Source organism: Gracilinanus agilis, chromosome 2, assembly GCF_016433145.1.
Source record: "Gracilinanus agilis isolate LMUSP501 chromosome 2, AgileGrace, whole genome shotgun sequence".
Lineage (NCBI taxonomy): Eukaryota > Metazoa > Chordata > Mammalia > Didelphimorphia > Didelphidae > Gracilinanus > Gracilinanus agilis.
This window is the reverse complement of record NC_058131.1, coordinates 62,094,441-62,238,619: the sequence shown is the minus strand read 5'-3', so window position 1 is coordinate 62,238,619 and position 144,179 is coordinate 62,094,441. Positions and strand designations below refer to the sequence as shown.

General features: G+C 41.5%; 5 protein-coding genes across 6 annotated transcripts in view; 2 read left to right on the top strand and 3 right to left on the bottom strand.

Annotated features, from left to right (window-relative positions):
• The window catches only part of ACD (ACD shelterin complex subunit and telomerase recruitment factor), a 3,689-nt gene extending 3,311 nt beyond the window's left edge, over positions 1-378 (bottom strand). Inside the window, exon 1 of the mRNA XM_044659422.1 lies at positions 259-378. Coding sequence (XP_044515357.1) covers positions 259-378 — 120 coding nt within the window. The remainder of the gene's footprint in view (positions 1-258) is intronic.
• A 5,245-nt stretch (positions 379-5,623) lies between these two features.
• PARD6A (par-6 family cell polarity regulator alpha) lies at positions 5,624-8,428 on the top strand. The gene is made up of 3 exons (XM_044660583.1): positions 5,624-5,686; positions 6,338-6,560; positions 7,429-8,428. Exons 1-3 carry the CDS (start codon positions 5,624-5,626, stop codon positions 8,202-8,204), a joined length of 1,062 nt encoding a protein of 353 aa, XP_044516518.1. The 3' UTR covers positions 8,205-8,428.
• A 585-nt stretch (positions 8,429-9,013) lies between these two features.
• Positions 9,014-13,620, bottom strand: ENKD1 (enkurin domain containing 1). 2 transcript variants are annotated; one of them, XM_044660582.1, is made up of 8 exons: positions 13,523-13,620; positions 11,905-12,066; positions 11,306-11,476; positions 10,647-10,819; positions 10,385-10,534; positions 10,018-10,181; positions 9,682-9,818; positions 9,014-9,401 (listed from the first exon to the last, which is right to left on the bottom strand). In XM_044660582.1, the coding sequence occupies exons 2-8, from the start codon at positions 11,987-11,989 to the stop codon at positions 9,241-9,243; spliced, it is 1,041 nt and encodes a 346-aa protein (XP_044516517.1). In that variant the 5' UTR covers positions 11,990-12,066; positions 13,523-13,620; the 3' UTR covers positions 9,014-9,240. The 2 variants fall into 2 exon arrangements, with proteins under 2 accessions (XP_044516517.1, XP_044516516.1); XM_044660581.1 differs by lacking the exon at positions 13,523-13,620 and adding an exon at positions 12,510-12,552.
• Positions 13,621-26,387: 12,767 nt separating this feature from the next.
• On the top strand, positions 26,388-28,688 carry C2H16orf86 (chromosome 2 C16orf86 homolog). The gene is made up of 5 exons (XM_044660580.1): positions 26,388-26,492; positions 26,703-26,893; positions 27,521-27,723; positions 27,936-28,112; positions 28,378-28,688. Exons 1-5 carry the CDS (start codon positions 26,388-26,390, stop codon positions 28,530-28,532), a joined length of 831 nt encoding a protein of 276 aa, XP_044516515.1. The 3' UTR covers positions 28,533-28,688.
• A 9,742-nt stretch (positions 28,689-38,430) lies between these two features.
• GFOD2 (glucose-fructose oxidoreductase domain containing 2) lies at positions 38,431-117,712 on the bottom strand. Its single transcript, XM_044663215.1, has 3 exons — positions 117,467-117,712; positions 67,369-67,694; positions 38,431-40,777 (listed from the first exon to the last, which is right to left on the bottom strand). The coding sequence occupies exons 2-3, from the start codon at positions 67,625-67,627 to the stop codon at positions 39,879-39,881; spliced, it is 1,158 nt and encodes a 385-aa protein (XP_044519150.1). The 5' UTR covers positions 67,628-67,694; positions 117,467-117,712; the 3' UTR covers positions 38,431-39,878.
• Between the last annotated feature and the right edge of the window lie 26,467 nt (positions 117,713-144,179).

Sequence of the window (144,179 nt, the reverse complement as noted above, 5' to 3'; positions counted from 1 at the left end):
GCCCCGCCCCCAACGGATGATTCCCGGCCACGCCCTTAGCCAGCCCACGGCTACGCCCCCAGTCCCACGACCAATGGTGCTTCCAGGGCCACGCCCCCCACCCAATAACACTTTTTCTTCTAACAACCCACACGCTATTGGCCATGCCCCTCTCCCGATGGCCCCGCCTCTTTCCTGGAGCTTCCAACTACACCCTTTCCCCTTTAACCCCAGGCTTCACCCTTGGGTGCCCCACGCCCCTCTCCGCAACGTCCTTACCTCCAGCAGCTGCCCGAGCCCCTCTCCCTTCCCCTCCAGCCCCGCGCCTTCCCCAGGCTCCAGCCCGAGGAGCAGATCCCGGATCCAGGGCTGCAAGACAGGTTTCCACGACGTCGCCATGGTCGCCGGTTCAGGCGGCCTGCCCCTAGGGCCAAGGGGAGGGATAAGAGCTATTTCCCGCCGCTCTGACTGACCTCTGTCCCCGGAAGAGGAAGTCGCTGAGGTGGGCTGGGTAGGGAAATACAGACTTCAGACTAAATCCCGCCCCTGAAAGCTGAGACCCGGGCTGGTCGAGTGCGCATGCGCTATCAGGTGTGCGTTTATAAGTGCCCTCGGGTACCCGACGGGGATTGATTAAGGATGTCTGTGTCGAATTACTCACGTTTGTCTCTGCTACCGCTCTGCCTGCGCCTCCTCTCCTCTGACATTACCTGCAACCGGTCTGTCTGCCTCCAGTCTCTCCCCCACTCCAGTCCATCCTCCATTCGACCGCCAACGTGATTTTCCTGAATGCTGTTCTGCTCACTTCACCAGCTCCTAAATAGGCTCCAAGGGCCCCCGTTGCCTCTGAGATCCAATACAAAATGCTTTTTTTCCCGTTCAAAGCCCTTCATCACCTAGCCCCCTCCTACCTCTCCGGGCTTTTTATACTGTACTCCGCGACAGGTACTCGGATCCACCAACACTGGCCTCACAAGACCCCTTCATCCCTCTGCTCAGGGCATTCTCTCTGACTTTCCCTCCATCTCCGGAACGTTCTCTCCTGTGCTGAGTACTGACCTTCCCAGCTTCCTTTTAAGTCCCAACTAAAATTCCACCTTCAACCCTTCTTAATTCTAGTGCCTTCCCTCTTATTTCCTATTTATCCCGTATATACAGTTTGTTTGTATATATTTGTTTGCATAATTTCTCTTCCATCAGATTGTAAACTCCTTGAGAGCAGACTGCCTTTTTTTTTTTAACCCATACCATCCGTCTTAGAATCAATACTGTGTATTGGTTCTAAGACAGAATATCGGTAAGGGCTAGGCAATGGGGGTTAAGTGACTTGCCTAGGATCAGGTAGCTAATAAAATGCTTGAGGCCTGACTCCAGAGATTGTCTTTGACCTCTTTCTGTATCCTCCCCTCCCCCCAGTTCTTAACACAATTCCTGACACATGGGAGGCAGTTAATAAATGTTTATTGGCTGCTTTCTTTAGCTTTTTAAAAATAATTTATATTTTCTTTCCAATTATATGTAAAAATCATTTTTAACATTCATTTTTTAAAATTTGAATTTCAATTCCTCTCCCTTCCCTCTGCCTGAGAAGGCAAGCAATTTTATATAGATCATACATGTGTCATCATGTAAAACAACATATTAACCATGTCAGACCCCAAAAAAGAAAATTTTTAAAAAGCATGCTTCAATCTGCATTGTTTTTTCTGTAGCAGCGGATGGCATTTTTCATCATGAGTTCTTAGGAATTGTCTTAGATCATTGTTTTGCTGAGAGTAGCTGTCATTCACAGTTGATCATCCATACAATAGTGCTGTTATTGTATACACAATGTTCTCCTGGTTCTGCTTACTTCACTTTGTATCAGTTCATGCAAGTCTTTCCAGGCTTTTCTGAAACTACCCTGCTTTTGTTATTTCTTATAGCACAATTGTGTTCCACCACAATTATATACCACAACTTGTTTAGCTATTCTCTAGAAATCTCAATTTCCAATTCTTTGCTACCACAAAAAGAGCTGCTACAAATATTTTTGTACATATGTACACATTTCCCTCTTTCTTTGATCTCTTTGGGATACATGTCTTTAGTGTTTTGTGTCCCAGTTCTCCCCTCCCATCAAACCTGCGCAAGTATCATTATCCTCATTCTACAAATGAGGAATATGACTTGCACAAAGTGACCTAACTTCTAACAGTCCAACAAAAGCATTTATTCCATGCTTATTATGTGCCATGTAATATGATATGTGTATGTGCTAAGATCTAGGAGAACAAAGAAAAGCAAAAATATATATATATTTATCTGTCTAACCACCCAAAACTGGGATTTTAATCTGGCTCCAGAGTTCTAATCCAAATTCTAAGGAATAAGGAATGCTCTATTTTTGTGTCTAAGGCAGTGATGGGCAAACTTTTTAAAGAGGGGGCCAAAGGAAAGGAAATCCTCTGCTTGAACACATGGGCTGATGGGGATATTATTGGGGATGAAAACACTAAACGATAACTCTAGTCCAACTATCAATAATATGGAATTAGGTCTTGATCAAAACCCAGTATGATTGTGTGTTGGCTAAGGGGGGTTAGGGGGGTTTGGGGAAAGGGAAAGAACATGAAACATGTAACTATGGGAAAATATTCGAAATAAAAATAAAAATATAAAAAAGAAAGGAAATGCTCATCTGTCAGTCTGTTTCTAAGGCAATTCTTTCAAAGTTTCATTGTATTGTATCCTACTCATTGTATACGGCAGATTAGGAATAATGTCAGGTGGCCATGTAGTTTGCCCATCACTTGTCTAAGGGATTGTGGAGGTGGTTTCCTGAGTATTGGTATATTCTGCCTCTTTCCCTCCTCATGGAGAAACTGGCAGTAAAGGACAACTAGACCTGGGATGTACAAGATTAAGGGGGCCTGGGAGGATATAGAACACACCTGGGTTCAGTAAAGGGCTGAGATGATGCTGAAGGAGCACTCCTGCACACTGAGACCAGGTTTACCCTGTGACCTATGGTATGTGAGACATCATATATTTCTTCCTTACTTTTGTAACTGCCAGGCAGCCACCATTACACAGTCAGCTACTAAAGAAATGCTCCTCAAATGAGAGAATTAATTGAGATAATATATAAAGTGCTTTGAAATGTTTAATATGCTATAAATGCCAGTTATTATTATTATGAATATTATCAATGAATATCTTAAATGGGACCAATTTAGTTTTTAAAAACTAACAGCATTGGTAAAATAATCATCACTAGTCTGAGTATCCGAAGACCTAGGTAAGGCAGTAAATGTCTCCTCATAATAAATGTGTTGAGATGTATTGGTTTAGGATTATTTCCAAAAATTAAGCCCATCTTAAAATTAGATTTACTGATGCTCAAGATGATATGCCAGAGGCTCCAAAGGCACCACTTTCTCCCCAATGGAAAGACCCTTTCATTTGCAACTAGGTGGCAACCTAACATGCAAAGCACTGAGTCTGGAATCAGGAAAACCTAGTTCAAACAAGGCCTTATAGATTTACTTGCTATGTGATCCTGGGAAAGTCACTAGGTCTCTCTGTGCCTCAGGTTCCTCATCTGAAAAAATGAGGATAATAGTACTCCCCTCCCAGAGTTGTTGTGAGGATCAAATGAGATAATTGTAACTGTTGGCTATTATTATTATTTGGAGTCAGAAGATCTCCAGTCCAAATGCTAGCTCTGCTACTTATTGCTGCACAACTGTAAACAACTTCTTTCTTTCTCTGAGCCCTAGTTTCCCCATCTATGGGGAAAAAAAGGAATTTCTCAGAGATCTTTTAGCTCTATGCCCTATTTCCCAAATGTTTTAAAGGGAACAGTGTTCCTGTAGATATAGAAATCCTGTTTTTAAAGAACTCTGTCTCACGACTTATAAGCAGCAATTTTCCCAGACTCCTCTGGCTTTTCTTTTTTTAAACTCTTACATTCCATCTCAGAATCAATACTGTGTATTGGTTCCAAAGCAGAAGAGCCATAAAGGGTAGGCAATGGGAGTCAAGAGACTTGTCCAGGGTCACACAGGTAGGAAGTGGAAGGTCAGGCTCTCAATCCACTGAGCCACCTAGCTGACCTCTAGCCTTTTTTTTTTGTGCAAGACATCTATCAGAAGCCATAAACGTTTGTCTGATGGGCTGCTGGGGAGGTATAGTAAATCCTGGGGAAATGGTGGAGCAAAATAAAGCCTATTTTTATCTTCCTAAGTAATAAGCATTTTGATACATGCCTAGCTTAATATTTCAGAGGGGAAGTATTGCTAGCATCAAAAATGTACCATGAAATTCTTGTTTACTTGGAAGCTACTTCTAGAGAAGTGTTAGACATAGTTAGAAATGCCCAGCCCTGAGGAGAGAGTTGTTCTAACAAAGAAGTATAAGGCATGGTCCCTGCCTACCCCAATGAATGAGAGTTTCACTGTCCTCCCTGCCGATGCCAGGGAACTAAATAAAGGCAGCCCTACTTTGAGGAAAAGATTGGGTCAGTGAAGAGGAAGACCCCATTTGTTAAGTTCATAGACACAGGACTTGAGTGGCATCAGATGTTATCTATCTATATCATCCAACTATCCCATTTTACAGATTAGGAAAAAAAGATTGATGACATATATATATATATATTAGATGCCACTTCCTTCACCAGGAAGCTTTCCCTGATCCCTCATCCCTCCTTGGACCATATATAGGACTTTGTTTTGCACCTGCTTAATTTGGGGGTAATATTGTTTATTGTAGCTATCTTTGTGCCTTAATGTTAGCTCTTTAACATTTACCTGAGGCAGTACCCTGTGAGGTAGGTAGTTCAAATATTCTGCCCATTTCACAGATGGGGAAGCTATCTCAAAGAAAACAACTTGACTACAGCTAGCAAACTTCAGGCAGGATTGGAGCAGGGGAGTGCCATCCCACTCTGTCCCCCCAGAAGGCTGGAAGGGCAAAGACCACGGTCCTCTTTAAGTTGGGTATTTTCCCCAACACCTACAGGTGGTGTTTATTTGGATGAAGGAATACAGGAGGCAGCAGGGGATATCCTAGAGTGGGACCTCGGGTCTCCTACGTGCCTGTGCTGCCGGGAGCCTAGGCGTGAGGCATCCTTGAGTCGGGGATCCGGGCGTCAGGACTCAAGGAGGTTGTGTCCCCGGCACTGTCCTTCCCCGCCCCGCGACTCCGCACCGGGGAGGAAACGGAGCCCGCAGCTAGTAATGACAGGGACGCAAGGAGCCCCGCGGGACCTGGGAGGGCACACCCCGACTCCCACGCCCGAGCCCGTCCGTTCGGACAGTGGGCCGTCTGACCCTCTCCCCTCCCACCCGCAGTTACCAAGGGAACGTTGTCTCCGTGTTCCATCCGCGCGGGCGTTCGGAGACCTCCCCTTCCCCCACGCAGGTGACGTCATGGTCGGTCCCCAGCTCTCCCCTCCGCCCCCCGCCCCCCGCGCAGTCTTCGGGGCGAGTGGCTCTCGGACAGCGCGGGGAGAGAGGGAGGGGAGCGGGGAGGGGAGGGCGAGGAGGGGGCGGGGCGGTCACTGCTGCAGGGCGCGGGGCGGGGGGAGCCGGGGAGGGGCCGGGCTGTGCACCTGCGCCGCTTCGGCCTCAGCCCCGGCCCGGCCCGGCCCGGCCCAGCCATGGCCAAGCCTCAGCGGACCCCAGCGCGGAGCCCCGACAACATCATCGAGGTGAAGAGCAAAGTAAGGGCCCCGGCCCCGTGCCCCTGGCCCCCAGCCCCGCCTGGGTCCCGGCTCCCTTTCTCCATCCCCGCACCTCCTCCCTCTGCTCTGCTCCTTGTCCTCCCATCTCTGGCTTTCCCTCCGCCCGCGGCCCCGTCAGTCACCCTGGGCCGCTCGGGCTGCAGCTCCCCCACGCCCCACCCCGCATGGGCTTGAGTGTGGGGACGGGCTGGGGGACGGCCCGGCACACAGAGCCGGCCCCTCCATGTGGGGTCCGGACCCAGCGGGCAGAGGCCCTGTGCTCGATTCAGGCTGCAGCCGAGCCCTGGAGCTGTCCCCTGCGTTCAGCATCCCCACAGCCCCCCACTCAAGTCTCGAGCAGCCCCCCAGCCCAGATCGGCACATCTGGGCTCGCCTCCTCTCCTGAGCTTACCCATAAGCCTCTGACCCCCCAGAGCTCTCCGGGTCCCCTCCCAGGGGAGGGGATACGGGCTGGGGTTGGATGGTCCATCATTGACAGTGTGTGTTAGTGTGTGTTAGTGTGAGGAGGGGGCAGCGGAGGAGGTTCTACCCATCAGGATGGCTCAGGTCCGGTGAAGGGCTGGCAGGAGCCTGGCTCCCTCCCTGGCCCCTAACCCCGGATTCTACCCCTTCGTGTCTCCCTCCCCTCAGTTCGATGCTGAGTTCCGGCGCTTCGCCCTACCCCGAGCCTCCGTGGGAGGCTTCCAGGAGTTCTCCCGGCTGCTTCGGGCCGTGCACCAGATCCCGGGGCTGGACGTGCTGCTGGGTTACACCGACGTGCATGGGGATCTGCTGCCCCTCACCAACGATGACAACCTGCACCGGGCGCTCGCTAGCTCGCACCCGCCCTTGCGCCTGCTCGTGCAGAAGAGGGGTGAGGCCTGGGGGAGGGGTCCCTGAACACTATTGTCCCGGCCCTTTCTTTGAGGGAGTGTGGGGAGGAGGGGCCGGTTCTGGCTAGCACAGACAGGGTTTAGGATGTGGGGAAGGAGGCTGCATATGGGGCCTGGGATGATGGAACTAAGGCCAGGGTAGATTGGGGGAGGAACCTGGGCGCCCCCAGATTCTGGGTTGGAACATGGATATAACTTTATTCATCATCTGGTCCAACCCTGTCATTTTACAGATAAGGAAAACTGAGGCTCAGAGAAGGGGGGGGACATGTCAAAGGTCACTCAGGTAATGGGTAGCAGAGCCAGGATTTGAACCCAGGTCTTCTGACTCCAAATCCAGGGCTCCTTATGCTGCCCACCACACTACTGGGGTCCTATTACCTCCCCCCCACCCAGTATGGTTCTATGAAATATTTCTGCTGCTGCTCCTGGCTATGACCCCTGGGTCTGGGTGGGGGGCAGCACACACCCTGTTGGTCAGAGAAAGATGAAGTTCTTGCCCTAGGCCATCATCTCCCCTGGGGCCTGCAGAGAGGATGCTGGGCAAGGTGAGGTAAGCTTTACTGGCTCTCTCCTCACTGTGGGGTTATCCGGAGAGCCAAGTAGAAAGGATATGGGCTCAGCCTCCCCAAGTGCCAGCTCCTCCCCTGGGAACCACCAAGGACACCAATCCTTTAGAGGCCAAGGAGCAGAAAGGAGAGTGGCTTCGGGGCCCTGGAGCCCAATTCTTGACTTAGACGTGGACAATAAACTAGCTGGAGGCCCGGGGATCTCTTCAGCACCCTGGAGGGCTGGGGTAGGGAAGGCAGGGTGCAGGACAACACTGAGCTCTGCTCCACCCCACAGCAGAAGCGGATCCCACAGGCATGGCCTTTACCTCCAACTCCTTGCAGCGCCGGAAGAAGGGGCTGCTCCTCCGACCTGCAGCCCCTCACCGGACTCGTCCCCCACTGCTCATCAGCCTTCCCCAGGACTTCCGCCAGATTTCATCTGTTATCGATGTGGATCTGCTGCCTGAGAGCCACCGGAGGGTGAAGCTACACAAGCATGGCTCAGACCGCCCACTTGGCTTCTACATCAGAGATGGGGTCAGTGTCCGAGTGGCACCCCAAGGCCTGGAGAAGGTGCCTGGCATCTTCATCTCTCGCCTGGTCCGGGGAGGCCTGGCCGAGAGCACCGGACTCCTGGCTGTCAGTGATGAAATCCTTGAGGTCAATGGCATTGATGTGGCTGGTAAGTCACTGGACCAGGTGACGGACATGATGGTGGCCAACAGCCACAACCTCATTGTCACGGTCAAGCCTGCCAACCAACGCAACAATGTGATGCGAGGTGGAGCAGGTCGGCCTCTGGGACCTCAGCCCACTGCCCCCCTCCCTCCTGCTGAAGTTCCAGAGCCAGACAGTGATGAGGACAGTGACCTGGTCATCGAGAGCCATAGATTGCCTGGCTACCTCCCTCCCTGCCCCAATGGGGTGCCTCTGGCTCCTTCCCAACGGGACTTTCGCCCAAGTCAATCACTTCCTGGCTCTCGAGGGTCCCTACAATCCCTGGACAGTCAGGATGGGGCCAGCCCTGGCCGAGGGGGCAGCCTAAGGGAAGATGGCAGTGGCATCACCCTCTAGTCTAGGATTTGGCCGGCTGGACCACGGGGGTTATGGTTCTCCTTACATATAACTCTAGCCCCTGCTTGGGCTAATGGACATCAGAGCCAAGGTGGGACACAGGAGAAGAATGGTTCCTGACCTTGGTCCCTGCGCCACTCCCTTGGCCCATGTGTCTCCCTCCCAGTGGGGAGCAGTTGGGGAGCTGCCCTTTCATGAGCCTAGGCAGTATGTTTGCCCTCTTGCCCTTCCCCATCTATGAAACATTAAAGCTTTTCTAGAAAATACAAGCCCTTCTCTGCTACAAGGGAAGTACTTGGGGGGCTTGCATCACTTCCCCACTGAGTCAGAAATGCCACAAATGGGCTAGGCCCCAACGAGCTGGCCAAGGATGGGAGAGGAGAGGGATGGAGTCCAGGATTCAGGGTGCCTTGCAGCCTGCACTGCCTGAAGGGTCAAGATCCCTGCCAGCTCCTTCTTGCCCTGTCTACTGAAGAAACCAAAACCGTAAGGGCTCAGACTCACCTAGGCATGAAATATGAGTGGTAAGACCATGTGGAAGGCCAAAAAGGGGCCTGTGACTCCCTTAGGCTGTTCTTTTTGAGCAGAAGTCCCTGCAGTAGGCAAGGGTCCTAAGCTTTGGGTCTAGCAAAAACAGCTGTTCTCTTGTCATCTCCATTTACCCATCCAAAGCTGGCTGATATGGCTGACAGATCCCCAGCTCCTGTCTTCATGCCCATTTAGCTTGGCATTTCCACGAGAAGCATAAGAAAGATGGAGTCTTGGGAAGCTTGGAAAGGGGTGGAGAGTAAGGAGATTGAGGTCACTACTCATATAAAAAAGGTTTAATTTAAAAACAGAAAAAAAAATTCTTAACAGCAGCTCCCTGGGTCTGTTTCTTCTGCTGCAACTTTGTGGGGCCCAAAGGGTTACCACTGTATGTTGGGCCAGGGTCACAAGTGCCAGTGTCTTCCCTTCCAGGAGTCAGACAGCTCCTGCCCTGCAGGCCTTGAGGCACTGTTCTCCTCAGAGTATCCTATGGCCAAAAGGAAAGATCTCAGGAATCCATCTTGACAAAGACTTTTGATCGGGAAAAGATCTTGAGAGCCTCCTCCACCTGGGAGAGTTTCTTCTCTAGCTCAGCCTTGTGGTTCTGGGCTCGAAGGGAGTCTGCCCCAGAAGGCAGCAGCACCAGCTCTCGAAGCAGTTCTTGTTGGCCTGAGGAAGGAAAGAGCAAGGGGCACAGGGTTTTAGTTCCCTTCCTTGGCAGCTGGGACCCCAAGATTCAATATAACTCATCAAACATTCTCAGGCCCCAACTCTGTGTATGACATGCTAGGTGGATGTTGGCTGGCAAGACTGTAATCGGTAAGGAATAGGGTTAGCAAGAATCGATGTATAGGGGTAGGGGAGAGATAAAGATAGTTATCTGGATCCATGGATCCATATCCCTGGGGCCCTGGCTAGTCCCTAGACCCTAACTGGCCTGGACACTCACTCTGGAGAAGGGAGTTCAAGGTATCCAGGCGCTGGCTCTCAGGCATCATGGTATGACCTGGGGGTAAGTCAGGGTCAGGCTGGTTCCGAAGGCGTTCTTCAGCTTCTCGGCGCCACATATCTTTACGTTCCACCAGGCTGCCAGAGAGCAGAGTGAATGGCTATGTGTCCCCAAATGCCCAGACCAGACCCAGTGGCCTCACTCAGCCACTCGCAAAAGTGAACCAGAGGAGTAGACACAGGATCTGCTCTCTACCCTCCTTCCTGATAAAAGCTGAGGAGATCCTCGATGGGGTGAAGGACACGGGGCACAGAGAAGAGACCAACAGGGACCTACTAGTGGGGTACATGGCCTTTCTGCTTGATGTTGTACTCCTCCTGGGCCCGTCGCTGCTGCTCCTGCACCTCAGCCAGACACTGGAGGGAGCGTGACCGCCGCCGAGGGGCGGCTTTGGCTGTACGAGCATTATGAGTGATAAAGTCCACAGGGGCACCTTGCTCCTGCAGGAAAGAGAAATAAGATGGGAGTCTGGGCTGATGGGCTCAGGACGGGGTAGATTCTTGGGGCTGGCGCAGGAAGAGTTCAGGGGAGAGGCACATCCAGAACATCAGAGAGCTGGAAGGTTGAGGCTTGGAGTCCTTTCTCCAATGGGCCAGGCCTTTCCCTTCTTCCCACCCCCAGCATCTCATGCAGATGTTATCACCTTGGCATCAGGGCCTGGTGGTTGGGACCCATCAGTACTGGGCAAAGCCAGGCCTGAGGAAGCCATACGACGAGGCTGCACCCCGGGTCCACAGCGGGAATACGCCCGCAGGAATGCTGGCACCTCTGGTCCAGGGGCAGGGGAGGGCTCCTGGGAGAAGCAGAGGCATCAGTCAGGCATGCTCTGAAGGGAAGCCCCCTGCAACCTTTGGCCTACAGCCCTGGCAGAAGCTAGACAGGCAGGGTATGGAGGTTTGAGGTACCTGCAGTTTGACTTTTAGCCGGGATTCTACTTTGTCATACTTGGGGGATCGCCACAGGGCCTTGAGAGGCTTTGGCCGACCATGGTCTCGTCCCCTCTCCTGTTCCTGGCACCTTTTCTGGATCTCTCGAATCCGCCTCACATTCTCCTTCTCATAGTTTTTTGGGTCTTTCCCTGGGGATCAGAGAGATAGTGCCAGGCCCATCCCACAGGTAGAGGCCTGCCCGCTGAACCCTTGACAATCTCCTAAGTTCTCACAAGTTAAGCTGGAGGGGAGCCTGGACATCATCCTCTTTCCTTTCATAGAAAAGGAACCCACCATGTAACTTGTCCATCATCAAAAGGGTAGCAAGTGGAAGGCATGGGCTGCAAATCCAGGTCCTCTCACACCAAACACTTTGCCTCTTACTGAGCTATGGCCCTAAGGCAACTCTGGCTGGGAAAGATTTGCCCAAAATTACCCAGTGAGTTGGCCACAGCCCCTGGTCTCCTGACTTGCTGGTAAGTGTGTTCTATGGTTCTGAGCTGGGGTAAGGTATGCCTGGTTGATGGGCTTGTTCTTACCTCCATCCCATTCCCCAAAGCCTCAGTTAAGTGGCAGTGAGAGAAGGCAAACTTTCTTGGGGCTGGCCAGCCCAGGCTGCTTCTCTCAGGACTTACTCTTGGAGCAGGGCTCCCTGTCCAGCGAGACTTCCTGGAGCTGCAGCAGAACACCCACCATGTCCTGCTGGGATGCAGGGCGGATTCGAGGGGCAGGCTGGTCCAGGGGGGTGCTCTGACAGGGGGGCTCCAGGCCTAGCTTCAGAGCACTTCCCTCTAGGCGGCCTCGGGCTGGAAGCAAGTAGGACAAAGGAGGTGCTAGAATAATTATAACTCACAGCTACAGAACACAACTCTTTGAGGGCTGGAAAGTACTTTGCTGACAACCGCCTGTGAAACAGGGGCATAAAAACCATGATTTTCCATGGTGGCATTTACATTACATCAGCACCCATCAGACTTTTTTCAGTCTTTTAATTTTTTTCAATTGCAGTAAAAACAATTGGCATTCTTTTTTAAAAAAACTGATTTCTGAATTCTTTCCCTCCTTCCCCATCACTGCCAAGGGCCAGCAATCTGATGTAGATTATATCTGCATGGTCATGCCAAACATTTCCATATCAGCCATGGTGAGAAAGAACGTTATTTAGAAACAGAGAATTTAGAAGCCTTCAGCTTCGGGCCTTTCCAGCCATCGATGGGGGTGTCCGGCTGCTTACCTGTGGCCGGGCGCTTGTAGTAGTCGGGGAACAACGTAGGGTCCGGGGGGATGGGCCCCGAGATCTTGGAGGGTCCCTCGCACATGGCTCAGGCTTCACCAGCTAGAAGCGGGCAGAGGTCGGGGTTGGGGAGTTGTGTTCCACAGAGGCTGTAGCCTGGTTCTAAGGAGAAGGACACACACACGGACAACACACACGTGTCGGGGGTCTCCTCCCCTCCCCCAGGCCTGGACCCTTCACCTATGCCACCCCTCATCCTCCATCTCCTGCAGGTCTGGGGCTCTCCATCCACTGGACCCCCCATCCCACTCCATTTCCCCCTTACACACACAGACTTGGAGAGTTTCTTCCCTCGCCCCACCCCCTCAGTCAGAAGGTCAGGGCCGCCTCCGCCTCCAACCCCTCTACCCCTCCAGCACACGTGGAGCCTCCCACGCCGCCCCTCCCCTTAAGGCTGGGCCCCTCCCCCATGTCGCCCCAGCTCATTTAGAGATCTTGGCCTCTCCCCGCCCCCATCTGGGCCTCCCTTCCCCCGCCCCGTAACCCCAAGACCTTTTTCCTCCCACACCTCTGACCCCCTCAACCCTCCGTCCGGTCCCAAGTACCCGCCCGCGCAGCGATCAAGTCTCAGGCTTTTGCAGGGCCAAGGCCCAACCGGGAGTTGGTGTCGCCTAGCAACACCAGCTTCCGTTTGGGGGGGCGGGAAATTCCTGGAGAACGGTGTGTTCTGGGATTTGTAGTTCAAAAGGGTCTCCCATCTATAACAGTAATAATGATGATAGCTAACATTTATGTTGCACCTCCTAGGTACCAAGGGCTTTACAATTATTATCTCATTTGATCCTCACGATAACTCTGCGGGGTAAGTGGTGGTATTTTCATCTCCATTTTACAGATGAGGAAACTGAGGCAAACAGTTGCCTAGGTTAACCCACCTAGGAACTTGGGTTCCTTGACTCTCTTCTAGCTCTTCTCTATAGCTGTGGGTAAACTGAAGCCCAGAGAAAGGAAATTATCCCACTCTAAGTCACACAAGGGAATCACGATTTATTAGCTACTTAGTTAATAATTAGCACTTTCTTTTTCTTTTTTTTTTAATTGAGTATCATATCTAAGGCAGAAGAGTGGTAATGGCTAGGCAATGACTAGCTTAGACTAAGATAGGGTCCCTTGGCTAAGACATATATGAGGCTAGATTTGAACTCAGGACCTCCAGACTCCAGGATTGCCCTTCTCTTCCACTGAGCCACCTAACTGCCCCATCAGCACTTTCTTTTCTTTTGCGTTTATTTAAATTTAAGACTGTTGATACTAGTGGCATTAGAAATGCTCCAGAATAGCTACTCCAGGCTGAATGTATTCTGTGGGTCCCCTATCCATAAAACCATAGTTCTTGAATCCCTACTGACTGATTTCCCCCCCTCAGTTCTGGGACACAATTTGTTCAAAGCAAAGGCATGTTTAGTAAGAAGTGAAATGGCAAGAGAAACCTTCCCTCTTCTCTCAGTGGACCCAGCATTCCTTGTCACCCACCAGGCAGACACAGGGACCACATTTGCACATAAGAGATGTGAACAGAGAGAATAGACATGAGACAAGGGACACGAAGGGCACAAACCTGGTGAAGGGGCATCTTCTGCCTCTGAAGAGTCTGGTGAGGCTGGTCTGGTGACTTCATCTCCTGTCTCCAACTCATCAAAGGATGTCTTTTTATTTTTATTTTTTATATTTTTTAAGATTTAAATATTTTATTTTTTTAGAAAAATTTTCCATGGTTACATGGTTCATGTTCTTACTTTCCCCTTCCCCCCCCAAAGTCCCCCCTCAACTCAAATTTCCACTGGTTTTAACATGTGTCATCAATAAAGACTTATTTACATATCACTGATAGTTGCATTGGTGTGGTCGTTTCTAGTCTACATCCCCAACCATGTCCGCATCAACCCATGTGTTCAAGCAGTTGTTTTTCTTCTGTTTCCTCTCCTGTAGTTCTTCCTCTGAATGTGGGTAGCATCTTTTCCATAAATCCCTCAGAATTGTCCTGGGTCACTGCATTGCTGCTAGTACAGAAGTTCATTACATTTGGTTTTACCACAGTGTATCAGTCTCTATGTACAATGATCTTCTGGCTCTGCATCAATTCCTGGAGGTCTTTCCAGTCCACATGGAATTCCTCCAGTTTATTATTCCTTTTAGCACAGTAGTATTCCATCACCAACAGATACCACAGTTTGTTCAACCATTCCCCAATTGAAGGACATACCCTCCTTTTCCAATTTTTTGCCACCACAAAAAGTACAGCTATAAATATTCTTGTACGGGTCTTTTTATCTATGATCTCTTTGGGGTACCAACCCAGCAATGCTATGGCTGGATCAAAGGGTAGGCAGCCTTTTAGAACTCTTTGGGTATAGTTAAGGGATGTCTTTTTAGTCTTGTTCATACATTCTTTCCTGGTCTTCATCTCTTCAGGGTCCCCCTCCCAGCATGACCATGCTGGCCATTTCGTATCCAGTCTCTTGAGGTCTGAAGGTTAGAAACTCTCCCTGATAAAAGCAGGCTGACAGCTGGGTAACACAAACCTGGCAGAGGGCTCTGGGTTAAGAATGGGGTTTGGAAAAGTCTCTATGGCATAAGACAGGAGGGCATAAAGTTGAGCTAATTATAAGATTTCAAAGGGAAGCCAGTGCAGGGTTGATGTACTGGGGAAAAAAGGGTAGAATGACTACATGTCTCAATGGGGGGATATAGATATAGATATATAGATATAGGTATATAGACATAGGTATAGATATATTTAGGAGGAGTAAAGCAGAGGGACAGATGATTGGATAAGGGGAAGAGAATATACCTACTATGTACCAGGAACCATGTTAAGTGCCTTACAAATATTATCTCCTTTGATCTTCACAACTCTGGGAAATAGGTATTGTTATTAATCCCATTTTACAGATGAAGAAACCAGGACAGAGGTGAAGCAACTTGCCCAAGGTCACAAAGCTAGGAAGAGACTGAGGCTAGAGTTGAGCTTAGTGTTCCACTGTGGTGCCAGCTAACTGAGTCTAAGAGACGATGAGAGACCTAAGACAGGAATTTTAGAATTCTGGATCAGGAAGTTCCACCAATGATGTATGATGATCATACCTTTGTATGACCATCTCTGTTTATGGCTGAGGTGCAGTGAAGGTACTGATTGTAGAAGCTGAGAATGATCCCTGTATTTAGAAGGAAATTACAGTCCTCTGTTCCAGACAACTAATTTACTTAAAACTAGACATTCCTAAACTCCTTTCTGATTTAGCCTGAAAATGAGTGCGAGCCAGAACCAAAGGTCAGCTCAAGGAAACAAAACCATTTTATTGTGCTAATATTAAAAAACAAAAACTCAGCACCAAAGCCATTTTAGCAATATAGTTTTGGGTCAGCATAAAACCCTTCTTACATGTTTTTCAGACTACAGTCATCTTTCAATATTCTCTTCCCCAAACTTGAATGCTCTCTTGTAACAAACAAAAGCACTTCAGCAAAATCAAAACGAATGACAAAATTGCATCTTGGGCATCTACACCATGAAGCCCCCATAACCTCCTACCCCTCTTCTCTGAAGAAGGAAGAAGGTTTCATCATCTCTTCTCAGGAACCCAGATTGGTCCCTGCAATTAGTTTGAGTCTGGCCGCCCTTTAGTGTTATTTTTGTTCCTATAATTAGAGTGATTTTGTGTAGATTGTTCTCCTAATTATATTGATTTCCATCTGTGCCAGCTGTAAAGTGAGCAGGTTGGACTAGATAGTTTCTGAAGATTCCTCCAGCTTTAGGTCTGTGATTCAGTCCATTCATACAAGCCTTCACATGTTTCTCAAGTTTATTATTTCTCATGACACAATAGTTTCATATTACATTTAATAAACTACAATTTGTTTGGTCATTTCCCTAATCACACAGATTTAATTATCATCTCTGTGCTGATGATTCTGAATTTTACTTCCTAATTCCTCACTCCTCTGCTGATCCCATCTTATATCTACAACTGCTTTTCATCAAGTCTGTCTTTCCCCCCCCCCCCCCAGACCCTTCCCATTTCCAAACTTCTCTGTTACTATAGAGGTTACCAGCATCTTCTTTCAACCCTCAGGCTTGAAACCTGGGTGTCTTCCTGACTCCTCACTATCTCTCATCTCTCCACAAACTGTCACAGGCTGCTGTTGTCACCTTCTTCTAGAATATTTCCCCAGTTCTCCTTTGAGACTTCTAACTTCCTGGGACAGGCCTTCATCATGCCTGGACAATTGCAATAGGTCTGTCTGCCCCAAGTCTCTTTCCACTCTAGTTCATCTTCCATTAAATCAATAAAGTAATTTTTGTAAGTTGGAGATCCAACCGTTTAATTCCCTTATTCAATAAAATCTTATGGCTTCCTATCACTTCCAAGATTTAAAAAAAAAAATCTGTGCAGGATTTTTGTAGACTCCCTTGTTGTGGCTTATCCAGTTTTTTTTATACTTTATATCCCCTTAAGTCCCCTTCCATCCCATCACACTGACCTCCTTCTTGTTCTTTGAACAAGACACTCTCTCTCAGCTCTATGCATTTTAATTGCTGTGCTCCATACCTGCGTCCTCCTTATCCTACTTCATGGCTTCCTTCAAGTCCCAGCTTCAAACTCCACCTCTAGAGAAAGGTTTTGCCCATCTCTAAATTCTTGAACCTTCACCCTAAGAATAATTACCTGTTTATCCTGTATATCTCTCTTCTTCTAAAAAAGTTGTTTGCTTGTTGTCCCATTATACTGTGAGCTCCTTTTACCTTGATTTATGTTTCTAGCACTTGGCATTGTACCTGGCACATAGTAGGTGTTTAATAAATGTTTATTGATCGATTGATTGAATGGTATTTTGAGTTGTACAAAATGCTTTACATTATCTTATCTGATATTCTGGACAATTCCGTGAGTTAGCACCTTCTTTAAACTTCTATAGATATGCTAGAAGAAATGATAAGCAGGACTTCAGTAAAAGTTGGAAAGATCTCCATGAAATGCTGCAAAGCAAAATAAGCAGAACCAGGAGAACACCGTATACAGTAAGAGCAATATTGGACGATGATTATCTGTGAAAATTTGACTACTTTCAGCAATGATCTGGGAAAATCCTGAAAGACTCATGATGAGAAATGCTCTCCACCTTCAGAGAAAGAACTGCTTGATTCATCTTTTGCATCAGTGTATTTCTGGTTTTATTTTGAGGTTTGGCTTTGTATGAATGTGTTTAATAATGATCAATATGAAAATGTGTTTTGCAAGATAATATGGATATGGCCCAGATCAAATTGTCTGCCATCTCTGAGTAGGAGGAGGGAAGGAAGAGAGGGAGAGAATTTGACTCATAATTTCAGAAAACATGTTGAAAATTATAATTACATGTAATTTGGAAAATAAAATATCTTTGAAACAAAAAAATTACATTTAAAAATTTATAACCCCAAATAGAAATGTGAAGGGTTTTTCCTTTTCTGAAAAATGGGGATTCTCAGGGCCTTTCAGAATTGGTAGGGGTCCTAAATGTCTTTCAGTCCAAACACTTACTTTACAGATGAGGAAACTGAGACCCCTAGAAGTTACTGACTTGCTCAAAGTAACACAGCTCGTTACTGGGAGAGTAGGGATTCAAGTGTATAAATGGAGATTTTGAACCTTGGACTTCATCCCCCATAAGTCCTTAGTTTTCCCAAAATCCCCTTTAATCTCTCCTGCACCTCCACATTTACTTGGTCACATTATTGTTTTATATTTGGCTGTAACTCCTCCCTCTGGCTCTTTTGGTGATTTGGAGTGGAGCAGGATAGAGAAGGGAGGCAACAGGATGCGGGTCTTTTTAAATGACTCTCAGCATGGCACATGGCTTCATTTTTCAAATGGCTACCAATAAATCCTTTAAAACAATAATATTTTTAAATCTATCCTTCTATATCCATTTTATTTCTTACACAAGCCCAGGTCACTTGATTCCACATTCAGTATTCTCTCTATGACTAGACTATGTCCTTCACACCACTTCCAGATGAATCTTTTATTTTTCTTAATAAACCTTCATTTTTCATCTTAACATCAATACTGTATATTAGTTCCAAGGCAGAAGAGCCATAAGGGCTAGGCAATGGGGGTTAAGAGACTTGTCCAGGGTCACACAGCTAGTAAATTCCAGGCTAGATTTCAACCCAACACCACTGTTTCTCAATCTACTAAGCCACCTAGCTGACCTTTATCTCCTCTCTCCAAGATGAATCTTAATACAGCTCTGTTCTGATCATATTACCTACCCCCAAACCTTTAGAAATGACTCATTACCTGAAGAACAGAGTGGACTTGTTAGCCTGGTACTTAATAGATCCTACAATCAATCACGAACCGATCTGACTTCCTGGCTGGAAGGGACTTAAGAGACCCTCTGGTCTCTCCCACCCTAGAAAAGAGGAATCATTTGCAGGAGGTCATATGAAGAATTGCCCTCCAACAAGAACTTTCTAAATGCCTACTTAGGGGGAGTTAGTGTGGCTTAGTGGGCTGACGTTGGAGCCAGAAAGACCAGGGACCATACCTTGCTCTTGACAGAGACTGGCTGTATGACCCTGGGCAAGTCACTTAATCTCTGTGAGAGGCACAATTCTCTAAGGCAGAGTTGCTGACAAGATGCTGACCTGAAGCTTCTTTTTCTGGAATCCCCCTTTGCCAATGCAATCACATCTTGGGGATGTTCTAAGCACTTGTTGGAGCAGCCAGAGAAAAGAGGATGTGCTGTTGGTGCTGGCTGGACACTGTGCCCTAGCTTGGTGTCCTAGGCAACAGGCGAAGTGCTGAAGTAGCAACAGCAGCCCACATCTGGCTTCTGTTCTGCCCTCTGTAAGTAAGCCTGGAAGGGAATGTCATGGTCGTGAACTATCGAGGAAGTGTAATGGATGATTTTGCCCGCCAGGTGGTGCGCTACCCTTAGCCACAAACCCAGTGGTCCTGCCAGCCATTGACCCATTGTGTAAAGATGGTTTCTCAGTGCATGTGCTAAGCTGTCTGGTTGACCTCGAAGCGATGGACAAAGGGAGCAGCCTTTGCTGACCTGGGTTCTGAATGAATCTGGGCTATATGGTACCTGGCTCTAGCTCCCACCCCCTTAGGGAAATGTTCACTCTCTGATGTTCCTTTGCATTGATAGACAATCAACTTTCCTATGGCTGCATGGTGTATTAGACAGTGAGGTTGCCCAGGCTGCAAACCTCCTCCCATTTATCTGGAGCACTGAGGGACTCATCCCAGATCAACTGCTTCCACTTGGATCATGGGAGGAATTAAGGGAGGTGTTGTTTGTGCATGGCCCTTCTCCAGATCAGGAAAGCAAGGGGAAAAGTGCCAAGAATTTGGGATGGTGTCCTAGCCTTCTTACTATTCTAGATTTGAATTTCCAGTTGACTGCTCTGGCTCACCATTCTTCTTAAAAAAAAAAAGTCATCATCTTAGAATCAATATTATGTATTGGTTCTAAGACAGAAGAGTGGTGGGGGCTAGACAATGGAGGTTAAATGACTTGTCCAGGGTCACAAAGCTAAGTGTCTGAGGCCATATCATTTGAATCCAGGACCTCCCATTTCTGAGTCTGGCTCTCAATCCACTGAGCCACCTACCTGCCTCCCACCCTATCCTCTTAGTTCTATTCTAATATCTTGCCTCTATTTCCAATTTATTTTTTATATATTTACATATCCAATTTTCAAACTGTTTACAGTCTGTACATGTTTATTTGCATATTGTTTCCCTTTCTCCTCCTAGAAATCATGAGCTGCTAGAAAGCAAGGACTTTTTTCCCTGCCTTTGTATCTCCTGCACTTAGCACAGTGCTTGGCATATATTAAGCACTTAATAAATGTTTGTTGACTATCTGATCTAGCTCCCCTTTTAATGTTCCCTGTTGCTGAAGTCAATGGTTCAGGTTCTAGGACTTGGGCACTTCCCAACCATCTACCTCCAATTTCCCCAATCCTGTTCCTGAATGGTGATTCTCAAAGAGACTTTAAGGAAGCTCTTTGGGGTTGTAGCCATAGCACCTGGGACCCAGTATTAGTTGTTGTGAAACCGATAATGGCAGTCTAGAGCCTGGCTTCAGTTGGCAACAGCCAAGTATGCCCATGCCCAAAATGATTAATTGATAAACATTGTTCTGTATCTACCATGTATCAGGTACTCAGCCAACCAGTAGGGATACTGAGAGGCAAAAGACAGCCCATGCCCTCAAGAAGCTTACAGTCTAAGGGAGGACATGCAAACAGACACAAACAAAGCCAGTTATATAGAATTGAGAGAAGGCAGCTAGAGGGTTTGGGGAAAGCTTCCAGTAAAAGATAGGATTTTAGCTGAGACTTAGAGAAATCCAGGGAAGTCAGTGGGCAGAGCTGAAGAAAGTGTTCTAGGCATCAGGGACAGTCAGACAGACAGAGAGAATGCCCAGAACAAAAAGAATGCAAAGACTAGTTCACAGCAGAGCCAGAGGGTCAGTGTCACTAGAAATGATGAGGTAGGATGCTCAGATCTCAAGGGTTAATGAGAAAAGGAGAATGTATTTGATGCAGTACCCCAACCTATTACTTTGTCAATGTTCCATCCTTTCTCCTGATATCCACTCCAGCCTTCCCTGCCTTCCCAGCCTTCCCAGCCTCCCCTGCCTTTCTAAAAGTGCCCACTTTCCTGGAACTCTCTGAGGGGTGGAAGAAATCTCCACCATCAGAGACAGATTTCTGAGAAGGAAGGGTGGGGACTATCTTCCTTGGCATCGCTCTGTCAGTATCTCTTCTATCCCCTTTTCCCAAAGTATTATTCCTTTGAGCCCTGGGTTAAATTATACCAGGAGAACAGATAAGGAATTCTAGCGGAAGTATCCTGACTTAGACCCCAGTAACACTGAAAAGAAAACAATCTCCTATCTTCAAGGAGTTTACTCTTTTTTTTTTTCTTTGTGGAAAAAGTACCTAGAAAATTAAATACTAAATCAATATACAAAGGAGATTCAAAGTCATTTCTGGAGGGAGAGGGAAGTGGCAGTTAGGTTTCCTGTAGGCAGTGGCATTGGAGCTGAGCTTTGGAGGAAACTGTGAAAATAGATAATGGAGGCACCAGGGATGTTACAATAAATCTAAAAAGTTGTGAGTACACACACTGGGTTGTAGGAGAGACTGGACTAGGATAGGGAGACCAGAGTTCACTGGAATGGCAGTTGGTCTTAACTGTCACTCAGCTCACCACTGGCCAAAGTCTTTGAAACCAACAGGTAAGGTAAAGGTTTTAACAGTTTTAATTATGTTCAACTAAAAGGTGGGAAAGGGATTTCTATACTTAAAACCTAAATGGTAAAACCACAGGGCAAGGGGGAGGACTTCTCTACTCTAATCTTAGTGATCTAAGCAGGCAGGGCCAGAGGAGCAGTAATGGAGTCTCTGGAGGCTGCATCAGACCTGGTTCCTGCCAGGCTTGACCAGCACAGCTAAGGGCTGAGGGTGGCTTTGGGGTTTCTCACAGTAATCCACAGATGATCTCAGGATGTGAAAAGCCAAAGTGGTCCAAGATACCAAGTTGAGAGGGTGTGCTTGAGATGCTGTCCACCAGATCCCAAACTTCTCTTCCCTTGGTGCTGCTCTGTAGGTCTTGTCCTCTTTGTTAGAAACCTCCACCACTCAGGATCCCAGGGAAATCAGGATGCAGGGTGTCCTTTACTCTGAGATCTCCCAGGGCTAACAACAGTTTATGCCAACCCCTAATGGAGTCTCTCTCAGAGCACATGCCACTTCTTCCTGCTCCTTCATTCCATCTTGGAATGCTCCAGCTCCAGCCTTTCCTGTTAGGTTCACCCTTAATCCTTAATTAATTACTACCTAATCTTCCTCACAACAAAACTGAGGCTTCTCAGCAGACAGAAGAAGGGAAGGCATTTTGGACAAGAGAGATATGGTGTGCTGGCTGTGGAAAAGGACTCAGAAGGGCCAGTGTCCCAGCCAGGTTGCTGTGTTGTTCTTTTTTCTTTTTTAAATCCTTACTTTCTGTCTTAGTAATAACTCTAAGACAGAAGAGTGGCAAGGGCTAGGCAAACAGGGTTAAGTGACTTAATCAGGGTCATACAATTAGGATGTGTCTGAGGTCAAATTTGAACTCAGGTCCTCCCATCTCTAAGCATGATGCTCTATCCAGCTAGCTGTCCTCAGCCAGGGTTTTCACAGAGGTCCTCTGACAAATCTTTCACTTCACCATAAAGACCTTCAAAGCTCATCTTTAAAGCCATTTCCTCCATGCAGCTTCCCCTAACTCCTTCAAAATAAATCCAGAAACCAGGGCTCTCCTTCCAGTAAACATTTTGTTCCTACCTCTCTTGCACTAACTCATTATACCTTTTGCATTACAGTCATTTATCAACAGAGTCAAATCAACAAGCACTTATTAAGCTTGTGTCAGGCACTGGGCTAAGCTTTGGGCTTATGTGAGAATTTATTTTTCAAATACTGTATTATTTTTATATCAGGGACCTGGATTGTAAAGGCCCCCAAACCATTCCCCTGTATTAGGGAGGATTTCCAAGCCACTCCATTTAGTTTATAGATTTTTGCATTCTCTTTGTCCTAAGGAATGTGGTCCTTTCATAGACTCAGGCTTCTGCTTTTTCTACTTTTCTATAATGTTCTACATTCTGCAGTGATTTCTGGCTTACAGCTTATAAGCAAAGCTTCACCAGTCCATATAAGGAAAAGTGGAGGATCTGATGGACCACCTCCTGTTATAAGGAAGAGATAAGTGAAATGCTACAGGGAAGGGTTAAGCTAAAACTCAGAGACTGTTGGGTCTGTCTGTCTCTCTGTGGATATGAACCTGGAGGGAGTGGATGCCAAGTCCTGAGGGTTTGATCCTATCCTTATTTCTGGCTGTGTTGCTGTCCTTGTGCTGTGAGGCCTGGAAGAAGCTCCTAAGAGCCTGTCACTAGCCTGTATCAACATCTAGCTGTCAGTAAACAGAGATCTGAGTCCAGTTGGACTTGGGACCCTTCCCTGGGTCCCCGCCTGATTTGTTATAAACCAATATCTCTAGTAACAAACAAGAGAGGGGTTTAGTGCAGGATATCCAGAACAGGGACTGGGTTTACAGATTAGCTAGGAAAGGGTTATAAGATTAGACAATCAAATTAATGAAGACCCTTTGTGAGAAAGCTTTAGATTCTGGGGTACTTAGTAAAATTAGTGTCAGGGAGTTTCCCCTTTCCCTCTTAACCTCTCCCTTTGGAAATAAAATACACTTTCCATTTACTGTGAATTTGGTTACCTGTGTGCTGGTCCCAGACCAGGTTCTGGCCTGGTCAAGGCTGTCTGTTAGGCCCTTTCACCCACATTGTAGAAACCTTGATACTGGCCCAAAGTAATCCACTTAATCCCACCTAATCCCATCTCCCAAATACCCCTATTATACTTCTAATTAGCTGATTGCCAATTAGAGATGTTTTGGGATGTTCAAGGGAGGAGCTGAATAACAAGCTACTCAAAATGTATATAGGTGAGGGGCAGCTGGGTAGCTCAGTGGATTGAGAGCCAGGCCTAGAGACGGGAGGTCCTAGGTTCAAATCTGGCCTCAAACACTTCCCAGCTGTGTGACCCTGGGCAAGTCACTTGACCCCCATTGCCCACCCTTACCAATCTTCCACCTATAAGTCAATATGCAGAAGTTAAGGGTTTAAAAAAAAGTGTATATAGGTACCTGGGATAGGAGTTTCCATTTGTCTTATGACCTCCAAGAGAGTCATTTAACTACATTAAGGATATCTTATCCAGTCGAATAATAAATTATTTAAAATTTAAGAAATAATTATGCCCAAAGGGCTAAAAAGAATGCATACCTATTGATCCAGTAATATCACTACTGGGTCTGTATCCCAAAGAGAAAAAAAATGGGAAAGGATCTGTTTGAACACAAATAATTTATAGCTGCACTTTTTGTGACGGCAAAGAATTGGAAACTAAAGGTATTTCCCTCAATTGGGGAATAACTGAACAAAATTATGGAACATGAAGGTGATGGAATACTATTGTGCTATAAGGAATGATGAAACAGGATGATGAACTGATGCAGAGTGAAACAAGCAGAACCAAGAGGACATTATACACAGTAACAGCAATATTGTGCAACAATTAAATGTGATAGACTTTGCTGCTAACAGCAATACAGAGATGCAGGACAATTCTGAGGGATTTATGAAAAAGAATGCTATCCACCTCCAGAGAAAGAACTGTTGGAGTAGAAATGAAGGTGAAAATATACGATTTATCACTTGTTTATCTGGGCATATGTTTTGGGGTTCTGGTTTTATATGATTATTAGTTTATAAAAATGAATATGGAAATGTTTTGTGTGACAATACATGTATAACCCAGAATGAATTGCTTATCAGCTCTGGGAGGGGGAGGGAAGAAAGAAGGGAGACAATATGGATCATATAACTTTGGAAAACTTATGTGGAAATTTATTTTAAAAAATTTTAAATTAAGAAATATTGTCTCTAGAGAATTTTAATCACTACACCAAAAAAGGGAAAAGACAATCCCTGCCCCCAAGAAGTTTACAGTCTAATGGGAAGGGAAGACAGCATGCAAACAACTATGTACACCCAAGATAAGACTGGGCATGTTGGAGATACTCTCAAAGGGAAGATACTGACTGGCATTAAGGTGGATAAGGAAAGGCTTCTTGCAAAAGGGCTTTTAGCTGGGACTGGAGAGAAATCAGGGAAATCAGGAGGTTGAGATGAAGAGAAAGAGAACTCTAAGCAGAGGGGGACAGTTGGTGAAAATGCTTGGTGCCAAGAGATGGAGTGTCTATTGGGAAGAACAGCAAAGAGACCACTGTCACAGGATCTCCAAGAACCAGGAGGGGCCTGAAGTGTAAGAAGACCATTGCTGGTTAGTTGTATCCAACTAACCCTATTTGGGACTTTCTTGGTAAAGATACTGGAGTGGTCTACCACTTCCTTCTCCAGCCATTTGACAAAAGAAGAAATGGAAGCAAACTTAACTAAGTGACTTGGCCAGAGTTAAAGAGCTAGTAAGTATCTGAGGCTAGATTTGAACTCAGGAAATTGAGTTTTCCTGACTCCAGACTCAGCACTCTATTCACTGCACCAATTAGCTGCCCACAAGACTAGGAAGGCATGCGCTTTAAAAGTCAAATAGAGAAGTTTACATTTCATCCTGGAAGCAGCAGGAAGCCAATGACATTTATTAAGCAAGGTAGAAAAGGTTAGACCTGCATTTTAGGAAAATCAATTTGAAAGCTGAGTGGAGAATGTACTGGTGTGGGGGAGAGACTTGAGGCAAGACTATCCAGAAAGGTTGGAGAGAATAAGCAGCAAACTATTACATTAGTTCAGGTGTAAGTTGACAGGCTGCTAGCAGTGTCAGAGGAGAGAAGAGGGAAGTATAGGAGAGATATTTCAAAGATAAAACATCCACAGGACTTAGCAGCTGAATGAATAAGACTAGTGAGAGGGAGGATTCAAGGATGACATCCAGGTGGTGAGCCTGAGGGACTGGGAAGATGGTGGTACCCTTCACAGTAAGAGGGAAATTAAATTAGGGAGAGGAGGAGGGTTGGTGGGGAGGAAGTGGAGGTGGGAAACTGTGAATTTGATTTGGGACATGTTGACTTTAAGATGACTGTGGGACATCCAGTTCCAGATGCCAGACTGGAAGTCAAAGGAGGATTTAAGGCTGGATAGGGAGATTTGAGAATGGTTAGGAATAGAGATGCTAATGGCATCCATGAGAATTGAGGAGAATCTCCAAGCCCAATAGTACAGATGTCTTTTCTGCTATTGGGACTTGGTGGTGTGGGGGCTAGGGCTTTCCAGCTTAGAGGGGGTAGTTGGTTGTTCAGTCATTCAGGGAGGGAGATTGCTAATACTGTCCAAGGGGTTTTCTTGTTGAAGACAATGGAGTGAGGAAGCCCCAAGTGCAAACCTTATCTCAGACACTTAGAATCCTATGAATCTGGACTAGTCACTTCCCAGCACCCATAAAACAGGGATAATAGCACCTACCCTCCCAGGGTTGTGGGGATAAAATGAGATCCTATTGATAAAGCGCAAAAGCTCCCCGAGAATAAAGAAAAACTGATTTCTTTCTTACATTTCAGCAGCTTTCCCAGCAAAGGCCTCAGAACCCGTTGGTCGGAGGAATGCATGGTTTGAAGCTGAACGGTAGTAGCGGCCTTGGGCTGAAGCCCCGGAATACGGCGGTTTCTTCCTACCAGCCCTCACAGGTCTGTCACATCGTCAGTAACCACAGTACAGGGTACTACGAGGCCCTTCATTATCTGGCCGTAACACCCCCCCACCCCGCGAGCTGAGGGCCGGAGGTCGCATCCCGGGATTCCAGTGAAGGGGAGTCTCCCCCCCTCCCCGCCCCCTTCCCTGCGGTCATGGCCATGACGGGGCCCGGGAGGAGACCGGGGAACCAAGCAGGGCCAGCGCAATTTGGGGAGGCCCCCGAGAGCCCCGGAGTTCCGGGCGCAGAGATGACTGCGGTGGGTGGGAGTGGGAGCGCCGCGTGAAGGGCCAGATGGGGTAAAAGGGGCGGGGCTGGTTGGGGTCTCTGAGTGTGGGGGAGGCGACAGTCCGGACCGCCGGGAGGGAGGGGCTGAGGCGGCTGTGGAGTAAGGGGGAGGGGGCCTCCAGCCATAACGGTCTGGGCCTGGTGGTCACCCGCCCCAGCCCGAGACTTCGCTGACCCGCAGGGAGAAGAGCGCCAGGCTGGGGCGGGACTGGAGCCCGAATTGGAGCAGGAGCCCGAGCCAGAGCCCGACCCGGAGCTGGAGGAGGAGCTGCCCAAGGACGAGGAGCAGTTGGAAGCGCCGCGGGGTCCCCGCCCCCCGCCGCCCATCCCGCCTTTGCGGGCCAGCCACGGGCTCAAGAGGAAGCCGGTCAAGTGAGGGGGCGAGCGAGGGCCGGGGTCTCAGCAGTTCCTACGAGACTCCCCTGACTCGCCTCCACTGGCTGCTGGACTGGAGGGAAGAGCGAAACAGCGCCCCGCGTGGGGAGCCCGTCCTAGCCGAGCTGGGGCGCCCAGCTTCCCCAGGCTCTGAGCTTTGCCCCTTCGAGATTAGGGGGGAGGTGCGGTGGGGGGTGTTGGAAGAAGGGGAAGCTGTCACTGGGGCCCGTGGGGAAGGAGGGGAACTGTGGGATGTGGGCTTGGGAGCCCGGAGGAGGAAGGAGAACGGAAGTCGAAGCCAAGAGTATGTGATTGGGAGGCAGAAGAGAGGCTTGGGTGGGTTGTAATGTGGCTAAATATGGCCAGCATCCTGTATCCCGAGGCAAACTGGACCTGGGGGCTGGGGGGGGGGGGCGTTGGCTAGAGGGAATTTATAGCCGGTCCTGTCCTCGCTCCCTAGTTAAAGGAATTCCGAGGGAGAGGATGGAGGCAGCCCCCGCGGTACCCACACATACACAGCAAGGCGGTAGGGTGGGTACTGTTCTTTTCGGGGCGCCTGGGGCCTCAGGTGAGATCTTGGCTCTCCAGTATCCCCTGTTCCTTCTCTCTCTGTGTCCGTCCCAGGGTGGAGGCCGAGCTGCAGCTGCAGCACACTGACCTGAGAAGGCCACCCCTGAGAAAGGAGGACTCTGATGGACCCCAAGGAGAGCCCTCCCCACCTGCCAAACAGCACAAGAAAGCCAAGAAGCGCAAGAGCCTTGGGGTGCCGCCCCCTCTGGCTACCGCTGCCCTGGTACCCGCCCCAACAGAAACCCTCGGGCTGGAGAGTGAGTAGCATTTTGTGGCTCTAAGGACCAGCCCATTCCTTGGAAGTCCGAGCCAGGATTCCCTGCAATCTATGCTCCCGCTCTTCCCTCCAGAACCCCCGACCCCCTCGCTCCAATTGGATCTTTCCAAATGAGATGGGGGAGAGGGGCCCCTGCAGGGCTGTGCTGGGTGTTCCCTGGGGCTCAGGATCTGCACTTATGGTCATCTGCAGGGAAAGCTCAGCGCCTTCGGCCCCTGTATCAGTACATCAACTACAGCAACCCCGAGTTGAACCAGGCTGGGGAGGGGGAAGCTGAGGTCGAAGTGGAGCCAGGCTTGGTCCCAGACGAGGCATCTGGAGGCCCAGAGGAGGCTAGGGTGGAGAGGCCACAGGCCTCACCCTTGGGAGGTCAGTGTTGCTCAGCATCCAGCCCTAGCCATGAAGCCTTTGGGAACTTCCTTCGGGGTCCTTCCCCCTGCTGGACTTGGGGTGTCCAGCTTCACCAGGGCTAAGCACAGGCCCGGTTTCCCATGATCTCGATGACTGTTCTGGGAATGGCATTGACATTGGTCTTGCCCCGTCCAGAGCTGGGGTTCAGGTGAGAGCCACAAATTCCCCTTCCCTCCCTCTCTGGGCCCCCCAGTTACCCCCTTAGTGTTGGCTCCCTTTGCAGAGGAGGGAGGAGAGGAGCCTGTGCCCATCCTGAGCTTTACTACGGGGAGTCAGCTGAAGGCTGAGGTGGACAAGTCGACCCAGGTGGATATCGACAAGATGCTGAGCGTGTGTGCCGCTCACCTGGTTCCCCCGCTTTCCCCCCAGTATAAGTGACAGAAGCTCAGCCGCCCCTCTGGCTCAGGCTGCAGTGGTCCAACTCACAACAGCAGGCTCTGGAAAGAGGGGCGCTTGGCTAAGAGACTTTTTTATTGGCCTAAAGGGCCCAAGGGGTGTTATCATGTTTCTACCTAAATACCCTCATGCCTCCTGTTCCACGGTGGTATTACTGGATGAAAGCTTTCTTAGCAATAAACATTTTTGGTAATTTTTTTGGCCTTTGGCATTATTGCCGACAGGGTTGGCATCGCTGAGAACTAGGGAGCTACCTGAGTGTTAGGTCTTCTCCCTTTGACCTAGTTTTACAAAGAAAACTGGAGATCCAGAGTAAAAGGAAGGAAGACTTTAGATTCTCATTAGCCATAAGAGTTGTAAGTACACAGAGACCCTCTGGATTTAATGATATTAGTTCACATTTCTCTAGCTCTTTAAGAGTGACAAAGTATTTTCTTTCCAACAACCCTAAAAGTACGGCAAGTATGCTATTGTTAAAGCTAGCCAGTGTCTGGGGCAGGATTTAATCTGAGCCCAAACAGCTTCATGTATAGTAGGAATCCTGGACCTGGAATTTTGGGAAACTTGGGTTCAAATTTTGCCTTGTATTAATTTTTTTTTAATTTATTTAACCTGTACCTTCTGTCTTAGAATTGATATCCAAGTAACCAATCTAAAGGCAAAAGAGTTAAAGGCTAGGAAATGGGGGGTAAGTTACTTATCCAGGGTCACACAGCTAGGACATTTGACTTGTATTTATTAGTAAGACCTTGAATAAGTCACTTTAATCATCCTGGACCTCAGTTTCCTCATCTGTCAAAAGGATACAATAGTACATGCTTTCCAAGGTTGTGAGATAAAATGAAAATGTGGTTTGTAAATCTTAAAATGCTTTATAAAATATCAGCTATTATTGTTATCGTTGGGATTTTTTCTGCTATTGCATCTACCTTTTGTGGATTAGGGCTAGTCAAGTGCAGGAAGCTTGCTTTGTTATAGGAACTCTTGTTTATATCCATGCTATTCCTACTAGGTGGTAGGTGGTGGTTCCCCCTACCTTTCCTGACATACTGTAGGATAAATTAGCTTGGATTTTCCAAAGAGAAATACTATTAAGAGATGGAATTTCTTGTGCAAAAAACAAGGAGGCCAGTGTCACTGGATCTCAGGGTATGTGGAGGGGTGCAAGGTATAAAAAGACTGGAAAGATGAGGGTAAGGGCAGCAAGGTAGCTCAGTGGATGGAAGAGCTAGGCTTGGAGATGAGAGGACTTAAGTTCAAATTTAGCCCCAGACACTTCCTAGCTGTGTGATCCTTGGCAAGTCACTTAACCCCCAATGCCCAGCCTTCTTCTGCCTTGAACTCAATACCATTGATTCTAAGATAGAAGGTAAGGGTAAAAAAAAAAAAAAGAAAAGAAAAAAGAAATGGGGATGAGTTAGCAGTAGAGATGGGGCAGGGAGAGGGTGCTATGTGATGTGGGGGTGGTGCAGGATCTTAGGGATGGGAAGGGCATTTAAAAATCATTGCTGAATCTGTTCAGGTAGCTTATCAATTCCTATTCTCACTTGACTACAGCACTTCCTGTGAGTTTAAGTATCATCTCTTCAGAGTCCCAGTTCTATATATCTAGTCCTAAGGATACCCCTACCTTGGGGTAGAGTCCTCTCAGGATTTTAGACTTGTTCTGTTTAGCTCTGGAAGGCAGAATTAGAGCAATAAAACCAATAGAAGCTGCAAAGAGGCCACTTAACCACCAGGAAATTTGTGATCAACTGTGATCAATTAAGGTTAGAGAAAAAAAATAAAAACTTATTAAGTAGAGTTGTCCAGAAGTAAAATAGGGTGTCTGAAGTAGTGGGTTCCATTTCTTGGAGGTCTTTGAGGGAGATCAGATGGCCATTTCTTAGGTTTGTTACAGGGGATTCCTTTCTTATATGGCTTGATCTGAGAAACAAAATGGGTGGGGGGGATAAACTTAAAAAGAAAAAAACCCAAACACTCCTTCCTATCAATGAGGGATTTCCTTACCTGTTTTCAGCTGTTATTATACTTCAGGTGTTTTCCAATCATGGACAACTCTTCATGGTCCCATTTGGGGTTTTCTTGACAGAGATACTAGAGTAGTTTGCCATTTCCTTCTCCAGCTTTTTCATCTTACAGAGGCAAAGAGGATAAAGTAACTTGCCCAGGGTGATACAGCTAGTAAGTGAGGCTGGATTTGAACTCGGGAAGATACTGATTCCAGGCCAGGCACTCTATCCACTCTACCCAGCTGTCCTTACCTCACCTCTTAAGTGAGCCTAATAATAACTGTAGTTCTTGAATCATGGTCACATGCTTAAGTAATCTTTGCTGTCCCTGCTAGAAACATAGAATTCCATTTGGGAGAGCAAAACAAACAACTTAGTAAGAGGCCTTAGAAATGATTGAGTATTTACTTACCATCCCTTTACAAAGAACTCAAAGTTCAGAGAGGGCAGCATTAAGGTCTCCTAACTCTCAATGTCCTTTCTACCATATTCTTCTGGAATATACTCCAGCTGAGGAGGAGAAATTGCAGCATGGTGGAGCAGAGGAAATGAAAATCACCTCTCCTCAACTAATTTATATTTGACATGATTGACATTTAAAGTTTTGCCTTAAAAAATCAATCTCCCAAAAGATGAATGCCTAATAGTTTTCAAAATAATTAAAAATTGTAACCTGCAAACATGCTGAAAATTACTTAATAACAAGATAACTGCATAATAAAAACTCTGAGGTTGTACTTCACATTATTCAAATGGACTCAATGAAAAAAAAGTTAAAGTTTGGAGGGGCTGTGGGATGATAGGTACAAGGATGCATCTATTCTGGATTTCAACTATTTCTGAATCATGCAGGAAAAATGGTCAACTGCTTAGACCAGCGATTCCCAAAGTGGACGCCACCGCCCCCTGGTGGGTGCTGCAGCGATGGGGGGGGGGGAGGAGGGAAGGGATGGGCATCAGTGATGGCCACAGGTGCATTTATCTTTCCTATTAATTGCTATTAAAATTTTTTAAAAATTAATTTCCAGGGGCACTAAGTAATATTTTTTCTGGAAAGGGGGCAGTAGGCCAAAAAAGTTTGGGAACCACTGGCTTAGACCCTGTGACCCAGCAATCCAATACTGGGCATAAATCCCAAGGAAATTAGAGACAGAAACAAAGGTACTCTATATGCCAAAATATTTGTAGCAGCTCTCTTTGTAGTAGCAAAGACCTGGAAAGAGAGTGGGCACCCATTATTTGGGTAATGACAAAAAAGCTATTGCATGTGAATGGAATGGAATATTATTGTGCAGTAAGAAATGACAAACATCTTAATATTTGGGAAGACTACCAACTGATTCAATAGAGGAAACTATGAGAAGAATTTACACAATTTAACACAAAAATTACTAAAAGGAAGCTGGATGAGAAAAAAATGATCAAGAGATATTAAACAGACATTGAAAGGTTGTAACATAACCACCAACAGCACAGAGAAGTGGGGGGCCATTAGGCTAGAATAGTACACATCAGACAACGTTTGTATGTTTTTGCTTAATTGTTTTAAGGAGAGGTTCAATGCAGAGGAAGGAGTGGTAAATTACTGTGATATAAATACAAAGGCATCAATAAAGTGCATTTTAAAAGAAACCACCCCCCTGGATCAACAAGAAGCTTGAAAAAAATCCCCTCATGTACAGCAACAGTATAACTGCACCTTCCTCCAGTAGGGGTCACTCTATGACAAAGGTCCAATACCATGACAGCTAATCTGATTCCCGTTTTTCCTCTTTGCCTCCTAAGAGCAGAAGCTCTCCTAAATTTCTCATGTTTTAGGCAAATTAGGTACTTTTATCCCGGTTAAGGTTGAAGGCAAAAAACATGATCGATTTACCTATTCCGTTTCATACAGGAGTATTGAGGGTCTCTTCTCCAATGGCAGATGCCTTCTCCTACCATGTGGTGTGCTGCAAAGAACATGATTTGGAGGGAGAGAACCAAGGTTTCCATCTTGGCTGCTTGTGTGCTCTTTGGCAAATGATTTCCCTCTCTGAGCATAATCCCTGATTCTAGTTTTGTCCTTTGTAAAATAAAATGTTCATAGGATTGTAAGATTTAGAGGTCAAAGGGAACCCGGAGATAATCTAGTCTAATACCTCCATTTCATAGATCAGGAAACCAAATTGCCTATAGTTAAAAATAGGTCCTAAGAAGCTGAGCAGGGATGGCCTGGATGATGAAGGTCCCTTTCAGCTCTAAATACTCTGGTTTTTAGAGGTAAAAATAGAGGACCTGGATAATATGTACAGAACATGGATTTTTTTTTTTTTTAGCTCCTTTTCTACCTAATCTATGTTTCTTTACTTTTGTAAGGAAGGGGGATGGGACAAAAAGAGCCAGAAGGCGGCCTTTGTCCCATCCCTCATCCTTACAAAAGTAAAGAAACACAGATTAGGTAGAAAAGGAGCTAAAAAAATGTTCAATATAATCTATATGCAAATGTTGAATCTTGAGGCTTAGGATGACGTGGCTTAGTGTGAAGTATTGAGTCAGAGAGCTTGAGTTAGAATTCCAGATCTGCTACTTACTAAGTTTTTTGGCCTTGGACAACTTGCCTAACTTCTCTGACTCAGTTTATCTGTAAAATGAAGAGTTTAGACAAAATGATCTCTTTAAGTTCTCTTCTAGTTCTTACCTCTGCTACGATAAGATCTCGGTACTACAGTCTCAGTACAAATCAGCAAGCAACCTATTTTATTTTGGAAAGGATGGATAGCCTCTCAACTTGAACAAAGCAGCTCCTCCCCCCATTCCTATTCTCACATGACTACAGCACTTCCTGTGAGTTTAAGTATCTTTCAGAGTCCCAGTTCTATATATCTAGTCCTAAACTCTCACTTGACTTGTCTCTTCAACTGTCAATTAAGCATCTCAAAGTGGATGTCCCTTAGACATTTCAAACAGCATGTTCCCTAATCACCTAGGCACGAAATTTGTCATTATTGTACCCTTACATCAGATCTAAAGTCTCAAGTTGTCTGGAAATCCTTTTTCAAACCTTTGCAAAAAAGTATTTAAATGTTTCTGTACCAAGGACTGATTACTGTTACATATAAAGAATTTGTAGCAAAATCCAGAGGCTTTGACTAAAAATGGATTAAGCTCTCCATACCTGGATTTTCTTTCTCATTATTAGTTTACCTAAAGTTACACCATATTGTATTTTGTGGTTATTTGCAGGTTGTTTCCTCTATTAGAATGAGAAGTGCTTGAAGAAGACTGTTTGTGCCTAATTAACCCCATATTTTCCCCCCTTTTGAGGATAAACTTATTGAGAAGGCCATCTACAATAGATGTCTCCACTTTCTTACCTCTCAATTCTTTGCAGTCTGGCTTCTGAACAAAATTGCTTTCTCCAAAATTACCAGTAATCTCTTAATCGGCAAATTCAAACAGTCCTTTCTAAATCTGCATCCCTCCCAACCATTCTGCAGGCTTTGATACTGTCACAACCATTCTTTCCTCCTGGATATTCTCTCCTGTCCTGAATAGTACTACTCCTACTTCTCTAACCACTCCTCTAACCCCTGTGGATCTTTATCCGTGTCAGGTGCACCAATGGTGGCAGGTTTCCCAAGACTCTCTTCTTTCCATATACTATTTCTCTGGATGATCTCATCCACTCCCATGATATCATTTATCACCCTCCATGAAGGTGATTCTCAGAACCTCTCGGTTCAACCCTAATCCTTCTGACCTCCAGGGCCACATTTTTTTATTCCTTTTATTGGATGTCCTGTGGACATTTAAAACTCAGTATGTCCAAAACACTCATCTTTTCCCCCCAAATCCTCTCAACTTAATAGCTTTCCTGTTACTGTAGAGGACACTATTAACCTCCAAGTCCCGTAGGGTTAAAACCTGGGGGTCTTCCTCAACTCCTCACATGCTTGACATCCAGTCAATGGTCAAGTCCTGTTATTTCCACCTTTGAAAAATGTCCTTCTCTCCTCAAACACTGTCACCAGCAAATGCAGGCTCTCATCACCTCAATCAGGACTATTTCAGAAGCTTTCTGGTCAGTCTCCCTGACCTAAGTCTCTCCTCCCTTCAACCCATCCTCCATTTCCTAAACCATTAGTTTGACCACATCACCTGTTGATAAACTACAGTGGCTCATCTCTCCAGGATCAAATATAAAATCCTGTTTGGCTTCCTATGCCCTTCATACTCTTGACTCACAGTAGCCCCAACTCTTACCACAGCTGCTATTTCCAATCTTCTTAAATCTTACTGCCGCTGGACATATTCTGTGATTCAGTGTTACTACCCTCTTCTTATGCTTGTCCATGACACTCCATCTCCAAGAAGCAAGTGTTATCACTTGCCTCAAACGGTTATTTGTCTCTCCTTGCTTCCTTCAAGTCTCAGCTAACATCTTGTCTTTCTCTGCCCTTAAATGAATAACGTTCCCTCTGAGACCATCCCCAATTTGCTTTGTACATATGGTTTGTTCATAATTGTATTTCTCCCATTAGACAGTGAGCTCCTTGAGAGAAGAAACCATTTTTTAACCTTTTTTTGTATCCTCAGAACTTAGCCCATTGCCTGGCTATGACCTTGGCACAGGCAGGTGCTCAGTAAGTGGTACTGTCAACTATTTATATCCTCAGAATTTAATGGGGCTTAGCACACCATAAACACATAATAAATGCTTTCTGACACATGCATTTATTAAAACCTTTTAGGGGAACTATCCAGTGTGTCAATGACCAGGAACCAAATATTCTAGGTTAGTCAGGCAATAGATATTAAGTACCCATGTGCCAGGAACTAGTGCACTCAAATTAGATACCAAGAAAAATAAGTCTCTGCTCTCGAGCTTAGTCATGTTTTCTTGCCTTGGGATGAGCTATGCAGTTCTCCTAATGAGGCCAAACAATGGTGTAGCATAGTCCACCAAGGTCCTCAAGTATGAAAGGTCAAATTTTAAAAATTTGAGAGTGGATTCTTTCCCTAACACAGACAAATCAATTAGAGAGAAGCCTTGGCACAAAAATTCAGACACCCTATCCAAGCAGTTAGAAACTCTTATCCCCTCCCCATTTTCTGCATTTTCCCATTCTCTTCATTCCCCCTCGGTACTTTCCTAATGCTATCCAAATGAGTCTTCCAGCTTCCAGGCTCTTACTGTCTCCAAAGCTGCCAAAACAATCTTTGAAGACTCAGGTTTTCCACTCCTCAGTTCAAAGAGTTTCAACAAGCCCCATTAATCACTGGGACTGGCGGAAGGGTCCCCTTAAGAATTTAAAAGCGGAGAAATCCAATTGAGTCTGTAGAGGAGAGATCATCTGCCCTTGAGGTTGTTCTACATCCTATCCCTTCTAAGGAGACTTCTAGAGTAAAGCAAAGTATGGGAAGAAATTTCCATCTCCTTACTATGACAACTTACAACAGAGCACAGGACAAAGAGGCATAATTGTAAAGCAGACTAGTTCAATCTAGGAGCCCAGTGTGCTGCTGAATCTAGACTCTGGGTTCTAGTTCTTTCCAAAAATACCCAATGGCTTGGGTATTGGCTGAGCTGAAGCTGGATATGGTAAAGGGCACACCAAGCAGTAGAGCTGTGTGTCTAACCCAGCGACAGGCCCAGAGGTACTCCCAAGAACAGCCAAGGATATTATAAAAATGTCATCAGCAACACCTATGGTACTATGTGTGTATGAACTCTATGCCCATTCCTCCTACTGGCACTATTTGTAGGAGTTGGTAATTTAGGCATAAAGACAGGTAGATCTTTCATTGTTATTGTTCCATTTGGGGGGACTGGGGACTATTGTTCTCATATACTAATTTGAAAAATCCCTTACCTCCTGACTCACAATTCTGCGTACTGGATCCAAGGCAGAGCAATAAGGGCTAGGCAATGGGGGTAAGGTGACTTGCCAAGGGTCACCCAGCTAGGAAGTATCGAGGCCAGATCTGAACCCAGGACTTTCCATCTCTAGGCCTGGCTCTCTATCCACCGAGCCAAGCATCTGCCTCTCTTATGTGCTATGTTAATAAATTACTTTACTTTGAGCTATGTCTTCTGGCTGATTAAAGTAAGGCCAACAAACCAATAAAGGTTAGTGAGCTGTGTATAATTCTAGGAGAGAGGAACTACTGGAACCTGGGGTCACTTGGGAAAGGCAGAGGGAGTGCTCTACCTATCTATTTAACTTTATGTAATATATATTCCACTTCAACACTATGCCTTCAAGCTAAACTGCACTAATATAATACATATCCTGTCTCTACACTGGGTCAAGCCTCTGTCTTCTGCTTATATATGACTGCCTTGTTTGCCTTTTAGAATTTTAATCTTCCTCCAAGGCCTAGCTCAGGTGCAAGTGTTAATGATGTTCTCTCCTCAATATATCCTCTCAGTAGAATATAAGCCCCTGAAGGCAGGAACTGTTCTGTCACATGTCTTTGTACCCCAAAATTTGAGAGATTATCTAGACTACCCATATAATTTTATTGATTGAAAACACTAAAGCTGGTCATTTTTCTTCCCAAAGTCACAGAGGAGGTAGTAGATCCAGGACATGTGCTTTTTCCAATATACCAGACCGACTCCTTGTATCTAAGGCCTAATTGCATTCCAAACCACATATCTTTTGGAAATTTGTTACTGTCCCTGTTAATACATCTTTTCCTGCTCCACTTTAATTCCATATATATAACATATAAACTGTTCATTATAACCCTCATGATTTCAGGAGAATAAAAACTCCTTGAAGGCAAGTATTGTCATTTTTTATACTGTATGCTAGCACTTAGGACAAAGCCTTGCACATAACTAAACTGATCTGAGAAGTAAAGGCTATGCCAGGGATTCCTTCCATCCTTCCATAATTGTGCTTTGGGCTTATCACTATTGAAACAGCTGGACCCCAGCCCCAGGTCAGATCTACAAAAGCCCAGAGTCCCCAGTTCATCAGCTGGCACAAGGAGAAGATAAATCAAGGAGAGGAGAAATACCAGTGACAGAAATTAAGATTACATTCCTATACGATGTGACTTTAACATGAGCATGCTGAGAACGGTTCTCCAGAAATCTCACCAGGCACACTGTGTCCCTGAAGGAATTTCCCCTCACATAGAAGAGATGTAACATTGTGGAGTATCTTGGTGATTGCGTCTTACCATTGCAATTAGACTATAACCTCTATGAAGGTAGGGCTTTTAAGCATTGTATCTCCACCAACCCCTAGCACAAGGCTTAACACATAACAGGCTCTTAATAATGTTCTTCATTGAAAGAATAAATAAAGGAAGGAAGCAAGGAAGGAGAAATGAGGTGGTTTTTAAAACTGGACCATAAGCCCCATGATCTAAGAGAATAATAAATTGATGATGCTTTCATGGAATCTGTTTTCTTTTGGGGAGGGGGAAAAGAGAGCCAGTGAATGGAAAGTGGTTCAGGGTCCAAGTTTTACCATCTTTAGAAGCCTTTCTGGGCAACTGGGTGAAGATGAATGAGAATCAAGGCCACCTAATTTTGTTTTAAATACTGTGTATTGCTTCCAAGGCAGAAGAGTGGTAAGGGTAGGCAATGGGGGTCAAGTGACTTGCCCAGGGTCACACAGCTAGGAAGTGTCTGAGGTCTATTTGAACCCAGGACCTCCCATTTCTGGGTCTGGCTCTCAAGCCACTGAGCCACCTAGCTGTCCCCAAGGCCACCTAATTTTAAAGCTGAAAGGAACCTTAGCTGACAGGTCTGAGACCTCTTGGGTTAGGAAACAAAAACAAACAGGGTGATAAGGTGATGACTTTCCTTTTTCTCAAAAGGCCATTTCATAGAACTATCAGGCTGAAATTGATGTTTTATATGAGCACAATGGAAGGCTGGCATGAACAGACACTAAAGCACCCCTACATACCCAAAACATCTTTAATCAAAGTGTAGTTACCTCCTGTGTATTACAGGCAAAATCAGTCCCTAAACACTTGCCCCAGGCGGGGAAGCCTGCTGGATCACCTGTCCTAAGCCCTTGGGAGCTTCCCCAGATGCCACCTCTCTTCTGCTCTTGTCCCTTCTTTATCCCAGGGGCTACATGTGCATTTCTGTAGTGCTCATCATTTCTCCTTTGACTCATCAGTCTTGAATTTCTGGAGAAGCCTCACATCTGGTCTTCTTGAAACTACACATGACTCAGGAAGCCATAAGCACCATGTAGAATTCTGTATGTTTTTGTTCATTTTTCCCTGAGAGAAGCCAGCCCCTTCAGGGAATATCAAAGATGAGACCTATGGTGGGGAGCAGCTGGCAAGAGGCTGGAAGGGAAGCTAGCAGGGAAAGAAGCCTGGATATACATCAATATGGATAAATTATCCAAAAAATGATTAGTTTTCCCAAAAATCAGTTAGCTCTATGGTCTTGTGGAATTCACTGGGGACCAGTCACTGCAGAGCCCACAAAGAAATCAAAACTTCAAACTCCTTTAAAGTCTTTTAAAATTTCCACAAAATTTCTCCCACACCACAAACAATTCAGAATATCAAATCTGATTAATTTATTAAAAAATTTCTCAGGTGTTTTAATCCTCTTCTCTTGTTTTCATGGTTAAAATACTCACCAAACATTTGCTTTAGAACTGTCACCTCCAAAAAGGCTAAACTTATAAAGAACCGAGACTTTACCCTTCTCTTCTACCATTTAGACTCTGGGCAGTATGTGGGAAGGTGGTCCCATACTTCCTATCTTATCCTCCACTGTTAGAAGACCTGAGCCTATAAATCAACAGAAAGGATAAAATGCTTTCTCTGCATCCTGTTCTTCTATGAAGAGGGAGCTCAGGACAGAGGTGCCAGAGATGAGCCCTGATGCCCTGATGGAGGTTTCCCAGAAGGGGGCTAGGGAGAGGGACCTTGTTTTCAGTTCTATCCAGGTCTGGATGCCTAGAGTAATTTCCTAGTAATCCATGAGGCTGGAGCAGCAGGTCTGGTTCCTCAATGCATGCTTTCCCATCCTATTAAAATGGCGTGAACAAGTCGACTTGAATTCTTCTTGCACCCATGATTTCATGGGTGCCAGCTCCATCCTTTTTCTGGAAGTGCAAAGGGAAATTCAAGTTTTACTAACAATCTGCCCCAACAGCAATAGAAACCCTACATTTCCCATTGAGTCTGAGGAGAAATTCCCCATGTCTTTTGCTGACAGTCACCAGTTTTCACCCAGACCAATAACCTGACTTATTACATACAAACCCACACATCTTCTATAAAGAGGCCCCAGCCCAGGGTGTCCCCTAGCCCACATCATCATCCCAAATGGCCTACAGCCGGCTCATATGTTATTTCTCTGAAGTGCCTCACAAAGGTTCTGATTGGCGTCTGGCTCCTCAGTCATGACTTCAACTGGTTCCCACTCTCCAGACCTGCTGGATTTCTTTATGGCATCAACTACACTCTGCATGTAAAGTCCATCTTCAAATGAGGCTGCCATGGAGACTGGTTTGTAATCCCAGGTGCGCCGGTCATCTTGCTCCTGAAATGACTGGCGCAGAGCCTGCACCATGTACACCATCCCTTTCAGATACAGCAATGGAATGTCCTTAAATCCTTTTTCTAGAAGTCCTGCATTGACTGTCAAAGAGTCTGTCAGCAGCTGTTCCTCCTGTAGCGAAGTGCTCTTCTGCCCATAGAGGTCAGATCCTCTGGCTATGAGGCGACCAGCAGAGCCCACAATCATGACTTCATGCACAAAGGAACCTGGCATGTTGAAGTTGAGAGTCACAGTGCTACAAACACCCCCATTCATAAGCATCTGGAAAAAGCAGAAGTCATCACTGGTGACATGCCTGATTCCATTGATCTGGGCATTCTGTTTCACAAATGTCTTCAGAAAACCATGGACTTTCTCAGCCTTCCTACCAGTGAGGTGAGTTAAGAGGTCAACAATATAGGTGCCCATTGTGTGTAGACCTCCTCCCCCCATGAGCTCATCACAGATCCAGTTGTACTTGTGGCTAAGAAGGCTGCCCCAGTACACACGCACATCACAGATCATCACATTGCCAATGTAATGTTCTTCAATTAACTGCTTCATCCGAATAAAGGCAGGCAGGAATCGAAGGACATTCCCTACAAGACTCATGAGTTTGGGGTAGTAGCGTGCAGCTGTCACCATCCTGAAAGCATCCACAGATGTTGCTGCTTTTTCACAGATCACATTCTTCCCAATACCTGAGGACAAGACAGAACAGGAAACCTGAGTAGATAATTTAGGAACTTCAAGGAAAACAATTCTTATTTCCTATATGAGGCACAATGGACAAGTCCTGCAAAACATCCAAATAAGGGACCAATGAAAGTTCCCTTGAGCAATAGGGAGACTTAATTTGGCCTGAACATAATATGAAGGGACCTCACAGATGGACCTAGTCCACTCTTATTTTACCAATAAGTAAATGAAGGCCTAGGGAGGTCAAATGACTTGCCCAATTTCACATAGGTCATGCCACTGGGGAATGAGAGTAAGAAAGCTGCCATGTAAAGGGGGTCTGATATTAGTAGGTACACAGGGAAAGGAGTAGAAAAGGGAGTATTTCCAAAGGAGTAGCTAAAGAAACAGAACAGAGGTAGATCAAACCTAACAGAAACAAAAGGAGTACGACAGAATGGAACCGAGATGTTGGCATAATGTTCTGACTATTATGCATATATTATGTGCTTGTAAAGTAATGAATTTAAGGAAAAATGATCCAAATCTATGCTGACAGAACTATGTTTCCTTGCATAATTCACTTTATCTGTCTAGTCATCAGGAACCTGGAACATCAGAAGCTCTTCTGGAAAATGAAAGGACTGGAATGGATGACCTTTACACTTCTTTCCAATTTGAAATCATACAGCTCTGTGATTATGGGGTCTGAGCTATCACCTACAACTTAGGAAAGGGCCCTATGATTCTCAAGAGACTTGTCCCTGCAGACAGTCACATAATATGTGGCTACGGCCAAAGAGAGGTAGTAATAAAAAGAAAGGCACTCTCCCTCCTGCGTACAAAGCCATTCTGGGAAGTTTGACATAGCTCTGGCCATACCACTTAACAAAGATATAACAACTGGAAAAAGAGTCAAAAAGAAAAAAAAAAAGGCAACTGTGATGACATGGTCCATGGCAAGTCCACAGTGTCCAATGCCAGTAGGGCCCTTGATGTTGTCCAGAGATCTGTTTATTCTTTTCTGATTGACTCTACTCCACTCCCCTAGCAGCTGTCTCATACAATCTCACATTTCCTTGAGCCTCCTATACCAGAGGGGTCAACTGTGTAGCCTCAGGAGGTTTACAACACTCCTGAGTGCAGCTGAAAACAGACTAAAGTGTAACTGGGAAATACTTAACAAAATAAACAAGAATACAATAAAAAAGAGAACAAGACATTTTAAAACTAAGTCAATATGTAGCCCATAGGGATCTTTATGTAGGGATCACAGGCCATGTTTCTATTTGAATTTGATCCCACTGCTCTCCCCCAACCACTTCACAAATCTTCTCTCAGAGAAAAGGGAGGTCATCTGCTGTGAGCTCCCTCAAAGCCCCTCTTACTTGTCCTCCTCCTCACTCTGATCTTCAGAAAGATCTCAATCTTTCTGTGTAGCTTATGACATGTTGATCACTTTTTCTACTGGATATTCTTAACTCTCCAGGTTTTCATGACACCACTTTCTCCTGGTTTTCCTCTTATCTTATCTGACTAATCCTTCTCAGTCTCTGAATGCATCCTTTAGGACAGTGTTGGCGAACCTATGGAATGGGTGCCAACAATGGCACAGAGGCACTTTCTTTGGGGACAATGCCACCACCACCCTTCCTTACTAGAAAGGCAGAGGGACTTGGGCAGAGCTGCTCCCTTCCCCCTCTCCATCATGCCAGATGACATTGTTTTACATCCCCCACCCCTCTGCCCAGGAGCCCAATGGGAGCACACAGGGTGGGGAAGGTGGGCAGCTCACAGGCAGCAGAGCTGGAGGAGAGCAGAGAGCTCAGGCCACTCCCCTCCCCCTCTCTACACTCACTGAGACCATTCCTCACCTCTCCCACTCCTCCCAGCAGCCCAATTGGAGCACTTCCTCCTTCCCCTGTGTGAGGGCAGGGCACACCTGACACTAAATGGGGGTGAGGGACATGGCTTACCATCTCTGGGAGGATGCAGGACAGTAACTGGTCAGGGGGTGGGGCCTGGCACTCAGGTCTTTGAAAGGTTTGCCATCACTGCTCTAGGACATGCCCACTAACTGCAAGGCTTGTCCTCTTCCTTCTTTTCTTCTCCTTCTATAGCAGTGATTCCCAAAGTGGGTGCTGTAGCGATCCAGGGGGGTGGTGATGGCCACACAATTTTTGGATTACATTCTATTCTGAGTTCAATAAATAGTTTCATAATTTCCAGGGGGCGCTAAGTAATATTTTTTCTGGAAAGGGGGTGGTAGGCCAAAAAAGTTTGGGAACCACTGCTCTATAGTATCACATTTATTGACCATATCAGCTCCCAATTATCATCTCTATACAAGTGATTCTCTGATTATCCAGTCCTCTCACTTGACCTTCAGTCTTGAATCACCAATTGCCTATAGAATATCTCAAATTTAACAGGTCCAAACACAGTTCATTATCTTTTTTTTTTTTTCCAAACCCTTACTTTCTGTCTTAGAATCAATACTGTGTATAGGCTCCAAGGCAAAAGAGTGGTAAAGGCTGGGTAATAGGGGTTAAGTGACTTGCCCAGGACCTTCCATCTGAAGGCCTGGTTTTTTATTCACTGAACCCCCTAACTGCCCCCAGAACTCATTATCTTTTCTTTAAAACTTTCTCTTCTTCCCAAATTTCCTGTATTACTATCGAGGGCACCACCATATTCTCAGTCATCCAGGCCTGAAACCTAGGTGTCATCCTTGAGTCTTTACTCTCACCCCAATATTTCACCTATTGCAAAGCCTTGTTTCTACCTTAACAACATTTCTCATCTGTGCCTCCTTCTCCCCAGTCAGGGCCACCCCTCTGGTGCTGGCCCCCATTACCTTATGACTGTCTTCTTGTTGGTTTCCTTGTGTCCAGTCTCTTTTTACTCCAATATACCTTCACTCAATTGCCAAAATAATCTTCCTAAAGAACAGGTCTAACCATGTTAGCTCCTGGACTAGTCATCCTTCTCCATTCACCAATGCCTTTGCTGCCTCCTGACTGCTCCTCTGAACCTCTTTTCCTATTGATGAGTTCTTCTCAGAACTTCCATTTTGAGAAGGGCCCCAGACCATCCATCCCTTATACTCTGGATGTTGCTACCATGTTCCTTTCTGGGTATCTCATTCCTTACCACCCCTACCCTGATTTTCAGCTCCCCTTTTATGTATGGTCTTCTATTACAACAAAAGCTCCTTGAGAGCAGGAGCTCTTTATTTAATTTTATTTCATTTAAAAAAATACTTAGGGGGCATCTGGGTAGCTCAGTGGATTTAGAGCCAGACCTAGAGACGGGAGGTCCTAGGTTCAAATCTGGCCTCAGACACTTCCCAGCTGTGTGACCCCGGGCAAGTCACTTAACCTCCATTGCCTACCCTTACCACTCTAAGACAAAAAGTAAGGGTTTAAAAAAATAAAATTAAATTAAAGAAATACTTACCTTCTGTCTTAGAATCAATACTAAGTACTGGTCCTAAGGCAGAAGTGCAATAAGGGCTAGGCAATGGGGTTTAATAATTTACTCAGGGTCACATAGCTAGGAAGTATCTGACTGATTGGATGGAACCCAGGACCTCCTGTCTACAAATCCTGTTTAGCCTTTAAAGCCCTTCACAACCCTGCCTTCTTTTTGAGTCTTCTGAAACCGTGTTTCCCTCCATATACTCTACAATCAGTGACACCAACTTTTTTGCTGTTCCTCAAACCTCATACTCCATATCCTGACCCTATATCTTTTCTCAAGACTGCCTCTCATGTCTCTTTCCACACTTCTGCCTCTTAACTCAAGACAATTTAAATCCTACCTTTTCTGAAGGAGCTTCCTTGGTTCGCTCTACTTATACTGCATGCTCAGAGACTGTTTCCCATTGACACTGCATATCTTTAAGAAGCTATTTCCACATCCTTTCCAACACTGATCATTTTCTTTTTCTGTCATATTAGTCAATCTGATAGGTGTGAAATATTACCTCAGTTGTTTTAATTTGCATTTCACAAATCTATAGTGCAGCTATTGGGAGTAGCTAAGTGACCCAAGTGAGAGAATATTATTCCTGGAGTAAGGAAGACTTTATCTTCCTCAGTTTAAATTTGACCTGAAACACTTATTAGCTATATTAAATCTGTTTGTCTCAGTTTCCTAACCTGTAAAATAAGCTGGAGAAGGAAACGGCAGGGAGCAGCTAGGTGACTCAGTGGATACAGTCAGGCCTGGAGTTGAGAGCTCCTGGGTTCAAGGTTGACCATAGTCACTTCCAAGTTGTTTGACCCTGGGCAAGTCACTTAATCCTGTTTGCTTAGCCCCTGCCCTTCTGTCTTAAGAGTGTTACCAAGATAGAAAGTAAAGGTTTAAAAAGAGGAAATGAGAAACCACTAGAGTATTTCTGCCAAGAAAATCCTAAATGGGGTGACAAAGAGTTGAACAGGACCAGTTAGACATGACTGAAAACATCTCAACAACAACCAATAGTGATTTTGAGCATTTTTTTCATTTGACTATTGATAACTTTTGATTTCTGCGACTGAAAACTGTTCATATCCTCTGGTCATTTATTTATCAACTGAGGAATGGCTCTTGTAAATATAAATATATATATATATATATATATTTTAAACCAAAACTTCTGTCTTAGAATTGACACTAAAACAGAAGATTAGTTAAGGCTAGGCAACTGGGGTTAAATAATTTGCTGAAGGTTACACAGCCAGTAAGTGTTTAAAGCCAGATTTGAACTCAAATTTTCCCAATTCCAGACTCAGCATTCTATCCACTGAGTCATCTAGCTGATTCCATTATTCCTCCCTCCCCATTTTTCTATTAATCATCTTAGCTTCATAAAATAATTCTACAGTAGTTTGATTCGTATGGTACTTAATAAGTAAATTAGTTTAGAATTGTCAGCTACCCTCAATCAATGAATATTTCTCCAATTATTTAGATCTGACTGTATTTCTGTAAAAAGTGTTTCATAATTATGTTCATATAGTTCCTGTGATCGTCTTGGAAGTTTCTATAAATGGAATTTCTCTTTCTACTTCTTCTTGAGGGATTTTTTTGGGGGGTAATATAGTTTATCTTATATCCTGCAACTTTGTGAAAATTATTTTTTCAACTAGTTTCTTAATCAATTCTCTAAGTATTCCACAATTTCATCTGCAAAATTCAACAGTTTTGTTTCATCATTGCCTATTTTATTCCTTCAATTTTTTTCCTTGTCTTACTGTTATAGCTAAGATTTCTAGTATAATACTGAATAATAGTGGTGATGTCAATTATGCTTATGATTTTCCTAATACTGAACCAGTCCTGAAATCTTGGCATGACTCCCACCTAGTCATAGTGTAAGATCTTTTTTCTCTGAACTCTTTCCCCTGGGTGAAATGATCAACCAACTCCCACAGATTCAAAGATCACTTTTCTGTAGATTGATTTATCTAGCTCTAATTTTATTGCTGAACTCGTCTTGCATACATAACCAGCTGCCTGCTGAACATCACCACCTGCATGTACCTCTGGCATCTAAAACAGCCTTTTCAAAATGGAATTCAACCTACCTTTTCAGTCTTACTTTACATTACTCACAGAATGATGGAATTTAAGAATTGGAAGAGATATCAGCAGCTAACCAGTCCAACATTGACCTTAGAAGGATTCCCTTTCACAACCCTACTTTCCAGCCAAAGCACACTATTAACTGTTTCCCAAATGTTGACAGACCATCTCCTGTCTCCCTGCATTTGTACAAGCCTGGTCTTCTTACTGTAATTCATTCCCTCCTTGTTCCCCTAAGTATCTCTTGATTGCTTCCTCCTCACTGAAGTTTTCCTTAACATCTTCCAATTGTTAAAGCTCCCTCACTCTTCTAATTACCTTGTACATAATTATCTAAGTGCATGTTGTAAAAACTAAGTATAATATAAGCTGCTTAAAGAATGATGTTTTGTTTTTCTATTTATAAACCTAGAGCAAATGGTTGGCATTTAATAAATGTTTTTTGAATTAAACTATATTGACCAAAGATAAACAGAACAAGAGGCAGGTAGATAATACAATGGCCAGGAGTCAGGAAGAACCAGGTCCAAATATGGCCTTAGACACTTCCTAATTGTACAATACTGGGTAAATCACTTAACCCCAATTGCCTTTAAAAAATAAAAAAGAACACAGAAGGCACAGCATTTAGGGGCAGCTAGGTAGCTCAGTGGACAGAGTCAGGTCTGGAGATGGGAGGTTCTGGGATCAAATCTGTCCTAGCTGTGTGACTTTGAGCAAGTCATTTAACCCCCACTGCCTAATCCGAATCTCCCATCACCCCTCTGTTCAAAAACTTCCTGTGGCTCTTCCAGTTTATTGCTCTCCTGCAATGGAACTGATATGTAGTATAATTCTAAGACAGAAGGTAAAGGTTTTTTTTAAAAAAAGGTAAATAGAAGAGTCAAAACTTTAGAATGAAAGAAACTCAGAGGAAGGAAGGAAAAACACATTCATTAAAAGACTTTGATTGTATCAAATTAATGCTTTGTACAAAAAAAACCCAAAATTGGAAGGAAAGCAACAAACTCGGAGAACATTTTTATAACAAAACTCTCTGGAAAAGGTTTAATTTCCCAAATATATAAGGAACTAAGTAAAATTTACAAAAAATCAAGCCATTCCCCAATTGACAAACGGCCAAGGAACATGAATAGGCAGTTTTCACATGATGAAATAAAAACTATCAATAAAGCACATGAAAAAGTGTTCTAAATCCCTCCTGATTCAAGAAATACAAATCAAAACAACTCTGAGGTTCCACTTTACACCTAGCCGACTGACCAATATGGCAGCAAAGGAAAGTGATGTGTTGGAGGGGATGTGGCAAAATGGGGACACTAATACACCGCTGGTGGAGCTATGAATTGGTCCAACCATTCTGGAGGGCAATTTGGAACTATGCACAAAGGTCTTTAAAAGACTGCCTGCCCTCTGATCCAGCCATACCACTGCTGGGTTTGTACTCCAAAGAGATAATAATAAGGACAAAGACTTGTACACAAATATTTATAGCTGCACTCTATGATGGCAAAAAATTGAAAAATGGGGGGGGTGTTCATCAATTGGGGAATGGCTTACTTAACATATTGTGATATTTGATGGTGATGGAATACTAGTGTGCTGAAAAGAATAATGAACTGGAGGAATTCCATATAAACTGGAAAGATCTCCAAGAATTGATGCAGAGTGAAAGGAGTAGAACCAGGAGAACCCTGTACACAGAGAATGATTCACTATGGCACAATCAAATGTAATAGATTTTTCTACTAGCAGCAATGCAATGACCCAGGACAATTCTGAGGGACTTATGATGGGGATATGATTAGGGTTTTGATGTTAAAGAATCACTCTACTGCAAATATGAATAACATGGAAATAGGTTTTGAACAATAATACATGTAAAACCCAGTGGAACAATATGGGAGAGATTAGGTCTAGATCAACATCTCACACCCTACACCAAGATAAATTCAGAATGGGTGAATGACTTGAATATAAAGAGGGAAACTATAAACAAGTTAAGTGAACACAGAATAGTTTACTTGTCAGATCTGTGGGAAAGGAAAAACTTTAAAACCAAGCAAGAGTTAGAGAAAATTACAAAATGTAAATTAAATGGTTTTGATTATATTAAACTAAAAAGTTTTTGTACAAACAAAAACAATGTAGTCAAAATCAGAAGGGAAACAACAAATTGGGAAAAAATCTTTATAACAAAAAACTCTGACAGGGGTCTAATTACTCAAATATACAAGGAGTTAAAGCAATTGTATAAAAAATCAAGCCATTCCCCAATTGATAAATGGGCAAGAGACATGAATAGGCAATTTTCAGGTAAAGAAATCAAAAGTATCAATAAGCACATGAGAAAGTGTTCCAAATCTCTAATAATTAGAGAAATGCAAATCAAAACAACTCTGAGGTATCACCTTACACCTAGCAGATTGGCTAAAATGAAAGAAGGGGAGAGTAATGAATGTTGGAGGGGATGTGGCAAAATTGGGACATTAATGTATTGCTGGTGGAGCTGTGAACTGATCCAGCCATTCTGGCTGGCAATTTGGAATCACGCTCAAAGGGCTATAAAAGACTGCCTGCCCTTTGATCCAGCCATACCATTGTTGGTTTTATACCCCAAAGAGATCATAGATAAACAGACTTGTACAAAAATATTTATAGCTGTGCTTTTTGTGGTGGCAACAAATTGGAAAAGGAGGGTATGTCCTTCAATTGGGGAATGGCTGAACAAACTGTGGTATATGCGGGTGATGGAATAACTATTGTGCTAAAAGAAATAATAAACTGGAGGAGTTCCAGGCGAACTGGAGAGACCTCCAGGAACAGATGCAAAGTGAAAGGAACAGAGCCAGAAGAACATTGTACACAGAGACTGATATACTGTGGTAAAATTGAATGTAATAGACCTCTGTACCAGCAGCAATACAGTGACCCAGGACAATTCTGAGGGATTTATGGTAAAGAACGCTGCCCACATTCAGAGGAAGGACTGCAGGAGAGGAAACATATAAGAAAAACAACTGCTTGAACGCATGGGTCGGGGTGGACATGATTGAGGGTGTGGACTCGAAACTACCACACCAATGCAACTACCAACAATTTGGAAACTGGTCTTGATCAAGGACACATGACAAAACTAGTGGAAATGTGCATCGGCCATGGGTGGGGGGAGTGCGGGGGGCGAAGGGGAAAGGAGGAGCATGAATCATATAACCATGTTAAAAATGAATATTAATAAATGTTAAAAAAAAAACCCAGTGGAACTGTTTGTCAGCTTTGGGAGGGGGGAGGAAGGAGATCATGAATCATGTAAACATGGAAAAAATATATAATACAATATATATGATAAAATTAAAATAAAATTATAAATAATATTAAGTGCTTCCTCAATGCCTGGCACTAAAGTATGTATGTGTCTCAGAAGAGATAATGATCTAAAATTTGTTACAGAATATTATGAACAAGACACAAGTTTGTTTCCCAAGACTAAAATTAGAAGCACCAAAGGCTCATGGGAACTTAAAGCTCCATATTCAGTTGAATATGTGTCAGAGGAATCAATCACTTACTTTGGGGAAATAAAGAAAGGCAAAAAGAATCTTGACCTCAAGGAGTTTCCATTCTGATGTCAAGAAAAAACATGTTTATAAGAGCATAAAAGATGTATAAGGATTTTTTTTCCCATGAGGCCATGTTGCCACCCACTTCCTAAAACTCATGAAAAAAAAAAAGCATTATTTTACACAGCTGATACTAAACTCATGAAGCAACAGGCTTATTGGATATTATAACTTGGAAATAAATATCTGAATAAACTTTTAATTTGTTAGCTCCACAATGGATTTATTAAGAAGAGCTTGGAATGTTGGTGACTTGTCTTTACTTTAAAGTTGCTATCATAGAGAAGGATAATTTCTGCCACTCTGGTAAAAGAAAACTGGGTTGGATGAGCAAAAGGCCTAACCTTGTTCTGTGCCTATTTAGGTTTGAGTATATTCCATACTTCCACTTTGTTCCCAAAGCACAGTGCTGCCTTGTAAAAATTCCATAATTTTTTTAGTTTGATCACAGCTCCTCAAATCCCAGACAAAAGCTCACAGTGATTGCTAAGTGTTCTGAAGCATTCAAAATCAGGGATCTAAAAACATGCTATTCTCCTTTCCTTCTCCATTTAAAAGCCTCTAAACAGGGTGCATTGGGAATATAAGAACAACAAATGAAACAATCTCTATTTCCAAAGAACTTGCATTCTAGTTGGGGGGAAACACATAATTAAAATATGAAGCATAAATACAAAGCTTATACGATGGCCTGATAAGCCATATCACAATATCTCGGAGCTGGAAGGGAAGCAGAGCCCATCTAGTATAACCAGTACCCAAACCACATACTTGATAAAGAGCCATTCAACTTTGGCACAGTGAACCCAGTGAAGACAAAGTCACTATCTATTGAAACGTCTCATTCCACTTTTGGATGATTCTCAATGTAACTAAATTTTTTTTCATAATCAAGCCTACAATCTACCTCTCTGAAACTTCTAGTCATTTCTCTGAGTTCTTCCTTCAGGGCTCAGGCAGAACAAATCAAATCCCTCATCCATAGGACTGTCTTTAAATGCATGAAATAAATTCGGTCTCCCACTTTTAATTTTTAGACAGATCATCTCAGATTCTTTCAACCAGTTCTCAAAGGAGATGAACTATAGGCACCTTTACTACCCTGGTTGTCCTCTTCCAGATGGTCTTCAGTTTATCAATATTCCTCCTAAAATGTAGGATAGAGTATGGTCAAACTATTATTGCCTCCTTATTCTTGGAACATATTCTCCTCTTAACATAGTCTAAGATGGCATGAATGATTTAAGCAGCCATATTCTTATGGCTGTAGTAATGATATAACTAAATGCCTGGCCTGTGATATCACTACCATTAACATGTGGGTAGGATCCTTTTGGATGGCATTAGCAGCATTCATGAAAGGCAGGCAGTGGGTTTCTTATCACTGGCGCTATTCAAGCAGATCCTGAATGGCTACTTGTTAGGGATGGTCTAATGGTGTATTTTTACTTAGTTAAAAGCTGGACTATCCTTCAAAGTTCTACCCAGATCAGATTCTCTGGGTTATTTTCAGTTTGGGAACTGTTTGTTTCTTATAAAGTAAATAAATATTAAAAAGCAGAATGGTGAAATAGATATAACACTTTACATTAAGTTGGAAAAATCTGAGTTTAAATGCAGCCTCAGTCATTATGGCTATAGGTAAATCACTTAAGGTCTTTAAGCCTCAATTTAGATATATCCTTGCAGGGATCTGGTGGTAAGATTTTTGTAAATCATAAAAGTAATATAGAAATGTAAGCTATTAGGGCAGCTAGGTCACTCAGGGGATAGAGTGTGAGACCTGGAGTTGGGAGGACTTGAGTTCAAATTTGGCCTCAGACACTACTGACTTTGGGCAAGTCACTTAAACCTGTTTGCCTAGCCCTTGTTCTTCTGTCTTAAGAGTTATTCCTAAGGCAGAAAGTAAGGGTTTTAAAAAAAGGAAAAGAAATGGTAAGCTATATGATTATTCTACTAAGCACAAAGAGGAATTCCCTGCAGATATATAGTACACTATTAGAAGCAGCCTCTAAAGCAGGGGAACTAGAGATCTGCTCAAATGAGTAATTTTTCTCTTCTTTCTCTTGAAGTTGCCAATCATCATCATTATTTATTTAAAACTCTTACCTTCCATCTTAGAATCGAGATTTTGTACTGGTTACAAGGCAGAAGAGCAAGGATAAGGGCGAGGCAATGGGGATTAAGTTACTTGCCCAGGGTCAAACAGTTAGTAAAAGTCTAAGGTCAAATTTGAACCTAAGATCTTTTGTCACTAGGCCAAGCTCTCTAACCAATGAGCCTACTACTCCAATCATCATCACTATTAAAAACATTTGTGGAACTTCTGCTTGGGAAGTTCTTCAGAACCCATGGAATATTCTTATGAATGTTCTCAGTGGTGGCAAATGTTAACCACTTTGGTTTTCTGAACAACTAAAGTACACTCAGAGCTTAGTCTGGTGATAAAAGCAAGTAATTAAGCTGAATGAGATATATAGCTTTTCAAGGTAACTTCTGAAGTAGGACTTGATGCATTCATCCTGACATGTTTGCTAAAGGGTAGGGGGAAACAGCTATAATATTATATTATATTATACTATGAAATGCTAAATAACCTCTCAAAATGGCAAGGGCCTAAAATCTACTTTGCAGAGGAATGTCAATAGATTCTAAGTAGAAATGCTTTGAAGATGAAGGTGGTGGATACAGTGTTACTCTGACAGTCAACAAGCAGGTGGGAGGGATGGATAGGGTAAAGGAAGAGCAACCTGGGCACCCACTGACTTCAAACCAAACAAGTATAAATGAATTGTTTATAAATGGATAGAAACAGGCACAAAATAAAGGTCTTAACCCATTTATCATTCAGTTGTGTGCAGCAGGAAGGAAGGCCACAAATCCTCCAAAGGAAAGGGCTGCAACTGGCAGATGAAGATTCTGACAAGAGAACAGTAACAGGAAAAAGTTTTCGAGATTGTCTTAAGGAGAGATGGCCCCAAATGAATGATTGTGAGTGTAGCTATGGATATGTGTTTAGGGAGTGGGGGAGGAAGAATGGGACAGAGCTGATTAAATTTTATGTGGGAGAAGTACATTTCAGCTTGGAGATTTCCAAATTTGTGTGGAAGTAAAATATCCCTTTAAATATATTCATGTTCTCTGTATTTCCAAAATTTGGTGTGTTTTTTCTACCAGTGTTTGTTACTTTTTTACCAAACTGTGTTTTGGTGATAGCCACGTTTGCTGACCAATCCTTTACATTATTAGCACTGAAGATCTAAGATGCAGACCTCAAATAATTGGTGACGAATGCAGTGGGCCTCCTTTCTTTCAGACTCTTAAACAGAAAACTCTTTATTGCTGCTGCTGTTGCTGCTACTATTGCAGCTGGAGAGGAAAAAAAAGGAAGCCTTGAAGAGGAAAGAGGAATCTGCAGCAGCACCTTGAGCAACATTTTATTAGGATTAGAATACACCCAAGGAGCTCTATTAAAGATTAAGTAGGCTTCTGAAATCACAACTTACAACTGTTTTCATGGGGAAACTGTAATCAGATTTCCTAAAACCTCATTTAAAAGGTTCAGGAATAGTCTTATCAAGTGAGGAAAGCATTATTCCCTAAATCCACCATATTATATGATTACCATCTTTTCTAAAGCAGAACCTAGAAAGTCTATAGCTTTGGCGCTTCTATAGAAAACAACATCTGGAGAGGAACATGGCTTGGCTGGAGTCAGAGGACACAGGCTCTAGTGCAGGCTTTCCCGCTCACTGTCTCTGTGGCCTTGAAGAACTGCTTCACCTTGCTGGATCTGTTTCCTCTCTAGTAAAGAGGAGAGGTATTGACTAAGTGCTATAGAAAGGTCTCATATTTAATCTTATGATTCTACTACTTCATCTTTTATTTTCCTATTTCTTTCTTTTCAGTCTTTAATTTTGTCAAAGCTAAGATTCTTCCTGAAATATTTTTGTTTCTTTTTGAAAATCTAATATACATTTTCTTTGCAACTTCATTCTTTTTAAGCAGTTCCCTTTGCAAGAAGAGAAGGAATCTACCCCTTTTATGACTGATGCTCTCCTTGCCTCCAGTCACAAATAATTTCATTTCTCTCCCTGCCTCTGCTGATTAGGCAGTGGAATCGCTTTTCTGCACCACCTTATAGTCAGTTGAGGCTGTCTATCTGTCTACTAACCTATAACTAGCATTCTTTCCACCTCTGAAAAGAGAGGGAGGATTTAACCCAATTTCATTCAACCTCTGTACCTGATTTGTTTTAGATTGAATCACAAGGCCCTTGCTAGTTTGCCTGGCGGTTTAAGATGTTTGGAATTCTTTTATTTTATCTCATGCAACTAGGTTAGTCAACATTTAGATTCTAAAGCTTGAATATCAGGACTAGTCTCCTGCTACTCAGTGGGTTGATGATTAAGTTGTCTTAATTCACAAAATGAAAAGAACATGAAGAAGCAGCAAATGTTTTCTCCTGTTAATAGAAGACAATTTTGAGCACAACATTTTAAAACTAAGAACTATTTGGAATATGCAATTCTTGAGATTATAGGGGCATTTCATAGTGTATGTTCCTCAAAGGCAGTAGGGCTATATATTAATTTACCTTAATTAATACTAGGCATGAAGCCCCATCACACTGGTCCTAAAGAAGTCAGAATGTTCCTTGTTCTTCCTTATTATTGCCAGGCTCTCCCGTAGAAAATAAGTTCAATGGAAAATGAAGTTCCTGACCCTTGCCTGTGTCCCTGGTTACTCTCCAGAAATATAGGAAGGTCCCCAGAAAAGTTTCAGAAAGATGGAGGGGTCCCAGTAATTTGGGAATCTACATCCTATATGAAGGTACTCAGTCTAGCCTGTCAATAGTTCCTGCCATCTACAGCTCTTTCTGGAATCACAGACTTAGGGGAGGGGAGAACTGCACCTCACACAACCTGTACCTAAAGAGGAATTACCTCTATAACCTTCTCAATGAGTAACCTTCTACTGAAGACCTCCAGTTAGGAACTAGCCCTATTTCCAGAGGCAGTTCATCCTACTTTTTAATATACGTACTTTTACTTTTCTTTACATAGGACCACAGATTTGCCTCTCTGCAATTTCCAATTATTATTCCTATACTCTGTGCATGTGCGTGTGTGTGTGTGTGTGTGTGTGTGTGTGTGTGTGTGTGTGTGTGAAATCTAATCCCTTTTCTATGTGATGAACCTTCAAATACTTAAAGATGGTAATCAAGTTTTAGTCTTCTCCACTACTAGAGGGACCAGGTACATCAAATGATGGGAAAATTTATCATTTTACTTTGAAAAAATTTTCATCCTATCTTTATTTTGCAGATGGACAGATAGTGAGTGTATATGTGTGGGTATTGCATCAATTGTCAGAGCTTGATCCTTCAGGGTATTCTTTAATGCTGGTCCTTTTGTGCTACTGGCTAAACATTCTCAGTGCCTTGAGGAAATCCTTATGAGGAGGGATGGTCTCTAGTCTTCCCATTATCTTCATCTCCCTCCTTTGGATGTACTCTATCTTGTTTTGAACAAGATGATCACCTGGATGTGAGCATAAAATACACGTGTTGCCTGTCCATGTACAGCATATATTTCTCTTGCTCTGCCTCTTTCTCTCCTGCCTTCCATATTGGAAAAGAGTAGCAAAGGCTAGGCAATGGAGGTAAAGTGATTTGCCCAAGGTCATACAACTAGGAAGTACCTGAGGTCAAATTTGAACCCAGGGCCTCCAATCCACTGAATCACCTAGCTGCCCCCATACATTTCTCTTAATGCAGCCTCAAATAAGTTGGGTTTTTTTGTAGTAACATCATGTGGTTTAACTCACTGAGCCTCCAGATCTCTTTTTTCACCTGACGGACTAACTTGTTGCAAAAGCCCTATAAAAGAATACATATATTCATGCCTTTGAGAGTAATGACAGTTAACATTTATATAGCCCCTACTAGGTTCCATGACCAGTGATTGCCTAGACACTTAAAGAACATGTATATAATTGTACTCTTACTCCAAATGATAGGTATGTTTGGTTAAGACAGAAAAGATCTGCAATGACACATATAAAGCCCAGTGGAATTGCTCATTGGCTATAGGAGGGGGGAAGGAAGAGGAGAGGGAAAGAACGTGAATCATTTAACAATGGAGAAAAAAAAATCTATAAATTAATTAATTAAAGGTAAAATTTTCAAATAAAAAGATAAAAGATCTGGACACAACTTTTAAAGGAATGAGGATGAATGTTTTTTTTTAAAGGCTGTGAAGTTCTAGTAGTGGTGTCCAACTAAAATAGAAATAAGGTGGCTGCTTATCCATCCATATAGCAAGATCCCTGTGGACAGAGGGATTTAAAAATGTACTATTATTTATGTTTTACTGTATCTTTATTTTGTTATATGTTCCCTAGTCACATTCACTCTGGTCTGGGCTCACTCAGGAATGCAGAATACATGTTGGATAAATCTGTTCTAATATCTAGAATCAAAGAATATTAGAGATAGAAGGAACCCTTGAGGTTACTTAGTCCAGCTATTTCAGTAAGCAGAAAGCAAAGTTAAAGCCCACAAACTGCCCACAGTGAACCAGGAAATTCCTGGCAGAATGGCAGTTGAAGCCAGGTTTCCCTCCACAGGCTGTGAAGCACAGAGGCCACTGCCCTTTAGCTCGTGTAATAGGACAAAACATTAATATTTTGTTTCACTGGTAAAGGGTAATATTGTTTGTGTTTTAGAGGCAACTAGTCAGATATATTTGACAGGACCTACCACTAAGCAATTCAAAGGAAGAAAAAGAGAAGATTTTTTCTTTCACAGAGAATGGAGAAAGATTTGTGAATGTTATTTCTTTAGATTTGATGAAAAGTTCCATAAAAGTCATGGCATAAGGTTGTAAAGGAATGCTACTGCACCATCAGAAATGACAAACAGAATGAGTTCAGAAAAAACCTGAAAAGTCTTAAATGAATAGATCCAAGTTAAGTGAGCAGAACCAGAAGAACACTGAATACAGTAAGAGAAATATCATACAATGATCAACTATGAAGGACTAAAGGACAAGGTTCCAAGACAACCACAAGGGACTCATGATGAAAAATGCTATCTGCAGCCAAAGAAGGAACTGTTGGGAGTCTGACTGAAAAGCAAAGCATATTATTTTTCATTTTATTTTCTTCATGAATTTTTTTCTGGATTGTGTGATACCTTCTTTCCTAGCATAAGCAATATGGAAATCTATTGCACTAGCATAACCTAGCTCAGATTATCTACAATCTTGAGGAAGGTGGAGGAAAGGGAGGGAGAAAAATGTCAGGTAATAATTGTTAAAAATATTGGTTCTACACATCATAGCAGCAAGACGTAGAAAGAGAAACACCATTTAAAATCACCCTAGACAATATAAAATACTTAGGAATCTATTTACCAAAACAAACACAGGAATTATATGAATACAATTACAAAACACTTTCCAAACAATTAAAACTAGATCTAAACAATTGGAAAAACATTGATTGCTCATGGGTAGGATGAGCTAACATAATAAAAATGACCATTCTATCCAAATTAATTTACCTATTTAGCGCCATACCTATCAAACTACCAAAAAACTTTTTTACTGAATCAGAAAAAACTATAACAAAATTCATTTGGAATAACAAAAGATCAAGAATATCAGGGGAAATAATGAAAAAAAAAAAAAACGTGAAGGAAGGTGGTCTAACAGTACCAGATAATAAACTATAGTATAAAGCAGTGGTCATCAAAACAATATGGTACTGGGGCAGCTGGGTAGCTCAGTGGATTGAGAGCCAGGCCTAGAGACAGGAGGTCCTATGTTCAAATCCGGCCTCAGACACTTCCCAGCTGTGTGACCCTGGGCAAGTCACTTGACCCCCATTGCCTACCCTTACCAATCTTCCACCTATAAATCAATACACAGAAATTGAGGGTTTAAAATTTAAAAAAAAAAACAAAAAAAAAAAAACAATATGGTACTGGCTAAGAGACAATAGGGAGGATGAGTGGAATAGACTTGGGGTAAGTGACGACAGCAAAACAGTGTATGATAAACCCAAAAAGCCCAACTTTTGGGACAAAAATCCACTATTTGACAAAAACAGCTGGGAAATTTAGAAAACAATATGGGAGAGATTAGTTTTAGATCAACATCTCACACCCTACACCAAGATAAATTCAGAATGGGTGAAGGACTTGAATATAAAGAGGGTAACTATAAAAAAATTAAATGAACACAGAATAGTATACCTGTCAGATCTATGGGAAAGGAAAGATTTTAAAATCAAGCAAGAGTTAGAGAAAATTACAAAATGTAAATTAAATGGTTTTGATTATATTAAGCTAAAAAGCTTTTGTACAAACAAAAACAATGTAGTCAAAATCAGAAGGGAAACAACAAATTGGGAAAAAATCTTTATAACAAAAAACTCTGACAGGGGTCTAATTACTCAAATATATAAGAAGTTAAATCAATTGTATTAAAAAAAATCAAGCCATTCCCCAATTAATAAATGGACAAGAGACATGAATAGGCAATTTTTACATAAAGAAATCAAAACTATTAATAAGCACATGAGAAAGTGTTCTAAATCTCTAATAATTAGAGAAATGCAAATCAAAACAACTCTGAGGTATCACCTCACATCTAGCAGATTGGCTAAAATGAGAGAAGGGGAGAGCAATGAATGTTGGAGAGGATGTGGCCAAATTGGGATGTTAATGCTCTGCTGGTGGAGTTGTGAACTGATCCAACCATTCTGGATGGCAATTTGGAACTATGCTCAAAGGGCTGTAAAAGACTGCCTGCCCTTTGATCCAGCCATACCATTGTTGGGGTTGTACCCCAAAGAGATCATAGATAAACAGACTTATACAAAAATAATTATAGCCGTGCTTTTTGTGGTGGCAAAAAACTGGAAAAGGAGGGTATGTCCTTCAATTGGGGAATGGCTGAACAAACTGTGGTATATGCTGGTGATGGAATACTATTGTGCTAAAAGGAATAATAAACTGAAGGAATTCCATGTGAACTGGAAAGACCTCCAGGAACTGATGCAGAGTGAAAAGAGCAGAGCCAGAAGAACATTATACACAGAGACTGATACACTGTGGTAAAATCGAATGTAATGGACTTCTGTACTAGCAGCAATGCAATGACCCAGGACAATTCTGAGGGATTTACGGAAAAGAACACTACCCACATTCAGAGGAAGAATTATAGGAGTGGAAATAGAAGAAAAACAACTGCTTGAACACATGGGTTGAGGTGGACATGGTTGGGGATGTAGACTGGAAACTACCACACCAATGCAACTATCAATAATATGTAAATAAGTCTTGATCAATGACACATGTTAAAAGCAGTGGAAATGCCCATCGGCTAAGGGGGGGGGGGGGAGGAGGGTTTAAGGGGAAAGTAAGAGCATGAACCATGTAACCATGTTAACTTTTCTAAAAAATAAAAATTAAATGAAAATATTGGTTCTACATCTAATTGAAAAAAGAAAAATTAAAACAGAAAAAAAAGATTTAATGAAAGATTTTATCCTCAAACATTTCTCTAGTCCCGTCCCCCTAACCCTATCTATTTCTGTCATACAAAATGTTGCAAAGGGTCAGGAAATATTGCACCCATGGGACAGACTGGGTTTTCCACTGCTAATTAATGTACTAGTGTGTAGTTTAATTTCCTTTAATTCCTGGGACCATGGAACCTTGTTACTTCCTTTGATCACTTCACATGACTTAATCCAAGAGTAAATAAATAGATGTCATTTTACAAAAGCCTAGGGGAATCAACTTTCTCTCTTTTCTTAGTCCTATTGGGACATTTCTAGGGCCAAAGTATGTAGATCCTGGTGTCTAGGAAGCAATGAATTCCCTTTTTGTTGTCACCAACCTAAGGAAACAATGTTGCTCTTTGCTATTTCCTGCCAGATGCTTGAGAATGTTTCACTGAAAGGGGAAACCTCATCTTTTAGTTGCTGATTTAAGAAAAGACTTCAGAGCAAGAACACATACATGGCCACAATGGTTTGACAATCCATTAATTTTAAAAGCTACTTCTGAAACAAAGGTGAAAAAAAGATACCAGGGTGAATTTGCTCTCCAGAAAGAGGAGGCACTAAAAAGCTAGAGGAAAAGTTGCAGGTGAATGATGCATCCCTCTCATTCATTCACATATCCATTTATCCATCTATCCATCTATCCATAGGCCCCCAATCCTTCCCCATGTATTATTGCTTAGCTGACTTTCCTAGGCTTCCTTCTGCTCCCTTTAACCCAGAGGGTTCACCAAGCATGATAGGAAACAAAATACTCTGTAAGATGATGAAACTCAGGGCCTAGAGATCCAGAAGTAACTTATATGGAAAGGGTCTAAATCAAAAGCAAAAGCTCTTTCCTTTTTCATACCCAAGAGCACTGCCATAGTAAGGGGAAAACACCTGTGGGCCACAAGTAAAAGGCAAGTTTTTCATCTTCAGTTTTTATTAAAGACTCACATATAGAGCATATGAAATTTCATTAAAAAAAAAAAAAGATGATATAGGGGCAGCTGGGAGGCTCAGTGGATTAAGAGCCAGGCCTAGAGGCAGGAGATCCTGTGTTTAAATCTGACCTCAGACACTTCCTAGCTGGGTGACCCTGGGCAAGTCATTTAACCCCCACTTCGAAGCTCTTACTGCTCTCTTGCCTTGGAACTAGTACTTAGCATCAATTCAAAGACAGAAGGTAAAAGTTTAAAAAAAAAAAAAAGATGTAAACCTCGGGTTCAATATAGCCAATTGAGGGGAGGGAGGAGTAAAATACAGACGGAGAGAAAAGGTGGGGAAGTAAAAAACAAGCACAGAGTCACCAGGTATAATAATAAACTCAGAGAGAGATTCAGAAAGGCTCAGACAACCAAGGCTCATAGGATAGGATTTCAGAGAAGAGCCACTTGTGGCCTTTCAAGTAAAAGTCCCTAAAGACCTTTAGAGAAATCCGTTGTAGTTTTACAATACAGGCTGCATAGCTAGGAATTTTCAGAGGACTTGATAGGTTATTTTTGAACTGAAAGACTATAGAAATGCTAAGAAAGAAGAAAGGTAAAAGTGAGGATCATGAGTGCTGGCCTCATGAATCTGATGAAGTCCATTCCAAGACTGGATTGTAGCTGTTTCTCCACTGATGAAACCATCTGTAGAAATAGACAGTTCTGGGGCTTAATCATAGGAAGAAAAAGGGTTCACTGAATTCACAACAGAAAGTGCTACCATACAATTAGCCATAAAAAAAGCATTTTTGCCCTGGGAAAGCATTATCATGAATCTGCAATGAACTAGCAGTGTAAAACTGGCTGTGAGTCATCCTCATTTTTCTAAAGGCAAGAGGAGGGCCTACGTGGATAACTCCTATTTCAAATAATAGATTAAAATTTTTAAGTTTTAAGGTTTACTAATAAGTATATTCATCACAGTTGAGTTGGAGAGAAAGTGGGTGGAGGAAGACAGAACCCTTTTTGACTTATTTTCAAGGTTGGAGATTTTTTCTCTCCCTTTTGCACTTTTCCTTCAATCATGAAGATAGCCTTTCAGGGCATTTACAAATGTATTTCCTCTAAAAAGAAATATACAGGAAGCGAGTTCACACCCCATGTCAGATACGTAGTAGCTGTGTGAACCTGGACAATCAACTTGTCCTGCGTGGGCCTGTTTCCTCATCTGTAAAATGGGGATGATAATAATAGCATTTACCTCACAGGACTGTTGGGAGAATCAAATGGAAACAATGTTTGTAAAGTGCTATATGAACACAGCTGTTACTGTTATCATTATTTATTTGTTTATTTGAACTGTTTTTCCCAACTGTGCTCTCTATAGAGTCATTTCTAGCACTTCTGTGAGCACCTCAGGAACAGCAACTTCGGGATCCAAGTATGGCAGTTCTATTAGCTTTGATGGAAAAAAGTTAATTTGGATGGTTTCTGAAATCCTTTTCCATTTTTCTCTCGTTTGCAATCCCTGAAAACTCAAAATGACTATTATTAAGCTGGCTATGTTGGTAAGCTTTCTTTAACATGCTTTAACCCTCCACAGGTCCTCTCTATTTCATGATATTGCTTACCATTTTATAGTTAAGAAATTGGGTTCAGATGAGTGAACTGATTTGCCTCAGGACAAACTGCTAGTTTGTGTCAGAGCCAAACTCTGGTTTATCTGAGTTCAAGACCAGTCCTGCTTGGCTGAGTAGAAGATGGTCATTCTATTTTCTGATGACAATGATGCCTTCCTTCCAAAGAGTTCAGAGTTTGGTCATCCTCTTTTCATTTCATTTCTTTTTTTTTTTTTAAACCCTTGTACTTCGTTGTATTGTCTCATAGGTGGAAGGTTGGTAAGGGTGGGCAATGGGGGTCAAGTGACTTGCCCAGGGTCACACAGCTGGGAAGTGGCTGAGGCCGGGTTTGAACCTAGGACCTCCTGTCTCTAGGCCTGACTCTCACTCCACTGAGCTACCCAGCTGCCCCAGTCTTTTCTTTTATCTTTATTACAGCCTGGTAAATTAGGGAGGGCCAATTAGTGTTACTCGTATTTTATATGCAAAGAAACTGAGATTTAAAATGAATGTCTCATCATGCTCCTGATAGAGCAGACAGTAAAAAGACCAGGGTCTTCTGGGTCCCAGACCAGTCTACTGTTCTTTCTACTAGTAGAGGAATCTGGTGGGGGACATTTAGAGAAGTCTTTACCTGGACTCTCTGATCACAATATTCTCATATCATCAAGATCAACTGAAATAAACACTAAGAAATCTTATGGGTCCAGACTATCCCACTGACTCAAGAACCCTAGTGGATAGTGACTAAGGATGCAGAGTGAATAGGTATTATCTGCCAGGTCACTAAGGTACAGAACATGTTCTGAGTAGTTCTTGACTCCACTTCACCAACTCTTCCTCAAGACATTAACTTCCCTTAGAGATTTTGGAGGAGGGAAAAAACTTTATAGGGAACTACTACACAGGCTCCCAGATGCCTTTGTTCATTTGTTTCCTACTTCCTGTTTACATAAATGGGCCAAAAAATGCAGAATTCTTACATGCCAAGAATGGGGGGGCACTTGGCCAAAGAATATTGAAGAATTCTCTCACTTAGCACAGTACCTGACATGATCATTACTGGGGTCCTAAAAGGCAGAATGAGGAAACTCTTCAGCTGTGTTCTCTGGTTGAACTACACAATTCATCTGTGTTAATCTGCATTTAAACAGTGTGGAACAAAGTTAGCCAGGTCAAGGAATCATTTCTTGTAATCAAGACTGTAAGGATTAACATTCAGAGGGACTTTACTGATTGTCTAGTTAAATCCTCTCGTTTTACACACGAGGAAACCGAGACTCACACGACTCAGACCATGCCAAGCAGCAGTGTCCAAATTCAAACTTGGGTCTTCTTAATCTTTAATTCTGGTACTATTTTGTAAACTCAGTTTAATTTACATCATCTGTCTTATTGAAGTCACCAGGTACAGGGGAGCTCTATAACATACAAGAAAAACAATAAACTCCACATTCTTCTGGCATTTTAGGCTCTCCTCCACCCGGCTTCCACCTCTCTGTCTGGCCTTATTTTACCCTTTACATCCTGTGCTTTAACCCAATTAGATTAGTTTGTCCCTGATCTTGACATGCCACTTCAGTGGCATTTGTGCAGAACTGACTGCAGGTGCTAGAGCTTCCTTGTCACCAGAGGCTATGGCTCATTTTAGATGTTATCTCTACAATGAAGTTGTCTCTGATTCCCTCAGAAGAATCTTTTTCTCCCTGTACAAAACATGCATGAGTTCACATGCAGTCTCAAACATTTAACCAGCTGTGTGTCCCTGGACAAGTCATTTGATCTGTTAGCTTCAATTTCCTCATTTGTAAAATGAGCTATAGAAGAAAATGGCAAACTATTCCAGTATTTTTGCCAAGAAAACCCCAAATGAGGTCACAAAGAGTCAATCAAAACTAAAAAGACTTAACAATAGAGTACTTTGTCTTGATTCCTCCCTCATTCTACCACATATAATATTTTGACAAGTTCTTTGAGGGTTTTGTTGTTTTTCACCTTCATATTTTTTTAGAACTAAACATAGGACCTTGTACATAGTAGGTACTTAGTAAACGTTTAATTGAATTTTGAAAAAGAATATTTCTAGTAATATACACTTGACTATTTCCTGCAACCAGGAATAAGAGCCTTGGGCTTCTACTCTTTCAGACCCTGGTTGACTAGAAATTCATCTAGAATAAAGGCTTATAGGCAAGAGTAACATCATCAGAATGCATTAAAATTTCAATTCTCAGAGTCCTAGAAACTTGTAAAAAGACTTTGAATCTAAGCAATTACTGTTTATAAAATGTGATAATATCATACTACCTTAGAACATCTCTTCTATTATCTTTTTAAATCTTATTTATATGACCTTTCTTGTGATAGGCAGAAGATTGATAAGGGTTAGGCAAGTGGAGATAAGTGTGACTTGCCCATGGTTGAACAGCTAGGAAATGTCTGAGATTAGATTTTTATTTTTATTTTTTTTAACCCTTAACTTCTGTGTATTGGCTCCTAGGTGGAAGAGTGGTAAGGGTGGGCAATGGGGGTCAAGTGACTTGCCCAGGGTCACACAGCTGGGAAGTGTCTGAGGCCATATTTGAACCTAGGACCTCCTGTCTCTAGGCCTGACTCTCCATCCACTGAGCTACCCAACTGCCCCCTGAGATTAGATTTTGAACATAGGTCCTCCTAACTTCAGGCCTGGCCCTCTATCCACTAAGCCACCTAATTAGCCCCCAAGATGGCCAGTTTTTAAAAACAAAAAATTTTTAAAAAGAGAAAAAAGCAATTTGGGAAGCATAACAAATGCATTGACAATTCTATTATATTATTACTTAAAGTTTTCATGCATTCTGTTCCTTGGTTTTCCCCCAATAAAATGACAATTTCTTTGACACAGGACTGTTTTTTTTTTGTTTTGTGTTTTTGTTTTTGTTTTTTACTTCATTGTATATTCCACAATGCCTGCCCCATGGACCTTACTTATAGGAGTTACACAATATAGGCTGATTTAATTTTTCATTATAGAAACTCTAAGAAACAAATTTAATAAGTCTTTTTTTAAAAAACCCTTACCATCTTAGAATCAATACTGTGTATTGGTTTAAAGGCAAAAGAGTGGTAAGGGCTAGGTAATGGGGGTCAAGTGACTTGCCTAGGATCACACAGCTAGAAAGTGTCTGAGGACAGATTTGAACCCAGGACCTCCTATCTCTGGGCCTGGCTCTCAATCCACTAAGCCACCCAGCTGACCCCCAAATTTAATAAGTCTTACAGGCTCACTGTGTGGCAGAAAGTTACAATAGAATCCAAAATGTCTCTGATCTGTTTTAGAATCTAAAAGACAGCCATCAATGAATTGGTAGGCTAATCTCCAAGAATCTATAGGGGAATTCTATGCCCTCAGGAAATAAAACAGTGAAATCTGATTTTGGTAACTGCCCAGAATAAAGGCTCATAGGGCAAGAGTGTCATCTTCAGAAAGTACTGGAATTGTTAACAATGGTATTTACTAACATTGGGCAATGTGACCTTATTAATAATAGTCTCTTATTTATTCAGTTTATAGAAATGGAAATGCATATGTGCCAACTATAATAATGAACACTCGCCATCAGGCCAGTGAATTTGGCAATATAGAGTGGAAATCAGAGGCAGGATCACAAAACTGCTAAAGGGACAGTTGTACCACAGAATCTCTAAGTTGAGATAGTCTGTGTGTTTGTATGTATAGGTATTTGAATGTTGTTTCTCCTGAGAGAATGCACACTCCTTGAGAACAGAGATCATGTTTTTGCCTTTCCTTTGCCCCAAGCCTTAGGACAAATGAATGGTACATAGTAAGTACTTCACACACATGCAATGGGCTGAGTTAAAAGGGTCCTTGGATAAGTCTCCACCTGAACTGCCTTTTTCATAACAAACTGAAGATGGCCTTTATGACTTAAGAGAAACAAAGCCTTCCCTGTTCTTGGCCAATCTACATGGAAACATGAGCCTTGGAATAAGAAGATATGAGTTCTAGTACTGGGGTGGCATACATAAAAAGAGACCTAGATCTGGAGTCAGGGGTTTCAGGTTAAAATCCTGGCTCTATCTTCATCATGCCTAGCACTAGTTTTTCCAACTGCAAAATGAGAAGACTAGACTAGATAATGAATGAGGTCTCTTCCTGCTCAATCTAAATTCTACAAGTGTGATGAGACATGTTAATCCCCTCTCAATGGGGAAGTCACAGATTCAGAGGGCAGACTAAAGCTTGTGATTTAGGAGGGATTATTTAGGATATGACCAATGTGGGAATTTGTTTTGCTTGCCTATACATCTTTGTCATGGGTTTTGTTTTTTTCTTTTTCTCAATGAAGGAAGGAGAGTGGAGAGGGAAGAAGAGGTAAGACAGGGAAAATCTGGAACTGAAAATAAAATTTTATAGAACAGAGTAAATCCTCTGAGTGGCCTCTGAGATCCCTTTCCTATGCTCTATAAGCTACTTCCAGCTTTGCTGACTTCCTGGATCTATGTGAGTTATCTCTCTCATTTAGTTCTGACATCATTGGGAAGACAGATTCTCCAGCCTATAGGGGCAGAACCTCATTAAGGAATGTTTTCTCAAGAATTTTCTAGTTCATTCAGGACTTTAGTAGCAGGCCAAATGTACTTCCTTCACGCCACAAAACCCTTCTAAAAGGCACCAGTGCAACTACCCTGACATCTGCCAGAGTTTTATCTTCTGGATCACTACTTTTTCACATTTACTGAGAGGTTGTGGAAAAAATGCTAAATTGGAGGAAAAGTAACTTAAAACAAGCTGATACCGCCTCATTATGCATTACTTCATTTCTTTAAGTCTCAACTTTCTTATCTATAGAATAGGAATAAATAATACTTGTATTATCAAGCTTGCCTGATAAGGTTACTTTTAGGAAAATAGTTTATAAATCTTAAAGAGCTATATAAACACCAGTTACTGCTACCAATGAACATTTTGGAGAAGGAGAAAAGGGCGTACTGGTTGACACTCTGTACATGTACCAATGTGTCTGGTAATATTTTCGAGCACTGAATAAGAAATAATTAAAACCAATCCACCCCTGCCCCTTTTTAAGAAATTCTTATCTTCTGTCTTAGAATCAATACTAATTATTGATTCCAAGAAAAAAAGAGCATAAAGGACCAGGTAGCTGGGGGTTAAGTGACTTGCCCAGGGTCACTCATCTAGGAAGTATCAGAACCTAGAACCTCCTGATTTAATAACTGGCTCTCTATCCACTGAGCCACCTAATTGCCTCATAATATACTCCTTTTTTGGCCTGATGGATAAACTTCACTGTACCTAAAGCTTTCACAGCTATTTGCCGAGTGAGTGGAGGAGGTATGTTGATGCAAACCAGATCCACATCCTGGTGTAGCAAGACATCATCTGTCCGGCTGGTGTAGAAGGAAATGCTCATCTCTTCAGCAAGCTGCTTTGCCTCTTCTTCAGTCTTGCCCCACAGCGCCTCAATGGTGAAGCCTTCAGCTCTCAGCAATGGTACCAGAACTCGAGCAGAGCTGCCAGTCCCAAAGACTCCAACTCCTGGTAGCAGCTTCATCCTGGTTTCACCAATTCATCTCTTCACTAGGGCTTTATTCCTCATGCTCACAGATCCAGGATGGCCCCTAAAACAGCAAGAATGCCACCTCATTATATGGCAGAGAAGACAACAATCAGCAGCTACTTTTGTACTCACTTGGAATCAATGTTACTAGTTCATAGGATTTAGAACTAGAAGGCAGTTTAGAGACCATTTCAACTATATCTTCCCGGATTGGAAACTAAATGTGGGAACTAAGGATGTAAAGTGACATTTCCCAAGTCACATAGGCAATATGCAGCACAGATGAGACTCACAGTTCTCACCACTATAATTAGGCAATAAAAATTTACTAAATTTTTACCATGCATTTAGATTTGGAGGCAGGAAGACCTAGATTCAAATCTGAACTCAAATTTACTATGTGACCTTGGACAAATCATTTAACTTCTCCCTGCCTCCATTTCCTTATTTGTAAAATGAGGGCTAATGATAGCACCTGACTCCCAGGGTTGCATTGAGAACATCTGTCCACTTTAAAACATTCATAGATTCTAATCACTGTCATGACTACTAATATGCCTGGCACTATGCCATGAGGATGCAAAGGCAAACATGTGGCACCTATCTTTAAAAAGTTTACATACTACTGGAAAAGATCACATAAATAATTAGGCACATACAAAGGAGACAGAATGAGAAGGAGGCTGGGGAATGGGAAGGGCTCCTTTCAGCTCAACTGGATTTGGGCTGAGTTCTGAAGGAAGCCAGGGCAGCCAGAATGGGGATGGGCACAGCATCCCATGCCTGCACCCAGACACAGAACTGAGAGGAATGTTCAAGTGGGCCAGCACAGTTACATTAGGAAGTCCAAGACAGGGAGTAATGTGTATGGAGACTGGAGGCTTATGAAGGGTTCAGGTTAAGAAGTTTTCCATGTCAAACAAAAGAGCTTATAGTTGATTTTGGAAGCAACAGATAGATAATGCAAATTCTTTGGTAGATTTTAAAAAATATATTAAGGGAGAATCTATTTATTTCTATTCTTTTGGTGTCAAATATTTGTGTTTGGGCAGTCCAAAACAGTGTTAAGGCTGCCATTTGTCCACTTGAAAATGGAGGTAGATGCAGGAAGTGACGAAAGATGCTATCTTTTAAAGATGATAGTAACTTCCTGTGGGATTAGTTGGCACTCTGAACTTGGTGTGGAAGGATCTCTGGTGAGACTTCAGACTGCTTCCCTTTGAATTGTCACGTGGGTAAGTTAGGCTGATTCTCTTTCTCTTACCTTGGCATTTCTGGAGGTTCTACCCTCAAGGAAGCCTCTCTTCTTGGAGGAGGCCTTGTGGCTAGAAGCCTTGTTTAATTAACCTCTGTGCTCCTCTGCTGGGGCCTCTAAATTCCTACCTGGTTCAAAACTCTGGTCTGGGACAGAGTTTCTCTCTCTCAATTTCCCTACCTTCAACCTTCCTAATTGTAAATAAACCACCATAAAAGTCATCCTGACTTGGGTCTATTTTATTTTGAAATAGAGACACTGAAAGAATAGAAATAAATGAGATTCTCCCTTGTATCTATGTATTGTAATGTTCCATCTATATATATTTATATCAAATATTGGCCTTCTCTAATGCTGGGTTGGAAGTGAGACAACTCAGAACTCAACATATAACAAAAATAAAATTTTTAATGTTCTTTAAATGCTGTATTTTTCTAGGAATAGAAGCCAAGTATATCAGCCTGTTGTTTGCAGATTCTACTCTCCCCTTTTTTTAAGGATTAGGATACTTTCCCTTTCTATTCCTGTGGCACCTCTCCTATTCAACATCATTTCTCAAAGGTCATGGACATTGGTTCAGTATTCATTTCTATCAATCCTCTGCAGTACTTAGTTCAGGTCTGGCATATAATAAGCACTCAGGGATGTTTGTGGACATCTGCATTACTTGAATTCACATCAAAAGCTATTAGGTATTCTCTAACAACACCCTTACTTAGGTTAGGTTTCAACTCTACTAAGCACTTTTATTTTGTAATTTTTCTTGGCAGAGTCAGAAGTAAAGTTTTAAAAAATTAATAGTTCTGCCTCTGTCATCCATTATTGTCTATATTATCATTCAGTTCCTAGGTGGTCCTATTCTCCTTATTTGATCTTTTCCCTAATAGTCCTTTTTGATGGCTTTTATAGATATTCTAGGTAAATGAATATTAAAAACATCTAATCAATGGATAGTAAAATGTTAACTCAATATTGTAGTTGCTAACTATGAACATGATAGCTCAGAAAAAGGGACTGGTGTTAAGGTATATTGTCTTTCAACAGCAGAAAGCAGTAATTTTTTGTGTTTTGAAGAAACCCTTAAAAGTCGTTTTTAAGGAAATGGACTTTAAAAGGGGCTTTATATATACATATATTTTTAATATCTTCTAAGCAGTATACCCCACACTCTAGTGTGAAAAATATAATTATTTACAGCTTACTTGTTTTATTGTAGGTTCACAGAATCAAAAACATGGAGAATTGGAACAGGCAAGATCATCTCTTCAAACTCATAGCTAAACAAGAATGCCCTTTATAATATCCCAACAAATGGTCATCCAATCTCTGTTTAATTACCTTTAGGGAAGGGGGGAGGGGGACATGCTACCTCTAAATCCAAACATTTTCACTTTATCCACAACTACTAGCTCATTATCAGTGGGCTACAATTACGTCAAGATGTCTGCTGTCCCTAAAAAAACCTCCACTTGATCCTACTGTTCTCTCACGCTATATCTCTCCTATTACAAAACCCCTAGAAAAAGATATCTAAACAGGTTAGCAATGTGCTTCTACTCACTTTTTTTCCCCCTCATTTTTTGGTCATACAATTTTTTCCCCATATTATTTATTTCTGTAAGTAAATGATTTTATAGAACCAAAAACCCCCAAATGCATGTGATAAATCATGTTTACATCTGCATTTCTACTCTAACAGTTCTTTCCCTGGAAGTGGACAGCATTCTCAACTCACTTTTTGACCAGCCCGATCTGGCTTCCAGACCCACTCCTAGACAGAAACTATTCTCTGCAACATTACCAAGATTCTCTTTATTGGGAAATCCAGTTTCGTTTTAATTTTCCTCATCATTCCTGATCTTTCTGCAACATGTCATTGTTAAACACTCATTCCCTACTTCGGGGTACTCTCTATTCCCTGGAGATTTGGGACAATACATTCTCATTTTTCTCTTACTTCGTATCTGGCTGATACTTCAAGTCTCCTTTGCAATATTTTATCCAATTTCCATCTTCTATATCTAAGTACCCAGGGCTGTGTCCTAAATACTCTCTTCTCCTTCTACACGCACTCTCTCTTTTTCTCTTCTAAAACACTTACCTTCTATTTTAGTATCAATTCTAAAACAGAAGGGCAACAAGGGCTAGTCAAATAGTTAAGTTACCCAGGGTCACCCAGCAGGAAGTATCCTGAGGCCAAAATTGAACTAAGAAAGATGAGTCTTCTTGACTTCATGTACACAAAGATATTGACAATTTTTATGTTTCTTTTGAGTTGCGTTCGAATGTCAAATTTTCTATTCAGCTTAAGTTTTTTCATCAGGAATACTTAAAATTCTTCTATGTGGTTATATATCCATTTTACCCCCTGTAAGATTATACTCAACTTTGCTAGGTAAATATTGATTGTAATTTTAGTTCCTTTGCCCTCCTGAATATCAGATACCAAGACCTCCACTCCTTTCTCATGGTGTTAAACTTTACATTTTCCTGACTATAGCTACATGGTATCTGAATTATTGCTTTTGTTAAAGAAAGGGGGAGATATAAAAAGTATGCTATCTATCTGGGCTGACAGGCTATCTATAATCTGAGCCTGCCAAGCTGGCTCAAGATCTTCAGGTGGTAGATGGATCTAGGCTAACTGAGAGATGAGGTTGCCTGGGTGATCACCAAGTGTGATAGTAATCCCCAGGATTTAGTTCAGTTTAGCCAAGCCTATACCTCTTTAACAGTGCCCAAGCCAAAGTATTAAGTGAGGGGTTGTATGTATGATCAACAACTCCTCTAGCTCCTTGACTTGGGGTTGGATTTGATGATAAAAGGTTGGTTTAGGCTGGTATTGATTTGCTAAATAGACAACACTAATAATCTGACTGCAGTTTGATAAATCCCTTTCCCTATAGCTGTAGATGTCACTAGTCAGGAAAGGAGCACCAATCTTCAGCTGGATTAAATTGTAACAGGATTTATTGATTATTTTAAAGGTTAGGAACAAGGAATCAGGATAGAGGTTCGGGAATGCTATACTATGTCTAAATAAGTTAAGGTGATCTAAATCTGTAGGTAACAGGTTGATATCAGGCTGCAGATTTTTCTCCCTCACTCAAGCCCCGGTTTAACCCGGCTGTGGTGCAAACCAAAGGACAGGGAAGGATAATAATGTTCTTCTTAGCAGCTGTGATATTATTCTCTCTCAGCTCTATTAGTATCAGGAGAAATGTACTTCCTATGGCACTGAGGTATAGATGCTAGATTTGCAGGTCTATGGCTACCCTCCCATATACCACCCTCCTCCCTGAATTCCCTTCTCCAATTGAGACCCTGGGTGGTGCAGTCCAAGGGTATTTATAGTATTGGTCCCAACCCTCTCTTGGCCTTGGCTCACCCACCTGGGTAAATTCTAAGTTAACAGATGATCCAGTCACTCAAGAAGTTTTCTTGTCCCAGGAAACTATTTCCTAATCAGAGATGACTGTCAGTTGATCTTTGGGCTAATCTTGTCGGTGATGATAATAATAATATTGTGTTGCTCTAGAAGATTGGGTCTTAAAATCCTACCTATTCTAGTCCTACCTATAATCCACACTCCCACCACCCTTTTCACTCCCACCCCCCGGGCCCAGGGGATAAGGGGTAAGTTAGTGGTCAAGGCCAAGTCAGGTCAGAAAAGAACCCAGCCCTGGGTTTCCAGGGCTTTTTATACTCTTGGTCCACTGGCAGTTGATATTTGCCCAGTGGCTCATGCCACCTTCAACATTCCATCCAGGGCAACTGACAGGTTTGCCTTAAGCCAACATGTGTTATAAAGAAATAAGAGGGTACTACTCCTATACTCCTAGGGGATATATAGATATTGGTGAGGGAAGCTGTGTCTTTGTATTACCCTAGGTTGCTGGTGACTGGGGAACACCTACCCAGTTACCTTTGCTTGATGGTATAATTCCCTTTTCTAAATAACAGTGCCCAGGTAGGACCCTAACTGGTCAGGTGGATGGGTAACCCTTCAGGTCCCTCCTGGGTTGGATCAATTATTAGTATTGGGTTCTGATTAGCCTTGGATCACGTTGTTCATCTGACTGCGTTTGCTCCCTCCCCAAGGGTCGTGATATAGTGACCACTCAGGAAGGTACTTATTAAATATTTATCTTTGATCTTAATTAGCGAAAGGATTATCAGGATATGGATCAGGGATTGGAGATCCTGTCAAACTATTATCTATAGGCTATAATCCCTCAGGACTGGAGGCTTATTGATATATAAAGCTGGAGCTCTTGTTCTTCACAACCCCTCTGATTCAGCTTGTCCACGGCCAAACCTGAGAGATTCTGTCCTGCTGGATGCAGATGAATTGATGATTTCTCTCTTAGCTTCCTATTATCAGTTTGTGATGTGTTAGCCTGCACAGCCTTCAGAGTAACCACCCTTAAGAAAATCCACCCTCTTCTTCTACCTCCTTCCTCCTGGGTCACCACCAGGGCCCAGAGATGTAAATAGCTATGATGATTCAGATGCCTAAAGATCTAGGGAGATTCAGAGAGAACCAATGATCAACAGTCAGAGACCCACAGATCAATGGTCAAGGACCAAGACCCCAAAGATCAATGGCCAAAGGCCCCCTCCAGATGGCTGCTGGGGTATTTATACTCAGGCCAACCGATTTTTGCCCGTCTCACAGCATCTGAGAACATTCCGATGTCTCCAACTGTCTCCCTTGTCAATCAAGGTGAGACCAACATTCCCAGAGTTTGAACATAACACATGGCAAAGTTAAAATCCTATATTACAATATGAATTTAGTGGTATGTCACTAAGCCTTAAGAAACTACTTACATGATGAATAAATACAGAGAAGCATGGAAAGATTTACATGAACTGATATAGTGAAGCAAGCATAGGCAAGAAAACAATATATACAATGACAACAGTGTAGATAGAAAGAATAATCACACATATAAAAATAAAAAGTGAATGCAACAAAATTATAATGACCAAGCATCACTTGAATAAAAAGATAAGAGAAAACTTTCAGACTTTTTCATGTATAAATAGGTTGTATTTTTTCTTTTTTGCCTTTAAAAATACTATTTGTTATATGGGGATGTCTCTCTGGGAAGGGGAAAGAGATCATAGGGATTACTATAATGATATAAAAAACAAAAGACTGATATCAATAAGAATTTTAAAAAAAGAAATCACTGATGGACACTTTTGTAAGCAGCAGTGAGGCAACTAGTAAAACAGAGAGAAGAATGAGTATAAGAGGGGTAGCAAAAGGCTCTGGTATAGAGGATAGAAAGGTGACCTGGGAGCCAGAAACATTCATGTTCATGCTATACTGCCTCCAACACAGACAGAACTAGCAAGTTTCATGTTCAGCAGCTACTTAACCTTTCAGTGCCCTGGGCAACCCTTTAAAACAATATATGTTGCATGTGTGACTAATATGGCACATATTTTACATGATTTCACATATATAACTGATATTCCATTTCTTGCTTTCTCAAAGGGGGAGAAAGGTAGGAGGAACAGAACCCAGATCTAAAAAAAAATTGTAATGAATGTTTAAAAATAAATAATAAAATTTAAAGAAGGGATTGACTGGCTCCAGCCTTTCTTTCCAGTATGATTATATATTACTCCCTCAGGACTTCTAAACTGAAGCCAAAGTGTCCTATATGCTGTTGTCATTAAATATCCTTCTTTCCATGGCCTTGCATAGTCAATCTCCCAGGTCTGGAACGCTTGCCATCCTCATCACGGCCTCTGGAGCTCTCAGCTCCCTACAAGGTTTGGTTCAAGTTACATCTCCCTTAAGAAGCTTTTCTTTAATGCCCCATCTGAAATCACACTGTATTTATTTTTATAATATCCTGTATTTAACTCTTCTGTGACCACAGCAATCATAGTTATCATTTATCAGCCTCGCCTAGGTCCCACAGCTAGTCAGCTTCCAGGCCTCCAACCTCTGGGCACTGCACACTGTACTTGCCAAGGGCAATGGCAATTTCCTGAGAGCAGATAGGAATACCTTTGTATCCCCAGTGACAACATAGCCTGGCACATTGGAAGGACTCAGCAAACACATTCAACTCTGCCACAGCACTTCTCTCCCACCTTTTTCTCTCCCACCATGCTCAGACCACTTGGCCATGGAGAAAGGGCAAAAAATTATGTTGGTAGAATCAGCTAAGCTATACTATTATTTTAGGAAAACCAACGAGTTCAGAAAAGAATGCAGACAATATAAAGGACTGCTAATTATCCATTTTGATTTCTCTCTCATTTCTAAGCACAGCCATTGGCAGCAGGATGGGTGAGGTGATAGTTGGGTTCTCTTAAGACTTTATATTTTGGCATTAGATAAGTTCCTGATTGTTATAAAAACAATAAAATATTTGAGAACAGCCATCTAGTAATCCTTGTTTGGAAATGTTCTCATCCATTCCCCTTCAGCACCTAGTGAAAAGGAGGACAATAATGCTGACAGAGAGGGCAGACCTCCCCACCTCCTTCCTGAATACATGCTGGCTCATTTCCTCTCATCTTCCCTACTGAACCTTAAATGGTTTGACAATTGCAACCATACTGGCTCAAGGCAATACAACCAAACTTAAATCAAGTCAGCAAGCATTTATTAAGGTCCTAATTTATTTATTATGGTCCAAATCTAGGAATTGGGACTTATGGATACCATCCATCAATCTAATTCATTAAGCCTTTAATGCTCAATCCACAAAATGGGAAAGATGATTGTATCGTAGAAAAAGTTTGGCATTATAAAACATAAGTTAAAAGAAATTATATAATTAAAGAGTATGAATGGACCTTAAATATCAGGTAGCACAACTCTTTTCATTTTACAGAAAACTGGAGGCCATAGAAGTAAATGGGCTCTTTGTTCACAGGTCACACAGTCTGTCCACTTAAGGTACAATTACATAATCTATTACCTGTGTGATCTTAGACAAGTTATCTTACATTTTGCTTGAAGTTGTTATTGCTACCTCGTTTTTAAAAATGGAGGCCTGTTAAAGTGAGAAGGACCTTAGAGATCATCTACTCCAAACCCCTCATTTCATACCTAAAAAGGAGTGTCTCAAGAAGGTGGGAACCTTTCTCTGGCAAAGATTTTAGTTTGGTGCGAAAATCCTTTCCAAAAAAATTTTCCCCAAAAGTCCAGAGCTTAAACTTACCTCAGTTATAGGAGAGTCAAGAATGGAAGAAAGTGGATAAAAAGATAAAACTATCCAAAGCTGAAGGTCATTCTATTACTCTGTTGTTGTCTCTGGGCCTCATTTCTCATCTCAGTTCTATATCCTACATAATTAAAACTTTTACATTTTGCAGAATGTCACTTATCCAGAAATCCTAGAAAACTTTCAAATTAGCATTTGTGTGTATGGTAGGTATATGATCAAATAAGTCAAATAAGTCAGGAAGGCAGCATGGTGTCACACATAGAGAATTGGTCTTGGAATCCAAAAGATCTGGTTCCTGTTCTGCCTCTGATTCTGTGACCCAGGGCAGGTTACTGAATCACTCAAGTGTCCCATGCAACTCCAAGGCTCTCAGTAGCAGAGTAAGAGGTTCTTCACCAGGAGTTCCCTATACCATTGAAACCACAGGTCTAATAAAAAACAAGTTTTGTTCATGGGCAGGGAATTGGAATTTGGATATGTTACACCATTCTTTCCACAGCACCAAGAGCCCTGTGGCATCCTTTATAGGTTAAAGAAAAGACCAAGAGTCATTTTATCAGCAATCTCTTTCATAATGCTCTCTGTGGGTTGGAAGCCTCAGAAGCACTCACAGGGAAGGAAACAGCACCATATTCAGAACCAAATTCATGCCTGGCTTGTTCATGTAGATAATGTGCTCAGCTGATCACATACCAGCATGCAAGGCAAAGATTCAGGAATGAAAAGGAAATCCCAGTAAACCACTGATATAAACTGGACTCTACAACTGACCTAATTGAACTACCAATTCCATCCTACTAAAAATTTTAGATTTTAAAAGTGTTGACATTATTTTTATTTAAAGCATTATTTTAAAAAATCTTTTAGAATCTTATAAAGTTACTTTTTAAACAACCCACTTGTTTTGGGAGTCTTTGGCATTAAGGACAAAGGTTCTTAATCTTAGATATATAAACTTGTTTTTTGTTTTTGAAACATTTTGATTGCTATATTTCAGCATAATTGATTAAAAACATTATTTTTAGAAAGGGTCCATAGGTTTCACCAGACTGGCTTTATGTTCCTTCAACTCTAGGAGATAGCTGGTTGACATGAGAACAAATTAACTTTGAAAGGAAAGAAACTGAACAGAAGAGAACTGAAGTTGCAGAAAGAACCAAGTCTTTCTATAGACACATGGTATTTAGAGATTAGTCAGTTATTTCCCTGGGTGTGCCACTGAGTCTGAGGTGTTAGCTAAGTAACCATGGATGGTGCAAGCCAAACTTGCACAACTGCCAGAAAAACCCCAACTCTTTCCATGGCTAGAGAATTCTTTGTCAGGATTATCTATGGCAATAAAAGCAATGATATTGCTACAAAGGATATATGAAATAAGCAAGCATAATCTTTGGCCTAATGAAAAGGGACTGTGTTAATGCTCAGTTTTAAATTAAATAAAAGCCAATTTCTTTTATTTAAAAAGAACAAAATTTATAGTCTCTTAATAGTCACCTAAGGAAACTGTCAGAACGTTTTTATAAAACATTGAACACAAGAAATCCATACAAAATGGAGACCATCTGGGAAAGCTGGGACATGAATGCATTGTTAGGAATGTTGTGAACTGATTCAGTCATTCAAGAGAGCAATTTGGATCCATGCCCAAAGAATACATACCCTTGGATCCAGTGATACCATTACTAGATTTATATCCCAAAGAAATTTAAAAAGAAAGGGGGGGGGATGCACCAATATGTACAAAAATATTTAAAGCAGCTCATTTTTAGGGGGGCAAAGATTTGGAAAGTATGGGGAAGAAATTCATCAATTGGGTAATGACTGAATAAGTCATAGTATTTGCTTATAATGGAAATCTATTGTGCTGTAAGAAAGGCAAGCAGGAAGAACTCGGAAAAACCTGGAAAAACTTATACAAACTGAAGCTGAGTGAAATAAGCAGAACCAGGAGAACATTGTACAGTGACAAGAATACTTGAAAATGAATAGCTGTAAGTAACAGTTGTTTTCAGCAATATAATGATCCAATATGATCCCAAAAATGCCATCAACCTCCAGAAAAAAAAAGAAATAAGTTTGAATCCATACCAAAACAAAGTTTTACTTTTTTCTATTTGAGTTTCCTTCCACAAAAGGATTAATAAGAAAAAATGTTTTACATGATTGCACATGTAGAATCTATATCAGTGCTGGCGAAGGTGTTCAAGTTCGTATGCCCAGACTGCAATTTCAAGCTGCCTCCCTCCATTACCCCAAAGAGGGACGAAGTACTACTTTTGGGTGGCTGGACCAAGGGTTGGGGCATGCAAAAAAATGTCCTAGTGAACTGGGAAGAAGAGGAATGGAGCAACCCGACTGCCGGCTCTGTACTGCTGTGAGGAAGATTAGGTAGTAATTAATTAAGGATTAAGGTTAACCTAGCAGGAGGCTGGAGCATTCTAGGATGGAATGAAGGGGCAGGAAATGTGTGTGTCCTGAGAGAGACTCCATTAGTGGTGGGCAAACTGTTGCCAGCCCAGGGAGATCTCAGACCCTGCTTCCTGATTTCCTTGGGATCCTGAGTGGAGGTGGAGTTCCAACAAGAGGAGAAGACCTACAGAGCAGAACCAAGCAGAGGAGGAGTTTGAGACCTGGTGGATAGCACCTCAAGTTCACTCACTCTACTTGGTATCTTGGACCACCTAGGATTTGGGCATCCTGTGAACCTCTTTGGAAAACTGTGAGAACCCTCAAAGCCATCTCTCTGATCCATAGCTATGCTGTTCAAGACTGGCTGGTACCAGGCTTGAATCAGCTTCCCAGAGACAGCACTGCTCCTTGGGCCCTGCCTGCTTAGATCACTAGATTAGAGTAGGGAAATCCTCCCCCTCCCCCTATGGGTTTGTCTTTTAGGGTTTAAGTATAGAAATCCCTTTCCCACCTCTATTTTAGTTAAATATAATTAAACTTGTTAAAACCTTCACCTGCCTGTTGGTGTTCAAAGTCTCTGGCCCAGTGGTGGCAGTTGGTCAACAGTCCCTTTGTCAGTTAGGAGCAGCTTAGCTGTTCTGGTCTCCCTGTCCTGGTCCTATCTCTCCTAAACCCTAGTGTGTGTACCCACAATCATTTAGATTTATTATAACATCCCTGGTGTCTCCATTATTTATTATCATTTCCACAGTACCCATGCCAATACTTCACCAATATTGATCTATATGATCTCAAAGAGGTTGAGGGAGAGGGAAACAGGGAGAGAAAATATTGGAAACTGTTTTTACATGTAATTGGTCAAAAAAATAAAATAAACGACAAAACAAAATGAGGACCATCTAATCACTACTCTTGCCATGGACTTTGGAGTTCCCAAGTTCAAATCTGGCCTCAAGGCACTTATTAGCTGTGTGAACCTGGGCAAGTCACTTCACCCTCTTTGCCTCAGTTTCCTCATCTGTAAAATAAGCTAGAAAAGGAAATAGCAAACCACCCTAGTACCTTGGCCAAGAAAATCCCAAATGGAGTCATGGGAAGTCAGACACAACTAATGACTAAAGGACAACAACAAAGTACTGCCCTCAAGGTGAATAAGCTGGATGGGATACCAACTCTTTCCCATTCTTTATTCTTAGTATCTCAGGTTTTTGGAAGGGAGAAATAATAAAATACAATAATAAAAAAAAATACAATTCGAATGTCATATCCTCCAGGAAAGCGTTCCTGGTCCCTTTAGTTCAGGAGTCATCTCAAACTAGGCCCCAGCAAAATCAATCAATTAACATGTTAAGCACCTAATATATGCTAGGATCTATGCCAACCACTGGGAATACAAAAAAAGGCAAAAGACAGTCCTTACTCTCAGGGAGCTTACAATTTCATGGAGAAACTTGCAAACAAATATATACAAAGCAAGGTATATACACAATAAAAAGGAAACAATTAACAGATGGAAGGCACAGGAATTAAAAGGAGTTAGGGAAGACTTCCTATAGAAGATAGATTTTTAGTTGAGACTTGAAGCCAGAATATAGAGGGTCACTGAATCTAAGAATATAGAGAGTAAGGTGCAAGAAAACTGGAAAGGCGGGAGAGGGCTGGGTTATTAAAGGCTTTGAAAGCCAAATGAGTATTTTGTATTTGGTCCTGGGGGTAATTAAGGGGTCATTGAAGCTCACTGAGTAGGGGGATGATAAAATCCAACATGCCCATTGGTGTATGAATGGAAGATGGACTGAAGTGGAGAGGCATGAGGCAGGCACACCCTGCCATCCAACTATGGCAATAGTCCAGGCAGGCAGTGATAAGGGCCTGCAGCAGCACTAGGGTAATGCCAGAGAGAAGTGAGCATAAATTGATAAGTGTTGCAGAGGTAAAATCACCAGGCCTTGGCAAAAGCTTGGATATGGGGAGTGAGAGATAATAAGGAGTCCAAGAATGACTCCTAGATTGTGAACTCGTTGGGAGGATGGTGTTACCCTTTGCAGTAATTAGGGAAGTTGGAGGAGAGGGAAAAGAGAGGGTTGAGAGTTTAGAAAAAAGATGATGAATTCTGTTTGGAACATACCAGATTTGAGGTCAGCAGAGTTCCAAAAGGTGGTCTCTTTTTGTAAAGTCAATGAGTTAGGGATGATTTTTACATTTTAAAATAATGTTTTATTATATTAAAAGGCATTCTTAGTCACCAGCAGCTCAAGAATATGTAGTAGTTTTCCAACCTGTACTCTGGGGTGACCTTGTACTTCTCCATCAGTACCTTGGTTTGCCATTTCCCTAATTTACTTATCCTATATCATATATTGTAGTTATGTATATTTATGTTTTATACCCCTACTGGATTACAAGAACTCCATGAGGTTAAAGACTTTGAGTTAACTTCCTTTCTTCCCTCATTCTAGCACAGTATTAATAATATATACTAGAAACTTGGCAATATTTTTTAACTTAAAGGAGGATGGCATATACACATACCTGAAAATGTGGTTGAAGAAGAGGACCACAATTCCTATAGGTTCAAAATAAATGTTGGGTAGCTGCCATATAATCAAAAAACCTACAAAGCCCAGGCTCAATTTTTTTTTTTTGCATATTCAAAATAACAGTACTTTTTACAAGGTACCAATCAGGAACCACCTCTCATTTCTATCACTTGACCTCAAAGTCAATGGAGAGAAACTAATGGGTATAATATGGAATACACTTCATTGATAAGTAAATAAACAGTTTTCAAACTAAGAATCAAATTAAATACACTGAATTAAATTCAGTAATCATTGGATTACTTTCTAAGTATAAGGCTCTATGGTTAGTGCTGAGAATTCAGGGAAGAGATATGATATGATATGTATATACCTAAACAAAATACATGATGGAATATTATGAGATTAAGGAGAGTTTGAGGAAAGAAATGACTTTTACCTGGGGGATGAAAGAAGGCTTCATGGAGTAGGGAGGTAGGAACTGAGTTAGATCTTAGATCTTAGAGCAAGAGAAGGATTTCATCCAGCAGAGATGAGGAAGTATATTCCTAACATGAACCTTCTGAAATGCATGAATAGTTGAGGATGAGGCAGAGGAGTAGACTCAAAAACATTCTGGCTGAAACCTAGGAGACAAAGGAGACTGGGAGAAAATTAGAAAGGTAGTTTGGCACTAGGTTGTGATGGGACTTAAATGGGAGGATAGTTTCTCAAATGCCACAGAAAGTCTTTGAAGGTTTTGGTGAAAGGAATGACATTATCCAAGAACATTATATCAAGAACATGACTTTTGGCAGTGGTATGAAGGATGAGATTGGAAAAGGGTTGATTAGGAGGCAATGGGACCACACTAAGCAGATAGTGGTGATAGGAACAAAAAGGATGGAAGCAGGAGATATCCTGGAAGTACTATTAATAAAATTAAAGTGTTTTGCAAACCTTAAAAGTAATATATAATTGTAAGCTAGAATCATTATTATTTGACAAATGAAAAACTGATCAATTTCATACTCTCCTTGTAAAAAAAAAGATGGGATGATATAGACTTGGTGATATTTGGATTAATTTGTAACTGGTTGTATTATAGCAGTCATTAATAGCTCAAAGTCAATAAAGAGGAAAGGCTTTAGTGGAGTTGTCCAGTGACTGTCCCTGATCCTTTGCGTTTTTAACACTTTTTAACATTTTTATTCAAAGCTTGAATAAAAGGATAAAGGGCAAGCTATCAGATTTGCAAATGACACCACTATAGAAGGAACAGCTAACACACTGGATGTTAAGAGTTAGATGTCAGAGCTAGAGCACTAGCCTGAAACTAATGAGATGAACTTTAATAGGCATCATTATAAAAGTGGGGTTCAATTAATAGTTTTGTAAGATGAGAAAATGTATCTAAAAAATAGTTTTTCAAAAAAAAAATTGAGATTTTTGGTAGATTACAAGCTCAGAATGAATTAGCTAGGCAACAGAGCACTCAAAAAAGAATACTGAACTGGGGAGAAGATAGTCTCATTGCTGACTGGTTTTACTTTGACCAGTCGGACCACATCTAAAATCCTACAATTGTCCTAGGCACCATTTTTAGCAAATACATTTATAAGGAAAACAAGGTCTAAAGAAATATGACCAGAACCCAGGGCCATACAAAGATTGTAAGGAACTGTGGATACTTCTAGAGAAGCCTAGAAGGTGGTCAGTCTTTAGGAGGAATAATAAGTATCTTTGTGGGATATGTGGAAGAAGAATTGGACACTCTTTTTCCCAGTCAGCAGAATTAGGAGCAATTTGTAGCAGTTACAAAGAGGTAACATTTGACTTTGTGAAAGGAAAAACTTCCTAACAATTAAGGTTAAACAAAAGTGGAATGGGTTGTGGGACACTGGACAAATCACTTAACTTAACCTCAGTTTCCTCAACTATAAAATGAGAATGATAATCACACCTGCTTCACAGAATTGCTGTGAGGATTGAATGAAATAGTATTTGTAAAAAGCACTTAGTATAATGTCTAGCACACAGAGCAGATATTAATAAATGCTTATTCTCTCCCCACCCCTCCAATCAAGTCTTTGTAGTTTAAGAATTCTATTAGTACAATCGCAATTTTTCATGTTCATATGAACTCTGAACCTGGATTTTTTAAATGAATTTAAAACAGAACAGTGATTCTCTAAGGACTATTAAAATCTATTTGGAAGGCAAGAGTATCACTGGCTAAATAATAAGTGTTCAAATCTGTGTTTTCATTAATATAGGGAAAGACAAGATAGGGAAACTCCCTGTGGCAGGGCAGGTTGGCACCTTCTTTGCAATTTATCTTCCTAGAGTATTGCCCAGAGCAGGGAAGAGATTAAGTGACTTCCCCAGGGTCACAACCAGGATAAATTAGAGGCAGTACCTCAATCTAGGTTTTCCTTTCTCTGAGGTCAGCTCACTAGAGTATTTGATGCTAACTCAATGTAATAATTAAGCTCTCAAAGTTATTTCCCACCACATCTCACTATTTATAGGATTCCATAGAAAAATGAGCACCTTAAGAATTGTAAAGTTACAGATAACCTAGCTAGAATTCGAATGAACTCAGCCTCTTCCATAATGCTTTAGGTCAAAACAAAAAGCTGTGATACTGTCAATGATTTTTCTGTTACTCCATGAAGTGCTAGTTCTTGTGGATTAATGAACTCCGGTTATGGAAAACAATTTGAAGGTGACTTTTTCATTTTTACTCAGAATCCTACAATTACAAGAAACATCTGTAAAAGAACAAAAATATTACTTGAAGATTATAAAAGTGATTCTTTAGAACCTTAAAAAACCCAGTTCATTTTAATTTCTTCCAAATGGCCAGTTAAAATAACCTCTGTTCAGACTTCATCTTCAGTTTGAAACTTCCAAAAAAGATAGATTAAATTTTAAATAGTTTTTGAGCCTTTTAATACACCTATATCCTGACCTTTGAAAAAATAATGCTTACCTTCCATCTTAGAATCAATATAATATAACAGTTCCAGGGCAGAAGAGAAACAAGGGCTAAGCCACTGAAATTAAGTGACTTGCCTAGTATCACATTGCTAGGAAATGTCTGAGGTCACATTTGAACCCAGGAACTTTTCTCCCCAGAGCTGGCACTCAGATCAGAGGGCAGAGTAGAGCAGAGAAGCTCAAAGTCATCATGAGAATCTTCTCCAACCAATTTTAAAATAATTCCACAAAACAAACACAGGAGTGAAAGAATTGGTTCTTTTCACAAGGAGACAAGAGTGAAACAACTTTCAAAAAGAGAAAAACCTAAAAGGTAGGCAGAGAACATCTGGGGCACTGGGGTGAGAGGGGAGCACAGGCAGCAGGAGGCTACAGCAAGGAGTGAGGAGCAAGCAAAGAGCAAGCCACCCCAACACACACACACACACACACACACACACACACACACACACACACACACACACACTAATATACCCCTCTCTATCTACTGTTCCAGGTTCAGAATGTAAGATCAAGTCAACATCCATATCCTGAGACCTAGGCAATAGAGGTTCAACCTGTAGTGAAGTCCAAAATTCCAGCCCAGGGCAGTCTGTGCTGAAGCAGCCTAATCTGTGTGGGCCCAGAGCAAAACCAGGAGTTCTAGCCAGAAAGACCAAAAATAGAAAGAAAACTACAAACCAATCTCCTTAATGAACATAGATGCAAAAATCTTAAAATAAAATGATAGCAAGGAGACTACAGCAAGTTATGACAAGAATTATTCACTATGACCAGGTAGGATTTATAACAAAGGATGCAAAGCTGGTTAACATTAGGAAAACCATCCACACACATAACTGACCTTGTCAATAACCAAACTAGCAGAAATCACATGATTATCTCAATAGATGAAGACCTGGCTCTTTATCCACTGAGTCACCTAGCCTGCTCCCATTATAGCTTTTCTAGCAACAAAGGAGGTGCTTCTATTTGATATACTGGCATTCACATCTTTGTCATTTAAAAGTTACCATAATTATTGCTTTTCTGATGTAACATAGTAGACTGGTCTAATCAACAAAAATTTAATGAGCACCCATCATGAACAAGGTTCAGTGAGGGTTGTAAAGAATTAAGATATGGATTTACAGAATTTGAATTCAAAGGGATGGAAAAGATAATTCAAACCCTTCATTTTATAGAAGGAAACTGAAGCCTAGAGAAGACAAATGACTTGTTAAAAGAACCTTACAATCAAGTTGGGGAAACATTATCATATTCACAAGAACAAGGCAGAAGTATAATGAAACTTACTAAGGTCTTAATAAATGTTTGTTGATTTTTGTGGTGGCAAAGAGGGATTGTCCCTCAATGACAGGGAATCTTTTGGAACTTTTTAGGGACCAATGTCATGCCCCAATCACCCAGAGCCTGTATGCCAGTGCCCACCCCCAACTGCATGCTGCACTCCCTGACTGATTGCAGGGGCATGGCTAGCAGTATGTACAATTAGAGAAATTCATTGTCATTGCCTTCCTGGAGGTGACAGGGTTTCCCAGTGCAATTTCTACATAGTGCATGAGTCATATTAAAAGGAAAAGAGTCAGGGACCCCAACCCTTATCTAAGCACTTATATGGGTGGGCCTGGGGATATTCAAAGTGAAAGGCTGGCCCTAGAACTGGAGTTCAGCTGAACTTAGCCCAGCTGTGCTGAGCTCCTGCCAACAGTGGAAAGAGGCTAAAATGTCCCCCCCTGAGCAATCCACAGAGAGGCCTCCTCATGCCATCTTTGGCACGTATACCAAAGGTTTGCCATCATGTGTGAAGATGGGATTAACTATACCCTGCCAATTTTTAGATTTAATCACCAGAAACATATACACCCCACTTATCCTTAAGTGGGGGATGTCTGTGACTCACATGTACAATAGTGGATGACAAATCAGAATCAACTGACTGCCCCTTGGACAATCCTAAGCAAAACTTCAGCTGTAATTGGTCCATGTAAAGTGGAAGGAAGGCACAGGAAGTGATGAAAGTAAAGAGGGCTAAACAGAGAACCCCACCCAATTTATCTCCTGTCTATGACAGAACGTAACAACAGGAAGTGAGTGGGATCCTGGGAATCGTAGTATTACTGGGATTCATTGTTAGGGTAACAGATTCCAATTACACACACAGAACTAGGGAATGGCTGAACAAATTATGGTATACAATGGTGATGGAATATTATTGCGCTATAAGAAAGGATGAGCAAGATGATTTCATAAAGAACTAGAAAGACCTTCATGAACTGATGCAAAGTGAAATAAGCACAACCAGGAAAATATTGTACAATGTAATAACAATACTATATAATGATTAACTGTTTAAGACTCAGCTGCTCTTAGCCATATAACAATCCAGGACAATTCTTGAAGACTTATGACAAAGAATTCTATCCACCTCCATGAAAAAGAGCTGATCAAAGTATGCTATTTTTCACTTTAGTTTCTTTGGATTTTTGTTTTGGGGTTCTGGTTTTATATATGAGTATTCCCTTATAACAATGAACAATATGAAACAACATTTTGCATGTAAAAAGCTGGTCAAATTGCTTACCAACTCTAGGAAAAGGGGAGGGAAGGGAAGAAGGGAGACAATTTGTATCTTATAACTTCAGAAAACTTTATGTGGAAAATTATTACATATAATTGGTAATATCTTTACCTAAATAAATATATGATAGTTGAATTTATTTCAATGATTTTCCTGACCTGAAGGCCTGACAATGCATAGTACCTACTTACATGGGAAAAGACATTTCACTTTAGGTTCTAAGCCTAGATGTTTAATTACATATAAAAACTTTTTCTCCAGAGTACAAAGTGAGTCCCAAATGATCTTCCTGAATTCCTTTATGATAGAGTGTTTAATAAGCAAGCTGTAGCTATTGTTATAAATAAAAGGGGTCCAAAATGAGAGATGTATAGATGTACAATGACATTGATGTATCTATATTCTCCTCAGCTGCAGATGATGGAGGAACACCAACTCCGATCACCCTTGACAGTTGCTGTAATTTTCCCTTTCTCTCTAACAGTTGCCCGGGGAGGACCCTCGAGAGGTTAGATAGATAGGTAACCTTTCCAGATCCAACCTGGAGTTGGATAGGTCAGTATTGGGTTATTGATTTGCCTTGGATAATGTTTGAGATCTGACTACGTTTGACTCCCTTCCCAAGGGCCCTGATATAAACCACTCAGGAAGGTACTTGAAAGGATAACAAGGACAAGGATTGGGGATTGGAGACCCTATTGATCTATTACCTATAAACTAGTTGATAATCAGGACTAGAGGCTATTGATCAAGTGAGAGCTGGAGATTTGCTCACTTCCACTCCCTCTGGCCAGACCTGGCCACAGCCACGCCAGAGATTAGGAAAACTTTTGATGCAGCTGTATTGATGATCTTATTCTTTCAGCTTTCTCACTATCCTGTTGGTGATGCACTAGCTCTCACAGTCTCTCAGGAAATAGCTTCAGAGATATTCCAACACTCTTCTTCATAGACCTCCCTTCCACCTTTCACCACCCACTCCAAGATTTCCCAGTCCAGAGATCTACAGAGAGACTTCCTCAAAGTGGCTGTCAGGGGTATTTATACTCTGGGGCCAGCCAACGTTTGCCCCTGGCTCATGGCACGTAGGAACATTCCAAGTCTTCCAACTGCCATCCCTGTAAGTCAAGGTGGCATCCAGATTATGAATATAATACTATGAAGGTTATCAAAGCATTTACTGTACTATAAAGTCAACCAAAGGAGGTGAAGATGGACAGGTGGCCAAAAGCACATGAAGGAAGCACAGCTGCAGAGTGTGCTTCACAGTGAATAAAAAAACCAACATCAAAAGCCAGGAAGATCTCCTTTTCCAACTCTGTTTTTTCTAGACACAGCACAGTAGTCACCAAAGAGGTCAGAATATTTTTTAAAATGGTTTGAATAAAGCCACTGTGCTAAACTTCATTTTCCTACTGTAGGCATTGTAATGGTAATTGTAATAAAAGTGTAATTAGCTTTCAGATATAGGATTTATAATAGGGATCTGAAACTTTCTAGGTTACTTTAAGAAATTTTCATGGAATTTGACGATGTCAGAGGAAGAGGAATTTTGCAGTGTGCTTTAGGAGTGTCAGTTGAAAAATGGACAACCACTTCTGGGAAAAGAGACTCAAAGGCTAGTTGCTCTTGGCTTTGCTGCTGGTCAGCTTTGGAAGACATGTGAAGGAGTTGAACATCTTGCTTGAAAAAGTGGAAGGAGTCAAGAGTTATTTGAGCACTTCTGCAGAATCCATCTAATGGCACCAGAGGGCAGCTACTGAGTGAACACCTTGTTACACTGATAGGCACAGTAAAATCATTGGCTGAGAGAAGAAAAATTGCAGCTCTATATAATTTTTTGTGCATAATTTTTTTGGAAATAGGTTAGTAAGTTAATTATAAATTTAGTTAATAAGTGTAATAAGTGTAGTATCTATGTAGAAAAAGAAGGCATCCTTTGCAGGACAGTGGTTTTGGTTGGGTTAGTTAGAAAATGTATTAGCTATAGGGAATATTTTCTTTTCACCAATTATCATCCTTTTACCTTCTCTTTCCTAAATTTTAATAGTTACAATAAATAAGTTTTTTGATAACTGGTCTGAACAGAGGTTTCCTACAATTGCCTGGCAGGCATATTGTTCAATGGTCAAACTTGAGAACCTGTCCACGCCAAAGATAACTATTGGTGTTATTAATATACCAATAACCAATAGGAGTCAATACTCCTTATAACAGTCAGTGAGCCATTTTTGGAAAAGAACCTAAAAACAACAGGATAACAACTATTTATATTTTCAAAAGTCAGATAAAGACAAGAAGTTCTCAGACGATGAAATTTTCAGTTGAAGCTCCCCTTGAGCACCAAGGAGAGCTCAAAAAGGGCAGAGATTCTCCCACTGACAATACCAAGTGACACAGAGCAGTGACTCTAAAAATTCATAGTAATGTGATTTGGCTTACAAATTTTGAACATGGGAAATGTTACCCAGTTGATTAATAAAAAGATTCCTGGATATATCAAGGGAATATCTCTGCCAAATCCCATATATCAGCTATTGAGTTTAACATTTATGGGTATCATATACTGCATTCCGTTACTAGGTATAATAATACTGGCACAGGCTTTGTTTAGGATGTGTATTTATTGCATCCTAAATATATTCACATCTTGGAAAAGAAGACAAATAAGGAATGAGAGAGATCTTAAAATGGAGTACATAGTAGCAATGATGAACGGACTAGGTCAGGAACTGGCACTACTGAAACAACAAATCACTATGGGCAATAATATTGACAAAAAAAGCCATAGGCACTAAACTTGAGAAGGAGACAGCCAAGTTGGAGCATGCTGTGGGAGGTTACATCCCACTGCATGATGTCCCAATAGTCATAGAGGATAAACAGCTCTTTAACATTAAACACCAAAAAGGTTTCACCCAGACAGACATCAACAGTCTTTAAAAGACCATTCCTTATTTCAAAGACGATTCCATCACATTTATCTGTAAATTCGAGAAAATAAACAGTAAGACCTGGATTATTTGGATATGGAAATCATGTTGGATGAATTGTTGACAAAATGGGAGAAATAAAAAATTGTGTCAAAAATGGACGAATGGCCTGAAATTCTCCCTCAATGGGACATGAATGTTCCTGCTCAATGAGACAGTAAAAGCAAGGGTGGCTTAAGTTGAGACCATGAAAAAGCATTCTAATAGAACTGGTACATGGGCCAAATTTGTACAAGTAAGACAAGACGCTGAGAAAACACCTTCAAAGTTCATGGAGAAGCTTATTAACCTAAGTGAACATTATTTGTCTTTGGATATATTCAATGATGGGAACATTAAACATCTATGGAGACAATTTGTAAGAAACTCTTAAAAAGTAGTGCAACAACATTTTTCAACAACAGGCCTGATTGGTTGGAAATGAGTCTGAATGAAATTAAAAAGAGCTGTTACCTATATATTTCAAGTGGATAAAGATAAGTGGGAATTTGAACATAATGAAATAACAGAGAACCTCAGGCAGGAAATTAAAGCTCTAAAATTGCAAATGAAGTAGGAAAAAATAGGAAAAGGCCATTGTAGCTCCAGTGAAGGAATTCAGGCAACAAAAACAATACAATAGGCAACAGAGAAGCTTTAACAATCAGGGTTCAAATTTTGTCATTTCATGAGAGAATGTCGGTCCTGGGGTCAAATGAATAGACAAAATAGCTTCTTCCCAAATAGATTCAAGGGCAATGCCAATTTGTATAGAGGAAATAGATTTTATGACAGGGCATACTATAGTAACCGTTATCCAGGCTTTAGAGGCTATGGGTTCTTCCCAAATGCATTCATATATCAGTACCAAGACAGGAAAGGAAGGGTTATCCAACTGACTATGAGGACAGGTTTTATCAGGGGTCTGCACAAGCGGAAGCCATAGCTACAATGTAAACCTATATTAAAAACAGTGATACTAAGGAAATGGCAATACAGGACATGGATATTGTAATAATTAACAGAGCCAATATCCAAATGTTATGATAGAGGGGAGATAGAGTACATGAGGTGTATCTCTCTTCTAGCTCTCCCTTCAGGCCAAATATGCACTGTGGTAGTGTTTGTTTTAAATTCCGGAAAGCGCTATTTGGAAATGTCTAGCAAATTTTCTATGGACACATGGGGACTATCAAACTACATTTCCCGTGGTCCAACGGGTTTCTAGTTTCTGGTTCTTTGGGCGTGGGGGCGTCTATATCTCCACGCATAGGACAGTTTAAATGGGAGGAGGGCTGAAAGAAAGGCCTCTGGATCTTCCTGAAGGGCTGACTGACATGTGGAGAGGATGGGCTCCAGCGGTAAATATAAAAGATAGGCGCGGTCATATATATTTTACCAACATGGCCATGGCTTTAATTAAAATACTAATTTCTATTATTATATCAGTCTTTATCATTTTTAATCGTAACAGGTAGACTTCGAAGAGGCATCACCCTGAAACTGGGTGACCTGGATGGTTATGCCACCCACCCCATAGGAGCTGAGAGAAAGGCTTCCCTTTAAGATGAGGTATGGGGGACCCCAACCTGATTCTGAATGAGGGCAGGGTTCATGCAAGCCTCCCCCCCAAGGTCAGTCAACTTCATAGCAGGTGGTCTGGCTTTAAGATGGAGGCAGCTAGACCAAGCTATGATTCCCCTCCCCCTCATCTCTCAGGCACTCTGGAACACTATCTAACTAATGAATATCTTTTATTAATATCAATATAGGGATTGGGGAAAGGGGTGAGGGGCAGAGGGATTCTGGGGTACCCTCTATTTCTATGAGGTGCATCACTTGGGTGGGAACCTTTAGGGTTCCCACTCCTAAGCATGTCCCCTCACCCCTTTCTCCTGTTTCTATTTCTATTCTCTATAATTGCAAGTTAGACCAGAAAGGGTCTCTCAGCAAGGCTGGGTAATGGGAGAAGGAGCCTTAGAGATCGCTCCCAAAATGGAGTCCCAAAACTTAGCTAACTCATTGGTTGAAGTCTTGCTGGGTGAAAAGCGATGGGAAACCTTTGACCAGGGAATCAGGGCTTCAATGTCCAAAGAAAGATTCTCAGGAAGCCCTCACTACTGGATTCGAGCTGAGATGTCCTCCTCCTTTCCTCTCTCAGTCCTCCGCCGGAAGTTCCTCCTCTCCTCCTCCTCCTTCTGAGCCTCCCTGAATCCTCTCTGGTCCCAAATGTCAATAACTGTCACCAATGGCCTTCTTCTGGCTCTTTTTGTCCCATCCCCCATCCTTACAATATTAAGGAAGCAATACATAAAGAAGAAGCATAAATTGAATTGAAAAAATTTAGGAATGAAATTTGGACAGGAAGAAGAGTTTAGGTTTCCTGATCCAACTATTATGACTCCCATTATCCCAGTCCATACTGTTATAATTAAAAATAATAAAGACTGATATTAAAAGGAGAAGTCATATTTTAATCAAGGCCATGTTGGTAGAATAAAATCGACCACACGCCTGGCTAAGATCTATTCAAATTGCTGCCATTAGCCATTACCTTCTCTCCCATCTCCTACGTAAACCAAGAGGCAGTCTCAGGCCCAACCTCCCAATTTAAGCTACATTTTACCTTGGTGCACATCATCACGTCATCATGTCAAAACCAGAAACCCAATGAATCATGGGAAATGTAGTTTCCAAGTCCCCTAAACATCCACAGGAAGTTTGTCATGTATCTAGATATTTTATGGCTCAAATAAGCCCCAAATACCTCTCAATGGAACCCCCAAAATTCCAAATAACACAATACTCCACCTTAAAGTTCAGAACCTTATGTCACCCTGAAAGTGGGAAATGCAACTTATGACTGTCTTTTAGACACTGGAGCCTCTAAGTCTGTGTTAAATATCACCTGACAGTTTGTGTCATAGTGTCAAATATATGCAGGTTGTAGGAATCTCAGGGGAATCATTGCAAGTAAAAAAGTTACCACCCTGTAGGGTGGTTCTCCTTTCCGTGAGCATAGAGAATTCCTTTCTGCTCATGCCAAATTCATCTGCAAATCTTCTAGGCAGAGATCTATTGTGCAAACTCAGGGACACACCAGAGGAGGACATATATCTAGAACTGCCAGAGAAATCATTGGAGCTTTTTCCTATACTGTTTCTAGAAAGCCTAGATTCTGAGATAGAGAAGCCACAAATATATGAGTCTCCCACAGACATACCTGAGGATTTATGGGCCATGTCATTGACAAACATGGGGCTATTGAAATCAGTAGTACCGGTCCAGATCCAAACTAAAGATGGTCCAGCTCAATGTATCCCACAGTACCTACTTTCAAAAGAAGCTATTGAAGGGATTATACCTGTCATTGAATTGCTTATTAAACAAAAGGTCAATCCAATTCATGAGGATTCCCAAAAAATATTTGCTTTCACCTCAAATGGTATTAATTTCTCCTGGTGGCATTTGTCAAGGGTTCTGTGAAAGTCCTTCAATCTTCTCCCAAATTTTAACTGAGGATCTGACTAATATACATTTTAAGGAAAGTAGGCTAATTCATTTTGTTGATGACTTCCTTCTAGCCTCACTGTAGCAATCCAGGTATACATTAATCTTGATATATTATCTAAAGAGTGCTCAAAAAACTGACTCTTGTATTGCTTATGATTGATTTCTATAACCTTGAGTTAGTCCTTAGCCCCTAACCCATTTTCTCTCAGTCCCTGGTTCCCCTTTCCAAGTGTCCTATCCACTAGGAGTCTTCGTGAAGTTGGTGGACAGCTTCACTCACCATCTGCTAAAGCAGGGGTCAGCAACCTTTTTGGCCATGAGAGCCATAAATGCCACATTTTTTAAAATGTAATTTCGTGAGAGCTGTACAGCGCTCACAGTGCACGCTCCTGTACCAGGGCCTGAAAAAAAAATTGACTTTATGGTTCCTGCAGAAAGAGCCATACGTTGCCGACCCCTGTGCTAAAGTGTGCCAAAGAGACAGCAAGCATCTTTTAATTGAATAATTTAAAAGGGGACATAAAATCTCTAAGTCCAAGGTGCACTGGTATTTACTAAGAGTGGAGTATCTGGTATTCATTTTAACAGAAGGGGCCAAGCATATCTCAGAGAAGAGAATAGCGTGCATACGACAGCTAACAGCACCAAAGAGCAGGAAACAACTAAGGGCCATTCTCAGAGCAACAGGATTTTGCAGACAATGGATACCAGGATTTGGGGAATTGGCAAAGCCACTAACAGAATTTACAAAAGAAAGTGTAACAGAGTGACTCAAATTAACAACTAAACATCATGATGCTATATCACAATTGAAACATACCATTTTGTCTGTCCCGGATCTGGACATACCAGACTACAAGAAGCCATTCATTTTGTATGTCTATGAGAGAAAAGGTGTAGCCTCTGGAGTACTAAGGTAGTTTTTTGGTCCAGTGCAAAAACCTATTGCATATTATTCTGGACAACTGGATCCAATAGCTGCAGGGGCTCCACTGTGTCTCAGGGGCATGGCAGCAACAGCTCTGTTAGTGCCAAAGGTAGCAGACTTAGTTCTGGGGAATCCTCTGGCAATCATGTGTCCACATGAGATTGAAGTTCTACTGTTAAGGCATAAGACTGAAGCCTTTTCAGACCAGAGGCTGGCTAGATACGAGCTAACACTTTTAGGACATGAGAACATTACCCTAAAATGATGTGAGAACTTGAACCCTGCCCCTTTGTTACCAGACCTGCCAACTTCTGGAGAACAGCTGCATGAATGTGCTAATGTGATCCAGATAACTGAGAAACCAAGGGACAATCTTTCTGACACACTCCTGGAGAATCCTGATTTTATTCTTTATACTGACAGATCCACCTTTATGAGATGGTAATGGAGTTTGAAACAGTATGGACAGCTGTGCTGCCCGCAAATCTGAGAGCACAAGCTGCAGTTATTGATTTAAAGCAAGCATGTATCATAGCCAAGAACAAGAGTGTGACAATTTACAATGATTCTAAGTATGCCTTTGAGATTTGTCATGAAGTCAGAAGCCTATGATTACAAAAAAGCTTCTTAACATTCTCTGGATAAACAGTTGCCAATGCATAAATAATAAGTGAACTGCTAACAGCTTTACAACTTTCAAAGGAGATACAGATTGTGCATTGCAGAGTGCATACAAAAAACAAAGATTCTGTTGCACAGGGGAACAATAGGGCTGATGTGACTACTAAATTTGTGGTAACTGGCGGCCCTGAACTATGCTTAAATCTCTAGTAACTCCACAAGACCTGGCTACAGCATAGAATGACAACACTCTGTATTGGTTCCAAGGCAGAAGAGTGGGAAGGCCTAGGCAATGGAGGTTAAGTGACTTTCCCAGGGTCATATAGCAAGGAAATGTCTGAGGACAAATTTGGACCCAGGACCTCTCATCTCCAGGACTGGATCTTTATCCACTGAGCCACCTAGCTGCCACCACCAGTTTCTTTTTTTTTTTTTTTTTAAACCCTTAACTTCTGTGTATTGGCTCATAGGTGGAAGAGTGGTAAGGGTGGGCAATGGGGGACCAGTTTCTTTTTTAAAGAAAAAACTTCAAATTCAGAAAATTACCTTGGAAGAGGCAGTCATATGGTGGATTAAGAGACCTAAGATTCAGGAAACTCAATTATGTGATCTTGTCATTTGACCTTTTGCAGATGCTTATCTGTATCTTATCTGTAAAATAAGAGTTAATTAGATGTACTTTGTAAATACTTTTGTAAGAAGCCATTTTTGCCAAGTATGATTGCTAGTTACTAGGTTGGAATACAGAATGCAGTGAGGGCATTTGAGCTGGCATTGAGACCAAAAGTCAGTTGAGATGTGGCTATAAAAGCAGGAAAGCTAAGAACATCAGGGTCTCAATTTTGAGATACTGGTGGGATGTAATAGGCATAAGTTTAAAAGTAGGTGTGTAAGCAGGCTAGGAAAAGCCTTAGCTGGAGGTCATGGACATTCTGTTTTGTTTTGTTTTGTTTTAAACCCTTGTACTTCCTATTGTCTCATAGGTGGAAGATTGGTAAGGGTGGGCAATGGGGGTCAAGTGACTTGCCCAGGGTCACACAGCTGGGAAGTGGCTGGACATTCTGAATGTAATGCAGGAGAAGGAGGAAGTGGCTTGTGCCTGAGAGAGACTCCTTGGGGGTTGGGACAAAAACTGTTGCTGACCCTGGGAGATCTAGGAGCTAGGGGAGTTGTATCCAGATTCCCTGGGATCCTGGAGAGTGGTGAAGGCTTACAGCAGAGGACATCAGACTTACAGAGCAGCACCAAGTAGGGAGTGGTTTGTGATCTGGTAGACAGCATTGCAAACTTTCTCTCCCTACCTGGATACCTTGGATCATCTGTTCTGGTGGAGTTGACTCCTGGCATCCTGAAACCATCCCTGGATTAGCCGTGAGATCCCAAGTAAAGCCATCCTCAGGTCCTTAGCTAAGCTGACCAAACCTGGCTGGAACCAGGTTGGGAGGAACTTTCCCCTTGTGACTCCAGTACTGTTTTCTTTGGGCCCGGTCTTGCTTAGATCTTAGAAAAGTGTAGTTAAGTCCCTTTCCCTTGACCCTGTGGTTTGCCCTTAGTCTGTTAGTGTAGAAAAACCCTATTCCCATCCTTTACCTTAGTTTGCCCCTGATTAAAATGTGTTGTTAAACTCTTGCCTTTACTTATCAGCTTCCATAGGGCTCTGTCTTATTGATGCTGGGTGACAGTTGGAAGCCAACAGCCATTTCTGTTACAGACATCCAAACAGCCCTTATAACCCAGTCTCCCTACTTGTTGGGCCCCTTCCTGTCATTCCTGTCTCCCATACACACACCTGGACCCATATTTACTGTTTAAGGCACCTTTTCCTGGTTTCTCCTTTAACAGGGAGGACAGCTCATCTCTTACCTAGGTTAGGTGCCTAAGCTGCTCATAAGACTATTCTGTGTATATCAACATCCAACTTCAGTTATTAAACAACATCTATAAATCAACACCAATATACCAATCTAAATACCAGCAAGAAGATCAATTACAAAAAGCAAAATTATCATGGACTGAAATAAGCCATCAAGCAATCAGGGTCAGGCCTTCTGGCCTGACCAGGCAATTTGCCAAGTAGGCTTCCAGATATCAACTGCTTTAGATATACTGAAGACTTATTATATATGCTCAATATATTAGATAAGGTCTAGTATTCATCCTTAATCCCTCTTTCCTCATTATCCACCCCAACTTTTCCTTTACCTTATTTATTACCATTAAATTAGTTGATATAAGAAACTACTACAGACCTAGTTCATTCTCAGAGTTGCAAAGGAAGTTGTCAGAGATCCACCTGGCAACTAGTGAAGACAAACTTCATAATTATTGATCTTCTGGTTTAATCCAACAAATCACAGTCAGAAATAAAGATCAAGGTTTATTGCCCTTGAAGTTATTATACAATTTGATTATTACTTGAGGGAAACAATCACTCCCTCATTAGTCAATGATAATAGGTGGAAACAATTAACAGATTCAATACAGTTCATAGGCAGCAGCTAAATTGTAGAAGTAGTCTCTATGCAAACTTATCCTTACCATTCATATAGGAGGTTTCACCAATATCTCCTATTACTTCCACCTCCATCTGTAGGACCTCTTGGGGCTGTATAATAATCATCTACAGTTTCCCAAGCATCCTTACAACTTCTAGCTGTTTGTTTTGAATTCAGGGAAGTACTATTTGGAAGTGTCTAGCAGACGCCCTATGGACACGTGGGGGGCTTTGAGACTACATTACCCATGATTTCAATGGGTTTTCGGTCTTTGGGCATGGGGACATCAAAGGTCCCCAACGCAGGGGGCAGCTTAAATTTAGAGGAGGGCCTAGAGGAGGTCTCTTGGTTTTCCTGAGTGGCTGGCTGGCGTACGAGAGGGACAAGATGGGCTCCAGCGGTAAATTTAAAGATAAAGATAGTCTAATGCACTCATAAATATATCTTGCCAACATGACCATGGCTTTAATTAAACTACCAATTTCTCTTATATCAGTATTTATCATTTTTAATCTTAACAAAGCTCTAAAATGCTATGATTTTATAATTTAATAAACACTACACTGATTTGCTGTTTACAGGCAGAGGACTCATCTAACCTGCAAAGAAAACTAACTTCTATCCTATCTAAATAAAAGAAATAATCCAATTGTGGCACCACATGTTGGCTATTTTTATAAAACACCTTGAGATGTATAAATAGCTTTGTATTGTAAATAGCTTTTGCCAGTAGCCATCTTGTGCCAACTATAGCAAGAGGGGAGTTCAGATTTTAGAATGCCCAAAGCTGGCATGAGACAGTAGAAGACCATTGGAGCACCCCTATAAATAGGAGATCACTCCAAGGCAAAGGGACTCAGTTGTGAGTTAGGTTGGTGGAAAGGGTGGAAGGAGAAAAGCTCTCCAGTCAAACCCAGAAGCTTCACCACAGACTTGTGTTAGCTGTCTCACTTTAGGGATCTGCTACTTAGGTCAACTGTTCAATTCTGTAATCTGAAATATATTTGATCATCATCAGCAACAATATTCATCAAAACCATCAAGAAAGTCATCTCAGAAGATCAACAGCCAAATTTAATTTTCTCATCTAGTAGCTGAACCAAGGTTGCCAAATCAGAGTGGCAGAATTCCATCCAAGGCTTTTCCCCAAGGGGATCTGCCTAGCTGTTTATGAATTAGTTTTAGTTTAGCTTAATCCTTTAAACCTCTATCCTCACCCATCATTCCTTGATTCTCACACTCAAGATATTCCTGTTACCTATAAATTAAATCTAGTTACCTGTTATTGAGATCTGCTTCTAGTCTAGAAGTTTCTCACTGTTAAGCCTGACAGTTGGGATTGATTCCCTGGTTGAGGAGTATTTCTCAGCCTAATCATCAACTCTTGTCTGAGATTAACTCCTAATCAATTCAAGATCATCTGTATCAATTTGCAGTCAGATCAATATAATCAATATCCCATCAAGAAGATACTAAGAGATATATATATCTTAGTATCATATATATAAATATATATATATTTATATATATTCAAGAAAACAGTGATTTGGGCCTGTTTTCAGTTAAGAATTCTAACAGTGTCAGCCTTATGACCTTCCCCAGAGGAAAGTGCTATCCAGCTGCTGAACAGAGATCACTGTGAATATTATCTTAACAGATTTTGGAGGAAAATTTTATCCCTAGGAGGAAGGCAGTAGTCTCACAGGGCAGATAAAAAAATGCAATGAAAAATGCACATAGGAGAACAAGTCAGTGACATATTAGTAAATCAATCAAGTAGGTGTCTTTATAGTTATGAAATCATATTCCTACTCTCCAAGACTGGTTTTGCAAATATATTGTTAAAAGTGATGAATATAATCAGCATAGTGAGGAAAGTCTTCCCCGACTAATTTACTGAAGCACACACGACTATAGCACAACAGACAATACACACCCTTTATGACATTAGTTCTATGTAAGCAAATTAGAAGTTGACGAGAAAGGCAGGTTGCCAATAAATATACTTGTTTTACAAGGGGAAAATTCTAAGTCCAGTTTAGTACTGACACAAGTTTTTCTGAAGTGGCCTAAATAAGGAAGCTACTCTTTGTCTCAATCTACTGCAAACTAAAGGGACTGAGTTACCACCATTTCAATTATTGACATACCAAGCTTGATGTGCTCACTATTTGATTTAAATTGACCAACAGTGGCTATTTTTTTAACTGAAATACTAGATCTTCACATTTAGTTTGACTGTGGCACTCAAGCAGAAGTTGACCACTTCTCATCTGCCCCCTCCCTCAACCTTTTCTCTTAGCTTAACCAAACACAGTGATCAGTCATAATTTGAACTACTGCTCAAGGTTTTAGTTTCCAAGAATGCTGTCTTCTCTTTCATGGGTGGTTTAAGGACTTCTTACTTAATTCTTAAGGAGAATTGAACAATTACTAGTTTTCTTTTTTTTTTTTTTAATTTCCCTGCAACGCAATTCCTTTTTTAAGTCATCAATGATGAGGAGAATCATTTTGTTTGAGATATTTTATTTTTTTTCTAGTTAAGTTTTTTTATTGTCATGCAAAACACACTTCCATATCAGTCCTTGTTTTAAGAGCAAACTCGTCCGTCACCAAAATCCCAAATTAAAATTATAAATACACTGATGTGAAAAATGACTTAACAATTCTTTTTCTAAAGATAGGTATCATTCCCTGTCATAAGTCATAAGTCCTTCAGGTTGCCCCAGATCACTGTATTGCTAAGAGTAGTAAAGCTTTCACAGATAAACATCATAAAATATTGATGTTATTGTGTACAATGTCCTAATTCTGCTTATTTTTCTCTGCATCAGTTTCTGCAGATCTTTCTAGCTTTTTCTAAAATTATCTTGCTTATCATTAAAGATACTGTTTTCAAGAAATGAGAGCTAAACCTTTTTTAAGGAAAAGTGTGTTTTAAACAATGCTTGGAAAGAAAGACCATGCATCACAATTGTTGGCTAAAAAGAGCTGGTACTTAATAAATTTTGATTCTTTAAAAATCAGTGATGACTTGAAAGAAATGATGTAGATTTGAAGAATTACAATTTGTAATGGAAAGCACATTAGAATCAGAAGATCTGGGGTAAAATCTCAAATCTGTTGCTTAAAAGCTGTGGAACCCAAGTTATTTCCCATCTAATTCTCAGTTTCTACATTTAAAAAATGGGGGAACTAGACTACGTGACTTCTAAAGGTCCGTTACAGCTCCAAATCCTATATATAAAACTTATATTAAACAGTTTATTTCCTCACTGCTCAGTTGGGATGTAATTCTTTGCAAATTCTAACACCCAACATTTGCTTTTGAAACCTCAAAAAACATTATTAGTTTGATTTATTGCCCATAAAACCAAGCCCTTGTCACTTTCCTTTGTCCAGGGTGCCCACCTAGTTATAATCAAAGAGAAGCTCAAAAGAATTTGTTCAAGAAACAACCCAGACTATGGCACAAAGGGCAATTTCCTCTGTAAATCAATAGCAATTATCTTAGCATTTTTTCTTTTAAACCCTTACCTTCCATCTTGGAGTCAATATTGTGTACTGGCTCCAAGGCAGAAGAGTGGTAAGGGTAGGCAATGGGGGTTAAGTGACTTGCCCAGGGTCACACAGCTGGGAAGGTCTGAGACCAGATTTGAACCTAGGACCTCTCTGGTCTCTAGGCCTGGATCTCAATTCACTGAGCTACCCAGTTGACCCTTATCTTAGCATTTTAAAACTCTAATAGCATGTATCTATGATCTGGGACTGAAAAAAAAATTGCAATGAAATGTAATGCCTAATGTGTGGTAAACTTATGGCATAGGTGCCAAAGATGGCACCCTCTGTGGACACATACTGCCCCCACACCCATGCACAAGGACATTTTTTTTTCACTTCACCTGCCCCTCTGCTCAGCAGCCCAATGGGAGTGCTTCCTTACTCCCCTATCTGGGTGGAGAAGAAGGGGGACAGGCCCAGCACTCATGGGGGGTGGGGCACATCACACAGTCTCTAAAAGGTTCACCATCATTGTGTTATAATATATTTACTAGAACATAAAATAATCCAAAGTGTTTTATGAACTGAGTTACTCTGAAGCTGGGATAGTAAAAAGAATTGGCCTCCAGGAACAGTAAACAAGCCTAACAACCAAGGAAGTCATTGCCTTTATGAGACCTTAGAAAAGAGGCTAGGCAAAGAGCTAGTGTATGAGGGTGAGTATTGATGGTGTGGGAGGGGTTTATTATCAGGACCCCCCCACCTGATAGCTTTCAATGGGCCAAATCAGCTAATCATTCACCCCCACCCCAGGGAAGACCTATGAGGGAACAAACTCAAAGAGGTTCCCAAACTAGCAAAGCTATAGTGGGGATGTTGAAGGAAGGTTTTGGAGTTCAGTTGTGACCCTAATTGGTTGGATCCCACCCTCAGAGCCAGTCCTGTTGAGACAAGCCTCCCCCCACTCCTAAGTTCAAGTAGCTTTACCCCTCAAGATGGTCTTTGAAATTAGTCTTCCCCTCAGCCATAAGATCAGTCACCTCCCCCCCCCCAATGTAACTGCTCCAGATTCTTAAATATTAAGCTATCAGGGGTTTATTAAAAGATAATTTAAATTCAAGGTACTGGGGGAAAAGGTGTAGGGGAATCAAGGATGGAGGGAAAGGATGAACTTCACTATCCACTATGTCTTCTCCCAAAGAGAGCAGCTCTAGACTTCTGAGGCTTTGTCACAGTCACTAATCAAAGGACGGAGGAGCCATAATCACTCAGGATCCACACCAAAATCAAGACCTCCCAACCAAAAAACCAATTCCCCTGGATCCCTGTCAGATCAGGAGTGAAATGACAGTTGAGAAAATTCCTCCCTGTGGCCCCTCCTTTCACATACAAAACGGGCAACATTCTGCAGGACTGTTTCAGGGTCCATTCCAACTGCTGCTGCCTGCTACACTAGGGACTTGAGCTAGCCATCCACCACCTGCTTTTCTCCTAACAAGATAGGGGAAAACAAGCTTCTCTCTCCCTCCCTCTTTCTCTTCTTATGGAGATAATAATACAACATTCAATGACTGGAAATAAAGACTTTTTTTACATGATGGTAAAAAAGCAAAGAATTGCTTGGTCTTAAGATTTTTTTTTTCCAGCTGCCTAGTTTCTAGTAAATCCCTAAAAGGAGGAAAAATAGAGCATAAGGTGGTTCTGTGGGAAAATTTTAAGGCAAAGATTATTTTCAGCTTTAAAAAACTTTAATCCCCAAAAGGAAGTAGCGCTGACCTCCTGTGCTGAGTTTGGCCTGGGAAGCCAAAGCAAACCCTGGCTCCTACACAGAAGTCCTTTGACATGGGGAAATTCTTTTTTAACTAAGTTTTTCCTCTATGTCAGGATCACATTTTGTTTGAACAGAACTGATCCTGTTCATACTGGAGGAAAATGTGTTTCAATTTCCCATGTTTTTAATATGCTTTGAATCTATAAAATCTATTAAAGATGTCTACTGTTAGAAATAAGGTGTGTGTGTGGGTAATTCAAGGTCCTCAACAATCTAGCTTCAACTTTTGCTTTCTCACTATGACATCCCTAAGAACACTGTGCTCCCTCAAGACTGATCTAGTCATCTGCTCCAGAATAAGACTTCCATATTCCTTACTCTTTGTTTCTCCTCATGCGGATCTTCTTGGACAGAAAATGCCTCCCCCTCATCTGAACCCTATCCTTCCCTTTACAAACCAGCTCAAGACCCAGCCTTCTAGGAAGACTTTCTGGATTACTAGCCAACAGTGATCTATTAGGCATCTTACATTCTCCCTTTTATTGTTGGTTATCTTTTCATGTGAATTTTCCAACAAAGCTATTAGTAAACACCATGAAGGTAGTAATCACATCCTTATTTGTCTTTGTATGTCACTCACAGGACTAGCACAGTATTTGACATGTACAACATATTTCATATTTCTTGGCTGCTTGAAAAACTATCAACGGTTATACATTTTCCCTTGTATGGAAAGAGTACTAGAGTAGAGAGTAGATAGCTGGGCTGAATATAAGCTCTACCTTGAATATATAAAGGCCATTATGGCTATAGTTAAATCACTTAATGTTTCAGGGCCTTGAACTCCTAAGACTATAAAGCACAGAGAAGATGCTGATCTTACTGTTGATGTGGAATCTAGAAGCCCCCAAACTTGTAGCCAGAAAGATCTGATGAACCCCAGTTAACTTAGCTCAAAGGTGAAGGCCCGGTATTTGACCTTGTCATAAGGGAAAATCTGACTTCACTATTCTCAGACTAGCAATGGATCTTAAAGGAGTTCAGGTGGAGATAGCTAATCCCATCAGATGTTAAGTATCTTTTTTGTCCCAATGGTTTCTCCCCTTAGGCCAAAGTCCTTTACCCAGGTGGCCCAGCCCTTGGGTCTTTCCCCACTGTTATTCCTGTCTAGAACTCCTTATTTTCTTTGGTTGCCATTATAAAGTCAATCAACTGTCCCTCTCATCCTCAGTTCCCATGTTCCCCATGAAAGGTACTTAAGCTTCCCAACTTTAATGGCTCTTTGGAATTTTCCAATGTAGTGTAGTTGGCTTTCCCAGAGGTCAGGGACCAGAGAAACCAAGAGTTCAATCCTTGGACTCTGCGTAGGCATGTAGCTCACAGCTTTGTGTAGAGACCTAACTCAGCCCTGTACCCCTTTCCTTAAAGAGTGGCTTTTCTGACTATTTAATAGTCCTATGTTTTTTTTTTCCCCAGTCAACATTACCTTGGCAGAGGAAGTCTCTACCTCAAGAGCTTCCTATACTGATGCCAGTGCAGAGCCCCTCCACCCCCACTCTTGGGGGACTCACACATTAAGAAAGTCACAAGTCTCCAAATGAAGTCTAGGACCAGGTCCAGCTGAGGTTCTCTATGGTCTTCTTTGATCATGCTTCTATCCCTCAAACTTGCTGGATGGTAGCCAATCTTCTCTGATACATCATTTCACACTGAGTACTGGCCTCTCACCTATTTCTTATAAACACCACTTTGCAAACAGACCATTAAACAGACCAGGCCCACCTAGTCTATAACATTATTCCAAAATTTCAATGAAAAGATCAGATCATCTATTATTCTCATCCTAAAATCAGGTGCCCAGACTAGGGTAACAAAGCTGATCTTGTTGGTTAGACTCAGAAAAAGGAAACCTAGTCAGGAATTCTGGATTTGACTGCTAAGGAGTGACCACCTCCAGCTTCTGAGATCTGCTCACACTGGCAGTCACTCCAGTACAAACAGAAGAACCAACATCAGCAGTGATGTTGATAAACAATATTTTGTTTCCACCAGTGCTTCAAGAGAAGCAAGAGACAATTGTCTTCATCATATATAAGTTTGTGGAGTAAAGATTACTCATTTTCCCAAACCTGTGAAGTATTGGGGAGAGACTGAATTGATTAAAAGAAAAAAGTGTAACTTGCTTTATTTTTAAGGGAATATAAGGGAGAAAGGAAGAAATAAACATTTAAGTGCCTTCTACATAGTAGGGACTGTATTAAGACCTTTCTAAATGTTATCTTAGTTGATCTTCACAACAATTCCGGAAAGTAAGTGCTGTTACTACTTCTATTTTACAGCTGAGGAAGCTTAAGTAAACAGGTTTAAGTGACTTGCCTAGGATCACATAGCTAATCTGTGTCCAAGGGAACTTGGGTGTTCCTGATTCTAAACCCAGTACTTTGTCCCCTGTGCCCCCCAGTTGCTTCTAAAAAGGAACAGATCAAGGACTGCAAGAGAGGAAACATATAAGAAAAACAACTGCTTGAACGCATGGGTTGAGGTGGACATGATTGGGGATGTAGACTCAAAATTACCACACCAATGCAACTATCAACAATTTGGAAATAGGTCTTGATCAATGACACATGTTAAAACCAGTGGAAATGTGCGTCGGCCATGGGTGGGGGGAGAGCGGGGGGGGGGGGGGTGAAGGGGAAGGTAAGAGCATGAATCATGTAACCATGTTAAAAATGAATATTAATAAATGTTTAACAAAAAAATCAAATTAAAAAATAAAAATAAAAAATAAAAAGGAATAGATCAGGAATCAGAAGACCTGGATTTTAATTTCAGTACAATGTCGCCTGCATGCATGGTAAAACACTTCACATCCTGGCCTCAGTTATCTTTAACTATGAGAAATAGGAGAGGGAATAAGAATTAGATGGTCTCTGAGGTTCCTTCAAGTTCTGAATCTCATATTCTTAGATATAATTCTAAAACTGTAATGGAAGCCATCTGGCAGTTTTATTACCCACTACCTAGTTCTGCGATAGACTGAGGAAGGGATCTACATCCAGGGTTGACATCTCTTTTAGAGAGAGGTAAAGGCCTTGACTTGCAAAAAGCAATCAGGAGCCAACAGTAGCAGTGTGGCTCAGATCCCAAGAGCAAGGCATGGACTCAGCTTCAGCAAGAGGACTCAGCAAGGATTCAGCTCCAGGCTTCAGCCCAGCCTGAAGCATGTAAAGGAATAACCAGAGCAGAAACCCAGACCAAAGGGGAGCCTTCAATGAACCTGCAGAGTCTTCCAGGTAAACTGATAAGGGCTAAGTCCAGCAGCAGTTTACTGTTGTTCTTACCCAAACCCATATCATGAACTTGCTGAGCTCCAACAAGGAGGAAATCAATCAGACTTTGCCCTGGATCATTTTGGAAGCATATAATTCACAGGTCATCTCCAGAAAAAACCCTGTGTGGAAGATTCCAAGACACTTAGTGACTGAATAATTCAATTAAAAACAAATTTTGCAACTGATCAGGAAAAAGACCTTCAAACACAAAGGAAAGAAAATTTAAAAATACAAAACTATTTTATGCCAACAAGAAAATGTAGGACAGAACTAAAGAACATATAATGAAGTGCAATGGTGTTAAGATGCAGCCTAGAGTGACCTTAATTGTAAATGAAAAAAAAAAATGAATGTTCAATAAGACTATGAAAACCAGAACAGAAGATTATTTGCTTCTCAAACGCCAAACAGAAATGCAGAAAGTTAAAATATGCAGTAGCCAAGGACGACAACAGCAACAAAGTGACAGAAACCAATAAGACTTTTTCTCTCCTTTTTAAAAATAACTCTTATCATTACAGTTCCAAGGGAGAAGAGCAGTAAGTACTAGGCAATGGGGTTTAAGTAACTTACCCAGTCTCATAGCTATAAATGCCTGAGGCCAGATTTGGACCCAGGATCTCCAGTCCTTAGGCTTAGCTTTCAATCAACTGAGCCACCTAACTGCCCTCATGAGACTTTTTTTTTCTTAACCATTACCTTGTGCCTTAGAATCAATACTCTGTATTGGTTCCAAGGCAGAAGAGGGGTAAGGGTAGGCAATGGGGGTTAAGGATCACACAGTCAGGAAGTTTCTGAGGCCAGATTTGAACCTAGGACTTCCTGTCTCTAGGCCTGGATCTCAATTCACAGAGCCACTTAGCTACCCCTGAGACTTGTTTCTAATTGTACAGGAGAAAGAGATGAAAGCAGAGGTCTGGCAGAGATAACAGTAAAGTGACAGACAGAAGGCTCTATGGACAGAACCAAACAACTGCCTGCTTACAGGGAAATCAAAGGCTATTTGTGGACTACATTACAACATGGGAAGGAGGAAAGGGGGATATGATGTGTCATGGTCAAATCTAAGGCTAGAATGGGGAGGTGACCCTGAGGGCACTGATAGCAGTCACTCCATCAAGAAGAGAAGAGCCTTCAGGACATAGTTAAGGAAGAGGAGGAAAGGGAAGAAAAAATGGGGAAAGAAAGGAGGCCTGCCTTGATGAGGGAGAGGTCTCCACTGCTGAATGCTCCTGTGGCTAAAGAGACAGTTACTGAGAGGTGAGGTGCTAGGTTTGACCTGAGAAGACTGGGTGCCTGAAAGTCTACTTGTTCTACCTAGGAAGGACAGGAATTGGAACCCCTGGGATCAACTGTCACCTGAGGGAGTAAGAAAAGGACACTTTGAGGCTGTGACATGGAATCCAGAAATTCCAAACTTGTAGCCTAGTAAGATCTGATGAACTTCAAGTTTTAGGACTAGCTTGTAAGTTGGGAAGATTCCAAAAATTATACTTGTTTCCCAGTTCCCATAAGAATCCACCGGGAAGGGAATCTCAGGCTAGCAGTTTCAGACAGAATAAGGGACTCTTAAGGTAGGTAAATAACAATCCCAGTTAGGTGAAGCTAAGCATATGCTAAGTGCCCTTTTTTTCTTAAGTAGTCTTCCCCTGGCATCAGAGACCCTTTTCCAGGAAAGACCCACACCTGCCCAGGGACCACCTTTTTTAGTAACCATAGTAGGTAGCCCTTACAACCTAGCCTCTGGCTAAGACTCTTTTCTCAAGCTAGATTGTATCCTGTCAGTATAGTTTGAACACTCCCACTTCCTTGTAACTATGGTAATGTCAATCATGTTTCCCTGCCCCTGGATCTCCCCAAATGGTATATAGATTCCCCAATTTCTTTTGTTCCTTGGAGTCATCATCTAGCATGGTGGCACTCCCAGGGATAATGTCCTCAGAGCCCAGGGTGTAGACCAGTGGTTCCCAAACTTTTTTAGCCTACCGCCCCCTTTCCAGAAAAAATATTACTTAGCGCCCCCTGTCACACACTATCACCACCCCCTTACAGTTATTCACTGCTCCCAAATGCACCTGTAGCCATCACGGGGCCCCCCCAGGTCACTGCAGCACCCACCAGGGAGTGGTGGCACCCACTTTGGGAATCACTGGACCCTGTAAAAGTTGTGGCACTAGACTCTGAGTAAAGGGCCAAATATTGGACTTAATCCCTATCCTGATTATACAGTGATTTTTCTGACTACTTTGGTTGTTCTGTTTTTTCCCAGTCAACAAGGCAAATGGGGCAAAAAGGGGAACCAGGGAAGGATAAAAATCAGTGATAGGCTTCATAATCAGGGATATAGAAGAAAGGTCCTACCATAGGGCTGCATGTTCTCTGACACCTGCAATAATTGCTATTGTTTAGGAAGTTAAGCACAATGGAAAAGGGAAATTAATGGGCCAAGCTCTACAAGGCAGTGGCAGAAACCACCTGAAGGAGAAAGCCTAGGCTGGATACCTTGGAAGCCTTGATTGCATGAAGAATACAAAGAAAAATTAGATAATTATAGGGGTCATGAATCAGAGAATGAAGGTCTAGAGCAGACAGAAGGAGAGGACAAATAATGAAGAGAGTAAGAGAAATCATTTTTGTAAAAGGGCACAAAAAAAGAAATTTAAAAATAATGAACAGGATTAGGTGAGGGGGGAGAGGAATCTACCTAAGAGGGGAAAAAAAGAGAGGGAAAGGGACCAATAAGCAAATCTCCAGAGGGAAAGGGGTAACAAATGAGAAAAGGAGATAAGGGAAAGAGAAACTGGGAATTGCTAAATAAAGCACCTGAAGAGACATAGAACTGTGTTTTCAGAAACAGAAGAAAAAAAAAGTCATAACCATATGCAAAAAAAATTTAAAGGGAATATAACAAAATGTGTTGGCGTGAGATGGTTGCGGCCCTATGCTCCTAAGGAGTCAACAGGAATAATAATAATAATAATAATAATAACAAAATGTTAAAAATCAAGCAGGACTTGAAGAGGGAGGGGTGGGAAGTCCAGAGGTGTAACACATTGCACATGTTTTGGGGACCTTTTAAATGTTTTGATCAGCTGACTGGTTGCTTTTTTTTTTCTCTAAAAAAATACTATAATAGGATGGGGAGGGAAAGGGGTACTTGGGGTAACTGATGTAAGAAACAGAAGATATAAATAAAAACTTACTAAAAAAAAAAGTTCACAAAGCTACCTTTTCCTTCTTATTGCATAGTCCCAGCATCAGGAAATGACTTGGATCACATGCTTTATGGCCTTTATTGCTAGTGCTCCATGGTAGGCTGCCCTATAAAAGGTATCAGACCAGTTGGGATTAAGTCTGCCAGGGTTTATCCAAGCAGTCTTGTACGTGCTATTTAGGTCACAAAGGTGGTGGCATCCTGTCACAAGGCTGATGTGCGAACTGCTGATGACAGGGACAAGGAGCTAGGAACTACAAGTGTTCTCTGAGAAAATGCTATGAAAAAAAAATCCCCAGATTAGGAATTTTCTATCTTTAAACAAAGTAAAAATATTTCATTCCTTTCCTACAATTCTTAGTCTTTATTTTTTTATGACATTAATTCACCTTGTTGCAGAATTTAAGACCAAAAAGGAATCTTAGAGATGCAAGGAGTGAGAAATTAGTGTTATTCTCAAGAATGTAATAGTGAGTTAGTAAAGCTGGTCTCCACCCTTGTGGCCCCCACATCCTCTGGACAAGAGATTACTCTTCAAGCAGGACAAAAGCCTTAAAGCTTTAAGTGTTTTGGGTTAGGTGTTTTGGAATTTGTTTGGGAACTTGCCTGGGGCAGGTATCCCAGATTGATCTGTTCTTAGACCCCAAAAGTATCCAAATATCAAATCCTGAGTACCATTTTTTTCCTTAGAAATCTCTACCATACATGTAAAACCTAGTAGAATTGCTTGTCAGCTCCCGGAGGGGTGAGTGAAAAAATCATGAATCATGTAACCATGGAAAAATATCAATTTATTAAATAATTGATGTTTTAAGATGAAAAAGAAGTCTCTCCCATTGTATCCCAGGTAATCAAACCCAATGGCTGGGAATGATCCTCACACTAGCTCCTCCCAGATAATCCAGTTTTGAACTCCTCCTCTCTTTGCATAATATTCCTATCCTTTATTTATAGATTAAAACCTTTGTCTCCAACTCTGGACCATTTCTTTAAAATGTTAATTTGCTTTGAAACTGTCCAATTGTATTCAATGTTAAGGAAGGCTTGAATGTGTAAAATAAGTCTATTGCATTTTCCTATAAATGAAGAATTTTTCTATAACTCAAGAATCAGTCTCACTCTCATCAATGAGAGAGACATGGCCACATCTCAGTCTGTAAATTTTGGAGGGCATTTGTCTTAGGTTAATGACTTGAGACAGCACCCCACATTGATCTCTCAATAAATACATTCCATTTTAAAGTTGTTTTTTCTCAGTCTTTTTGAATAGTGGCTAAAGAGGGTGTACCTCAATATTTTCAAGTTCCCCTTAAATTTCCACTTCATAAAATGATCATCTAATCCAACCCCTTTCTTAAACAAATGAAGATTCAAAGAGTTAAATAACTTATGAAAGGTCATACAGTGAATAAAATTCTAATCCAAATCCTATTCTTGAGACATCTTAGAAAATAAAGTGCTGGGTCTTGAGTCACAAAGAGGCGAGTTCAAATCGAGCCTCAAGACACTTAATATGGGACCCTAAGGCACTTAACCACTGTCCCAATCAGTTTTTCCAACTGCAAAATGGGAATGATAGCACCTACATCCCAGAGCTATTATAATCAAATGAGATGCTTGTAAATCACTTAGGATAGTGCCTGACATATATAATAGGTATTTAATAAATGTCCATTTTCTTCCTTACTCATTTTATGAGTACCACAAAATTTCTCCTTTACCTATTAACAAAGATTCTGTGATAAGGGCTGGATGGAACTCAATTTTCAATTAATCCTGAAATCCACAGGAGGTGCTATAAAATTTAGGGATTGAAAACATTTAATTCATTCCTTCTGATGCTGAGGATTCTCAATCTAAAAAAGCCATTCTGTTCCATCTCATAATGCTACCTAACCTTACTTTTGAAGATCTTTTTAGCATTCCAAATGCCAGTAAGGCTATCTTCTTTCTGCATGTATTCTTTGAGACATAAAGTAGTCCATAGGGGGTTGGTGAGGGAGAACTGAAGGCAAGGCTGAATTTGCTACTTGATTGTCTTAGACTCTCTGAATTGTCATTATTGACAATTTATCAGAATATTTCCTTGAACATTGCTAGTCTACAAAGAAATTCACTTTTTATTCCAGATCATACCAGATCAAGGAGGAATGATAGTGAGACATAAAGGCACGTAAAGACAGAACTACTTTTTAGGCCAAAAAGGGCATTTTCTGTGATTAAGTTGTATTTTAAAAATATATATTGCTAATACTCGAGCAGCATTAACTACTTAACCACATCATACATGTCCTTGCTTTCTTTTGGGCCATTTTTTACACATCATAATTGGTATTAAGCTGTGAATTACATCCATAGATGTGTCTGCTATTTGGGTCACTTGCAAAATTTTTTTCTTTATGAGATCATGGTGTTCCATGATTACTGATCACATAATATCACTGATATCCACAAAACAGTAAAAGACTTTAGAGAAGGTCTACAAGCTATTAGATGGATGCTCTAAACAGGGGCATAAGAGCCCTGTGCCTTGGACTCAGCATACTGCAAATAAATATTGATTAGACTAACTTGCAAGAAATTCCCAAAGATGAAATCATAGATCCATTGAATTCTTGCAATAATTATTATCTGAAACATCTTTCCCTTTTGTGACTCTTATATTCAACAAACACACTAAACACTTATGTAAAATGTACTCATTTTAGTCATAGAGTTAGGACTCCTACAATTAAATGTGCAACTTAAAAGCCATTAGAATAATACAGGTGCAATGGATTCAAATGTTTATTCAGTTCTTTGGTTTCCCTACTTCTACATTACAACTCCAATATCAGGTGTAACAGATCAGGTGATCTGCAGTAAGTAGGTTCTACTTCCACTCTTATCTTGAAACTAGGAAATGTGTTCAGTGAAAGTTGATGAGGATATTGACTTACTCTACAACTTCTCTGTTAATATTATGAGTTTCTCTGTTTCCTCATTTCCTTGTCTTTCCTGTCAAACACTGTCAATTACTTTATTACAGTCCAAGTTTGATTACTTGCCTTTGGCTGTCCCAGAATGGTATGAAATGTTATGCAATTGTCTGTCAAAGGTACTTCTGGCATAGCAACTAGAGAAAACTTTTACAGTCCTGAGTAAATAACTCTTCCATATTAATTATTCTGAAGAACAAAGTGTTATTCTGTCCTTCTAAGGCAAGACCTCAGAAACTGCCTAACTCCACCAAACCTGCTACAGTCCCAAATAGAAATGAGCTCAACCACTGTGCATAAAGGAAACTTCTCTACAGGTTCCCTCTGAAGAAGGATCTTTATTCAGCACTAGATAGATTAGGAGAACTAGGTTTTTGTTCCAGTAGTTGTATGATCTTAAGAAATAGTAATAGCTCCCCACATTTATGTGGCCCTTGAGGATCTGTAAGACACTTCATGACAGCTCTGTGAGGTAATATTGAAAATATTTTTGCATTGCATTTTATAGATGAAAAAACAAAGGCTAAATAACTTCCTAAAAGTCACATATCAGTACATATAGTTGGGACATAAACCTAGGTCTCCTAAACTCCAAGTTCACTTCTCTTTCTGAGACATACTGATCAAAATCACACTCCCTTTGGGCCCCTCAGCTGCCTAATGAAGGGGCTCCCAGGTCAGTTCCAAAATCTCTTCAAAGTACAGTAGCTAGCAGAAGAATTTAGATTCACACATGCATTTGGTCTACAATGATCTGGGACAAAAAGTTAATTTGTATGAAGAATATAGCAATATTCAAGGAAATGTTCTGATAAATGTGGTTAATGCTGATTCAGAGAACCAGAAACAGTCAAAGATTTGTGAGTTGTTTCTCCCTCAATGAAACTGACCTTCCATGTTCTACATTATTTCTCAGTGAATGTATGCAAAAAGTCTTTCACCTTTGCTCAGTAACCTAATAGTTCTATTATAACTGCATCCTTTCCATAATTTCATGTTATCTATGAAATTACATTATGAAAGTGATAACTTTTGAAGGAGCTACTGATGATATCAAATACACATCTTATTTAGTGAGTGGAAGCCAGAGGATCCCAGGTTGAGAGCTAGAAGAAAAGATAATAGTTCATCTAGTCAACCCTTTCTTCTTATATATGAGGAAAATGAGAGAAGCGATTTATCCAAAATCCCACAGGTAATAAATTGTGTAACTAAAAGTGGAAAATGGATTACCATATCTATTACAAATCAACTTAAAAAACTAAAAATAATTTTTCTCTTCACATTTTTAAATTTAATGACTATTTCAAAAAATTTCTAATTTTTATCACATTTAAACTGTACAAGTCTTCTGTGTTTAGGATTATATATATATATACACATAATTGTGTATATATAGACACAAACACAAGTCTTTTGTATTTAGGATTATATATACACATACAAATATATAAGCAGGAGAAAGAAATTTTTTTAAAACTTGTAGAAAGAATTGATTAAACTAGTTCAATCAAAAAAAGTGGATAGAAAAAAAGGGAAACAATTTTTCAGTCTTCTATGAAATCATATTTGACCTCTAATATCATAGTCTCTGATTGTACTGCATAAGAAAACAAAAATGGTACACACAAAAACAGTGGGACGAGTAGCTTGTCCTAGACTGAGGCACAAAAGACAAAATTTGGAGAAATTGAATTCTGTATTGTTTGAAAGAAGGGAGGATAATAACCCTTGGCAGAAAACATAGTGGAAAAAAAGTGAGCAAAGAATAAAAACTACTAAACTGTGTACTTACTTTCAACTCTACAAAACTTTTGAAAAATTGCAAACTGTTAATGTTCTGCCAATACAAATGCAACACCTAGAGATGCGGAAGAAGTCTCCTCATTTATCAAGCAGACATTCTGGGAAAGATTTCCAGGGGGGAATACAAGCAAGGATCATAGATGATAAAGATCAAGGTGAGAAGGCATGGGCATAATGTGGTCTGAACAACAGCAAAGAGATCACAGATCTGGAGAAGTATCCAAAAAAATTACATTTTTAAAATATTCTGTTTCCAATAATGAATAGATCATTCCACTAACTATAAAACTTACACAGTGTGGCAAAGAACATCCTAAACCCTAAAATCTAGTTTCAGTTCTACACCAATCTGTGTGACTTTGGGCAAGTCACACCTTAGGTTTCATTCTCCTCATCAGTTATATAATGCTATTTGGTTAGGTCATCTCTCAAGTCCATTTTGATCTTTATTTGATGAAAAATAAAGATTACAAAGCACTAACTGTTAAGTTTCTTCTTAGCATGGATTGAGGGTGCAAGTTCTAATCAATAATGGTCCAGTGAGATATCTTAATACCTGTTCTCTCCTACAAGATAAAGCTGAGACTCTCTGAAGAGGTAGCATTAAGAATCTTTGCCAAATCTTCCTAATGGGGATGGTGTTAGAAGTTTCAGCCAAGCTGACTGTAGTCCTGCTTTAACAAAGCCAAAACCTCTATATCCCAGGGGAAGAGTATAAATATTAAGAGGTTTGAAACAGGAGAGGCATTGGATTTACATTAGGTGAGCTTACCTATTAGCTGCACTATAAATTCCCTATACCAATACAATATTGAAACTGATAACAGATGCTGATGTCACCTGACTTGGGTTGAAGAAGAGGAAGCTCTGAAAGAGCCTTCCATGTAACAATCTTTTAGGCAATTGTCCAAAGACCAGGAATCTTGTCAAGGAGCATTTTTTTATAAGCTACACATTGTAGGTGTAGCACCATGGGAATGGTGGATTTAAGATACTTCATAATTGGAAATTTCCTCTGGGGTCCCTCCTGTTTTTCTTTAAACTTCTCACTTGGCTTCCTCTCCTTGCCTCTGATGAATATAGGCTATGTGGGTGATCATAAACAAATCTCAGGACTATAAATTGATAAGCAGTGACTAGTCTGCCACAGTAGGAATTTTCTGCAAGGGAAGTTCCTTCCAGCTGATGAGATCACAGGTCCAGACCAGAAATAGTAGAATATTATAGCCCAGTCCTTAATTTGTTAAGCACCTCACCTGTATATCAGGTGCACATATTTCTATCTGCTAATGGGTACAGGATGACTAATCTGCAATTCTGTGAACACCACTCTTTGAGAACTTCTGACTTTGTATTGATATGGGGATATCATCTTTCATTTGTCTCTCCAAGTCCACCTGCTTGCTCCCTATTAAAATAGCAAAAATAAGCCCAAAACACCTGTAGGTAAGGATTAATTACTGATAAACCATATTTAGTAAGGTTCTTCCAGGTTGTCAAATATTGCTTACATAAAGTGTGGATCTGACATTTTAACCTACGAAAAATCCCTGTCTAAGTGTGGAATCATTAAAAAGTTATATAGCTCAGAGACAGGTGCTGGGTTGAAATCTGACCTCAGACACTTCCTAGCTGTGTGATCCTGGGCAAGTCACTTGACCCTCATCGCCTAGAACTTACCATCTTCTGCCTTGGAACCAATACATAGTATTGATTCTAAGGTGGAAGGTAAGAGATTTTAAAAAAAGTTATATCAAATTATATTTTTTAAAAAGGGAAACTAAAACTACCCTCATGAGATTCTGGATTCATTTCTCTATGCTTTTGCAAATGTGATCTATTTTAAAATCTTATCTTTTTTCCTCATACTGATCCTTGAGGTATTGAAGTATTATTTCCTTTGATAGCTGCTTCTGACCTCTTACTAAAAACAGAGTATCAAGGTTTTGAGCCGAAAGGGACTTGAACTATCAATGAGTCCAACTTCCTCTCTTTTCTAGATGAGAAAACTGAGGACCAGACAAGATAAGCTAACAAACACAGTTCCCCCACCTCCAGATCCCAGGCTTTTCCCAACATGAAGAAAGTTCTGTGCGGAATCTGAAGATCCAGTTTGAACTTCCACTCCTCAGTAGAATTATAAAGTGAAGTTCCCTTGATAAGGAATCAAAAAGTATGGATTCTACTGATGATCATTTGTTGACTTATTTATAACCTTGGACAAGCCAAGTCCTCATTTGTAAAAGGGTTGGGCTGAACTTCACAATCTCCAAAGTCTCTTTCCAACCCTAACATTCTACAATAATGAATCAAAATTTGATAGACAATTCTGTTCATGGAAATCCTTGTTGCCCAGGAATAAAAAATTCATTACTTAGCTTTTTTGCACCCTTGCCCCATTTTTCATGGTCTGTTCCACAATTATGTCTTTTAATGTAAGGTAATCACTAAGGTCACCCACGTAGTTAGAGCTAGCAAAGACCTTAGAAGTCATCTAGGCCAGTTCCCTCACTTCACAGATCAAAGAAGCAAAGGTCAGAGAGCTGAAATAGGAATTGAGCCAAGAATTTCTGATTTCAGATGCAGTTGTTCTAATCACTACACCATGCTAGTTCCTTCCTGCTGTAAGACTGAGTTTCCCTGTAAGCAACCCTGCCTGCCATGCTTAGATCTCCAAAGGGTTCTTAATGGTCAGAGAATATATAGTGTAATTGGAACAAGCCTTCAAGATAGCGGAAAAGACTGGCCATCTGGCTTCAGGAGAGCTGTCTTGGATACTTATTAGCAATGAGACCCCAGACAGGTCACCTACCTCTCAACCCGTTTCCATGTCTGTAAAATAGCAAATCTACTTGCATCAATACCAGGTTATTTGTCAAGTGTTTTTTTAATACATCAACATGCCATACAAACTAGTTATTATTCTTCTAGGGTCGCTGTGAGAATCCAATGAAATTATGTTTTTAAAGTGCTTAGCATAGTGCCAGACACATGGGAAGCACCTATTATGATTCCTTTCTTCCTTCCTTCCTCTATCTCTTCCTTCTTCCTTTTCCTTTCGTTCTTTTCTCCTCCCTCTCTCCCTTCCTTCCTTTCTTCATCTCTTCCTTCTTCCCTCTCCTTCCCTTCCTTCTTCATCTGAATGGGGCACACAATTCGATGACAATACAGCACCCAACAAAGGGCGGCTGCCCCAACCCTTCATCCGTTTCCAATCACAGAAGCACAGAAGGGATGCTGGCGGTCGAGGATGCCCGGAAGGGAGTGCCTATGCCGGGGAGGGGAGGGGAAGGTCGGAGCGGCGCAAGGGCTGGTTTCCCCAAGCCCTTCAACCTTGGGGAGAGCCTAGGAGAAGGCGAGGCAGCCTCATTATCCGAGCAGGCCAAAGTATACAAGGGAAGGTGGTGAAGAGGGCAGGGTACAAAGCTGCTAAGTCCTGGGTTCGAATGCAGCCTCCGTCACCGACTGGCAGACTGTGACCATGGGTGGACCAGTCCGGGTTTGCCCTCTTTGGGGACTCAGTTTCCCCATTGGTAAACCAAAGTAAGAGGCCTTTCAGGCTACTCGCCTTGGCCAGGCTGCCAGGATGCACAAGGGGAAGGGATCGTGGCCGTGCCGGCGCCCCTCGTTTTACAGAGGTGGAAACTGAGGTCGTGGGTGGGGGCCCCGCCCCTTCCATCCCCTAGGTAACCACCCTTTCCCCCAACGTCCCGCCCCGCCCCGCTCTCACCTGGCGCGCGGGGCCCGCGGACGTGCTGCCCGAGCCTGCCTGCATCCCGTCCTAAGGCCGCACCGGGAGCCCTGAGCCTGGCTACGGCCCCGTGCGGAGCTCAAAGGGCCTCTAGAGCTGGACGCACGGGGAGTGCAAGCTGCGGAGCCGGACAGGACGGGACGCGGGGGGGAGCGGGCAAGGAAGAGGACGAGGACTCTCGGGACAGGGAGCGCGCCGGACGACAGCAGCGGCCTCGCGCGTGGCCGGGACTGCGGCCGTTTCTTAGGAACCTAGGGCTCAGGAAGGGGCGGGGGCATAAAGGGAGCGGGCCGGCGCCGAGAAAGCAATTCTGCGCATGCCTGCCCGCGGGAGGCGGGGCGGAGCTGCCGGGCCCCTACGGAGCTCAGCTCTTAAAGGGCCCATACTGGCTCTCTGTGGCCCCTCAGTCTCCATACCAGGCCTTTTCCCTATTGCCCCCGCCCAACTAGCTGATGGGGGGAGAAGAGCGCCCCAAGCGTGGAGTCAGAGGCGTGGCGGAACTGGAGAGTTGCCAAGGAAACCACTAATGGCTCGACTTCCAAGACCTAGGGCTGTCCCTAGGGCGGGTCCCGCTACCTATCTCTTGGGCTGGCTGGGCTCGGCTGCTGAGCCAGGGTGCCCCCTGGTGGACGGCCGTGGCTCTCCACCCTCCCGTGCCTGCCCGGATACTTTCAATGGTGCTGAAGCTGGAGTTTGCATCCTTCCTTCCCCGGGGGGCAAAGAGGGTGAAGGATGGGAGCCATCCAAGGCTCCTATCAGGACTGAGTTTTCGGAGACTTATTACCCTGAGGTTAGAGGAGGGGCTGGGAGTTAGATGTGCTCTTAGACTCCTACAATGTGACCCCAGACAAGTAATTTAAATTCCACTTCCCTCAATTTCCTTCTTGTAAAATAAGAGGAAATATCTGTGGAGGAGTTTTGCAAACCTAAAGGCCTATACAAATGCTAGCCTTGGCCATTTCCAGGCTCTTCTAACTACCCGACTCAGTAATTTCTCCTTTTGAGGATCAGTCAGTCCAAATATATTACCTAATCAAGATTTTGGTAGCCATTATCTACAGAATTCCAAGGACACACTCTCTTTTCTTCCACCATGAGTTCAGTGCCCGGTTTCCAGTATTTTTCTCTTCATCTCCTGCCCTCATTTTAGGAGACTAAAACATCCCCTATACTCTACTGCCTCAACTTCAATACCTTCTAAATCCTCTAGCCTCTAATGCCTCAATTTCAATACCTTCTAAATACCCTAGACTTCCAATCTCTTTTTTTTCCTCAAGACCTACTCTTCCACTCCACTTTAGTTACACACAGGAATGGTTGTAATCTTTTTCTTCTGGGTTATACATGCATTATCATGCAAAATATACTTCCATATTGGTCATTATTGTAAGAAAGTACTACTATAGAACCAAAACCCCAAAATAAAAATATAAGTTAAAGTGAAAAATAGTATTGTGGATTTTGAAAAACACAGAATCTTTAATCGGGAAAGATTAAATCTTTAATCAGGAAAAAGACAGGTCCTTAATAATTGGCTGCCACACAGAGCCCAGTATTAAATACCACACAGAGTCAAAACTCTGGGGGCTCTAGGGACAATGTTTCTGAGAAAATCTCTCCACTAGATGATTCTCCAAAGAACAATAGAATATAGGGATTTTCTATACTTTTGGGGAAATTAAGACAGAGAGGTCTGATTGATTGGCTTTTCAAAGGCTACAAGGAAATGAAAAGTCCAAGAAGGAAGAGTCTAGCCTAGGGCTGGGCTATCTGAGAGAGGACTTTTGGGAGAAGTTTCTAAAACAAAAAGGGTACTTAACATTTGATTATATCTACTAGTCCCACCTAAACTGGGATCATTTTGTACTTTAAAGTTTATCATTTAGGGGGCAGCTGGGTAGCTCAGTGGATTGAGAGTCAGGCCTAGAGACTGGGGGTCCTACGTTCAAATCTGGCCTCAGACACTTCCCAGCTGTGTGACCCTGGGCAAGTCACTTGACCCCCACTGCCCACCCTTACCACTCTTAAACATAGGAGTCAATACAGGGAAGTTAAGGGTTTAAAAAAAAAAGTTTATTATTTAGCCTGAAGGGAGATCAGTCTGAGACTTCCCCCAAGGCAAGTTCCCAAGGGATAGAGGTACACTTGGGATTCTGGAAACCCAGTTGACAGTATGCTTTAATCTGCATCCAACTCCAACAAGTCTTTCTCTGGAAATGTATAGCATTCTTTATAAGTCCTTCAGAATTGTCCTGGATCATCATTGTACTGCTGAGAGTAGCTAAGTTTTTCACAGTTGATCATCCCAGAATATTTTGGTTACCGTGTAGGATGTTCTCCTGGTTGATCATACTCTTGATTTGTTATTATTCACAAATATTACATAACCATGTTCATAAACACTGAAATTATTTTATCTCTTCATGATCTTTTGTCAGCCCAACCCTCTCTCTGCCTCTTAACTCCAAACACTCAATAATCACATATTTATTGAGCACCTAGTATGTGCTAGGCACTGTATGGATCCCCCCAGGAAATACAAAAAAAGGAAAAATGCTTGTTCTCAAGAAGTCTATGGAGTAATAGGGGAGATAATAGGCAATAAATTATTTATAAACAAGATAGACAGGAGAAATTGGAGAAAATCAACAGAAAGAATGCACCAGTATTAAGGGAGAAGATGCATAAGATGGGATTTTAGCTGGGACTTAAAGGAAGCCAAGGAAGTTTAGAAGGAGGAAATGAGGAGGAAGAGAATTCTGGGCATAAAATGCCAGCAACTGTTTAATTTTGTCGACATGGAATCTAGAGTTCCCAACCTTGTGGCTTAGTGAGATCTGATGAACCCCAAGTTTTAGAAATAGCTTGTAGGTGGGAGACCCCCAAAGCCTATGCTAGTTCCCTGTTCCTGTGAGAATCCACCCTGAAGGGAATCTCAGACTAGAACTTGTTGACTGAATAATGGACCCCAGGATAAATGCTAAATATCCTTTTGTCTTGGGTAGTCTTCCTCATTATATCAGGGACCCTTACCCAGGAGGACACACCTGGGCAGGGACCATCCTTTAGTATCCATTGTGTAAGCAGTCCCTTCCCTTACACCCTAGCCTCTAGCTATGATTCCTTTCCCAAGCTTGATTGTATCCTGTCAGTATAATGTCAATCATCTCTCCCAGCCCCTGGATAGTCCCAATTGGTATATAAGGTCCCCAATTTCCTTTGTTCCTTGGAGTCATCTAGCACAGTGTCACTCCCAGGGGGATCAGGGAGCAGAGCGAAGCAGTGTTCAATCCGGGACTCTGCACAAGGCGCAGCTTTGCCAAAGAGGCAAAGTAGCCCTGTTCCCCCTTTTTTTTGTATGCTGCAACTTTGCTAAAGTTGTTAGTTATTTCTACTACCTTTTTAGTTGATTCTCTAGGATTTTTTAAGTAGACCATCATATCATCTGCAAACAGTGATAGCTTAGTCTCCTCATTGCCTATTTTAATACCTTCTATTTCTTTTTCTTCTCTAATTGCTACTGCTAGTGTTTCTAGTACAATGTTAAATAATAGAGGTGATAATGGGCATCCTTGTTTCACACCTGATCTTATTGGAAAGGCTTCTAATTTATCCCCATTGCATATGATGCTTGTTGATGGTTTTTAGGTATATACTGTTTATTATTTTTAGGAAAGGTCCTTCTATTCCTATACTTTCTAGTGTTTTCAATAGGAATGGATGCTGTATTTTGTCAAAGGCTTTTTCAGCATCTATTGAGATAATCATGTGCTTTTTGTTGGTTTGCTTGTTAATATGGTCAATTATGTGAATGGTTTTCCTAATGTTGAACCATCCTTGCATTCCTGGTATAAATCTCACCTGATCATAATGAATAACCCTCACGATCACTTGCTGGAGTCTTTTTGCTAGTATTCTGTTTAAGATTTTTGCATCTATGTTCATTAGGGAGATTGGTCTGTAGTTTTCTTTCTCTGTTTTTGATCTACCTGGCTTTGGGATCAGTACCATATTTGTGTCATAAAGGGAATTTGGTAGAACTCCTTCTTTGCTTATTATGTCAAATAGTTTGTATAGTATTGGAATTAGTTGTTCTTTGAAGGTTTGATAGAATTCACTTGTAAATCCATCAGGCCCAGGGGATTTTTTCTTAGGGAGTTCTTTGATGGCTTGTTCAATTTCTTTTTCTGATATGGGATTAAGTATTCTATTTCTTCTACTGTTAATCTAGGCAATGTATATTTTTATATATATTCATCCATCTCACCTAGATTGCTATATTTATTGCCATATAATTGTGAAAAATAGTTTTTAATGATTGCCTTGATTTCCTCTTCATTAGAGGTAAGGTCTCTCTTTTCATCTTTGATGCTGATGATTTGGTTTTCTTCTTTCCTTTTTTTAATTAGATTGACCAGTACTTTGTCAATTTTGTTTGCTTTTTCAAAGTACCAGCTTCTAGTCTTATTTATTAATTCAATAGTTCTTTTACTTTCAATTTTATTGATTTCTCCTTTAATTTTTATAAACTCTAATTGGGTCTTTAGCTAGGGATTTTTAATTTGTTCCCTTTCTAGTTTTTTAATTTGCATGCCCAGTTCATTGATCTTTGCCCTCTCTAATTTGTTAATATATGCTCTCAAGGATACAAATTTTCTGTGTTTTTTCTAAGTTAACAAAGTCAAGAATAATAAGGGTTTAGAAGAATCTTCATTGTGATCTCCAATACCTCTGTCCCTCACTTCTTTACCAGACCATTGCGGACTGCTCTCTCTGGCTTAACTTCTGGAAGGTCATTTTGGAAACTCTATCCATGTTAGCACAAAGCAGATTCCTCTGCTCTGACTCCTAGGGGCATAAAGAAAGAGGAGGAAGTTTCAGAGAGAGATAGAGAAATCTGTTATATTCACTTCCCTTCCTCACCTTAAGCCTTTGCTGAACCAGCTCAACTCTATATCTTCCTCTTTTCTTGAATTCCTTGCCTCTTTTCTGCCAAATCCCAGCCTTTTTTGTCTTAGATCCCATTGCCTTTCCAGTGAAGCATTTGAAATTCGTAGCATATTTCTAAAAGCATAAAGTGAAATACATAGGATTAAGTAGGAAACCAATTATACTGAAATATTATCAACATTTTTTCAAATTCATATACTCCACTTTAAGAATCCCAGCCCTAGAGCTGTGATTTTTGTCTCTCTCTTTTTTTTTTTGCTTCTTTTCTTCCAGTCCAATTCAGTCTACACTTCCTTTCAATTCTCAACTAACTTCTAAACTATGTAAATTACCCTGGGAGCTTCCTTTACTAAAAATGAATGGGGTTGGGTTGGGCTGATGATCTTTATCTTGCTTTTCCCCCACCAATGAGTCATTTCCTTATAAAGTGAAGAGTAAAATCTTAGTTTAATGAATTTTGAATGACTTCAAATGGAGATTAGTCCAGGACCCCAAACCTTAGAGTGCTGGGAATTGCAGGGTTTCACAAACCACCAGTCCTGCTTCTAGCCTGGCCTTTGTTGGCATCCCTGAAGGTAGCCTCAACAGGGTTTTTGGGAACCCCCAAGTTTTCCCCAGTTCCTTGAACATTTGCCTTGGGGGAAGTCCCAGACTGACCTTGAACAATAAACCTTATAGTACTTAATGATTCCAGTTTAGGTGGGATTAATAGATAGTAGTCTTAAGTACCCTTTTTGTTTGTTTGTTTGTTTTTTTAATTTTTTAAACCCTTAACTTCTGTGTATTGACTTATAGGTGGAAGATTGGTAAGGGTAGGCAATGGGGGTCAAGTGACTTGCCCAGGGTCACACAGCTGGGAAGTGTCTGAGGCCGGATTTGAACCTAGGATCTCCAGTCTCTAGGCCTGGCTCTCAACCCAGCTGCCCCCTTAAGTACCCTTTTTGTCTTAGAAGTGCTCTCTCCCAGTAGCCCAGCCCCAGGCTGGAATCTTCCTTTTGTATCCATTCTAAAGCATCAGCTTCTCCCAGGTAATCATTATAAAGCTAATCAATCATCCTGGGAAAAAAATTACTCCTTTTTTCCTCTGCTGGCCAACATGTAGTTGACTCTGAAAAAATAGGGAACTATTAAATAGTCAGAAAAGCCACTCTTTAATTAAGGACAGAGGTCACAGGGCTAAGTAGACCTCTACTCAGAGCTTTGTACTACACACCCATGCAGAGTCCCAGGATTGAACTCTGAAAGCTCTGGTCTCTGACTCCTGGGAGTGGTACCACCCTAGATGACAACTCCATGACAACTCCAAGGAACAAAAGAAATTGAGGAACCTATTTACCATTTGGGAAGATCCAGGGGCAGGGAAAGATGATTGACATGACCATACCGACAGGATACAATCCAGCTTGGGAAAAGAATCATAGCCAGAGGCTAAGGTGTAAGGGAAGGGGCTTCTTACAAGGGATACTAAAGGATGGTCCCTGCCCAGGTATGTCTTCTTGGGAAAGGGTCTCAGATACAGTGGGGAAGACTACCTAAGATAAAAGAATGTTTAGTTTTTACCTTAGGGTCCATTATTCAGTCTGAAACTGCAAGCCTGATTCTCTTGGGAACAGGAAATAAGTCTCCAACTTACAAGCTAGTCCTAAAACTTGGAGTTCATCAGATCCCACAAAGCCACAAGTTTGGGGGTCTCTAGATTCCATGTTGACACTCTCATAATTTGATTTTTACTTAGGGATAATTTTTAAGGTTGATGTATGTGGTTTTGGAAAACCACAAATGATTCTGGAACATACTTGTGAAACTAAGTGAAATGAATGTAAAGAAGATTCAATGTTAAAAATTATTTAAGATCCCATAAGAGTTCTATTGTTTCAGTAGTGAGAAAACTGTTATGTTCCCATTGAGATTTTGCTTTTCTTTTTTAAATTAAAACCCTTACCTTCCGCCTTAGAATCAATACTGGATATTGGTTCTAAAGCAGAAGAGCAGTAAGGGCTAAGCAATGGGGGTTAAGTGACTTGCTCAGGGTCACACAACTAGGAAGTATCTGAGGTCAAATTTGAACCCAGGACCTCCCATCTCTGGGCCTGGCTCTCAATCCACTGAGCCACCTAGCTGTCCTCCCCCATGTGCAAATGGAATTAGCTCACCCTCATTCATTCTTTAGACCAGTGGTTCCCAAACTTTTTTGGCATACCACCCCTTTCCAGAAAAAATATTACTTAGCACCCCCTGTCACATACTATCACTGCCCCCTTACAGTTATTCACCACCCCCAAATGCACTTGTGGACATCACCGCCCCACCATTGCTGCAGCACCCACCAGGGGGCAGTGGCGCCCACTTTGGGAATCACTGCTTTAGACTTTAGTCACCAGGAATAATATCACTCCACCCAATTTAGAATTAAGTGGGGAGGGGGGAGGTCTATGACCCACATGTGATAGTAAGTGACTGCAGTGAGTAGTCAGAAACCAGGGACCCATAGCTCATAGCTTGACAGCACCATGCTCTGGTGAGCAGGGTGGTTATCAGGAACTCATAGTTCATAGCCTGATAGTACCACTCCTTGCTGAGTAGAGTAGCCCTAACCCCAAACATTGAAGTTTCCACAGTACCAGGATTCTGACCCAAGGTATGACCCAAGGTATCAACACCCCTCACCAAGCAATGTCCTATTTTAGTAACTCTCGGTTCCCCAGCACCCGCAGCCTAACATGGAACTCAAAACATATATATTGCCTCACCTAACTGCACCGCCCCAGGATTCTCTTGCTGAGTTCCCCCAGCTTGCACTGGCAATAAAGCTTTCTCCTGCTTTGATTGCATTGTCTCCTGTGTTACTTTGGTGGCCACCTATTTGGACCCTAACATGACAAATCAAAAACAAGTGACTGCCCCCTGGGCAGTCCCAAACAGGATTGAGGCTGCTATTTGTCCATGTGAAACTGGAGGTGGATGAAGGAAGTGATGAAAACTGCTGTCTTTTAAATATGATGGTAACTTCGTGTAAGGGGCTTTTTGTCTTTTGAACTTGGGGTTGGAAGAGCTCCATGAGACCTCTGACTGCTTCCCTTTGAATTGTCACGTGGATAAGTTAGGCTGACTCTTTCCTTATTCCCTTGGCATTTGTGAAGGCCCTAGCCTCAAGAGGCCTCTCATCTTGGAGGAGGCCTTGTGGCTAGAAGCCTTGTTTAATTAACTCCTATGTCCCTCTGCTGGGGCCTCTGAAGACCTACCTGGTTGAGGCCTCCAGTCCAGGCCAGAGTTTCTCTCATTTTCCCTACCTTCAACCTTCCTAATTTTAAGTAAACCACCATAAAAGTCATCCTGACTTGGGTCTATTATTTTGGGGACCAAACTTTAAATATCCAGTGCAACCATAATCTTTCCCATTTTCCCCTTTTTACACCATTGAAATTTAAAATGAATGATAGTTAGATATTTGAATGTTTGAATATGCCTAAAATGTTTGTTATTTAAGTAAAATGAAGTTGGGCATCAAAATAACACAAGGTAACCAGCCTAATTGGCCTAATATTTGTTTTTAAAAAAATTAAGGGTTTAATGTAGTGTAATATGTAATATTAAGAAGATTCTAAATCTAAATTTGGGGATTTACAAATGAAAATGTGGAAATGTAATTTTCATATATGTGTTGTTTAAGTAAGCATCAAGTAGGATCATAATTCACTGGGAATGGGAAATTTAAAATTTTGTAGATTTGATATGTACATTGGAATATTGTTAAAAAGAATTTTTTGATTCATGACTAAATTGTGATATGTGATTGTTATCAGGATGTGTACTTTGTGCAAGAATGGTTTTGCTAAAATGCAAACATGTGTGAACATGTGTTAGATGCAATTTGTTGGAATTTGATAGTTTTTTAGCAAATTGTTTATGATTGATAACTGAAAAAAATTAATATTTGAAGGGAATAGGATATGAAAATGTGCAAAACATATGTATGTGAGTAATGCAATTGTTAATAAGATTGATAATCTGGGCTATTTTAAGTCAGTAATAACAGGTAGAAGTGATACCTGGTAGAGCTGATGTTTAAAGACTAGGCAGTTAGTTTTGTAGTAGAGTAATATTTAAGGAGTAGATAATTTTATGTGTAAACTTGTAAGTCTTTGAGAAGCCATCAGAGTGAGCAAATAGGTAATGTAATGCAAGGTGCCTAACAGAAACTTTTTGCTTCTGCAATTTCAAAAGGTCACGGAAAGGAAGTTAAAGATCTTAGAATCTTCAGAAAGTCAGAGCTTGAAGCTATAAATAAAGGTGAAGTTCCAGCTGACAAGGCTTGTCTTCTGGCTTTCCCTTTGGCTGGAAGCTTTTGCCTTTTGAGCTTTGACTTAGCCTGTTAGCTTCGGCTATTGGGCTTGGTTTTGGCCTTTTAACTTCGGCCTTGGCCTGTGCTTATTTTGTCTTGGGGAAATTTAGACCTAACTGATTTCTCTGGACCTCTCCCTGATCTCTATTTATATCCCTCCCCTTCCCCTGAATTTCCCTTTGGGTCCTGGGAGGAAGGGAGGGCTTGGTGATTGGACATTGTGGGTTTAGTTTCTGTAGTCAAATAGAACATCCTCAAATAAGTCACCTCTAATTTAGTGATTTGATAAATACTTTACTTTAAGGCAGTCAAATCTTCCTGACTGAGAGAGCCAGACTCTTTCAGTCTAAACCTCTCCTGCGACCCATCCCCCACCATTCACCCTTCTCCCTAGCTGTGGTTAGAAAACCTAAACCCCCTTTCCCTCTGATTATTCCTGACTTTAATAAATCCCCTTTGTTACCTATTCAAAGTCTCTGGTGAATCATTGTATCAAAAATTAAGGCAAGGGCTAAAGAGGGAAGGAATCATTTTCTTTTTATTTCTTGAGGGAACTGGGGGCATCCATCTTGGCAGGAAGTCCTTACCAAAGACTTCCAGCAGCCATCAGTTTCACTGGCAGGGAGGAGCCCTTTTGACTCCTCCCTCAAGGGATTTAGAAACTAACAAGAGAAAAACCCCAGCCTTGATCTACAATATTTCTTACTAGCCTAATTCCTTCCTCTGTATCCTCTGTCTCAAGCCTCAGTGAATAAACCTGTTTGAGCTGTCCTTCTACATACTCCATTTCCCTTATTTCCTATATACCTTCCCTTACCTTCATTCTTCCTCCAATCACCTTATAATCACCTATTTCCCCTTTATCCCTCCTCACTACCCAAATTGCCTCTGAGACCTGCACATAGATTACCAACTTCTTCATAACAGTAAGACAAAAAGCTTGTTTGGGTTACAGAATTTTAGGAATGAAATTGGATTACTAAGAGAGTCATTTCCTCAGAGCTGTAATGAGATTTGTATTTATGGCAAAAAGCTTTTGGGATCTCAATTGAAATCTTGAAATCTAGCTATGGCTGTCTGGTGATTGATCTATCACCAAAAAGAGAGATGACCGATGAAGAAATGAAAGGAAAGCCCTTAGAAGTTGGGAAAGGTGACCCCAGATTGAAGCTGAGATAGGACCCTCCTGACTTAAGTAAGGCTGATAGACCCTTAGTAAACAAGACAGTGACAGCTTTGGCTTTTACATGAAACCAGTTAGTATAAGGGGGAAAAAGGGTTTTTTTGGGTTCAATATATTAAAAGATGGTTGCCAAAGGATTGAACTATTATCAATCCTCAATTAAGAATAATCTCAAGTCAAAATTGACTTTTATGGAAATTTAATTACAATTAAGAAGAGAGAGAGGAAATAAGAATCTAACTCAGTAGGTAATTTACTACGATCGATCCTCTAATTAATCCAGGTAGATCTGAGCCTGGAGGTGAATGATGCAAAACTTATTCTCAGAGTCTATTAAGAGAAGTTCAGGAAGATTCAGTCTTTAAACTCATATTTCAAAAGAAGATATTTAAAGTAATCTTACCAAGGTCTCAACACTCCTTCACAGACCAGAAGAGCTCTTTCATCAGAGGACCTCTTCACCAGAAGCTTACAGCTGACTGAGGACCTTCTCCTTTTAAAGGGGTTACTTATGTGTCACCTCCTGTGCCTCCTCCCTAATTTGCCTCCAATCACAATAGACGCTTCTCATAGAACACCTAGGGGGCGGTCAGTGGATTCTCATTTGTCACTCACTCTAGCACAAGTGGGTTAGGACCTCCCAGAATTGGAGGTGCTCTCACCTTTGGTGATTAAATCTAAAAATGGGCAGTGTAGACTTAACCTAATTATCACAATAGTGACATGAGAACATCTTTTCCCTGCTTTACCTTTTCTTTTGTGACAAATTCTTGTGATCCCCATTGTAGATGTAGAATCTAGAAGCCCCCACACTTGTAGTCTAGAAAGATTTAATGAATCCAGTTTACTTAACTTGAGGGTGAAAGCCTCAGGTGTGCCCTTGTCACAATATAATTCCTCCCTGAGGGAAAGTCCAACTTCACTAGTCTAACCATGTGCCTTAATTGGGATGGCTAATTTCTTCAGATGTTAAGTATCTCTTTTGTCCCAATGGTTTCTCCCCTTAGGCCAAAGTCCTTACCAAGATAGCCCAGCCTTTGGCTGGGTCTTTCCCTTTTGTGTCCATTGTAAAGCATCAGCCCCTCACTGTTATTCCTGTCAGGGACTCTTCATTTTCCTTTATTGCCATTGTAAAGTCAATCAAAGGTCCCCTCTTATCCTTAGTCCCCATATTCCCTAGAAAAGGTATTTAAGCTCCCCAACTTCAATGGCTCCTTGGAATTGTCCAATCTAGGGTGGTTGGTGTTCTCAGGGGTCAGGGACCAAAGCATCCAGAGTTCAATCTTCTCTGCCTAGGCATGTTGCGGGCAGCTCTGTGTAGAGGCCTAACTCAGCCCTCTACCCCTTTCCTTAATTAAAGAGTGGCTTTTCTGACTATTTAGTAGTTCTGTGTTTTTTCCAAGTCAACAGCACCAAAAGCAAATTATAGAATAGAAGTTCCAAGTTCCATTTCCCAAACAAAATGAATTAGTATTTAAGGAATCAAATTAACATGTGTTAGATAAGTGACATTTCCAGGAGTTTCTGTGTCTCTTACAGGACCTAGGGTAAAGAAATTTGTTTGTAAAAAGTGTTATTTATGTGTTTTATTTCTTTTTAGTAAGAACATCTCCAAAGTTTCTACAAACAACTTGGAGCAGAGAGAGCAAGTTTCTGCAAGCAATTTGAGAAGATTCTTCTTGAATGAAGACCACTTCTGAAGAGGACACAATATTATTTGTTGTTGTTTACATATAAGGGAGGCAGGTGAGAATAACACAACTTTCAAAGTTAAAATTGGTGGGTTTGGGTGGAGTGAGGAATTAGTGTGCTAGTCTCAAGATATATTGTAAGAATAATAGTAATAAATTACCCCAGTGGAAATTAATAAAACTGGTTCCTCCCTATCCTCATCCTTATCCTTCTCCCTTCAAGACAATGGCCTAACAGCTTGTAAGTGTTTTGGGTTGGGTCTTTGGAGTTTGGGAACTTGCCTTATGGAGGTCTCAGACTGACTTTGTCTTAGATCCTGAATCACCCAATGATCAAATCTTAAGTACCCTTTTGTCTTAGAAGTTTCTCCCATTTTATCAGAGGCTTCTCCCAGGTGGTCAAGCCCCATGGCTTGGAAAGATCCTCTATTCATTATAAAACATCAGCTTCTCCCAGGTAATTCAGCCCTGAATTCCTCCTCTCTCAGTATAATATTCCTGTCCTTTATTTCAGGATTAAAACCTCTTTCTCCAACCATTGTAAACATGTTATAATCCTTTTAGGGAGGCTTGATTGTATCAGTATTCTTCTATAAATAAGGGATTTCCTATAAATCTTTGGGCATTTGTCTGAGGTCAATGACTTAAGACAATGTCCCATATTTTTCTCTCCCAATAAAGGCTTTGAGGAGAAGATGAATTTATCTCTAGGCTCATTGCCCTTTTGAACATGATAAGCTTGTTTCTAGAGGAAGGTGACCAGGATAGTGAAGGGCTTTGAGGTCATGCCATATGAGAATTGGATGAAGGAAATGGATATGGTTAGCCTAGAGAAGTCTTAGAGAGAACAGGATAACTATCTTCAAATATCTGAATGGCTTATAATGTTGAGGAGTAATCAATCAATCAATGAGTATTAAGGACCAAGGCAAAAATACCTGCTCTCAAGGAACCTACATTCTATCAAGGAACCCAACATATGTCTAAGTATATATTGAATAAATTTGAAATAAATACAAGTTAATAAGGAAGGGAAGCTGTGGTTTGGGAGAAGAGGGAAAGCTAAGCTCAGTCTAGAAGATGGCACATGAACTGTTTGGAAAGAAGGCATTCTTAAAAATGGTAGCAAAGAGGGAGAGCATTTCAGACTTGAGGCGCGGCAAGTGCAAAGTCACTGAGACAGAAAAAGAAGTGTTGTGTGAGGAACCACAAAAAAGAATAAAAGGAAGGAAAAAAAAAGAAATAAGGAAACAAGCATTTATTAAAGGCCTACTATATGCCTGGCACTGTTAATACTTTACACATACTCTTATCTTTTGATCCTTACACAGCCCTAGGACATAGATACTATTGTTATCCCCATTTCACAAATAAGGAAACTGAAGCAAATAGAAGTTAAGTTACTTACTCTCACATAGCTAATAATGAGGCTCAATTTGAACTCAGGTCTTCCTTACTCAAGGCCCAGCCCTCCATTCACTGTTATCACTAAACTCCCTGGGAAGGCTGATATAACCCTAAAAATTCAGGAAAACATACAACAAGGTCCAAGTTATGGTGAGGCCAGCTGATGAAGTGAAATATATTTGATCCTAAAAGTAAGAGGGAGCCACTGGTATTTATTGAATAGAGGAGGGACCAGGTTCAACCTTAGGAAAATCACTTTAGCAGCTGTGGGAAAATGGATTAGAGTGGGAAGAGAATTAAGGTAATACTTCTCAAACTTTTTTTTTCCCTTGACATATTTAACATTTAAATTGGCAACAAAGAAGAGTTCTTGGGCAGTCTGGCCTCCAGGTCTACAACATGAGTCTTGGAATCCCTAGACATCTCACTAAACCTTTTTCACATCCACCAAAGTCACAACAGAGGAAGCTGCTTTATACCACCATGGTTAAGAGTTGCTATTGTAACCTTCCAGAAGTAAGCCAGAGAGAACAGGCAGCAATCTGAAACTGGAGGTGGAAGTTGAGGAATGTGAAGGTCTCGGGGTGTGGAGGATTTGGCTGCACACATGGCAAAACTCCCAGCACACTGGCTGTGCCAAGGCACACCCTGGGAGAACCTGAGTGGGGAGTGACACCAGGTCTGACCTGTTCTTTAGGAAAATCACTTTCTGAGTCAAGGAGCAGAGGGACTGAGGTGGAGAGGGTCTCAAAGCAGAGAGCCTTATTGGAAGGCTATTACAATAGTATGAACTGAACTGGGAGAGTGGCTATGTGAGTACAGAAGAGGTAGATAAGAGAGATGTTGTAGATTCAGAAATAGCACTAATAATAGCACTTATGTGGGGTTTTCAGGTTTATATTTACAAATATTTTATCTGATGATCACAACAACCCTGGAAATAAAGTTGCCTTAGGAAACCCCAAATTGACCCATCCTAAGGGAATTCCCTGATAGTGGTCCCAGACTGAACAATAAACCCTCAAGCAACCCTTGATCCCTCTAGAATCAAATCTTTTGTACCCTTTCTTATCTTCTTACCAGCTCTTACTAAAATCTAAGCCTCTCCCAGGTATTCTAGCCCCTGGCTACATCCTCTTTCCCAAGCCTTTATGTAGCCAGTCAGTTGATCTTCCTTGGTTATACTCCTTAGGGTATACATATAACCACAAGTTTGTTAGTTTGGTAGAAATTCACATTATTGATGTCTTTGCCAAGGCAGTGTTCCCAGAGCTCCCTGAGCTCTGGCTTTGTGTGGTGGTCGTAGGAGCATTGTCTTCCTTGTCCCAATTAAAGGCATGTTCCATTATAAATTCTTTGGTAGTTTTGTGTTAGTTTGACACTCATTATTCTCATTTTATAGATGAAGAAACTGAGGGAATCAGACAGAGGTTAAGGGACTCATTTGGGCAGGATGCACAGATGGTATCAGACTACATTTGATACCAAAATGTTCAATTTTGGCAACTGGTTGGCTATATGGGGTGAGAAAAAGAGAACTAGAAGGTAACATCAAAGATCTGAATCTGGGTGAAGTTTGGAAGTTTGGAAGAGGGGTGGGCTTTGGGGGGGGGGATGAGTTTTGTTTTGAACATAGTGAATTTGAGATGCCACTGAGACATGTATATTGAAATATCCAGGAGGGAATTGAGACTTTCCTGGAGCTCAGGAGATAGACTGGTGCTAGTTATATAGATCTGAGAGCCATCTGTAGATGATAAACTAATGGAAGCTAAACAGGTCACCGAATGAGTTGTTCTAACACAGGGTTTCTGAACCTAGAGTTCATGAATTTGTTTTAAAAAATATTTTGGGGGCAGCTGGGTGGCTCAGTGGATTGAGAGTCAGGCCTAGACTGGACGTCCTAGATTAAAATCTGACCTCAGACACTTCCTAGCTGTGTGACCCTGGGCAAGTCACTTAACCCTTATTGCCTAGCCCTTAGCACAGTACATAGTACTGACTCCAAGGTAAGGGTCTTAAAAAAATAATTATATATATGTATATATATATATATATATATACATATATATAATTATATTTTAATAGAATTGTTTTTCTTTCTAACCTAATTTTTTGTGTATTTAAATTTTTCTGGAGAGTTTATTGGTTTTTACCAAAGTGGCAAAGGGGAGCCCATGGCACAAAAAAAAGTTTAAAACTGGTGTTGAGAGGAGACCCAGGATGGAACTTTAGAGCTTATTTATTGATGATGATAGACCAACAAGGGACTAAAAAGCATGAGAGCAAGTGTCACAAAAGAGAGTATTTAATAGTGTCACATACTGAAGAGAAGTTAGGGGGAAAAGCTTTTAACAAGTCACTGGTAACTTGTTATTAGCTCCAGAGTAGTTTCAGTTAAGAGATGAGGTCAGAGGTCAGATTGCTTTGGCTTGAAAAGTAAAAGGGCAGCTAGATGGCACAGGATATAGACCCCCAAGTTGGGAGGGCCTGGGTTCAAATCGGGCCTCAAACATTTCCAGCTGTGTGACCCTGGACAAGTCACCTAATCCTGTTTGCCAGACTTTTGTCTGGAGTTGATACTAAGACAAAAAGTAAGGGTTAAAAAAAAAAAATGGAAGGAGAAGAAATAGAGGCAAGAGTATAGATGACTTTGTCTTAGGAGTTTGGCTATGAAAATAGAGAAATTGTATGGTTGTTTAAGGAGATGGCAGAGTCTAGGGTTTTCAAGGAAGGGAAAAATGTGGATGTTTGTAAGGAAGCAGGAAAGGATCAATAGTATCAAATACTAAGACAAGCTTGAATTTCAGGACTAAAAATATCTCAGACCAGGGAAAGGCCAGAGGTCAAATTGCAAGAGTTAAGTGAAAGAATAGTTAAGAAATAGAGACAATAGTTTCAGATTATATATCTAAGGAATATGGTAAGAAGAATCTTATTTATCTTATATGATAAGTATGCTTTGTGGCATGTGCTGGATTTGAGGAGCTAATTTCTGAGTTTGGAAAGGTGATCAGCATTTCCTGTTTTTCTTTTTTTTCCCCCGTAACATTGAAAAACAAATGGCCTCTGTGGATGGCTAGGAGATGAGTTAATATCATGCTAAAAAATGAAAGAAGTTCCCAATGCATTACTTAGCTATTCAAATAGGGTTTATGGAAAGATTTGGGGTTGCTAGGCAGCTCAGTGGATAAAAAGCCAGGCCTTGGAGATATGAAGTCCTGGGTTCAAATCTAATCTGATACTTCCTAGCTGTGTGATCCTGGGTAAGTCATTTAATTCCAATTGCCTAGCCCTTACCACCTTTCTGCCTTGGAACTGATATTTAGTATTGATTCTAAGATAGAAGATAAGGGTTTTTTAAAGAAAGAGGAGACAGCTGACTCCCAAAATAGAGAAAGCTTTGACTGCCTCTGATGTTACTCTTGGGCCTATGATGAGTCTTTATATTTGGTCAATTCCCATTATGTCCATGGGGGGCAAGCAGCAGTGCTCTTTGGTAGAGTGATTTGAAGCTGCCTTGTTCTTGTGTAATTACAAGGGGGGTAAAAATCCTTGCTTCTGATGTGACTTATTAGCCAAGTGTCACCTTGGATCTGGCTTTGAAAGCCTAAGGAGCATGGCTTTTGTAGAATTTGTAGACAGTCTTTCTGAACTCAGTTTTTTTGGACAACTTGACCAAGCTCTGAAACATTCAATCCAATCATTAGCAATAAATGCTCTAGTGGTTGTTATCCTTATGAGGGCCTTTGTGCTGGGCAGTTTCTTTGAGGAATCTAAGGATGGTCCACACCCAGTAACCAAAGGAGGCAACTATTATGATGGGCAGCCTTGCCTAGTGATGATGGCAACAATCATTCTGAGAATGGCCATGGCTATTGCTTTTATTTTTTTATTAAACCCTTACCTTCCGTCTTGGAGTCAATACTGTGTATTGGCTGCAAGGCAGAAGAGTGGTAAGGGTGGGCAATGGGGGTCAAATGACTTGCTCAGGGTCACACAGCTGGGAAGTATCTGAGGCCAGAGTTGAACCTAGGACCTCCCATCTCTAGGCCTAGCTCTCAATCCTCTGAGCTACATGGCTATTGCTTTGAAAAGAGATGAGGGGCAAATGAGATTTGATTCAATGAGATTTCTCACAAAAGTTATAATAACAAAGATATGTTTTAGAAAAAACAATTATCTCAAAAGATAAGTAGAAAGAGTTATAAGATCCTGCATTGTTTTTAGGTGTCATAGTACTTTTATGTAATTAAAAAATTTTTTAATATCTTCATTTCCAAATATCTCTCCCCCTTTCTTACACAACAAACCATCTTTTGTAACAAAGAATAAAAGAGAAAGTGGTTTTGCAAAACTAACCACCCAAGTAACTAAGTCTGACAGAATATATAAAACTCTATTCTAGGGGTTGGCAAACTATGGCCTGCAGGTCAAATCTGCTACACTGCTGATTTTTATATACCCCTCAAGCTAAGGATGGTTTTTATAGTTTTAAATAAAATTTTAATGGAACACAACAAAGCTCATTCATTTATGTACTGTCCACAGCAGAGCTGAGAAGATGCATCAGATACCTATAAGGCATTCTCGTAAGCTTTGTACCTGGTGCATGGTGCAAATCAGTGACCTTGAGTTTCCAGTGCCAAATATATTCTTACCTTAAAACATTTTATTTTTATTTTTATTTTTTTAACCCTTGTACTTCGGTATATTGTCTCATAGGTGGAAGAGTGGTAAGGGTGGGCAATGGGGGTCAAGTGACTTGCCCAGGGTCACACAGCTGGGAAGTGGCTGAGGCCGGGTTTGAACCCAGGACCTCCTGTCTCTAGGCCTGACTCTCACTCCACTGAGCTACCCAGCTGCCCCAACATTTTATTTTTTTTAACAACCAGTGTATGCCATCATATCAAAAATGGCAAAGGAGAAAAAAAAGTTTTATTATGGTGTTTTGAGCCCAGGGCCAAGAATGAAATTTTCCTCTAACAAGAAGCATCACCTTCAACTACACCATTAAAGAACACTGGGTTGACTTTGGAAATTAGCTTTTGTTGCAGACTTGATACTTTCTTAACGAATTCACCCTAAAGTTATAAGATTAAACCAGGAATTACATGTGAACCTTATACTGTGATAGTCAGTTCAATGACATCATATGAATCCCAAGTAAAAAGTTAAAGAAGCAAGATCTCCATTTTTACACAAATTTTCAATGAATATATTTTTTCAAACTACAGTTTCAACAGGGGTTTTTAGACCTTAATGAGTAATACAAAAGAAATTTCTCAATTTCAAAATCTATTTAACTATGTAATTGAAGAACTTCTGCCTAACCTTCAACTGGAAATGATTAATTAATCTGCTGTTTTATAACATAGTTCAACATCTATAGTCTGAGTGTTTTTTTTTTTAAATCTGAAAACCTGGCAGGTGATGATATTAAAAATGTTTGACAATTACTAACAAGTCAGGTTCTTATAGGCCCCTTCATGTTATTGCTGTCCTGAAGAACTTTCCTATTCCATAGGTCACACTGCCGATGTCTTTTTAAATTTTTATTTCTTTTGACTGCTGATGTCTTTAAAGGAGAAGGCTCTAATAATCTAGAAATCTTCTTGGGGATTGAAGAGAGAGAGGTTATTTCTACTTGTAATGGGAGAAGCTGGGAAGGTAAAGGGTCAGGTCAGTATGGGGAGGACAGAAGGGAGTTAAGTAAGGCCTGGGGCTCAAATGATTTTGCTGAGAAATGAATGACCCAATAAAAATTAACAAAAGCAGAAGTTGACACCCATAGTTATACATGGATGTATATTTTAATAAAAATAATTCTGTCAAAATACAACAGAAAGTTTCATCTTTATCATATCTTGAGTACATTTGAATAGTTTTTTTTTTCCTTAGTTAAAATGTCCCCCCTCCCTCCTCCCACCCTTTTCAAGGCTTCATGCTAGTGCCAGGTAACTCAACTCACAAATACAAAGCAGAGGCAGACCCAGTGTGCACAACTCTGATAATGTCCATTTTGTTGAAATTATTCACAAAGAGGAAATACTCTTTTTAATGAGGAGGAGGCCTAGAAAGCTGAGAGTCAGAGTCACCATCTCTGTGTCAATCAGGAGCGGCCAGGGGCTGGTAGGCTGTTCTGCTGATGTTGCTGGCAAAGTCCACATGTTTCTCTGGCTTCATGCTGAGATGTAGCTTTTCATACCTGAGTTTTGAGTGTCCAAAAGAAAACTCTCCGTTTAAACAGTTTCTCTGTCTTGACTTATTCTGTGCCTGATCCAGGAGTGTCAAAGTCCCAACATCAGCAGACTCTGCTCCTCTATCTCCAAGGGAGGAGCCAGATTCCCTGTCCTCAGAACAGCACACACAACCAAAAACACTCATCCATTGGAGAATCTGAAGTCCACTAGGGTCAAATGGCTGCTGGAGGTCCGATGGATGGAAGGCTCTTGAATTCCCCTCCCCCACCCACAGAGAGAAAACCAGAAGCTTCTAGAGGAGAGGATGGGCTAAAGGGAATGCCTCCAGGTTCATTTCCTGATATTATGGAAAATCACTCCCTGCTTCCTGTCTTTATACTATTCCTAACTCAGAACCTCTGGCCCCCATTCCTGGGAGTCCCAGTGAGCTGGGACCAAAAGGACCAACAGAGCAGGAGTTACGGAGAGCCTGGGCCTGTGAGCTGGTTTCTGTGAATCTGCCTGAATGTTAATTTCCCCTAGATAATGGCATCACAAGGTCAGAGAAAGGGTCCCTCAGTTGATGGCTGTCCCAGAGCACCCAATTACCAAGTAGTAATAGGGATCCTCTCCTAAAAATAACCTTGACCATACCTCTAGTTGGTGTGACAGCCCTTGTCAGTAATACAGATAAGGTAAGGAGAGCCTGGAAAGAAAGAAGGGGCCTGCCTCTTAGCTGACCTTCCTGGAAGGAAGCAGTCCTATGAGGACTCAAAAGAAAACCTGATTCAACCTAAGTACTCAAGAGCTCTGTGGCCTCCTGCAACTTGAGAGTGCCCTGGAGATGTTCAGAGATGGCAATGACTCCTGAGGGAGGAAGGCCCACAAACCTTGGAGCTGGCTATCTCCAGGTTTCAGGAGAAACAGTGACTTGTTACCTTGTACCTAGATCTACACTGTCCACCTGGGACTGAAGGGCCCCCCTCCATGGGGAAGGATAAGAAATGTAAACAACTTGGCGTCAGCTGAAATATTGAGATAAGGCACAGAAAACAAAGAGGAAACCTTGTCTAGGGAGTGGCCAATGGGAAATGATCCCCTTCTTCCTCTCAGTATGTCTGCTCTGATGACTCTCTGGGGGGGGGTGGGGAGGGGGTCCTTCACTGACCTTCAATCCTTTCCCACCAAACTAGCCATTCACCTGAATCCACAGGGATCTATCTATCTGCCCAAATTGGCATCTTATGGCATGGTGCCTTCTTCTTCCTGAAGCCTCTCTCCTTCCAGTCACAGTGAGTGATTTTGTGATACTTCCCAACTAAGCTGTCAAGGCAGAGTAGAAAACGCACTGGCCTAGAAGACGGCCTTCATTCTAGTTCGCCTGCATTTGCTTTTTACATGCTATGTGTCCTTAGGTTTCAAAGTCTTCAATGAAAGGTTTGGCTCAAGATGATCTCTAAGGCCCTTTCTAGCTCTAATTCCTAAACTTGGCTGGTGTCTAACTCAAGAAGCAGCTCAGTGTCCTCAATTCTTTGGCCCTAGAAGTCAGATGCTATTGACTTTCGAGAAGGAAAGTAATTTCTACCACAAATGTGCATGTAGGCATAGAAAATTCTCTTGGAGGAGGAGGAGGTAGCATGGTCTGGCCTCCCTGATGCTCATTTTAGACATCAAGGCACTTACAAAAATGAATTCTCCTTCTTTCTTCCCCTTGCTCCAATTATACTATCTTTCTTATTCTTTAAAAGGGGGAGGAAAAAAGGCTAAAACAGATTTTTTCCCCCTTTTTTTTTTAACCCTTAACTTCTGTGTATTTGCTCCTAGGTGGAAGAGTGGTAAGGGTGGGCAATGGGGGTCAAGTGACTTGCCCAGGGTCACACAGGTGGGAAGTGTCTGAGGCCGGATTTGAACCTAGGACCTCCTGTCTCTAGGCCTCTCAATCCACTGAGCTACCCAGCTGCCCCCTTAAAACAAATTTTGACCAAGCTTTAGGTTTGGATTTCTCTTCGTCTGCTCTGGAAGAGACCTCATGCTCCTAGGTGTTTCTAGAACTATTCTGGTCTTCTGAAGGTTTCCTCAGACAAGCAGGAAACAATTCGTACTATGACAGAGATGACCCTTTGAGGGACACCTGAGAATGAGTGGCAGTTTCTCTATTTTTTTCTCATTCCATATTAATGACACATTATATTTCCTTGGGGTGCTCAGTTCCCAAACTACTAAACATTGGCCACTAGAATCTGCATTCTGGGTTTTTTCCTTTCTCCCAAATCCAGATGAACAAAGTCTCAGGAAGGCATCTCTCACTGGAAGTGAAGTGTTAACACTAGTTAAGGGTCAGGAGGCCAAGGTTCAGATCTCACATCTGCTACTGACTTTGTTCAAATCATTTCTTGGGGAACCAACTCCAAAGAGACCCAAAGAACGAAGACCAATCGGCACCCTCTGGCTAACACCCTAACAAGAGAGACTGTCAAGCTGCCTATTGCTAGTTTGATGAACCTGGGATAGGAAAGATGGAGGACATCTCTTGTTATATAAAGGCAATGCTGGATCATGGAGGCAAAGATTCAATGATCACACTCCCAGTTTAATCTTCCTTTGCTTTGTGGTTAGGGGTTTTGCATGAAGGATTTCTACCCACTGGGGTTCCAACACAAGCTGGTATATGAATGACAGAGAAGATGCCTACAACCACCACCCAAATGACCACACTACACCCTTGCATCCTAGTGGGGAATGAACCTGATTTTAATGCTGCAGAGGCTGCCTCAATCTACAAGGGCACATCATGTACTCACAGGTGTTGTTCATCAACAAAAACTGGAGCAAATGCTGAGCAAGTCCAGAGGAGGTTCCATGTTTTCGTCACATCTATTAATGGACCAGAGTTAAAGGACACATCAAACCTCCTCTTTGGACTTCATTCAGGGCAATTGAATGGATAAATAGTACGCTCAAGAGTTGGAACGTTGATGTTCAGATTGCTCTCAACTTTGTTTTCTTTGCCTGGGAAAGAACTAATGGAACAAGTTCAAATGGTTGCCAGAGGCTCAAAGCTCATTACCTATGCAACTATGAAGGATTATGTGGAGCAGTGTATGGACAAAACCATTCTTCTCAGGCCTGTAGCTATGGAAATAGTAAAACCTGAAACAGAGAAAGAGGCTAAAAGAAAACTAGGTACTTGGTTTGAGTTTGCAGGGGTTCTGAGGCACTCTGAAGTGATTACGAGTTCCTGAATTTGGCTATGGCAGTAACATCTTGGGCTAAAAAGAACATATCCCATCCTTTTCTGTCTTTGCAGCTCCAGAGTGAAACCACATTCAATTATTACAATGCCAGCTCTGGTGACAGTTGATACAAGACATATAACCAGAAAAAGCCTTGTCTCTGGGACTATGCAAGATGACATCCTTGATGCTATCAGGTCCTTGGAATAATAGGTTATATATCAGATTGAACTGGCTTGATTCATTAAGAAAAAATTATCATCTCTCAGTGACTTAGTTTCTTCATCTGCAAAATTAAAGAATTGAATTAGATGATCTCTAAGGTATCTAGGAATTAAATCTAATATCTGTTACATGCAGAATACTGTATTAGATTCTCCCAAGGCTAGGGACTGAGTAGTCCTGGAAGCCTGGAACAAGGGATTCCATATTAGAATTCTAAGCCTACTAGAAGGTGTCAGGCTACATGTAAGCTTCTAAAGGACTCGCCTTTTTCCTATATAAGCTAGAGAAGCTCTTTCTGCCTAACACCATCCTAAACTCCTCATAGGCTCTTTGGGCTGAACCTAGGGCAGGAAATACTGGGACTAAAAGGCCAGAGTAGAAAGCAGACTGGATTTCCTTTACTCTCTACCTCTTAATGTGCCCTCAATAGTAACACCCTGAGGATCATCTCTTCCAAGTACTTCATTTAGACAATCCTCTTCATCCAGGCTTCCTAATTTCACCTCCACATCACTCTTACCTTGTTTTTTCTTTATCCTAACAAAACAAAAGCATAGGTGAGCCCCAACTACCTCACTTATTCTTTCCCAATTATGACAGGGCTCCTATGAATACCATTTGGCCACAAATCTCCAAAATTCTGTTTCTGGGTCTAAAACAATGAGCTAGAATTGATCTTCCTGAAAGGCTTTAAAGTTGCTCTGTTCTCTCCTTCCAGAGTTCACATGCCAACCTACTGCTTAGAGAGCAGGAGTTGCATTTTCAATTGACAGAATTTGTGATAAGCAAGAGACAAGACTAGGAAATACTAAGCTGGTGAATCTTACCCAATCAGTTTCTAAAAAATGCTTCTGCTATCTTCAGAGTGCTCAAAACAGACTCCCACTTCACTCAGTACTGCCTCGTAAAGACTGCGAAGGGACCCAGAGGAAGCCTCAAGCCCACTGTGGAATTTAGATGCTTACCACAAATTCCAAAGACTGAAGAGCAGAAGGAAATCAGCAGGGCAATCCAGCTCTGAGAACTGGCAACTTTGAACTTGTGGTGGCTTTCATTTCAGAAATGATGAGATGACTGTATTAGAGGTGAGGATCTGCAGACAACTGTTTTCTAGAAGGCTTTGGCCACACAAACCAGAAGGTATGAGAATTGTTCTTTTTCTGCCAGCTAGCGATACCTACTCATTCCTGCTTGTCCCTATTAAATAAAAAAATCATAATTCATATTCTCATAGGATCAAAGACTTTGGATCTAGAAGGCATCTTAGAGATCATCTAGTACAATTCTTTCATTTTATAGATGAAGAAACTGTCTCCTAGAGAAGGTAAATGACTTGTCCAAGATTACCCAGTTTAGAACTCAGCTCCTCTGACTCCAAATTCAGTGCTCTTTCCAGTCTATGAAACCGCTTGTTTTTATCCATGTGAGATACAACAATATAGGTTAGGAATCAAAGAATCTAGTTTGAAATCTTGACACTCTGCTACTTACTACTGCCTTGAGGCCATGAACTCTCTTCCTTTTTGGCATCTATACTAGGAGACTGATTTGATCCTCTAGGACCTTGATCAAAAGTCACCAGAGTTTACTAGAAGACAACAGTAGAGTTAGAGATAAGAAGAAATTTCAGCACAGATGGGAACAGGACCTTAGCCAAGACCTTCCCTGTTCTAAAGAGAGAAGCTAGGAGGAGGACAGGACTGAAAGAAGAATGCCCCAGATCCATGCTAGCAGTCTTTTTTGGAGAGAACTCTGAGTCAGGAGGTACAATGTTTTCATTCTGTCAGGAGCAAGCTCAGGCCCAGAGACCTACTCAGGGAAATATTACAAGGAGTGGGAGGAGGGAAAGATCCTGAAAACAAACATCTGTGCCTGAGGAGGCAGAGTGATTGCATCTGGCTTCCAGGAAGCCGATACCAGTATGCTCTGAATCAGAGCTTAAGGTCATCTGAACAAGTGGGAATCCCCTGGACTACTTACTTCCTCTGTTGGCCTCTCCAGCAGAATCAAGGGCCTGTGCTAACCTCCTGAACATGATAACCAGAATTTATTGAGTGACTACATCACATACAGACCAAGGTGATGATGGGCCTGCAAAAATAGCCAAGTTCCTCAAAGTCTCATTTTACCAAGAAGAACCATTTAAAAAAAAATTTCAAGACATCAAAATAAACTCTAAAGAAGGAAAAAAAGCAAACTAATAACCCAACCAATATAGCTGATGTCTCTTGAAAAGATGGAATTCAGACTACCAGTCATTGTTCTGTGAGTCAATACTGTTTTGAAATCTGGGCTTGGCATGGGAACATCAGTACTCCAGAGAGCTCTAAGCCCTGCAGAAGCCTGGATCCCTATCTCAGAAAAAGGTTTGACCTACTTCTCAAAGTATCCAGCCCCTACCCACAGGCTCATTATAACTACATATCCTCATAAGGGGGGCCTCCACAATCAAAACTGACATCTCCAGGGCCCAGTGCCCAGTTCAACCCATGGCCTATTCTTGCCCTGGTCTAGAGAGGTGTCCTCTCCTGCCACTTTCAGAGAGTCGACCATAGAGTAGACAGGGAAGTTCAGATTTAGAAGCATAAGACCTAGGTCAGTCTTCAGTGACTCTGGGCAGTTCTCATTCTCTTTCAGAGCCTGTTTTTTCATCTGTAAAATGAGGGTTTTGGAGCAGATAAAGTGGAAAAGTTCCTGGCCAACTCTAAACTCTTGTGACCCACCTCCCTCTTCCCCTGGGTCCTCTCTCAACTCTGGCCACATCCAACACAACAAAGTTCCTACTGTGTTTTCTTCAACTGACTTTATGGTTTGGAAGTTCAGCTAGGAACATGGTAGAAGTAAATTAACAAATAGGTTGAGGTGACAGAGATGAGTTTTTTAAGTAAGTGGAACCTCCCCCTCCCCCTAAAAACATACAGTCTGGACTGCCTCTCCCCAAAGTGTCCAGACAACTAGCACTACGATAAATACTGTGTTTGTTTATATATATATATATTTATATATAATCTCATTTTTTTACTTAAGAAAATAATAAGCTATCACCAACTTGGATGAGCTTTATCATCACTAAATTAGCAGAAACCAGCTCAGCACAAACTCTCCAGAGATAAATACTGGTGGCTCAGTCAGAAAAAAATATAGATAAAAAACCAAAAACAACCAATTCCCTCTGCCTCCCCCAGCAATGACCCCTAAGAGTGGAAGGTGCTATCATTAGGGTAACCAGCCAAATACTGGGTGTATTGTCCCTGCTGTTGCTGCACATGATGGAAGAAAGAGTCAAGGAGAGGTTGGGAGAAAGGGAATAGGGAAGGAAAGAGGGCAGAAAAAGAGAGGGAAGAGGAAAGAGGAGGGAGGAGCTAACTCTGCCAGCAGCTTCCAGGTCTCTGAGACAAAAATGTGACAAGGGGCCATGATGATAATGAGAGTGAGCCCTGAGTTCTTGGGCTAGCCCAGAGTGAGGAAGGGCAGCATGG

Bases quoted from the DNA above. Each gene is read 5' to 3' on its own strand.
- PARD6A (XM_044660583.1), top strand. From the start codon at position 5,624: ATGGCCAAGCCTCAGCGGACCCCAGCGCGGAGCCCCGACAACATCATC. The intron at 5,687-6,337 runs GTAAGGGCCCCG...CCCTCCCCTCAG, and splicing joins TCATCGAGGTGAAGAGCAAA to TTCGATGCTGAGTTCCGGCG. The intron at 6,561-7,428 runs GTGAGGCCTGGG...ACCCCACAGCAG, and splicing joins CCTGCTCGTGCAGAAGAGGG to AAGCGGATCCCACAGGCATG.
- ENKD1 (XM_044660582.1), bottom strand. From the start codon at position 11,989: ATGTGCGAGGGACCCTCCAAGATCTCGGGGCCCATCCCCCCGGACCCT. The intron at 10,535-10,646 runs GTACCTCAAACC...TGCTTCTCCCAG, and splicing joins GGCTAAAAGTCAAACTGCAG to GAGCCCTCCCCTGCCCCTGG. The intron at 9,402-9,681 runs GTGAGTGTCCAG...TTCCTTCCTCAG, and splicing joins CTTGAACTCCCTTCTCCAGA to GCCAACAAGAACTGCTTCGA.
- C2H16orf86 (XM_044660580.1), top strand. From the start codon at position 26,388: ATGGCCATGACGGGGCCCGGGAGGAGACCGGGGAACCAAGCAGGGCCA. The intron at 26,493-26,702 runs GTGGGTGGGAGT...GCTGACCCGCAG, and splicing joins CGGGCGCAGAGATGACTGCG to GGAGAAGAGCGCCAGGCTGG. The intron at 26,894-27,520 runs GTGAGGGGGCGA...TGTCCGTCCCAG, and splicing joins CTCAAGAGGAAGCCGGTCAA to GGTGGAGGCCGAGCTGCAGC.
- GFOD2 (XM_044663215.1), bottom strand. From the start codon at position 67,627: ATGAAGCTGCTACCAGGAGTTGGAGTCTTTGGGACTGGCAGCTCTGCT. The intron at 40,778-67,368 runs GTACAGTGAAGT...TCTTGTCCTCAG, and splicing joins AATAGCTGTGAAAGCTTTAG to GTATTGGGAAGAATGTGATC.